Genomic DNA, 119659 nt, shown 5'->3' with positions numbered 1-119659 from the left:
TCCTTTAGAAAGTGAGAATATATTCAAGATATCAGAGAAAATTTTAAAAAACCTATTGCCGTAGATTTTACTGACTATAATTCTGAGAAATACTTATCTTCTGTATTTTTACTGTCTCTGAAAATGTAATGTGCCTCTCCAACTTTCAGGTTTTTTAAATAGCTATATCACTAGTAAGGTAAGCCAACATAAATAGAGAGAAAAATTAAATAGAGTATCCATATCAGCTGGTCAATGCCAGGTCTTTAGTATGGAAAAAAAAGAAAACTGTTTAGATGGGGAAAAATACTCCTATCAGCACTAAAAGTTACATTCCAGTGTAATTGTATCTCGTGATAAAATTGTGTCAATCTTCTATTTTTCCTCCAGCTTGTAATTTTAGTCAATATTTTCCATGATGTTTATCTGGTCTGACAAAATGAGAGCTCACACATCAAGATTTTCCCACTAGCAGGGTGCTTAGGCCTAGTCACCAGTCTTTTAGGCTTCCTGTTTTTCACAGCAGAAGTAGGTACTTGATTCTCTTAAAAACCTGAGTTATATTCAGCTTTGATAAAAATGTGTTGCCAAGCTAGTAAATGACTTTTTTAAAATGGAAGTCAAAGGCAGAGAAAGAAGCATGTGTAAACCCATTGCAGTCATGTGAAATTTATTGACTTCAGAAAATAGATTAAAATTGAGAGTGAAGTTTTAGCTTTTATGGATCCTGATGTGTTTAAAAGCTTAGCTGGATTGTGCTCATTCTTTGAAAGATATTCAGTAAGACCCTGCAGGTGCTTCAACATGTAACTTGAAGCAAAGTTTACATCCTCTTGAATTTTAGTAAGAAGATAAAAAACTGCAAAGGTAATTTGAAAATCCACACAGGAGTTACAAATTTCACCCACCTTTTTGGCTGGTGAATTTTATCTATGTGGAGATGTTTTTCCCTGAAAATGCAAAGAAAAGTACAACCATTAAAACAAATATGAGGAAAACAGAAATGTTTCACATCTTGATCCAATATTTCATATCTTTCATGTTGACTTAGTTCAGCAAAATTCTTTATATAATTTCTTTTTTAATGAGCAGACTTAAGACTGCATTTTACAGAAATGATCGTAAACTGGTCTGAAGTGTTGCAACAAAAGTTATAGTGAAGAGTTATTTTGGAGTGACAAAGCCAAAACATAGAAAGTACAGTAGTGAGTGAATTTGCCAGAAATGCCCAGGCTGTTTTTGCTGAGTGCCCAGGTTGTTTTTCCAGTGGCTTGGAGATTTACCTTTTAAGAAAGGGTTATCAGAGGTGGGTCTCCATGACAGTGGGTTGCTGACTCATAACTAGACCACAGCTGCAAGTGGTGCACTATCATCTGAATAAGTGACAACAATTCTGAGCCACTGAATGATCTAGTTTGCTCATCTCTTTAGCCTTCCTTGGAGTAAACAATAAAGAAATCACTGCTGGTTTGAGGAAAAGTGTAGGTGAGATGTGCTACTGCTCCTCTACATGTTTAATCTGCTCTTCTGACTATTTCCTTGAACCTTGCTGAAAAAGGGATTTGATTAATTATTTATTTCTGTCACAGCAGCAGATTGCAAATTACAAGATCAAGGTACTTATCAAACTCTCCAAGTTTCGGTGTGCTTGAAAGCCAAGGACAAACCTACATGATTTCCACAGACTACAAACCTCTCTATTGTGTGCCACGTTTACGCTGTCAAGCTATTACCTGAAGTGTCTTGTAGCTATTCCACATTTAAACTTGACTTTGACCTTTTATTGTTTTCATTCCCATGACCTCTTTTCCCCTCTAGTCCAATTTGAAGGACATCATATCTGTCTTGGCACCAAATTGTGCCAGTACTCAGGAGCCTGAGTAAATGTTACAAAATAAGAGCAGCTAATTAAAAATCTGTAGTGTTGACATCTGTTTAATATATGCAATACTTTCAGAATTTGATAGCAGACCACCTTACAGTAGCAAGGGTCTAAGGCAGACTGTTTAAATCAAGTAATAATCAAGTATAGTGATATGCTTGTAAACTTGGAACTGTTCCAAATGGGGTAATAAAGTCTGCTAATTGGTTCTGAGAATTGGAATGCCGTAAAAGTCAAATTTCACCACAGTGACTATTATACAGTGGAATTAGCTTGGCTACTCTAGAGGTTTAAAATATACCTAGCCATTAAGAGACAAAGTCACAAGATTATAGGGATTTGACTCAACTAACAGAGATTGACAAGTCCGTTTTCATTTCTGAAGATTAAGATAACAAAAACATCCTAATTAACTTATTTAGGTAAAGGAGGGGTATGTACAATGGTATTTGTTTCAAAAAATTAGCAGTACTGGCAGGATTGATTGCTGGAAAACTACCTAAAACTTAAGCAATGATTTGAGTCACGCGAAATGTAGGTAATTATTTGTTCTACTATTATTCAATCAAAGTTATAGAGCAACTTCAATTCATTAAATTCATTAACTTAATAAGAAGTACAGAAATTACAGCTTTCCTATTTCAGCCTATAAAAGAGAAGCAAAATAATTTTGTACCAAAGTGGTGATCTCAATGAAATGCATCACAAATGTCATAGCAATTTAATATATTTCTGTAAATTTTAAACTAAAATGAACTGCTGAGGGATTTCTACTTCAGAGTCTGCTGTTATTGAGGCATTTCATTTTCTGTGGCAAAAGCCTCTTAAACCATTCAAAACATTTTTTCTACTAAAGTTTGGGGTTTTTTTTTAATATTGCTGGGGTCAATATGATATCTTATTGTAACTTAATGAAAATGTCACCATTTATGTGATGTTTTCTGGATCTTAAAGGCAAGGATTATTGCCATCTGAAAATGAACCAACAAGTGAGTAAGTCATGGTTGTGGCAATCCAGTGTGGCAGTCCTTGCAGGTCTCATCACTGCCTGCCCCTCTTTTCTGACAGTGAGGGATACAGACTCAGATGGAAAATGCAAAATACCTTTTACTGGATAATTATACTTAAAGTTGTACACTGGGAGAGGCACAAAGGGAGCATTTGGTTCCTCCCCTGTTATACTCTGAGTCTATTCTAGTCTGAACTGATTGTCTAACATGAATGCAGTGTTAGTAGTTTAAATAAACCCAGCTGTGTTCTGCCCAGTCTGTCCTGGTGCTCAGTGGTGTGTGTTGGACTTTATAGGATCTGTAGGATCCTGGACTTGATAGGATCCTGCAGAGGCATCTACTACTAATAATCAGCTTCTGAATATGAAGAACCTGTCAGATACAGAGAAAATATGTGCTGGAGAAGGATAGGAAGGAGTAGGTGCAAGCAAGAAGATATTTTGCTTTGAATCTGTGAAATCTCCATTTCTGCAGTAACACAATTTAGAAGAATAGAATTTAAAATATGAGGCATAGAAGTTAAAAAGAGACAGACATTGTATGCAGTTGTCTTCTTCACTTGTACTGAAGCAAATGAAAAGATAACTGCAATAGAAAATTGCCATTAATAATTCAATTGGAAACAGGTGCAACAGTATTTAAACTGCACAAAGATTATGTTAGTTTAGTATCAATCAACAGCTGTGGAGTAATTGCCCTTTAAAAATGAAGTTATGAAATTGTTGGCAACAATAACAGTAACCCAAATCTATGGCAATGTTGCTAATTTGATACTTGGATCACCATCAGATGCTCAAATTATTAGGTTTTCCATTGATAACTGGATTTGTGGAGAGCTTTGTAGCAAACAAATTATTGCAGAAATGATCAGGTAATAAAATATATTGATTTAGTCTGTTAAATTTAGAAAATACTTATCTTTTTAATGTACTAAACTGTCAGCACAATATGATATGAGAGGAAATCTTGTGCTTGAGCCATTCATTTAAAAAAAATATTTATGTTTAAACTTTGCAGAACTAAATATAGGTGTTTTTAAGAAAAATTTGATTCGTATCACATCTACTATAAAGAAAAGCTCATATGATGATAATATCATTCTTAAAATGTGCCTAAGGAGGGCTCTTTTTGCTTTTTGCATTAATGAAAACTTACACTGGTCTAAAATCTGTTGGTTGTTTTCAAATTTTTAACTAAATAACCCCTCTTTTGACTTATTTTTCAGCAGCTTTATTTCAGATAATTGTCCTGCAAAATAAACTCGGTAGTTTTGAAGAAAAGGTTGGTGGGAATACATCTCTGTTGCAAAGAAATGAAGCCTTTTCTCTTCTTTCTGAACTCTTTTTATTTTCTATCCCCCACTTTTGTTTTTATTTTCCTCTCAGGCTATAGATAGGGTGCAGAATAGTGATGAGGCAAAATTCAGCATAAATCCAGACAGTCATTTGCAGATAACTGCTTTGGTCTCTAATCAGTCAAAATGTGCCTATTTTCAGGAGATTAAATTGACTCTATTCCATCCTCCACAGCTTCCATATAAGTCAGTATCTGTTCTCTCTTTTTTTTATTTTTTTTTTGTAAAGCACCTCTTGGTGTTACATCCTCTTCCATCATGAGAGTATAGCATCTCTTGTTCCTACCTCATTTCTGTTTAAGATATTTAAGTTTATGAAAGATTAAGGATTCAGGGCAGCTGCTCCATCTGCAAATATCATGCATATGCCTTGCACTTGCTTTCAACCAATAGTTCACAAAGATAAAATAGTTCAGATAATGAAGAGGTATTAAGATGGGGATCTCTGCTCTTATCTGTTATGTACCACAAGCCAATTTGGAAAAGTTGGTTGTAGCACCAAAGTGCTTCCATCAAGACAACTCCAGAAAGCATTTTTGATGTTGATGAGAATTTTTTTGTCTAAATAATCTCATCAGATCTATTATAAATGCCAGTTATTTACTGAAACAAATCTTACTTCTGTGCTGCAGAGTCTCCAATGCTGTATGACAGTGGATTAATCACTTCACCTCAGCTTTAAATCAATTTTCCATCTGAAATACTATTTTTATAGCCTTATGGAGAATTGCTGACACACTCTTGAACAGGATTTGACCAGAAGTGCGTTAAAAACCCATTAGTAGCCATGTGTGCTGAAATAAGTAAGAAAACCCACTCAGTAATTTTTACCAGCCCCTCATGAAGAATTTCATGATCTGTAAAGTCATGGTGGGTTTCTACCACTATTAGCCCTCATGTGTAATCCCTTTGGCCAGGTCAGATTCAGTTATACAAGTGCACTTTTTGTGATGCTGTTGGTTTTGCTGTACACAGACAGCAGATCAGATGAGGATGTTGTACTTACCATTAGACCTTCTAATGTAGACAGGCTTATATTTTTTAAATACCATGAACCTCTTGGTCATAAGAACTCAAATCAGAAAAAAAATGATAATAAACAAAAAGGCTTCTGAAATATAACTTCTGGTAAGAGGGAGTATAACTTCCCCTGGGACACTGTAATTGGAAACCACAAGCTTTGTCACAGCTCCTAAGATGTGCTCTGGCTGCAGAATTGGTGCCATTCATTTTCCTGCTATTAATGAATTCACTTCCTTTTTGATTACAGCATTCTAATAGTTGAAAATGCAGCCTGACTCAGTACTGACCTGACTGATCTCACAGTAAGATAAGGAATTCAACTCTGCTAATATGGGAATTAAATTCTTTAGGCTACAAAAACACCTTAGGACTGGACCAAGTAGCATCATTCCTCTTTTCAGGCTTACAGCTGCTACCATAGTAAGTAGAGATCTAGTATGTGGAAGCAGCTGGAGAGGTTAAGAGGGAATCAGAAGAAACAAATAAACTACTTTTTTCCCCTTAATTTCTCAGACCCTACTGTAGAGAAAATACCCTGCCTAGTCTACTTCTCTACCTGCCTAGAGACCTTTGCTGCCCCCTGATGTTTCCTTTACTTTTTATATATGTATAAAATGAAGGTTGAAGATAATTGTTAACTGGTATTTTCTATGCATTTCTACAGTGTCAAGGGCAGCAGAACTCCTGTTTCAGTTAAGGTCTGTGTGTGTTAATGTCACCTGTAAGTTTTAAATCAGCCTCTAAATGAATCACTACCTAGAAAAACTTCTCTGTCCTCTAACGCAGTTAAAAATAGGGATAATATGTTGATACAGTTTCAAAATGTTTTTCCAGGATATATGTTTTCATGTAAGTGCTGCAAGACGCTATAAAGTTATGCATTTCTGCCTAATTCCTGAATTTCAGTCAAAATCCCCACCAAACAGACTCTCTTTCATAAGATAGTTCAGTCTGTCACCACAAAAAAAAAAAAACAAACCAGAATTTGTAGTCTACTGCCCTTAATCTTTCTATGATAAACAGCAGGACAGACACAGTAACTGCAGTTGACAGGTGCTCAGCTGTTAAGGTAGTTTGATGAAGTAAATAAAACCAGCAGTTTTTGCAGTCAAGATTTCATTCTTCAGGCTTTGGGTGCTCTGCAGGTAATTACATCTACCTGTCAGCAAGAGTGTGATGTGACCAAATGCTTCATTTACAGAAGGGATTTTGCGAGTTCCTCCAGAAGCTTTCAAGAATGAAGATGCAGAGAGAAAAAACTGTCCTGCACAAAAACAGATGTAGACTCTTCTTTCCATTGCTCTTTGGGTATTTTGCAGACCAGTTTGTAGAGATCACTGCTGCTGTGCAGTTGGTAGCACTGAAATGGATGCACTTCTGAATGAGAGGTCACAAACAGCTGGGAGTTCATTTTCATGGGCTTTCTAGTTGTATGAAAAAAAAGTAGATCTAGTAGATGAAAAAAAAAAGAAAAAAGCACCTGAATAGGATTTACAAGAACCTTAAAATTTGAATGTGGAAAAATACTACTTAGTTGCATATCTGATTTTCAGTGACTGGTTTTTGAGCAAATACACATGATATTCCTGTGAAGCAATGTTTATTGTCTCCTATTCTGAGCAAATTCTCAAATGATAAAGCACCAAAGGATAAAATATTTTATTTTATATTAAATTATTTTATATGAAAACACATTTTTATGGGTACATCACAGTCCAATTTCAGTAATATATGTTAACTAATATACATCATCATTAAATTAATTTCCAATTTTTTTTTTTTTAAATTTTAGTTGAGTCCTATGGAATGACAGAAGTGTAATAATTGGGACAAGAAAGAAATGTTTATTTTCCTGCCCTTGTATGAAGTTCTTTTTGTCCTCTTGCTCTGTGATCTTGCTTGCTCACTCTGTGAGCACAGAATGAAAAGTGAAATTGAACTTCAAACTACTTACCTTTCTTTCTTGGCTATATTTTCTTTCCAGAACTTGTCATCTAAAGTGTTTCATCCGGTCATCTTGATACCTTCATGCAAGACAGTTGTCTCTGCCCCTTAATTCCAAAAGTATTTTCTTTTTTGGACCCCGAAAACCTATTTCCTTACCCATTTTCTCAGATTCATTTTCTACTATCTGATGCAGATGTTTCCTTACTATTTGATCAGTATTCTTAGCAAACTTCATTAACCTTGCAATTACACTGGGAGCATATAACTGTTGCTTTTTTTTTCCCTTTTTTTAATCTTTAACCTCAAATTTACTGGAATTCTGAACAGTGTGGTGTTATGATGTTGTTGTGATGTATCATTATACACTGTTTTTTTACCAAGATATTCTGTGCAGTTTTATATGTAGCTCTTAATAGGCAATGACTGTGGTAGTGTATCAGCTGACTGAAGTGATTCTTTCAGGAATTAAACATTATTGTGGTGTGCTCAGTTTGAAGTCCTCCACTCTGTTCTGCGCAGAGGGATGCAGCGTGGACAGCAAGAGGTGAGGTTCTGTTAAGCTCACGTGATCATTCTGGCTTTATGGGTACTATGGACACACTTATGGGGTCTCCTCTGATGAGCAGTAAGGATGACTTTAAAATGCAGGTAGGAATCTGTAGAGACACTGTGACAGACATTGAAAAATTCGAAGCAGTATTTAAGCATTTCTTTTGAGCCAAAAGGTCTTAAAATCTCCCAAACTCATATCCCAGACATGCTGAAGCTCTGAACAGAGAATCACAGAATAGCCCAGGTTTGAACACACCCTGAAAGATCACCTGGTGCAGCCTTTTGTGGAAAAGGAGCCCAGGTGACATTATCTAATGTCAGGCCAGTTCTATCTTGAAAACTTCCAGTGATGGGAATTCTACCATGTACCTGGGAAGGTTGTTCCAGTCACTGGTTGCTCTCACTGTAAAAAAAAAAAACTCTTTCTTAATCAAGGTGAAATGTCTTATGGTGCAACTTGTACAGATTGCTCGTTGTTCTCTCCATGTGGCTCCCTGTGAGGAGAGACCTTCCTTTCCTATTGTAGCTGCCCTTTAAGCATTGGAAAATGTGATATTGTTCCTACTTGAGCCTTCTATTCTTTGGGATGAAATTATCTAAGTCCTCAAAGTGCAGGTTTCTCAGCCCTTTGGGGAGCTGTGTGACCCTCCTTTGGACCCTCTATCCAGTCTTTTTTAACTGGAGGGGGCAGGAAGAGACGAAGGAGACCAGACAGATAAAGCCTGGCCAGTGCTGAGCAGAGGAGTCAATGGGCTCTGCTCCTGTTCTTGACTTGCTGAGGTAGATTTTGTTGTTTGAATGAGATGTGAGTGATAAACATGCTTATAATTACGTGTTATGGCAAAAAACTTTATAATTGGCTTCCAAAACCAGGGCTATTTTCAGCTATAAAATACATATTCTGCACTATAACTGGGTCATACATGCGTGTAACAAGGAAATAATGTGGTAAGAATAAAAATACATTTATAGCACCTAGATTGTGTAGTGACTACTGATCCATAAATATCTCCAACAAAAATTAACATATTCCAGGTGTAAGTGGAAGTGTACCTAAAAAGGAAGGAAGGTGACCAGAAGTTAAGTGAAGGAGTCTGTCTAATAAGAAAATATATAAGAATAAAAAAATTAAGAAACTAAAAACTGCCTGGCTTCACAGTCCCACATCCCAGCATGGTCAGAAAAATAAATAAAATTAGAGAGAAGATATTACAATGGTCAACATTAATCTGTTAAAAACTCATTTCTAGTGGCATGGAATGGTTTTGTATTCCAGCAACATTTGGGCAATCAGCAGCATTCCTGATAAATCAGATCAGGCTACAGGGTTAGTCTCCATTGTGATGAAGTCTGTTTGCACCTAACGAAGCAAATGTCCCAAATTTTATTTTTTTTACAAAGTCATACTTTGCTGCTGAATCAAGCATTGACTTTGGAGTTATTATTTGAGTGGGATTATCTGACTTCTCTTCAGATTTCCCTCAGAAGAATGTGGAACAACATAAGATGCAAGCAATGGATTTCTGATACATAAGGATGTTTTTATAAGCTTATAAAAAAACCAAAATTGCCCTTAAAGTAGTTGCCTGGGCTTTTACCAGTTATGACTTTGTTAATATTTAGCACAAATAGAGAAAAGGAATGCAGGTAAAGAGAGAAAATGAGAGTGATGAGAGAGAGAGACAAAAATATAAGGTTTTTTTAGTTGAGAAAAAGAAAAGCATTCTCAGAACTCAGCTTTGGAATAAAATGTAGGGATGTGTTGCACTATCATTTCAAGAATTGAAACTTTGCCACTGTATAGAATTTGTTAGCAAGATATATGATTAACTTTATGTTGTACTATTGCTGTGTACTTTGTGCATCAGATTTTCTTCCAACATGCATGCAAAAAGAATCTTTAAGTGATAAGTTTTAGTTTAGTGTTTTAGTTTTTAGCTAATTTTTTCAGTGCAGTGAGTAGTAATTTATAAGTCCAAGATGGAACATGCTTCTTTATGAGAGTTGATTTTCCTTTCATTGGGATTTTTTCTTTCCCTTTTTTCCCTTAAAGGGGAGAGGTTGCATTTTGGGCTGACTCATATGATGTTGATATTATTATGAATGCTGCTGCATTGTTTTGGACACCACATCAGTGGCCTATTTAATACCTCTGTGTATACGTGTGGGCTTCTTTTCTAGTAGATATTGATTTTGCATTGGATAGCTAAAAACCTTTCTGTAAAATATATTTTCCCTTTATTTTCAGACACACCTAATACACTAGGTAGCACATAGAGCTCATTTGCTGTTTTATAAATTTGCCTGATTGATATATTCAATACTATTTAGCAAGTCAGTGAGCAGCTCTCTTTTTTTTTTCTTTATTCCTTCTCAAAACAAATACTTCACTGACAGAAGCTTAGTAATTGATCTGAAATTGGATGGACAGAATCATCCATACTCAAATACTGGCTCTTTAGTTCCTGTCAGCTTCTGGTCTTTGTTTAATCAATATATTCAGCAGTAATGCAAGATGAAGTGGCCAGGTCTGCAATGGCCAGTCTACAACAATTCCGTACATGGCATTTGTAAAATTGAGAATTGATTTTGCCCCAGTGTAGAATGTTTAAAATAAATTAATTAAAAGTTTGATCTCCATTGTGGAAAATCCTGATTTAGATACTCTTGCCCAGATTCAGACCAGGTTTTCTTCCCAGATGGTAATGAAAAAGTAAAACATAACAAGGACAGCTTTGACTTTAGAGAACACTCAAGATAGTGATGGGGAGAATTATTTTTGTAATCTTTGTTTTTTTCAGTCAGTTTCATATGGCTGAAAATATCCTGCCTGGATGCAACAATGATTTTTAATTTTAGACATCAGGACTAGTAATGCATGTTGGAAAAGTGTATTGTTTTGCAATATATTGGTCCAGACATAGAAGTGAGCAGAGAGTTACAGAATGTCAGGAATCTTCTATGACTGTCCCCTTTGTGAAATCAATATTTTTTTTTTTTTTTTAACAAAGTTGCATTTGCATGTAGATAGCTCAAATAACAATTTTTGCTTATTTTTTTAACTTACAAGTTGTCTGTAATAAGCTTCTCTTTGTGGCCTACTTCTCCATTGTCTGATGCATACTTTTTCATCAAATTCTTGGTAAAATATTTAAGTGTAAATCAGAAGACTAACTTTCCCCATTAACTTTTATATAATTCTGGTTTTCACATATAAACTTTCAAATATTTGTTCAGTAAATTTGTGTCCTTCAACAAATGGAAAAAAGTTCTCCCAAAGTATCTTGCAGTACAATGCTCAGGCTGAGAACATTAAAAATATTTTTTTCAAAACGCAAGGCTCAGTTAAGCAGTACCATCTCTTAAGGCCAGGAATTAGAATATGTGATTTCAGTTAACCCATATGAAGAAGGTGTTAACATACCAAAATTGAAAAGCATTCCATAACCTAGAAGTTTGGAGTTTGAATGTTGGGTTTGTGTTTTGCTCTTGGTTTTCAGGTGGTGGTGGTGATACTTTCCTTCAGTTTGTGGTGTTGTAGTTTTTTCCTTCCCCACTCTCCCCCCTTTTTCTTTTTCCTTTTTTTCAAGTGAACAACTAAAGGTCACTGTAGCAATAAATTTTGTTTCTATGGAACAATTTAAACAGCTAACTCCTTACCTCTCTCCTTTCATTCTGTGCATTCCAGTTACTCCTACACTACTTCAGCACAGCCAGGAGTCAAACAAAAAGGTCACTGCCTGGGATGCTTGTGTTTTGGTCCACCATCCAGTCAGTCTGCCTGCTGCATTACATTGTCAAAGTTAGCCCTTCTATTGACAAGCCTATTGATTTCCTGATTAATGTACCTCTGTTTTATTGGCGTTTACTACAGGAGACATAATTTTAATGTTTGGATGATCAATAGGCCCATCAACACCAAGAATTCCTACTGTTAGCTTGCACAGCTCTAACTATGGGGAGTTGTATATTTCTTGATAAATACTACAGGGAAGCTGTAAACATTAGAAAAGCACAGAAAATTGATGTTCTCTGTGGATTCCTATTGTATTTCAGCCCTAGGAGAGAATGCAAAAACTTTCAAGTAATTCTCTGTAGGAGAGGCAACCAACAGGTACTTGATCTTTGGGCTGGAATATAAATGTATGGGAAGTAATTACTTTCAGAATTTCCTTGTGTAATCACTTTATCTCAAATGTGTAAATACCCAAAAGAGAAATTATGGCTTTTATTCAGTTTTAGATTAAGAAATTACATTTTAAATGTCTTTAGTTAACTTCATAATAGGAAGGGAATTCTGTGGCTGTTTTACATGCTTCTAAACTTGTATCTCTCCAAAAATTACACAAAGTACCTTAAGGCATCTATTTAAAATGTAGCAATATTTTTCCTTGGAATTGTAACAGACTACACAGTCTTCACTTGTTACCAGTTTCTTTTCTTCCTTTTGCCTTCCCACCTGTCCTGTTTCAGACTTTTCAAACCTTCACAGAATGTAGAGACTGATTTTTTTCCACTCAGATGAAGTATTAGACTTAAATGGTCACCTTTTTTAAGCTTTGATATCAGCTAATGAGAAAATGGCAATAAATTCTGTAATTTATCAGAAACTTTACCTAAATATTTTTGAGATTAGATCTCTTCATTTCATTAAAGTTTTTATTTCCTGATGGCTGGCAAGCTTCCTGTGTGATCTAAAGGAGATATTTCCATGGCTTTTCTCAGTGTCTGAGAAAGTACTTGGATTTGAATATTCTTTCAAATAACACAATTTTGTGTGAATGCCCTGGTTAAATCAGTGCTGGTTTAACCTTACAGAGAGGGAGGTGATAATTATTTATCAGGTAATTTATGTATTATCTTTAAGCTGGTTCTTTCAGTCAAGGATCAGGACAGAGGCTCTGTACCTTGAGAGACAGAGTACCCACCATTAATTATTAATTAAGAAAACAAGGATGAAGTGAAAGCTATTGCAAATTTCCCATCTCCCAATAAGCAGGATGTCTCCCCTTAATTTTTTGCCAATAAGAACTAAAGTAGTTGCAAAAACATCCAGCAGCTTCCAAGCGCACAATTTGAGTGTTTTGATCTTTTGGTACAAATTTCAGATGCTGGAGTGTTTACCACTTTCTTCCAGCATTGACATATCCCAGTGGATGAAATTCTAAAACAAAAAGAATCTTAGTGTGATGATTAAATCCACTAAAATTAAAGCAATGAAGATCACTGAGGAAGGTGCTAGTGACATGCAGCTAAATCCTCTGGTATATGGAACTGAAAAAAATTAGATGAACAATGAAGGTTTAGTTAGGCATTATTTTCCCATATTTGTTCATGGAACTATCGTCAAATATACCTGTATTCCTGAAATAATTCACCAACCTGATGTCGGAGAGATCTAGAAATATCTCTGTCTCTGAAAGTTCAGAGCAATAGTGAATGTTTGACTAAAACAATAAAAAAGTATTATAAATAGATGCTACCCCTGATATCTGTCTCTGTGATTGATTTTACTAGAATCTTAATGATTGCACTTGCAGCAAGGCAGCTGGTTTGAGTCATAGCTTTCAAGTGATTGTTTTAACTCTTGGAAACTCTTCAAGGCCACAGGGTTCCCCGAGGGGATGCTGATGCTGCCTTTTATGCCGTGCTGCCTTTTGGGACTTCGGGTACCAACTTGTGTTTCTATTCCTTCTTTTGTTGAGTAGAGACTTGCTGTTCTGAGGTTTTACTGATTTGTTTTGAACACTGTGGGACTCTCAATTCTTCCTAAGGGTCCGTCAGAGAAAGGTTCTTGCCTTTGCCCTGGGCTGTGGTGGGGCAAAGGGCTGGGCAGGGGAAGGATGCTGCGTAGGTGCTGTACCCACCCTGGCTCCAGTGCGGGCTGCGCTCTTCAGCTTCACTGAGGGAAAGGGTGACAATTTAGGCTTTAAACTAGAGGACTGTAAGGCTTATAGGCTTACTTTGATTAGATATTTGGTTCTAATTTTGTGTTCTTTCTATAAACTGTGTGTGAGTGTATAAATATCCATTACCTAAGGAAGTGTGTGAGTCTTCGTACATCCACATTTTTGTTAAGGACTTTAATACAATAAATCTTTACCTGAAACAGTAGAATGATTGACTTCAGGTTTCAGGAAGTAATGACCCTTTTTAGTCTTAGGCATCTTATTTAACTTCCCTGTGATTCATATAATTTTGTGTTACATAAAGATAATTTTAACTCCATTTGATCCTGAAACAAACATCTTGGGTAAGTACTAAATTAATATACAGAATTTTTTTTTTCACTACTTCACTTTACCCCTTTTGTGTGATATCACTTTAACATAGGTACCAATCAGAAAGATTTAATAGAAAAAAAAAACAAACCTTTATTTCATAAAGGAGAATATACTCCCTTACAAACAGTTCCAGCTGAATTCAGAAAAAATTATACTTAAGTTTCATTTTCAGGATTGGTAATTTATCCATCTTTTAGCCTCAGGGTTCTTCACAATTCAGCTTTCACTTTTTTCTCTTTTTTAAGCAATCACTATAGCAACCTTGTGCTATCTGATGAGCAGTGCACACAGAGGGCAGATAGCCATACAGGCAGCTTAAGATTAAGAACAAAAAAAAAAAAAAAAAAAAGAGCCAGGTAGAACAGCAAGGTGCTATATTGCTATATTAGCCAGTCACACACAAGATCTGAGCCCAAGCTGCACTTTTGAAGTTTGTTAGCAGGGACAAATTTTCTTGAGATGTCATCCCCTTAGTAGAAATTTGAGCTTGATTGCTGGTTTCTCCTACAGAGAAACCTGGCTGAAATAGCAATGTAGCTGATGGATTCTGTCATTGCATAAGAGCTGTATGAAAAATTGACCAGCTTTTAAACACTGTTTGTTTATTTTTATTTGTAAGCACTGCATTGGCACAGGTATTGTGGGGGTAAAACTCTGTATTCCTCTTGCATTCCTGATGCCCTTAAGCTGTGTTTAGCCAAGGAAAGATGTGTAGGGACAATATGAGATGAGGAAAGGTAGGCTTTAGAAAAAATTTAGGTAAGGCCTGGATTTGAATTTAATAAATTAACTTCACAGGATCTGACAGATTGTGTCAACCTTTGAAATGTACAGTATCATAATATGTGAATTCCAGTGATTCAGTTCTTCAATCTTTATTCTTGTTGATTATGTCTTAACTAATATTAATAGTGACAAAGGATTGCATTGGAATGGAGTAGCATCCAAGGGGCAAAGCAGTGCTGTACATCTCAGCCCCAGACCTGCAGAGTTAATGAACCAGCAGCAGGCTGCTCTATGGAGATAGATCACTTTAAGAAAAGGTGCACCCAAATTCACCTGCTGGGTACTCCCGTGGTTCTGTCTCTGTTCAGGAGGAATGTATTATTTCAACTGCATGCTTTTCTTCCCCTCTTCCTCCTCCTGCTGGATGATAGAGGACTTTCTATCCCTCTACATCTCAGGTTTGTTCTTAAAACTCTGTGCTGATCAGCCTACTTACTTTTCCCCATGGCTGTGCCAGTGAGAGCAGCACTAGGAGCAGGGAGAGGTCAGTGCTCTACACTTCCCTTCAATGCGTAGTTTTTCATAGTCAAGCGTTCTGGTTTCACCTCTTATATTAGTTGCAAAAGAAATACCTTCTCTAAAGAAAGAAACTTCTATATAATGTGTGAAAAGAAAGAGGAATTTTAATGTGCTTCATGTGCTGTTCTAGACCAATAAGGACCCCTGTGTCTCCGTGGTGCTAATTCTATGTGCCACTGGAAAAATGAAAAGAGCACATTTTCATTTGTTGCTGTGAAAGAGGGGATATGTTTTAAATAGTGCTTTTCAAGAAATGCCTTTGACTTGCTTTGATCATGGGTGCCAGAGCTCTGCCTGTACACATGCCTCGATTGTAAAGCGAGGTTAATTGTACCACATTCTGCACCTTCTGAATAGACATTATTTTGCATCAATTGATATACTGGTATTTTTACCAAGGGAGATCACTGTATTCTTCAGCTCAGCAGTTGTCAATTTGCTCTTTATAGCCTCACTCCAGGCTCTACATGAAGAAATGAACTCAGTGAAATTCTCTCACAATTTTCTGGAGGGGCAAGGCATACAGTGCCTATATTGGATCCCATTAGCAGGGGAATGTCCAATTTGGGTATTTTTGGTACATGAGGTGGATGTGTGAGTCTGAGGCCATCCAGAGCATCTAGAGGAGAAGCTCTGCTGTTCTGAGTGTGTGAGCTCTTCCAGGTGCTCTCCCCAGCACACTGACGTGGTGGCTCCCACTCAGGTGTCCTGCATGGGTGATTGGCACGTGGATCAGGAAGAGAAGACAGCGGGCATCTCACTATGAATCTTTTAGCTGGTAGCAGTGTGGAAGAGGAGACTGACAGGCAGTGTGACAGAGAGACAAAGAGAATTGAAAGGTCTGTTATTGACACGTTAACCACTGATTTTCTTCTTACCTTGGGCCTTAGCTCTGTGCTCTCCTGCCACGTAGCTGAGCTCTCAAACCCTGAGCTTTGTTTCTCAGTTTTGTCCTGCAGACCTGTAAGGAGAGAGGTTATGTTAATCTAGTGGAATTTCTCATCCCTGAGCTCTTGTGATAGAAGCTGTAGAGTGAGAAGCAACTGTGGAACACCACTTGCAGGGTGGGGGCGTTAGGATTGCCTTGGCTGTAGAAGGAAAAAAAGTAGTTCTTTACACAAAAAGAGACTACTTTATCCTTGTACTTCAGAGGAGGCAAATGTCATGGTGGAGAGGATAAAATTCAGGTAAGGGGTGTGACTGTATCAGCTCATGTTTTGCAGAGATACTCAACTGAGCAAAGCCATCAGTTTGCAGTAATATGAAGAAGCTTTGTTCAGAACTCTTAGCTGCCAGTGTTTATACTATGCAGAGCTTAAGAAGAAAGCCTAAACTAGGTCTGTAGCAAGTAGAAAATTAAGCAAAAAAATAGGCAATTGTATTGCAGGTAAGTTCTTTATTTTTAAAACCTTTATAACCTAAGTTAGAAAAGAATGGGTTATCAAAATATACCCAAGCATTTAGGTAGCGAGCTTACAGACCTCTACCCCTCACCCTGCAGCAAAATCTGTACACTGCAAAGCCCATCTTACCAGTAAAATGAAACTTCATTTTCAAGCCCAGGCAACTGAGTAAGAATTAATGTTTTTCTGACACTTCTTGATCTTAAGTATAGGGGGAATTTGAACTGCTGAGGGTAGCTTGATATCTATAAAAGGAGCTTTATTCTTCTCCATTTAAAAACAGCACAGTTACCTTATGCTTTTAATTGATCATAAATCAATATCAATTTAGCAGAGATCTAAGAATCTATGACTTGAGCAGTAGGTATCTGATGTGAACGGTAGGCATTTTATGAACATCCTTTTAAGGCTAGATATTCAAAGATCAGATGTTTTATAACAGAATGTAACAAGCTCTAAACGCATTTTTGAAAGGTGGAGAGAGAAAGTGGTACTGGTTCAGTGGTGGGGTCAGTTTTAGATTGCTTTTTCTGCTGAACTTTGGTCCTCAATCTTTTAACATTGCAACTGAAATTGCTGTGGAAACCTATAAGGATAAACAATATTGAAACTTTCAAGCATGATTTAGTGTTACTAAGGTAACCAGTTGTAATTAATTTTAAGCACCAGCTGGCTTGTGATGAGCATGAAACCTGACAAAGGCTCTCAGAAGGACTGCTTCTCATTTTCTTAGCCGCAGTAATAAGACTATGAGTACTTTATTTAAATAAAGCATCTGCAGTAACAAATCAAGGCACAGCTTTGATATTGGCGAATTAAAAAGACCAACCCCCACCTGGCTACACCTTCTTCCCAGGTGGTTCTGGAGAGTGATGAGGTCTACCCTAAGCCTCCTTTTCTTGGCTAAACACCCCCAGCTGCTCCTGGTCAGAGCTGTGCTCCAAACCCTTCCCCAGCTCTGCTGCCCTTCTCCAGACTCTCTGCAGCCCCTCAGGGTCTTTCCTGTAGTGAGGAGCCCAGAACTGAGCACAGCACTCGCTGTAGCCTCACCAGTGCTAATAGGCCAGGGAGGCTGGTTAACAAAATATAATCCTTTAGGATCATATTTTCAATTGTCTTTTCATCCCATAACACTAGAATAATTCCTGGACTCCATAATTTAACATTTTGGACAATCTTAATTAGAAATATGAAGTTCTCTTTGAAATGGTAAAGCAGAGAAAGAATGAGGACAGGTTTCATAGTCTTTGTGTCCAATTAAAAACACAGAAGAAAGCAGAATATCCAAATATTTAGAAACTGAGCTAAGTTACTGATGTGGCTTGTTCATTTGGCTTTCTAAATGTCAGAATGGGTCTGGAGAGCTTGAGTTATTCTATGTGATGGGGTAATATAACATCAAAGCAATCAGAAGTAGAGTGCTTTTCCCCTCATTTTTAAAAGGAAAGGTATTCAAAGCCAAAAAATTGCCCATACTTTATGTGAAAATAAATATCCTATCTCAAATTAAGTTATTAAACTCAAGGAAGTAAAATTGCTCTATTTTTCATTTGGTTTTGATGCTGATCTCCTTAATCACAACTGAAAGTTTAAGATTAGTGAAAGCTAAAACATTACTTCTGCTCAAAAGGAACGTCTTTGAAAAAGAATTTAATTTCCCAATCTTACAAATGCAAGCAGTACTCTATCGGGTGTACATATATCCAAGTCAAAATGTAGAGTTTTAAGTAACTCAGAGGGAATGAGCATGGTTACTACCATAGCCCTGTGCAAGACATGTTATACTCTGTTTAAATAACCCTGAATCTAACCTTGGTCATGCTGGAATGCAACCACAGGAAACTAATGAATGATTCTAAGACTGTGGAAGACAGTGAAATTACAGCTGAATCATTCCAGAATAACAGATAAAAATCTGCCCTGGTTATTGTTTTGCTTGACCCAATATGTCCCTAATGAGCCACATTTAATTTTGCTGGTAGGACTTTGGTTGGGAAGGTTACTTTGCACAAAATGGTGACTTTTTTAGAGTTGAGGCAATTGGAAATTCTCATTCCACAAGCTGACAGCCAGAACTATACATGGTCCTAGGCACAAGGCTAGAGGCAGAGCTGTTGTTTGTTTACCAGCTGCTGCAGAGGATGCCCTTAGGTGAGCGCTGTGCCGAGCAGTGGCTCTGCTCCAGGCCGCAATGGGCGTCCCAGGCACAGTGTGGATGGTGGCACTCTGCACAGGCTGCCTTTATCTGCTCTCTCTGGCCACTTTCCTCTCTGGCTGCATTCCAACTTCAAGGGAGACATTTTACTGAGATATTTTCTTCCTTCTTTTGTGTATTTCTTCTTACTGCTGTGAGAAGGGGATGCACCCTATTTAAAATATTTTATCCTCATTGCCTTGAAGTGAGGGGAAAACAATATTTTTATCTATATCTCAGTTATCCTTTGTTGTTGGTAGCCTTTCAGAGCAGCCGCCTGGAACTGATACAATTCTTAAGGGTTTTACTTCTCTCAGAGTTCTGAATGGCAATAATAAAACAGACCCATGTTACTAGATTCATTCTGTTCTTATATTGAAATGTAGAAGCACTATCAGAAGCACCAGTTATTAATCTGTACTATTAGAGCTCCTTCTCCAAACCTGTATTGTGAACAGTACTGAGGGGTTTAAATCCTGAAGTTGGGGAAGTTTCTGTTGGTGCAGGTCAGCAGAATGAGTCCACCCTGTGTCATGACAACCCATAAATCAGAAACAGAAAGTGCTGTAGAAAGAAAATGTGCCTGTTATTTGTTTGCTTGCTTAATTTTGCATGTAGGTTTTTGGTTAGTTGTTTGTAGTAGCTTTTTGTGTTGTTGTCCAGCTACAAACTAAGCATGCTTTCAAAGAAATGATTCTAAATCTAAGTATTTAATGTCTGTTAGCTAATTATGCTTTTAGAACACAAAAACTTTGAAAATCATATCTTTATTTTTAAAATTATTGTTTTCATCAATAGTTGATTTGTCTTATAAATAATTCCTTCTGCAACTCGTGCTATAGTTTTGCTCTGAATTTAGAGAAATAACTGCTCTATGCAAATAAAATTGTGTCTGTACAGGCAGATAGCTGTTCCCAGAATACTGATGGACTAATTTGCCCTTAATATCAAGTAGCTTTTATGTCAGAAGTATCTGACATTTTCTGACTTTTGTGAAAGTTGTGTTAATTTTCCTTACTTTTCTCTAAGTATTTAAGAAGAATGCAGAAACCTAATCAAGTGAACCCTACTATAAGCTTTTAATTGGTTTGTCCACAATTATAAACTGACATGGGATAAATCAGTGTTGAGTATCTTTTTTTGAAGTTAAGTGATTATGCCCTCATTGCGAAATTGGCCTTTGATCCCCATGAGCAAAATGCACACCTCTGATTTGACAATGAAGTATATGATATATATTGTATTTTCTGTACTGAATTATTTATAAAGGCAGAGGGATTTTTAATTATTTTCAGTGTTAGCTTGTGTGAAACTTGTGTTTGAGACTCCATGTGATAGCTAAACAAAGAATTGAGAAACTTCTAAAAACTTTGAAGGATAACATTTGAGGGCTGGGAGCATTTGTAGCCTCAGGCTATGCCATGAAACAGCCACTGCATTAGTTTGTCTCAAAATCCACAGCAGAATTTTAAAGAATTGCTATGGGAGTATGCAGGGGAGTAGGGGGAAAGCCTTAGAAGTGCTTGACTTCTGGTATTTCTGCATACATATAGGATAAAAGGCACTCAATCATTACCATATCTAAACCGGTTTCATTTTTCTTTTACAAAATCTCTTTGGATTTTTATAAAAGAAATAGGGATGAAAAGATAGAGACTGGGATGGTGGGTGAAAAGAACACTTCCATTTTAATACTAGAACATTTTAAGAGTAGGACTTAAAAACAGTTTAGAAATTATTTAGAGTTCAGGAATGTGTCCATATGTTATAAGTCTCTAATAGGTTACTCACAAGTTTCACGACACATACTTGTTAAAATCACACACATGTAAATCAGAACATTAAAGATTTTATTTCTGGCTCATCCATCCATTCCATGGAGTTGCATTTTCTCCATATTTGTGTCTGTTCAGTTTTAAACTGAATCTTGGAAACACAGGCTCTGTCACCCATGAGGCTTACTCAGAATGATTATTTCTTAATAGCCCTCACATTGAAGTTGTTTACTGCCAGCAGTTGAAATTAAAGGTAGTGCATCAGCCCAAGAGGAAGAAAATTTCCAAATTAGAGGCTCAGCACTTTTCATTTCTCAGGCAGCCTTTTTCAAATGTTCTCAGAAAGCCAATAAGCATTTTAGCAATTTAGGTCTTGGCAAATTATTTTAAGTTATTTGTTTATTAAATCAGTTTAGTTGTAAAATGCTGCTTAAAATCAGCTAGGATTGTGATGTGGATCTGGAATTAGAGCATGAATGTGAAAACATGCTGCCCCAGTGTTTTTTTTGCTATGCTTGGCTCTACCCTACAGCATCACTACAGCATCTGAAACAGGAGGTCTGTGCTTCTGTACCAAAAAGTTCCATATTTCAGAGCAAGGTGTGCACTTAATATTTCTTAGGTTGTACCCAATGTTGGATTTCTTTTCCAGCTGAAAGCTAAGCTCCAAATATGGAGAACATTGATGTTTGCAAGGTCTGTTACATAGGCTAAGACAGAGACACAGGAACAGAGATTTTCACTTTGCAGACCAGTGAATTGCCTGTTCCTGTGTTAGGGACAGCATGACTGCTTTACAAAGTGTTCCAGCAAAGCCTGGGCCTTAGTAAGGAAGTGCTAGTATGGAAACAAAGCCTCGCAGAGCCAGGCTGATTCCAGGCCTTGGGGACTGCTGTGATAAAGGAACATTTTCTTCAGCAGAGCCCTCCTGCAAGTGCTCATACTGATTTGGGGCAGAGGTGGCAGCTTCAGGGGCAGTGTTATTCCTGCCTCTATGGGCTTCCTAGGAAAGGTTCTTGCTGGCTTGGAAATCTTCGTGGTTGCCTTATTTCACTGCAGCTTGGAGTTTGGTGGTAGTGACAGAAATGGGCCTGCCTGTAATGGTTTTTTATAAATTCTGATGGAAACTTTTTTATTGTGGAAACCTCCAAGGTCTGTATTTGTCACAGAATCAAGTGAGGGCAATTTAACAGTGACATATGCATGTATACATGGACCCTGTTGAGGGGGATGAGATTCAGGGTGGGTGGGTGCAGTGTGTGTGTGGCATTTAAAACATTGTCTAATAGTACATGCATGAGTGCAGAGTGGAACGGGCTGGGAGAAGGAGAGCTATGAGCACTGAGGACAGAGAAACTGCAAATAGCAGTAGAAGAGGAGGCTAAGAGTTAAATAAAGAAACAGTGACAGGAAACACGGATGGGAGAACAGATAATTTATTTTGAGCATCTATTTTTCCCTGAAATAATCAGGCAATGTAACCATTAAAAACACATTCAGTTATACTCCTGGGATTATTGCTGAGTGCTAATATCTATGCATGATGTTGCTAATCTATCTCCAACATCTTCCTTTTTGTAGAGCAAGATCTGTAATTCATTCAGTAAATCACTCTTTTACTGTATTTACTTGACACTTTGGAATATACTACAGATCATGGATTGTGAAAAAGGAATACTCAGTATGTTAGTCTATGAAATTTTAGGTCAAGAAAAGTTTTATTTTATATTTCCCATTACTTTTTCTTACTGTAGATAGATTCTAAAAGATGCCTACAAGTAGTCTCAAAATAATGAGAAACTGATAATGCTGAAAAAATGCAGCCAATTCAAAGAGTTTGTGTCTGAACAATGTGTTTTCCTCATGTGTCATGACAAGCTTTTTCCCTGAGGTCACTGTTATGGACAGAAATATTGACCTCTCCTGCAGAAGGCAAGTTTTAAATGTAAATCAGCTACATCTGCTGCTTTCTGATTTCTAGGTGTAAAAAAAGTTTCTCATCTTTCATAAAATGATGTAAGTTGATGGAGCTAAGGTTTCTTACAAACTGGAGAGAACTTTTAATGTCAAGTTTTGTTCCTTTACACTGCAAATTCCATGTAATATAATTCCTTTCATTAATTTAGTGAGCTTTATGTTTAAAGCAATCAGGAAAATTGTGAAAGACACCATTGATCTAATGGTTTGGATTTTTCTCATTTTTAGTCTACATTTATTCACAGCAAGACATTGCTTGTTTTTTTGGGTTGGTTTTGTTCTGGTTTTTGTTTTGTTAACAGCATCAAAGTAGTTCTTCAGAGCTTTGGCCCTACTTGTTACAGTTCTATTGTTTAGTTATTTAGATTTAATACCAACCAACCCCAAACCCCCTTTACTTTCAGCTCATTGTTCAATCTGAGGATCTCATTCTGTACCAATTCTAGTTTAAATAGCTCTTCCTTGAAGGGAGTTGATGAGTGTATTGCGCATCGATCCAGAGAATGTCTTGTAGAATTCTATTCTTTTTCTTACTTGGTGTGTCCTAAAGTCATAATATAATCTCTTGGTCTGTATAACAGTTTTATGATCATCTTCCCTTTCCTTCATGTGCCTCAATTCCAAGTTAGCTAAGAAAATTACTTTCTTGTTATGCAATTGAATTTTGATGCTTTTCCTACTGCAGTCCTCAAGATTTCCATCTCATTGATAACATTATCTTTATTGATGATAATGTTACTTTCTCACTCCTATTTGTGTCCATGCCTTTGATAAGAGTACTAAATGAAATACTTAATGAGAGTAACCCTGGGGAAATTTGAAATTACCTGTTTCTGACCAGATGAGTTCCCTTTCATTGCTGTCATTTTCCTTTCCTTCCTTAATTCCTTGTATGTTTTAAATTCAGCTGCTAATCCTGGCTTCCTGACTTTAATGCAAGCTCTAATGTGACACCATCTGTAATGTGCTCCTGGAATCCTGTTAGATAAGATTTTTTTTGTACCTCACTTGTGTTGTATTGAAAATCTATTGGAGAAAAGCTGTCAGGTTAGTCTAGTGTGATCCATAGCTGGCAAAATCACATTGAGCTACATCTTGTTTTCCAGGTTTATCTAAGTCTTTAATTAGAGTGTTGCATGCTCTTGAGGACAATCTGTTGCACAGTGTATATTTGGGGGGTTTGTTGTTTATTTGGGTTTTTTTTTTGGAGGATAGTGGTCATGGTTATGTTTGAGTGTGTACTTTGAAAGGGGCAGTAGAATTAGTGAAAATTAGCTCCAGGGATAAAGGCATTGACAACTGCAAGGCTCCTAAGTAAAAAAATGTCAAAATTAATTTGTGTTGGAAATTAGATTTTTCTAATAACAATGCTAAGCCACTTAAGTATATCTAAATAAACCTGAGATTTACTTATATTAAATACTGCTGGACAAGATTTTTTTCCTCCTACTGTGTAGTACTAGTGACTCAAATGAAATTCAACAGATATAACTGAAAAGGCAGAATTTCATCTATTTAAATTTCATATGAGTCTTAGGATACTACAGGGAGAGCACTTCTGGAGAATTTAAAATTTTGCCAAAGGTCAAGGAGCTTTTTTGCATCCCTGGAACATTTCCACTCGATGTAGAGAAAGTTGTCATAGTAACACTAAGAAAACCTAAAAGTCACTTTTTTTTTTTTTAATGCTTGCAGTTGAAAATAATGTTCAAATTATTGCTGTAAATTTGCCCAATCCCATCCCATCCCAACTCAATTTTATTTACACACTGTGCCATTGCATTTGTTGTTCAATGCAACTATTTCTACCTTAAGTAAGGGAGTATTTAATTGCAGAAGATTTTGATTCTATGTAAGCATTAATTTAGTAATTCAAGGCAGATGTATATGATAGGAAGTAAAATATTGAGTAGGAATGATTGGGGGAAAGTGGATTTTAATCATATTCTTTAACTTTCTGGAAAAGTGCTTCCTATACAATGAACCAACGTGAACTCTGTGATTGTGGGATGCTCATTAAAGGTTTGCTGAGTACTCCATCATACATTATATATCTATGAGATGGAATTTAGGAAGGAAACAACTGTGACCACATCACTTGCATCTCTCAGTATTTGAACAAATAATTGTCATTTCCCAGACACTCATTTCCATAGGGAATGTGCACATACAATGAAAGAACAATGCAATCTGCTGGAGGTCAAAAAATCAACAGGCTTCATTATGGCCCACTCAGTATTCTATTTAGTATCCCTCTCATGGACTTGTGAACAACTCTACAGACTTTTGAATTCTATGAGGTTTTTAATTCATTTAAAGAGGCTTGAACTGAAACCAATTATTTTGTCATTTTTTCCCTGAATTAGAAGTAAGAAATGATGTCTGCAGTTGTAATGACAATTGTATAAGCATTTTTACAGCTTCTATATAGGTGACTTGCTTTTGGTCTGGTGTTCTAATAGGTAGATTAGCAAATAGGATTTCAATTTGTACTTGTTATGCTGTCCCTGTTTTTATTGCATTTTCCTCTGCCACCCGATATACTGCAAACTGATCCCATTGAAAATGTGGGATACCTGCAAAATTAATTGGTATCACTCTAAGATTCTGTTAACTGAAACAGCTATTTCCTGACCTAAATCCATGTGTCCAAATTTAATTAAAATGATGCAATCTGCTGTTTTTCTTATTATCTTGAACCTAATCAAAGTTCAATGGGCTTTCTGGAGGAGAAACAGGCACCGTGTTCAAACAAAACCAAAGCAAGCAAACAAACAGTGCAATGTGATGTGATAAATACAGGCTGGTTTTAATTTGAAGACATGCATTTCTGGTATGATTAATAAATTTCCATGTTTTTCACGTGAATAATAGTAACAATGTTTATATGTAAATGTTAAAAGGAGTAAGTTTCCAATTCATTGCTTATATAAAAGAATTTCAAATATCTAGTCCTCAAATTTGTTGAAATGGAAAGTTTGGGACCTGGTGTTTTGTAGTTTTGGGTTTTTTTGTGTTGTTTTTCTTTTTAATAACTTAATTCAGACACTTTAAAATAGTTTACTAAAGTATATAAAAAAATAATGACTTCTTTTAAAGAAGCATGGCAATTAGTTTTGCTTTGGTATTTAATTCCTCAATCTGTCTCTTGTTTTGAGTTTCTATATTTCTTCCTTTCACTATTCATAAAAATATACATGAGGTTTTCCAATAAACGGAAAGTTGGCATGATTTACAGTCTTAATCCTGTTGATCTCTGTTTTAATCTATGTCAGTTTGGTCCTAGTAGGTGATACTCCCAAGAGTGACACAAAAAGTTGATAATGGCCCATAGAAACTGTGGTTATAAGAATTGCTGTTACTAGAGTTGGTTGGTATTTCTGTGCTCAGAGGTAGTTTGGCTATTATTTTTTCATTGCTGGCATAATCCTGGCTTTTGAGACTGATATCCTGGAGGGCTAGTTGTTATCCAGTGAGTGACGATGAAGGTTAAATAATGCTACGTCACTGTTCTTTTTTGCTTAGGAAAGCTGATTTTAGAAAGTCATTTTCTCCTCCTTTGTGAGCCAAAATGTTGGACTTTAAGTTTTGTTATGGCTGTGACATCCAGCTTAGCTGGAAACACCAGCCTGGATTATTGGAGAACAATTCTTGCCCTAACTTTAATATACTTTGAAATATTTGCCAGGATGTACCTTTGCTTTGTCTTCTCAAAGAACTGTCAAGTATTCCTAAAAAAACCCCAAAACATAAAACCCTACCACTTTCCCTAAAATACATTGTTAAATCTCAATATTTGACACTATCTTTGTCTTTGACAATTTTCTTTTCAAGTAGTTCAGCATGTGGTAGGAAGGATATGATATTTGCAGATAAATAGTCCTTAGAGAAATACTAAAAGTGTGCCTGAAATGAAAAGGTAGAAAGTTTGAAAACTCTTTCCCTTGGGGCATTCAGGTTCTGGCTAAAAGTGGGTACTACACCTATAGGAAAAATAAGGAGAAAAAGAGAAGAGATATTAACTAGAAAATCCTGTGCTGCAATCACATTCTGGACTTGACTTCAAAGAGACTCTTCTAATGGAATTACCAGCAGTTACACTCTTCTACAGAAAAATGTCATTACTTCTTGATATGCCTTTTACATGCAAGACATCTCATTTTCTGATGTAGACTTGCATTTATATATATGTATATTAGATTCAAGGGTAGGTAGTGGTGAGTAAAAAAGTGCTATCTGGACTTGCATGAAGTTGGAAAGAGTCTCTCTGGGAAGCAGCTTGGAGCTGAGCTTTTTGTTTAGGAATTTAAGAGCAAAAATTCTCCCTGTTTTTTCCCTATACTTCTTTTAGCTATACCTTCCCAAAGCCACATGATTTGACATTCCAGTTCTAGCTAAATAACTGAAATAGAATTAGTTTCTTTTTTTCTGTAACTAAGCTCAAACGTGGCTACAGTTATGAAACTAGAAGCATGTCTAGGTTGAAAATTGTGTTTTCTCTGCCAGTTACTGAGGTACAAAAACTTTGCAGGAAAGCATCTATAAGGGCTTGGAAAAACCAATCAGTAGAAGGATGATATTAGTCTAAGAATCTGTGTTTCAGCAAGTTTCTGAAATGGGCCCAGGTGGCTGCCAAGAAAGTCTGTCCTAGAGAAGTGTTCCTCAGAGCAGGGTGGTGCTCTGGGTAACCATGTGGAGAAGTCACCTGGCCACAGTGACTTGGGGGCAAATTTTAAATGGCTTGTTGGCATAATCTTTACCCCTACTATTGTTCTAATAGTCTGGGTAATACTTTGCACCTGTGCTGGATGGGTCCCTGTTTCCTGTGGAGTTCAGAATTCAGCAGGGCCCAAGCAGTGTGCCAGTGGTTCCCAGGGAGTTGGGACTGGCACGTTTAACCTTCAGCTGCAGCATTTCCCAACTTTCTTGGATGGCTTCTGCATTCATTTTCAGGGTTTTTTGACAGGTGGTTTATTTAGTGTGGAGTGGCAATATTCAGGTAATAACTCAGTTCACTAACTCCCTAGGTGAGGGCCAAGAGGGACAGAATCTCCTCTAAAAGCACATTTTAATTTGGAGAAGAGGAAAGGGGAGATGGAAGAATAGGACACACCAGAGTTAGTAGTCCTGCTGAAATAAAGTAAGCAGAACAAGTAAGAAAAAGCTGTTTTCTTGTCTCCTCTCTGTTCTCAAAGTTATTCACCCCAGTACATTTTCATTGCAGATAAAATTATGCAAACTTATTGCTGGAAACATTACTTTGAGCATGAATGCTATTTGATTTTTCTCCTCAAACTTCTCTGAAATCAGGATTAACACATCAGGATATCAGGAGAGTGAATGGTGCCACCTGTTGCAAGGACATTTACAAGGTATCCTGTCACTAGTGGGTCAGGAAGTTTTCAGAGGTGGGAACAGCTTAATCACAGCTGGTGTTCCTTAATTGATCATTTTGTTAGACTGACCACATTGTCACTGACAGATGTACTGCCTAAAGCAGCATGAAAATTGCATCATGACAATATTAATTGAAGTCACTGTAAAAATTAAGCCCAGATGTTGAAGGGTTTCTAGTTTTTTAAATTCTTGTGTGTGTTTGTGGAAGTAATTCTGAGAAGACTAATAGGAACACAAAATTTGGTGTGAGACTTTATCATCATAGAAAGAATTATATTTTCCTGTGCATTGCCAGAGCTCCTATAAATGTTGGCTCTGTCAGATGCTCAGAGCTTTGGCTTTCTCTGTGTACATGCAGCATGTGCACATGCCCACCTGTGGTATGAGTGCACATGTAAGTATCCATGCATACTTTGCATGTGAATTCCAAGTGCCCAAGGGAATTAGATAGCATAACTGTGAAGAAATTCTTGGCTATAAGGCACTCACCCAGATCCAAGAAGCAGAAAGCAGAACTGAGTGAGCAGAGACTGGCACTACCCAAAAGTGAATTGCAATGAAACCTGCACAAAAGCTCTGCAGATCAGCTACCTGGGATTTGCATAACTTGAGCCTGAGCTCATCAGACCTTTTAGGAATAAAGCCCAAGCCTGGGCTTCAGACTGCAGGACTATGAAACCCTTATTTTTCTGTCAGTTCTGACATGTTCCTGGGTCCCTGAGCACAAGGTGCAGCCTGTGCTGCTTTGAGCTCACCTGTGCTCCTGTGTGCAGCTCCTGAGCAGCTCCTCAGGAGGTGTGGGAACACCCACCCCGGGGCTGGCAATTTGGTGATAAGGTTTGTCTGGGCAAACTTTTGCCTTTGTTTCTCTCAGGCTTTGGGAAGATCATAGTCACTGTCTTTTCTTACTGAAGAGTGGGTTTGAAGTTGCAAAGTGTAGGGATGGGCATGGGGTTTAATCATTTCCTCTCTGTGTGCACCTAATTGTTATGGCATGCAATGAGCATTTGCCATTGGATTTGATTAACTAGCTATAAAAGACAGTCCTCTCAACATCTGCTGGATTTGGTGCAAGATTTTTCAAACTGTATTTTCAAAATTAGCAACTCCCATCTGTATTTTGCTCAGTCTTTTTAGAGATTTTTGTTTAAATTGGTTTTAAGGGGATTAAATTGGGTAAAAGGGAATTTGCACTGAATTTTTATACTGTATACAGCTATAATTACACTTCAATAGTTCTCACATATTGATTTAGGATGTAGCAGACTATGGTCCTCTTTCCAATAATTTATCTCTGATGCCAAAATAACTCCTGAGGAGAATTAGGAACTGTTTTTATAGATAATTTTAGCAGAGATGTTTACAAATCTTATCGTCTTGCTGAATGGCAAGTCAAAGATGAAAGAATCTCTTCAGTCTTAAATATATTGCTCTCTAATACTTTTATTACTTACACTTGTACGTATGCTAAGTGTAGTTGACTTGTTAGTGTCAAAGAGGAGTTGTAAGCTGACACAGAGGTGTGTGACTCTTACTGGAATAGCAATATAGTGTTCTGCTCCCTGATAGATGAGGATGGTAAATCTGCAGTGTGTAATCCAGCTGCTGCCTTGACAGACTCAGTAGTGGATGTACAGCTTGCTGAGCCCTGAAAGAATAAATATCTGAAAAGGAAATTATGTTTGTATTTTCTCATTTATTTTGCCCTCTAGATGACAATTATAAGAATAAGCCTTTGTGTCAAGGCAGTTATAGCACATAGGCAGTTATATAGTTCCAACAGGCAAGGAAGCTTTAATGGGAAATTGTAGAGGTTTGAGAGGATGATCAGGTGGCACCATTCTTAGCCTGTCTGCAATGTAAGAAATCTATACAGAATCTGCTTTAAAATTAAAAGAGGAACATGAATGACCATTTCTGAACATCCTGCTGTAACAAATGATCCAGTTTATCTGTGGTATGTGGTTCATAATATTGTTACTTATAAAGAAAAGGATATATTGTTACACTTTAGAAGATTTTATTAGTTCAGACTTCTGATTTCTCTAGATTTTTTTTAAAGAGGTTATGTTGCAGGGTGGGGATGCAATACAAACACTGGAAGTGCTGAAATGTCACATTCAGTATAGTTTGCTTTTGATTATTCTGTGTTTACTGAACAACAGCTTGATCTTTCCATTTGACCCTTTCTTGTAGAATTCCTCTCTCTCTGTGCTATGTGACCTGTTTTGTCACTTAACTCCCCTACATGCTTTACTTTGGAGATACTGAGAAGTGTTTGCTGAGTATTTCCAACACACCACTCCACTCCTGGTTTACATTTTTTATGTCTTTTACACCTGGGGGCTGCACTAGTATCCTGAATTTGATGTTAAAATTTTATTTGTATTGTAGGTTTTGCACCACTGTTGATGCTGCAGAGATCCCAGTGTGTGTGAGGGTTATCCTAATCAGTGTCTACCTATTTGATTATGTGATAGTAGTTATGAGTAGTTATGAGTTTGATGTTTTAGTTGCAGTAGATGAGATGTAGGTTACTAAATCCAAAGCTGAAGAGGACATGGAAACATTGTTGAGTCTGAAGAAATCTAGGGAAAAACTGCTAGGCATAAACATTTTGTAAAACATCTCAAAACAAAACAAAATTATTCCTTTTGCTCAAATTCATATTAATGACTGATGTAGATTGGACATTACAAAAAAAATTAGTGTGTTTTGGGGTGATCTTAGTCCATATTGCAGGCTTGGCAAACAGTAAGGGTGAAATTCAGATTCGATGATAATAGTTTTGATTCTGACATGACCAGGGCTAGGACTAATCTTTGGAAATTTAATTATGTTAACTTTTCAGGTTATTCTGCTCTAAATTCTTTGTTGCCATTAGGATTTTGTCCTAGTGATTCCCTATACAATAACAATGAATTAAAAGCAAAGGCTCTGGGGGGACCTTTCCTCAGCCTTCCAATGCTTAATGGGGCCTTATAGGAATGATGGAGACAGGCTGTAGCAGGACCTGTTACAACAAGACAAAGGGTAATAGTTTTAAACTAGAAAAAGATAGATTTAGACTAGGTTACAATACCTAGTGTACAATACCTATACTTTTTTGTGATTTTTGTGTGAATCACTGGCACAGGTTACCCAGGGAGATTGTGGATGCCTCATCCCTGGAAACATTCAAGGGCAGGTTGCTCTGAGCACCCCAGTCTAGCTGAAGATGTTTTGGCTCATTTTAGAGGTGGATGTGTGTGATTAATGATATTTAGAAGTCCTTTCCAACTCAAAATAGTCTATATTCTAATGAAAAATTTCTGAAATTCCAGTTTATCAGTACTTCTTTTAGAAAAGCAAGAAACCTTTTAGGACTGATGGTTATACATGCTTGGCTCTGAGAGGAGAAATGTTATGAAAGATAATAAATACACTGCTCCACTTTAGCTAACATCTTCATCTGGAGGATTTTTTTTTTAAATTAAGCATGCAGAACCTTGATTTCTCATTTCTAGAAAACACATATGTTTCACATGTATTTAATTTTTTAGTAAAGTAATTGGTGGCACTATTGTATTGCAGTGTCAATGCCATATTGGGTTAAAACATTGATTCAAAATTTTACATATCTGGTATTTCTAAATGTTCAAGTAATTATCTTTATTGCTTCAGAAATAAATATGGAAATTATCTGAGGCAGTACAACTTTGCAATTTTCTCTTTAATGATTAGGTGTATTGGAATTATTTTCATATACTAGGCAGTTGAAAGAGTATGTTTTTCATTCATTTCAGATATCGAATAGGAAATCTAAATGGATCAATAACTGATTAACCAAAATCCTGAGAATGCAGTTAGAGGAAACAAAAGTCTTTCTGTCAGTAACTTATTATGGCATCTCACAAATTGCAATTAAGTTACTCTGAAACTCTCTAAGAACTCACTAGAGAAAAAAATAAAAACAAACAACCTTGAAAGCACTCTTTTATTTTGCTGCATGTACAAAGTCACAAGATTCAAGTGGAAAACATCACACTGGTGGAAATGCTTGGGTTTTTTTTGTCTGGGCTACAGCATGCTTGAGGAAAATCCTAGCTTGCATTTACCAAGTTTGCTTTTTTTGCTGTAAACTTTGCTCAATAGAAATTGCATGGCTTTGCTGAACTTAAAACTTCTCAGTTAGTATGGAAAGGAAGGAATTCCTGTAACTTCATGAAGTTTTAATAACGTTTGAGGTAGGACTGGCCATTCAGCTTGTTTAGTTTCTTTTCTCTGCTACATGGGTCAGATAAATTATCAGTCTAACCCAGCCTGTGTCTGCAGCAACAGGTGATGGTGCTGTGTGAGAGCACAACAGCCAGGCCCCTTTCTGCTGCCCCGTGTACTCTGCTCTGCTCTTCACCTACCTACAGCTATACTGATCGTGTCAGAGGTGTTGTGGGGCATGCAGTGAAGATCAAACAGTAGAAATAACAGATGAAGCTGTCTGAAGGTTTTTTTTTTTTTTTTTTTTTGAAACTTTTCCTGCTTTGTTGCACAAAAAAATGTTAGTTTTTTAAAACAAGGTGATGCAAAGCAATCTTTCAGTTGACCCTCACAACCTCTATTGCATCTCACTTATCCATTTTTCTTTTTAGCCAAATGTGTTGCTCTTACTTTTATGGGAGAAAAAAAAAAAAAAGAAAATTAAATAAGCCAGCCCTTTTCATCTTTTCATAAATACTTGCAGAAAACATTTCTCTAATACAGCTTGGGCAAAAGCAACGCAAGAAAAGAACAACATTTAAGTAGTTCAAATTTATGGAAAAAGAAAACCAAACCAAACCAAAAAAACAAAAACAAACAAAAAACCCCAAAAAACCCCCAAACAAACAAAAAACCAAAACAAAAAAAACCAAAAAAAAACCACAAAAAAAAAAAAAAAAAAAAAAACCAAAAAAAAAACAAAAAAAAACAAGCATGTGCCAGACTTTGAAGGTTGCCATATTTGTGCCAGGAAAGTTCTGGAAACCTAGATTTTTGCCTTTGACCATGACCCCAGTCCTCCTTGGCAGGCTGAGCAGTCAGGCTTCTGAAGTGCCCTGGGACCCTGTCCAGAGTCACTGGTAGTGAAGAGAAGGCTGAAGGCTTCCCTTGAGGCTCTGGGCACAGCCAGGGAAGCTGCCTGCCTCTGTCAGGCTGCCAGAGTGACACCAGGACAGCCTGGCCAAGGGGGGAGAGCAGGGCCCTTGGCCACATCGTTAGAGCACTGCATCTGCTTTGGCTTCAAAAGATGTTTGGAGATCATGTCCCTACTGGAAATCAGTGGCAGGTTCCCAGGACTTCACAAAGTTGTGCCCTAACTAGTGCCAACCAAAGAAAAAATAAAAAAACAGAGTAGCCCCAAATAGGAAAGCAGAGTAGAATATTCAAATTTGTTAAATTTGTTAATTTTATATAAACTGTTATATTTCTCATGCTTATGTAATATCAAATAAGCATTGAGATGTGTCTAAAGGGTGTCCCAATCCCATTACTGAAGAGTTACTGAGTTTAGGAAGAGCTTCTAGCTCCTGATCATCAAACAAGGAGAATTTCTTCAGGAAGAGTGTGTTTCCAGAGAACACATCTGCATCCTTATGCAGAAACAGGTATCAGCTAAGGCCTAAGCTGAGCATTACAGTTACTCTTGGTGAAGTGATAATGACTCTTTGCTAACAGTGTTATCCTTAGTTAACCCTCTTAAATTAATTTTTCTTTTCTGCAGCAGATTATGTACTAAGCAGAGATCCAGGATTTGTCCTCTCACTCTCTCAGTGGTAAGTAGAAATCAACTGTGTTCCTCTCTCAAGACATGTCAGGGACTGATGAAAAAGCTGGCATTAGAATGACACCTCCCCATCTGTGTTTCTATATTTTTATACAAATTGTTCTATCAAGTGTACAAAAAAAAAAAAACAAAACATATTTCAGGACTTGTTCCTTTGGCCCTAAGTATGTTTCTTTAATCTGACTAAGGTGGATGTTGACTCTCCACTGCTCATCTTGTACATGCTTAGTAATCAATCTCATGCTCACTTGATATGTGAAGCTCATGGGTGGTATTTGCTTATCTCATTTGATACAATTTTTGGCAAATTCTGCCTTCTGATAGATGCTCTGTCACAGTGTTTTAAGGGGAAAAAAAATGCAGCAGATAAATTTCAACTTCAGGGCCTCCTCTAGCATCTTCGACAGGTCTGTAAAAACAAACTGATGGATGATGTCACAGGAGCCCTGAAGGAGTTGCACAGTAATGACCACGATCATCAGGCAGAATACTTTCTCATCAATCTCGACCAGGAGAGAAAGGACTGTTATTTTAATGCAGTAGAAACATTTTTAATGGGGTGTTTAATGGGGTTCTACACATATCTTATATACTGGTAATATACTGAAACATAAGGGAATAATTTTCCTTAATAATATTTTTAAAGGTTCCAGTCTAGAGCTTGTTTGTTTAGATATGCATTTTTTCAATTATTTTGAGCTTTTATATCTTTTTTGTCTTAAACAGGTCCTGAAACCAATAGCTAATTTTCTTCTTGCACAAAGTTTACACTGAGCTAGTTCTAAATAAACAGTTTTGTGCCTTTGAAATTTGTTAGCAAACTTTCTGAGAGGTAATACATTATCTGATTTGCAAGCATGGCAACAAGGGTGTGGAAATTTCAGACAGTGATCATTATATAGGATAAAGAAACAATTTTAGAAGTCAGAGCCCTTTTCCGTTGCTATTGTCTGTGTTGCTTTTACGTAAGTTAAAAATATTTTGCTTTTTCTTTTCAAATTGCTTGAGCTAGTTCTTTATGTACTGCATGGAAATAATAGGAAACATTTTTTGTTGTGGAAATCATCTGCTTGGCTTTTCAAGCAGTGCTATTTGTCTGTGTCTCGATGCACATCCCCAGCACAGGGTTGGACACTGAAATGCTGATTTAGCTCTGTCCCCCTTACACAGGGCAGCTGGACCTGCAGTTACATGTGTGTCCACTGTGCCCTCATGGTGCCCCTGGCTGTACCTGGAATATTGTTGACTCTTTTCTGGAAGGTTGTGCAATTTCTGAAAGCTCAAGTAGTAAGAGAAGACAATTTTTCTCCTAAAATAAATGTTTATGTTTAGTCAGTGAACATTCCTGTGTATTGCCTTCCAAACCAAAGGGGAAAAGCTGTCAGCTGCTCTAAACCTGCATCTAATCTAAATTTCCAGATCCAGCACTCCCTGTGTACCAGTAACATGGACATAGAGGGAACCTTTTATTGTCCCCTTAGGCTGCACAAAGATCAGCTGTGCTGAAGCCCTGTGCTATCAGCATCAGCACTATCTCCAGAAAAAGTTACACTCCAAAAGAGGCAAAGGCAGACCACTCTTCTCTTTGTGAATGAAAACACTGGTGTGCCTCTTTCAGTGTCATTGCTTTGGAATCTGTCATCTTACATAGGCATGGCTGGGTTTTTGCTTTTTTTTTTTAATTCAATGCATTTAAAGTAGCCTACCTTGGTTTTTGCAGGACTTTACTTATAAGTAATCTTCCTTCTTGAAGAGTGCACTTGCAGGAGCGAATATACTGTATCTTGGAATTTGAAATTTCTGTGTGATGTCTGGCTGCTGCAAAGTTTAATCTTCTCTATGAGTTAATTTTTTTTAGAGGAAGTGGGGCTTTGTATCCTGGCTGAGACTGTATTCAGTGTCTGGAGGTTTGCAAAAAGTGTTTATTAATTTCTCTGTTATCTAGAATTTGCCTGTTCGTGCAATCAAACAGATAAGTAAAATAAAGATTTGGAGAATATAGATTATTAATGGATATTTTGTTCTGACCAGTGATCTAATGGCAGACTGTCACTTGTCTCCTCTGACTCTATTTACAACTGTCTGCAATTGAGACAGAAAATAATGCTCAATTAGATAAAAAATGAATTTTTAATTAATTATTCAGTGCTATCTTGCAGAGCTGGAATGTGTTCAATGGAACCTGGAAGTGCTCCCCTCATCATATGATACCATGAGTTGAATGAATTCAGCAGTTGAGTCCAAGCTGGATGTGGTATATATCCATTCTCCTCCAAAAAGTATATTGTTGACAGCCTGCTGTTCTCTGTATTCTTCCTGTGCACTGGACTGAGATTTTTTCATTTCATGCATCATCATTCACAGCTTGCTGGAGTAACTCCATGAAGTCAGTACATATCCCTCATACACACAAACAGAAGAGGGAACAATATATTTTTGCTGTTGTTTTGAAAGCTGTGCACATTTGCATAGATATAATTTTCCTTTTCACCTGCTAGTGAAGTCTATTGGGCAGGAAGGAAGGATAACCTCTAGTTATTTTAAGGTCTTTGTAAGCTTGAAGTCCATTACTAATGTGTTAGAGTTTGGTTTTCTTTATGATTTAATCACTTCAGTTAATATGAAAACAACCTTGATTTAAAAGAAGATATATTGTGTAGTCTAGCTGAAATCATCTTGATAGTGCTTTACCCCTAAGAGTTAAGACATTAAATTAAAACTTGTAAGTGTCCTCTTGGCTTTGATCTAGGTGTGCATATGGACTTAAAGTTGCATATTCTGCTATGCAGCCTCTTCTATTGATTCATGAGGATCATCAAGAAACTGGTTCATTGCTTTAAGAGTTTCCTAGTGTGGGGAGTCCTCAGCTGGTGAGGAGGGAGAATCAGGGATGTGAGGCAGGAAACTGATGTTATGTGGGCTTGACCTTAGCATGCCTTTTGCTACCTGGTATAGTTTAAAACATCAAAATTACCTAAAACGGAATGAGTTGCTATGAAGTTTTTGTATCTCTGTGATGGGAAGTGCAATGTCTTTTTCCTTTAGTCAGGGTACACAGCATGCTGCTTATGCTACTCATGCTGCAGGCTGTAGCTGGGAACCTTTGGCAGCAGTGTCAAACTGGGGATCTCCCACTGCTGGTTCTCCTCTCCGTCCCCTCCCTGATCTCTGACTGCTGGCTCGTGTCTTTGTGGTATCCTTTCAGTTGTGGAATGAAAAAAACAGCATCCCCTGGTAGGGATGGCAGATGGAAATGGGACTCCTTGACCTGCCTGTACCACTTCATGCTTCTGAGGCCTCAGCAGCCCTGGCTGGGAAGATGTGAATGCAATGACCAGAGTACCAGCAGCAGAGAAGGGGCACAGGTGTGTGGATTGCTCATAGCTGACAACTCTCATGAATCTTGTCCAGAACACAAAGTGTGAGGGTTGAACTGAGGCTGGGTTTGGAGACTGATAAAATAAACATGTGATTTAGGTGCTGATTAAAGATGTATGTGTTTGGGATGGAAAACAGCAGGGAGTTCTGAGAGGCAGAGTAATGGGGAATTAACAGTATAAGTGCCATGTTTCAAAGCAAGATGGAAAAGAAGGTGGCTGTTTTGAGGCTTATTGCTGACTCTCAGAGACACAGTATTAGGAAAAATCTTGCTGGTTTGAGTTTTTCTTTGTTTCAGGAAAATCGCCTCATATATTCTTTATTATTAAAGACAACTACATCAGATTTATGTGAGATTGGTCTTTCAGACTGGTCAAGTGAAAAAATAGTTGTGTTTGGATTTTGATTTTGGTTTCTTCATCTTTTTTGAAAGTTGGATGTTATTTTTTCAGAAGCAGTGTTTCAAAAATTTACCTTTTCAGGGTAAACTTGATTCAGCACTTAATATTTCTAATTTAGGATAGACCTGATTTCCTATGGCAACTGAGCCCTGGTTTCTAGAAGTCATATTTTTCCCATAAATTTTTTTTTAGTTGGTTGATTGGACAGTGATTTGGTTTTCAAATCGCTGGTCTGTGGCTTTGAAACTGCATCCTAAAGCATAATATATGGAATAAAGTTTGCTATGTTATTTCACATTTATATCTCCATAGATTTCAAGGGAATGATTAATAAGTGTAATACTATCTTAAGATCATCTAATGATATATAATTAACATCTTAATATGATATCTTTAATAATACCTCCTGAGCAAACATTTGATGCATGTGCATCCATGTGCTCCGAGGATGTCTAAATCCTTGGATGGTAAGGTCATTTAGAGGCGCCATGGCAGCTCACAATGCTACAAACTTCTGATAGAGCTTCTAAGCCAAGACTAAATTCTGCTTTGCACTGTGTGAAAGGAAGAGGCCCTGCTAGAAACTGCTCTTTGTGGATCAGCCTCAGTGCAGTGTGCTGTGCAGTGGCCAGGGCCATGTGTGCTCACAGCGGTACCTGTGCAGGTGTGACCTTTGCCTGATCCTTGTCTTCCACATCACAGGGAAAGTCATCATTGTAATCAAGGCACTTCTGTGTGCTTCAGGCTTTTAGAAGAAATATATATTTATCTCTATTGATATCCTGACAGCAAAGAGAATTTCTAGGTTTTTAACTGAGCAAGTTTTGTTTCAGCCTTTTTTCTCAACTCAGCTTAAAGGGAAAAGGGAGTACATATTCTTGTTGATATTTCTGACTGTGTGTTTTCCTTTATCTAAGGAAAGAAATTAAATCCTCTTCTTCCAATTTCAGAAATATTGCTTGAATAATGTGCTGGGTAGAGATTGGACTCTGCTCCCTTCAGCAGTACAGCGCTGCAAGCCATGACCTCAGGTACTGTTTGAATGCTTTGTAAGTAGCTCAGTGTTTCCTGATATACTGAATAGTTTGATAAAGTGTTAAAGAGAACCAAGAGTAGGGACGAGAAATATGCCAGGGATTGCAGGCTTAGCCCTTCCTGAGCACTAAGCTGTGTGCCCAGCTGCCCTGCAGGAGCAATCCCAGCAGTGTCAGTCCCGGGTGGCTCTGTGCGCAGGGCGCTGGCAGCGAGGTGAAGGGCCCGGCCTGGGGCAGGACAGTGTGGCCATTGGAACCGCGGAAAGGTAAGGGAGACCCTGAACATGCTGGAGCTCACAGTGTTGCAGCACCTGCTGGTTTGCATATGTGGCCACTACTGACAGAGGAGCTAAACCTTAGGTGTTAGTTCTTCCTTTCTTTTTACTCTTTTGTAAGGAAATTCAGTCTATGCTGTGCACAGTTTGAGGCTGAGTGACAATGTGGGACCTGGTTTCTTGCTCAGGAAACCAAGCTGCAGTGCTGCTCCTGGTGTCTGTGAGCAGCCTCCCAGACCATCACTTTCCAGCCTTGGGCTGCATCCTGATTTCTGAGACATGAAACCAACAAAGAACCTGCCGGAGAAGTCATAACAACTATTTTCTTAAAGGTTGCAAGTGGATAGAAGTGTTGCTTACTGTCTTTATTTTTATCTAAGCCACCATCTTTTAGGTCAGAAGTACTTGCCAGAGACTTGCAACCTTGTGAAATGAAATATGCCTTGCCTCTGCTTCCTCAGAAGATGAGCATTTTGCTTCCATAAAAATCCCAGCTCATGGTTGGAAACTGTTTAAACTTATCGTATAGCAGAAAGATTATTTTCTTAGTGATAGCTGAAAGCTTATAAAATTACACTGATGTGATTTTAAAAGCTTGATATCTTGCATTTGCAAGTTCAAACTAGCATGCCAAATTAGTGTATAACACTAAATCTTGTTTTGTTTTCTAAGTTCAATTCACTTAAAATTCATTATTTTTATTTTCAATGGGAAAAAAGAGTGAAATATTTGTGTAACATTTTTAAACATTGAAAAGATGCCATTAGTTCTACTTTCAAGGGTGCTTTGTGTTAATAGGGATAGGATTCAGCTCAAGGAAATGAAACCAAGTGCCTTACAGTGAGAAATTACTCTTCTCTAAATGTTCCTTCTCTTTGTTTTGGACAGTTATTTCCAAGTGTGAGTAAGAATAAAATATTCAATCATTGTTTAATATTTTCAGAGGAATTCAGCACAGTAAAAATCTGTACCTAAAATGCAAGCATTTTAACCAGTGCTGTATAATAGAAATAATTTAGTAACAGTTTGTTCTCACTTATAATGAGATATGCATACAAACCAAGGTAGATTAAAACTCAAAGTCCAAATTCTGATCTTAATTAATGCCAGTGTAAATCTACAGTAAATTCACTGAACACAATATTACAGCACAATCACTGAAAATATATTGAGGTGTCAATGTACCACAAAATACTGAGCCCTTCTCGCTCATTGAACACCACTCCATTTGTATAACAATGTAAAGCTAATTGTCCAGCCCTAAGTTAGCACATTATATTGGTCTGTAGCTCTTAATTAACAGACAAGGCTTTTGAGTAATTTGGAAGTACACTGTATTTTAAGTTCACAAGGAATTTAAGATGTATTAAATTAAAGATGACATCGCACATAAGTCATTAGAGCGACAATTCCATATCCTAAATACTTGATTTTGCAATAGAGTTCATTGTTGCCAACTACATAAGCAACTCTCACACATGAAGAGACAGCTACAACACTTCTTCCCCCTGGCTGCAAGGGCAGCTCTTTCAGGAAGGGCCTGGAAGCTGCCTGGGCCATTGCCAGCCAAGCCACCCTGCATTAAAATATAGAAATTTATCTCCTCTGTCCTACCTCTCCAAAGGTAGCTTGTGCTCTCAGATTAAAATCTGACAAATCATTAATGTGTCAGAAGAAAATGAAGGAATGTAGAATAATTATGTCACATTTGTAAAATTCAGTTGGCATATTTTATGGATAAGACCATCTCACAATTAACTGTCTTTGCAGAGTTATAGCAGTGCACCTTTCAAAAGCATAGTAAGACAGTTTAATTTGGATGAAAATTCCTTGTTTAAAGCTTTCCTACAGCGTTACCACAGTTTTTCAACACTCAGTGGTAATAAGGCACCTCGTTATCAAAATGACAGAAATGCCATTTTGTTCAGAGTATGTGATAAATATGATTGTCACATCTTATGAAATAGAAGACTTTTGTATCATTTTAACCTACTATTAGGATACAAGAAATTGCTGTGTCAGGTATACCTTAGCACCTGATGCAGTGATGAGAAGCCAGCAGCTCTGGTGGCACTCCTTGCACTGAAAGGTGAACTCCTGCCCCAAAGCCCAGGCAACACCAGCTCTGACCAGTCTTTTGTCAATTTGAACAGCATCTCTCTCAAGCCACTATAGAATTTTACTATAGAAACTTTTAAAATACCTGCTTAGAAGTTTGAAGTATGTTAGGAAGGGGGATTGGGGGACTGCCCATTTCAACAACAATGTTGTGGGCAATAGGGGAATGTAAGTTTTCCCCTCCAGTAACTTTTCAATGGAAACCAAGTTGATGCAAAGGCATTTTGTAGATCTTCCCCTCGCTTCTTGTAGTTTGTGCTCTTGAACAGAAAATAGAATCTGAACACAGATCTGACATTTAAACTGAAACTCACCTCTTTTCCTCCTTTTTCCCAGGAGACATGGGAAAATCAAAACAAAAATTTCTTAAGTCACTTTGACTGGTTTCCCTATTAAAAAATGTACATTTTCAAAAGCATTATTCTGTTAAAAATGCATCATGTACCTTGGGAAGGGTGAAGATGTCTTTCAGTCATGGCTATGTGTTTTTCCATATTTTTATCACTATCTGCCTTCCCAACAGATCCCAGGCTGAGCTGACAGTGTGCTGTGGGTTGTCACTCAGCACCCACAGCTGCCTCCCAGCCCAGGCACTCACAGAGCCAAAGCTACAGCCAGGGAGGCCGTGGGCACAGGGCCACCAGAGATGGGACAAGTTCCAGTCCCAAGCTCCTGGGGCTCTGCTCTCCAGGACAGTGCAAACCTCCTACTGGCAAGGGCAGAGGTCATATGAACAGGACCCCTCCAATCATGTTTATGCTGGCTATGAGAAAACTATTGGCATCAGCAAGGATGCACTGAAAATTAAACAGAAACTCTCCTGTCTGGCAGCCTAAGTGTGAGAACCTGGGTGCATCCTTCATCCACTCTTACCTCAGATCCAGTATTAAGGAACTAAATATAATGTACTTTGTTTGAATGTGTTCCTTTTGGGTCACTCAGCTTCAGAGAAGACTCAATATGTTTTTTGGCTAAAGCAGGAGACTCTCAGTAGGTATTTTTTCATGCATGCTGTAGAGGCTCTGTGGAAAAAGGCATTAATGTATTTTGTCCTTCTCCTACTTTTCTATAATCATCCAGGCAATACTACAAGAACAAACCAACCCTGCACATGAGAATGAATGCATTTCACGATATGAAAACAATTTTACATTTACTTGTCAACTGCTTTTTCAGTTCAGCAGAAAAAATCTGAATCTCCCTCACCCAAGCTATGCTACATAACAGGAAGATATTTACTACTGTATTTTCTTAGAAAAACAGAGGAAATGAGTCCTCATGCTCCTGTTTCCTGCATGGGTGTTCTAACTATTAGATTTGATACTGTCACCTGGAAAGAGACAAACAAAAGGCAGACTGAAATTCCTTTGGTTTTTTAAAAGATGGGAAGCAAGTGGGCACCTCGTGTTAGAGGAAATGTGGACATGAAGAAGTAAGAGATGTTCCTCTTCAGGGGCAGGACACTTGGCATCACTCTGTCTTTATTTGCTGCTTGTTGAGGAAAATACAGTGTTTAGGCACCTCAGTATCTGCAGGACAATCCAAAGTGAAGTTTGCCAGATTCTCACATTGCTCTCTGCTGAGAGCCTCAGCACCATATTCAAGGCTCCAGATTATGTTTACATATCTTTATTTAATTCTTTGTTTTATAGGCACTTTTATTACACTTAATGCTTAATTTCTCTGTCCCTTCCTGAAATCAGGGGACAAAAGACAGTGCATTTATACTATAGAGGATATATGCATCTAATGTGAAGCATTCAGATAGTTTGATACAAATATAGTTGTGGAGGAAGACGAATGCTTCCTAGAAATATTAATCTGAGCCTGATCTTGTGCAACAGTTAGACCTAAAAATATTGGTTTTGAAAAGGTGTGTTGGTGTTCAGAAGTCCAGTTTGGACTGAAAATTGTTCTGGCAAATGTGATTGGTACAGAAAGGCATGGTGTTTTCTGGCTGAGATAATCCTGAAGGAGCTTAATCTTGCAGCGCTGGTAGCAGTGGCATTTGGTATGCCACAGCTGCAGCAGCACGCCCAGAAAATTTAAATTCAGTGTGACAGTCCTTAAGGTGGCTTTAAATAGAAATTAGCGATTTGTAAAAGTGTTTTTCAGAGTTTTATCAAAGGAGTAGAAGATGCATAGGACAATAAGTCAAGTTTCAGGATTTGTGTTCCAATTAGACTTTTGGAAATATGATTGTTTTGATTCATGTGGGAATTGCAAATAAGAACTACTGGAGCAAGAGGCTCACTAATTCTCAAACCAAGGTATTGTTTTTCTCTCCAAGCATTCAGCACAGTAAATTTACTCTTCTGGTACAATCATATTGTAACTTCTGAAAATTACCTTCCAAGATTGTGGTCTCTTACCATTACATAAAAATAACATTTTTGCATCATGAAGGACAATAAGGATCTGCAGATACAGAGGATTTTAAAGTGCTAATTAAGTTTCTTTTTCACTTTTGGCAGATTGATGGATTTTGAAAAATCATTCTAGTCATATCCCAGAAACCTAAATTATGTAATTTTGCTCATAATATAAGTTTTATATTAAAATTTCTTTATGTTGTTTTTAAGTACAATAGAAATAGAATAGAAATTTTTAAAAAAGTCTAATGAGGTACTAATTTTTCAGTTTATTCAGTCCCTGCTTCTCTTTGCTAGTTCTAGTGTGCTAATGCTTGTGTTCCCTTTTGTGGATTATTTTTGTTAACCTTTATTGACACTTAATAATTTTTAGATTAGTTCTGTGAAGGTTAACAGCATTTGACATCTATTTGTAAAATGAAGAGGGGAAAAAGGTGGGTATTTTTGGTTTATTTTACTTTGGGTTTTTTCTTATTTTAAGAAAAATTAAAGTTCTAGAAATACTTTTTTTCCCCCTGTAATTCATTATTATATCAAATGGTGTCATCTCAAATAGATATTTACTTAGTATGCTCTAGCCTTACATAAAGAGAAGAATTAATCAAAGTACATTTTCAGCCATTGTTCCTTAGGAAACATGTTGTCAATAGCTAAATGTTTTTTAATATGCCAACCTTTCATAGCCCTTGTTCAGAGCCATATTGTGTTTCCTGGCAAGCAACGATATTAAAAGAACTGGCAAGGTATTTTGGAGGACACTGAAAGCTTTTAGTATCACCTCAATGAGAAGGTTTTACTCTCTTTTCCTTTGCTGCAGACACACAAACATGGAAATTTCTCAATTTGCTCTTCTGGATCATTTTAGACACTCATGGGCAGAATGATTGTTTAAAGAAACCCCTAATTTGTTGGGGGGTTTTTGTATAAGTCACCATAATGAGTACATATCAGAGGTCCCTCCCGCAGAGTCCCCTGCAGCAATTATTTATCCTGCTCCCTCTTGTCTCCAGCTGGTCTGTTCCCACCTGTGTAGGTGACTGCTGGGGAGTTTCTGGACCATCAGGGAACTGAGTAGGCACCCAAGCACTGCTCTCTCATCCAGTTATGCAACTATAACAAAAGGACTTAGAAATTCCATAACTTTTGTTCCAGAGGGAAAATTATTCTCATTTGTAATAGTTAAACACATAACTCATTTGTCATACTTAAATAAGCACAGGTGCAAAATCAGTTGCTTGCTTAAGTCCATGAATATACTTTTGCAGTAACAGAGGATGGGTAAATGAGAAGAGATTGTTTTCCCATTATTTCAAGGCGAGGTTTTAATTGAAGTTTTGAAGGTTCTTCAGAATGAAAGGTTCTATGGTGATTTGCTTTTATTTTAGAAAGATGCACATTGGTAGTTGATGTGCTAGTCAAGTACTGCAGTTCTTAACTTCTGCCATCTGTGATCAAGATGACCTTGGTTCTTGCCCTTTCCAAATAAAATGTTTGGCTCTTTTACTGAGATTTCTCACGGTAAAATGTGTGACCATAAAGTAGTTCAGCATTTTTGCTGAATGATAATCTGCTTGGAAACAGAAGAGAGCTGAGGGAAATTGAGTCCTCAAGTGTTATCCTTGTGTGCAAGAGGTGAGAATCCAAGGCTGAATTTCTGCTTTCAGTGTCTTGACTTTACAATTGCAGGCACCCTCAAATGAACTGCTGCTTGTTTTATAAGTGAGAGTAATTATTGCACTTAGAAGTAAATTTGTGATATGTCACTCTTTACTTAAGTGCTAACATTTTTAATTACTTTAATTTAATTAAATCAAATTACATGCAAATTGATTGTATTACAGTATTTAATGTAACTTTCTGACTTGGGGTGTTCTCAAGTAATTGCAAGGACAACTAATTCATTTTCATTAATTTTTAATGTTTTTGTAGCCATTTTCCATTTAGAATTTGAATGGAAAGGGGATATAAATTTAAATAGGGGAGAAAAAAAAACCCTTAAAATACTTCAGAGATAAGTTAGAAAAATCTCAAATGTTACTTTCTCCTGAAGATCTATGAAGTCCTATGAAGTTCTGTGATCTATGAAGTCCTATCTTGAGAAAGATATCATAAAAAAACCCCACCAAAATAAGTTAGAGATGGTAATAAAATTATCCTATTCATTGCTTTAGGCAGTTAGTGAAACTTCTTGAAAAGTCTTTAAAAGTAAATCAATAAAATAATAATAATAATTTTTCAAGTCCCTTATATCTCTTAATATTAAAGCATTTCTAAGAACAAGCACCTAAATGATAGGTACAGCCCCTAATGGCCAGATCCAGAAGAAAATAATCCTGTATCTAAATTCAGCTTATTTTATTGCAGAGCTTAAGAAAAGTTGCACTCTGCTTTATGTGCTGGCACTTGTGAAAATGAACTAATTCTGTTAAGGGCATTGTCTCCCTAATGACTGCACAATAGCTGAGTTAATGCTAAATACTGCAATAATATCTTTGTATCTTCTGATGCAACTGATTCATCCATGTTAGTAACTACACTTTCTCTACATGTCAGGGAATTAAGAGATGCATCAAGCTGTACCAAAGTGATAAAGAGTGACAATCATTTTTTTGATAAAAGCTGGGTTTGCAATATTTGCTAGAATGCTTACCTAGAATGTCCTAAATTGTTTATGCTCAAAAGCCAGAATTTTTCAAAAGAAATTTTCTCTAATGGCAAATTTTAAAGGAGAGACTCAAAGACATGCAGGTTCTTTGTGCTGAGTTTTTAGAATGCTCTCTTGGGTATTTGGGGACTGCCATGGTATTGCAAGTGGAAAGGCTCTCTTCAGATGAACTGCAATGATCTCTTCCAGAGTCCTAACACAGACCAATGGTTTAAAACATGGGAAATAAGTTAGGGAAATAAAGCTAATAAATATTTTATTCATTGTAATAAATCTGCCAATGCAGTTTAGGCATAGTCTGGTCCCAGCAGCAGCACTTTCTCTAGCTGGGTTGCCAGACCCTGCCTTGACTGCTCCTCCTTGCTGGGCTCTGTGTGTAGCTCAGGGAGAGCTCGTGCCAGAGTTCCACTGGTGCACTCAGTGCCACTGGTCCCTGTCTCTGCACTGGAACCTGCCAGCACTGCCAAGCCACATCTCTCAGCATGGCACAGGTCAGAAAGATGCTTAGGAGATGATTTCCAGTTTAATCTAAAATTGATTTAGAGTTGCATGAAGTGCACTTGACTGAAAGCTTAGCTAGTTAGTTTATGGCCCCTAGACATAGGAGCCATAGGACATATGACATCCTTTTTTCAATATTTTAGTAATTGTTTAGACATAATTTATCTTCAGCACTAACTGCAGTTTTTTGAAGAATAGTAACAAACATGCTCTGAACACAACTAAAAATCTTTGTCTTAATATAGACCTAGAATAAGCTCTTCATGATTAATTTTGAAAAGTTTGCCATATAAAAATGAATTGGTCAAAGATGTTTCTGAAAAACAGTACATTTCACTTTCTTTTTCCTGTTTCTCAATCACTGCAGCTCTGTAGCTTCATCTCCAAGTCAGGTTGCCTCCTCAGCTGCATCCTTTAAAAAGTTCTGGAGAAAATGATCAATAAAATGATGTTGATATGTTGTGGCACTGTTTCTAAGTTGATATCTTTTGGGGTCTTGGCTGTAATGTTTTGGCATTCGCACTTCGGTTGAAAATCTGGTGCCTGAATAAAAAAACAACATCATAAAACAACATCAGTTGAATCCAGGTTTTGAAATGTTGTCACACCTTCACAGAAACAACTGAGAATAATTTAAACTCTATTTAGTACATTTTAACTGAACTATTTAAAATATGCATGAATGAAACTGTGCCTGCTGTTTTCTCTGTAGTTCTCTTAGTTCTCTTCCAATGCTTGTTGCACGCTTTTTCCTTTTTTTTTTTTTTTTTTTTTATTATTCCTAGTGGGAGAAAAAGGCTACTGGTATCTGTAAAAATGTGCAAAAGCTGCTCATTGAGAAAACAGACCTTTGGCTACCCTTGGCAACAGCATGGGATTATGGATTAGGAATGGCAGTAGCTGTCAAGTGTAAAATACATGTTGGTTTGGTGAGTACAGGTGCATACAAAATGGCTAAGAAATAGCTACACAGTGCCCCTGATAGGAGCAGGACTAACTGAATATTTCTTATTATATTTCATACAAGAGGTAGAGCAATTGAATTAGTTTCCAATATCTTGTTTCAGTTCTGAAATCTACTCCATGTGAAATGTAAAGGCAAAAACTTTATCAATTACTTCAAAGGGAAGGTGTTTTAACTTATTGTGTTTTTTAAATTCCATTTTATTTAGTCAATATTCTTCAGGATCTTTATTTATAAAAAATTCAGTATTTTTTAGTCCTTTTATACCAGGTTTATAGAGAGAAGACAACCATGAGCCCATTCTGTTCCAGCCAAGTTACATTTACAGGGGAGAAGCAGCAAGGGTCCCTGCTGAGCCATGATTTACAAGGTAAATAGCAAATGCCAAAGATTAAGTGGTGGTTTTCCCTTGTTTGGTGCTTAAGGGAAGAAATAGGGTTACTTCTCTGTTTAACTTGGGCTAAGTAATGCCACTCTTACAGTGTATCATTCTGTGCTAGTGCTTCAGTTCCTCAAGATGGGCATCTTGGGAACTGAGCATTTCAGGAATTAGTGTTTTAAGCATGATGCCCTTTCTAGTTGAGGGAAATAACTTTTTCCTGTCCTTTTCTTACTCCAAACTGAAGATTTTAGAATTCCTCAAAAAAAAAGAAAAGAAAACCAAAAAAAAACCCACAAAACCCACAAAAAACCAACAAAACAAAAACAAACAAAGAAAGAAACAAAAGAAAACTGGAAAGGTGAGGGAATGTTGCCACTGAAAATCTTTTCAGCTTGGCTGTGACCGGCCTGGATGACCATATAAAATAGAACTTCTTAGATGCAATAGCTAAAATGTATTTTAACATGAAGATAATACTGAATTTTATCTGTGAGTAAATTATGCAGACACCAAAAACAGCAGAAATCCTGAAGTAAAATTCCTTAAATACAATGAGTTGTCAAGTTTGCTCTGTAATGAAAGCTGCTGACAGGGAGCTCAGAAAACCAGAATAATTCTAGGTACATTCCCTGTGCAGAAAAAAACCAATATACTGAGCCAGGCTCCTTGTTTTTGTTGCTGTCCTTTGAATAACAGCAAGCACTGCTTCACCAGCTCGGAGCAATATATGAACAGGATTATTACTTTAGGAACACTTCACTTTCATATGCTAAGGGAATTAGAATCTACTGTGAATTTTCAGCAGCAGCAAGAGACAGAAATTGAGGAGTGAGAGCTTTAATCTGGGGGGCTGGAGAGCCAGCACACAGATGAAGTGGGGCTTAAAAGGAAAGCAGAAGACATGGTTAGGGTTATGGCAATTATAAATCAGGAAAAGATTTGTAACAAAATATTTCTTCAAATTAAAGTCAGTTGGGCATTTTTCAGGTAATAGTGTCATACTGACTTGCTTCTGAACAAAGTGGAGCATGTTGCCTTACTTTTTGAGACTTATTGACTCTCGTGACTTGCATGTGTTTGTTACCACCTAGTGGGAATTCAGTCTCCAGGTACTGTACCATCTGTTTGGGAAAAAGTGCCCTGTACCTGACTTTCAATTTTGTAAATGAAAAGTAATACTTAGTATTTGGGGATCATTTAGGAAAGCAAACATGTCTGTAAATACAAATGAATATTTCTCCTATCTAGTAACGAGGTGGTTTTATTTTTTTAATTTGAAAATTGCATTGGAATGTCAAAGATTTTCTGTTCTCTTTCCCTGCTGCAGAAAAAAGAAGCCTAAATTTTTCCAGAAAATTATACTTGTGAGGGCTTTGATAAAACTAGTTATATTTCTGTCTTTCTTAACAAATACAATTTATTGTTCACACTACCTAATAGAATCATTAATTGATATTATAATAATAATTGATAGAATAATTAATTGACTAATAGAATCATTCCTAACTCTGCATATTATCTACTAGGGCAGGGCAGTGGAGTTGTTAGAAAAGTTTGTGTTTTGTTTATGCAGGGTGGTTAGAAATTGCTGGTGTAGCTTTTTATCTTGTATCTTCTATACTTCAGCATTTTTTCTCCCTGAACCTTTTAATTTTATATATATTAAAAGAGTATATAGCCTCTCAACAAAAATTAGAAGTTCCATTGTATTAAGTACCTCCCATCCATACAGTAATAGATTATCCTACTCTCATCTGGATGGACAAGACGTCAGGTCCGGTATTTTGGTAATGGTTTTATTCCCATTTAAATTACTGACAAAGTTGCTCTTTTCTGTATTTTTATCTATAGAAGTCTTTTAATGAGGCTCAAGAATTGTTACACAATTGGTGAAGAAGCAGTTTAACAGGACTGTGCCAAAATTTGGACCTGAATCCATTGGTTTAGGATTACAGTGGACAAGATCAGATCTGGACCCTAACTAGCTCAGTTTTTGGCCAGAAATTTGAATTCCAAGGTTATCTTTGCCATTGAGTCTGTGGTGCTGTTTGGCTCTGGATGGTGATAAGGTAATTACTTCTTTGCCATTTGAGTGGGATCATATACTAGGCTAACCTTGAACTTTTATACCATGTCTATTTTGCTAATAATAATTAAAAGTTTGTCCAAATTAAACCAGAAAATCTCAAGGTATATTTTATACAGAAGAAATAAACCAAGAATCAGCCCACATGATGAACACATGATTCACAATGTGTTATGTTTAGTGAAATGTGATTTTGGCCTTGGCTTTCTTGATTCATTTGCAAATTAAACTGCTTAGAACTCCAGAGGACACAGAATACAGCTGGGCAAACAAGTTTCTGAGAATTTTTAAGAGATCTTTCTAATTGTGTCAACAGTCCAATGCCAGCTTCAGATTATTAATTGTACAAAATGTGTTCTGTTCCTACAATTTTTTTTATTCATTGCCACCAAGAACAGAGAAAGTTAATTTTCTTTTTATAAACATAATGTATGGATCTTATTAAAGATGAATACAATCTAGTGAACACTGAACTGATAAATGCATTTTACAAGACTGCTAAAGGTCTATCTAAATTTTAAAAATTGATTAGTAGAATAAAGCAATGTTCTCCATCTGAACACCTAAATGTTTTTCTGGAACTGTAGTCTTTATTTCTATTTTGCTAGATTTATACTACATGAGAGCACTGGAACTATTACAGCAAGCCGTGATTAGCTTCCAGCTTTTTCCACCTAAAAGTATGATAACATGTTTTATTTTCTTTAATTATGGCACAATTATTTGCTACTCACACTCTTTGTATTATGAAGCTGCTTAGCCTTTTCTTCACTAGTCTGCCTTTTGGCTCCCAAAGTGTGCTTTCCAAAGTCTGAAATACCTAGAATTTATCCATACTATTATTTTTGCAGATCTGCAAAGAGAAATATGGCATGGAAACACCATTAGCAATACAGACATTTAGCTAAACACTTTTAACCAGTACAAGCTTGTGATAAAGTGTCAGGTGCTCTGCTTCATTAAATAGCACAAATTGAACAGATCAATTCAGTAAGCCATTAACAGCATTTTGCAGAGATATCTTTAGACACTGCAGCTATGCTTCATCAAAATGTGTGTACCATCTTCTTCCTCTTGCTGTTTGAATTCCTTCATTGAACTATGCATTGTGGTAATACCATAAACTTTCAAACCTAAAACTAGCAGAGAGGTTTTATTGTAAACACAAATGCAGCTCTAAGAATTTGGCTTAGCAGACAGGACCACTTGAAGTTTCACCTTTACAAATACTTTTGTCCTTTTTTCTAATTTATTCCCATTGCAGGCAAAAGTCTAATGGACCAATTAATAATTCATAAAATACTTGGCACAATAAAAGGATTTACTTCCGTGTCAGGTGATATTGGGAATCCTAGTACTGATTTTTGAGACAGTGCAAAAGCTACAGTATCAGATAATTTTTACATTTTCTTGGAGGGATTGTGAAAGGGTACACTGCACCGAAAAGGCTCCTAATGAGATGTGTCCCTGAAAGGGACAAGTAGATAAGCAAGCTGAGTTCATTTTTTTTGTCGCAGAATGCAGTGATATGAACACAACATTAAGAAAAAATACCCATTTTAATCAAAGGACAGGATGTTTGAACACCATTTTGGGTTAGATGGTGTATATATGCCCAAGGTTTTATTTTCTCACTAGTCTATGAATGATGCACAAAAAGAGGAAAACAAAAGGATGTGTTCTAATAGCCAAGGTGTAAGCTTCCTGTTTATTCATGGTTAGTGCTAGTTCTCCAAGAACATTAGTAACAACCTTCCAAAAGTCCTGATTACAGCGAGAGAAGCTGTGCATATTAACAACTGGTCTTTGCCCAAGAGAATCTACAACCAGACTGAAAAAGCAAAAAAAATAAAATGCAGCAAGTCAAGAGAAAAAACCAGGGCAACTGAATTTAAGTAGAATGATAAAGATGCACTTGAACTAAACCAAGCTAAGTAGATGACATCACAGTGGAAGAAGACAGTTGTTTAGTGCCTCTCACTTAACAGATTACTTGAAAAAGGGGAAAGTGGGAAGCTAGTAGGTTATGCTTTGTAGAGATCTGCACAGTAAAAGATATCTGAATTTTATCTCCTTGTTTTAGGAAACATGTACCAGATTTGTTCTCTAGTTGCTTTATTCCAGAATCTGGACATTCACCAATCTAGCTTGCTTCAATACTTTTGCAAAACTACTTTTCTTATTCAGAAATTAATGCAGAATTTTATATTGCTCTGATTCCAGTTTTTTTTTTTCCTAATTAAAAGGTAACCAGTAAAGTGCTTTTTAAAGGCTTAGAATTTTTTTACTTTTCTTAAAGAAACAACATTGCATTACAGTGCCTGATCTGCTTTGACATGAAATAAGATCTAGGCTTCCTAATAAAAACCTTTAATCATTACTCACAAGAAAAAATACTAAGTGTTGAAATTAAACTATGTTTGAAAACTGTGGCACTAAATTACAGTGCAGGAAATATTTCAATTGGGCATTTAGTTATCCATACTTTTGGTTTATAAATTGTGTCTGCTGCGAGAAGATTTTTGGCTATTAATTAGTATAAACAGAGTTATGCAAAAAAGAAATCTAAAAATATTATAGGGCAAGATTAAACATATTTTCAGTGATGTTTAAAATCCTTGGAAGAATATAATTTCATTTAATTAGGGGATTGTTATTGTTTTGTTACTGTATTAGCTCGGGTCTTTGTGACCCTCAGTCCCCAGTATTCCAGAGCTGTTAGATCCATATAGTTTTGGTAGTGTCAGCTTGTATGGCCTTCATTTCTCTGGATGCTGAAACCAATCCAGGGTAACTGACCTGATGCTCCCAGACCTGCAAGGAGACTGGCAGGAGCTGTAACCTTTCCTGTGTAAGGGAGCAGCAGTGTCCTTTGGCCAAGGCAGGGCAGGTGGCGGGAGGAGGAGGAGGACGGTGTCCTCACAGAAGGCTCTTGTGCTCCTGCCAACACTCTCATCTGAGACTCTATAAAAGGTATAACACGTGAGGATTCAATAATTGTGCTGCACACAGCTCTCACTTGGGTTTGCATATGTAAGTGGCCATCACATGCCTTCAAGGATGTTTTCAAGAACCCTTTGTCTTTTCCCTTCCTGTGACTGAATCTGAAGTTCCCATAAAGACATAAGAAAGGTAACTAGTACCTTTAAAACCAGTACCAGGGAGTGGTACCTCTAATTCTTTCAGCCAGATCTTGCATCAGTCCTATGTGTGCAAAAAGGAGAAGTGCACTCCATATTTCACAGTGTGGTGTACTTGTTATTTAGAGAAGAAATCAAAAACAGAGCAAAAAAATATCCACACACCTCTCCAGTGCCGTGGGAAGAGGATGAATAGGATGCTATGTATATTTCTCACTCTTATGCTTTTCAATTTTCAATCTTTGCTTTTAACCTCAAAGCACATTTTTTTTACATACCTTGAAGAAGACACTGACAATAGCTTTTCTTGGGGTCAAAGTCTTTCTGTTTATTTCTACACATGGAATTACAGCCAAAAGCCTTTCCTTCAGCACAGTTCTGCTTGTTACTGCTGCACATCTTGACATTGCTGGATTAAATAATTATTAACTCGGGAAAACAGGGCAGTAGTTTACATTTTTGAATTATAAGTTCCAGGTCATATTAATCATTCTGAAAACCATTCAACAGCATAATAAGACCAGGGTTTGACCATAAGTGTTTTTTTCATTTGTTTGTGTTATTTGAGACTGTTGTAACTGGCTGCTTAATGGTCTGTGTCATGTAGGTGTATTATTATCTCTCATTGGCACATTTTACTCAGTTATCATTAATGGCACAGAATGTCTTTTCCATCATTTTCTCTTGGAATCCCAGATAGGGAGCAAGATCAGTGGCAGTTTTATCAGTGAGTTACATTAAGCTGCTCTTTGCCACTTCATCTAAGACTGGTCCCTGCTCTACATAATGTCAGTGCCACTCCACTCTCTCATTTGCCAAATGAATAGCAGAGCTCTCATTAAATGAATGCTATGATTTTTTGCACTGGATTACTGGCAATATGTTCAGTTTGCTCTTTTGATTTTACTGAAAAATGACTCTCAAGTAGCAAAGAATAAATAACCACAGTTATATAAGAGCTAAAGAAAATAAAATGTTATTTGAGTTATAAAATCAGTCATGGTTCTTGACTGAAAATCAGAAGTAATTGGGGAGATTAGAGGCAGTGAAGCACATTAGTTCAGCTTGCAGACCTACTGTGTGGTCACTTGTCTTTTTATTTGTGCTAAATAATACAGCATGTAGAAGAGAATAAAGAACAGCTTCTTAGTCACTCCTGTCTGGATAAGTCTGCACCTGACAGGTTTATAGTCAGAAAATCTAACATATCCACAAGCTTTAAAGGAATGAAGTTTTCATTTTCTGACTAAAGGAATTCAAAGCACCCAAGTATTTAACCCCCAGAGAAACAACAGTCCTGCTATAATCAGGAGAAAATAATGTGTGCTCTTCTTTTATCTTAGATATGGAGGAGGGTAAGCAGGAGGAGAAGCGACCAGTTTGCAATATTCTAGTCATGGAAATTGGCTGGAAAACCAGGAAATTCAACCACATGGCCATTCCTTCAGCCTGGTAAGCCCTCTCTGGTTTGAAAGCAGTTCTGTGTCAATGTATGTTGATTGTTGGCCAAATGTGAGCACTATTGCCAAGGGAATGAGCTAAAGGCTCTTGAAAAATCAGTGTAAAATAAAGTAAGAATATTAAGCTCTTAAAGAAGAGACAGGGGAAAAGATTGAGAATGTTCATGAGGGCTTTGGCAGTCCATTTGCATTACCAATAGCACAGAAGCAGTTAGAAGATCACAGAATCACTAGGTTGGAAGAGGCCTTCAAGATCATCGAATCTCACACATGCCCCAACACCTCAATAAAACCATGGCACTGATTGCCACATCCAGTCTTTTTTTAAACACATCCAGGGATGGTGACTATCAAAATTTGGAAAGCAGTGATTAGTTTTGGACAATTCAAAAGAAATAAGAATCTTAGATATATTCTCACTTTCAAAACATGAACCACCATACATCAAATGCCTTCCTTTAATTTTAAGGGCTAATAATCTCTTTATGCCAGAGTCTTCTAAGGGCAGGAGATGAGGCCATTTTCTTTTCTACCCTTCTCTGTAGCAACCAGGAAAAATGTATATCTGCTTCCTCTTCAAGGTGCTTTACTCTGCAGGGGATGGGACACCCACTGTTCTGCCCAAGTTGGTGTCATTGCCAGCTTCCAGCTTTATGCCCTGCCCACTTTTAGGAACTTACCTCTTTAGTGTCCTTATTTTTTTTTTTAATTGAGCAGGACAATTCTAAGAGAACCCAGAGTATAAAAACTGGTTTGGCATCTGGGCATGTGGTTACTGAAGGGACATTTCAAGTTGTGTGCTGACCACATTATTGGGAGCAATATCTCACAGCAGACTTGTATGTTTTACTAGGTCACTGTCAGAGAAATTGTTTGTATTACCCTCCTAAACTTTGGTCATCAGAGAAACTTTCAATCAGAGAAAGATGGGAGGCTTTTTTAGTCTTTGCAAATAGTCAGCTGTCCATTTGCTGAGTTTTTTTCCAGTGTCTGTCAAACCAAATAAACCAAATTCCTTGCAGTGTAGTATCTGACATTTGAAGCAAGTAAAAGGCATGGTAAAGATCAGTGTAGGCCACTGATATAATAGCATGTTGAAATGAAATTAATAAATATGGGTGTTCTGATGTGTACTTAAGCTTTTCACACTTATCCATGACATCATGATAGTTTTATCACCACCTTTTTCTTTTTCTTTTCCAGTAGTGCTAGAAACTTATAAAATGCGTAGGTAGAAATAAAGGAAAATTGTTGGTAATTAAAATTTTTTAATCTCTAAAATAAGATGCCAATTAAGTCATGCTCTGGAATAGGTTGCCCAGAGAGAATGTGGAAACTCCAACCCTGCAGTTGTAAAAATCTTGCCTGAGCAAGGCCTTGAGGCCAAGACCTGATCACACTTTGGAGCTGGACTTTGCAGGCCTTCAGATGTGCCTTCCAACTCAAACTCTTCCATTAATTTGAAGCATCAAATCTGGTTTAAATAGTTTGAGCAATGCTTCCTTTCTGAGTTTCTCATTTTCTGAGGTCTTTGTAGAAGCATCTGAGAAATGGGGCTGTGTTTAAGCTGTTGTTGAACAGGTGGCAGTTAGACAGATGGCTGACAAGCACCATGATCAAAAGATGCTTATTTCTGTGTATATTGATAGGGATTTGGAAAACAATATGGAAAATCTTTATGGTAAGCCTGTATTACATGTAAGATAATACTTTATTTTAATTTTTTCCCTGCCAGGCTTATATTAGCCTCATTTACATGTATAAGGAAGGAATATAAACTTTTATTTTATTTTGATGATAAAGTATTTTTTTAGGAGACGTCTTGTAGTCCACAATTTGTTGCAGAATGCTCTGTACTGCAATTTTAAATTCAAAAATCATTATCCTTTCTAGAAAGGAATGTACAAAAGTGTGGGAACTCAAAATGTCTCTCAGACATTTTTAGAGGTTCCAGGCCTTGGTCAGAAGCATTCTAGACCCTGGCAGACAGCTGAAAAACAACTGTGATTTTGAGTTTGAGCCATGGAATGAATTACCAACTTTGGAGGTGGAACAAGCAATCACAAAAGGTTAGATAGTATAGTATAAGTAGTTACGAAGTAGAGGGGAAATTTTTTTAGTATTGTACAGGGGGGTTTTAGCACATGTACAGGGGGGTTTTCACTTTGTACATGAGGGTCAGAAGTTCTAAGATGGAGGAAAGTGGGCTGAACCCATCCTTCTTCCTTCTTCTTCCTTACCTCCATGTTCTTGGTGATGTTGGCACTCACAGATTGGTTTAGAGTAGAAAAACACTTGGCAACGTAGGTAGTAGGTATTGGGGAATAATTGTAAACATGTTATACGTAATATATCTTATAAAAGATAGCAGCAACCCTGGGCGGAGAGAGAGACGAAGAAGACAGCAGATAGAGAGGATGTCAGTGTGTGTGTGTGCCTCTACCCAGGCCACTGATCAAATAGCTGCAGTCCAAGAACATAATCTGTTAGATAACTAGCAATAAACTGCCTTGAGACCGAACAGCTAAGCCTGCGGAGTTTTTCTTTGGAAGCACGGGTTGGAGGAGGAATTTCACCACCACATGTGGCCCCAAAACAAGGCTGGGGTTCCCACACAAAAGTAATCAGTTTCTTTTACCAGGAAGATGGAATTTTATTTCTCATTTTATTCATTGCTAATTGGCTTCAAATTGTCAATAATAACATAAATCATATTAAAACAATAATCTTAAACATAGAATATCAAATGCTTGCTCTGGAATTTTCTCTGGCATGTCAAGAACACTGATAGTTGGGTCACCTCTTAAAATATCTTTTTGGAGACTTCATATCATTCATTTTGTAGTTCTGTAACTGTATTTTGTCACATCAGCCTTCTTGTTGAAAATAATATTCTCTTGCTTAATAGAACAAGAAATTACCCTTGAGATATTTATTTTGCTATAAATTTTCCTGGTCAGTAATAATATGCTGACATTTATGCTGAGAGAACTTGATGAAATCTTGTGGGTTTGACCTATCCTTGAGAATCACTCCTGGGAAAAGTGCACACTACAGCAGAAAATGTTGGAGTTCTGGTGTGATGATGTCATGTTAAATTCATTAGAAGTACACAGAAACTGAAATTTTGTTAACCTCAGAAGATGATGAAGTATGAACCTGTGTAGTAGAGGGGAAAGAAATGAGTGGAAGAGAAAGAGAAAAATGTTTTTTTCTTGCCTGTTTTCTGACCTTCTTGGCCTCATGCTGTCAGTACAAATGGAGCAGACCAGTGAGCCTTCTTTCTTTCTTTCCTTCTGTCATTCACTTTGGATTGATCTGAATCTTCTTGCACTTCAGTTTCTAGCAAGTGTTTTATTGGGGTTTAACTTTGCATATTTGCCACTTGTTTGTCTCTTGATTTTCAGTTTTAGTAATCTCAATAATTATAATGAGAGTTACAGAGTAACAGAAAAACAAAACAAAACTTCTTTTTTCAAATTGTATCTTAGGTGGCTTTCTGTACCTTAGTGCTGTTTTCCAAAAATTTCAGGTTTATTTGGGTGAGCAAGGTAGGATCCCTTAGTCTAAGCAAAGGTATCTGTGCATCAACAAGTTTGATCATCCATTTTATTCAAAATTAAAGTCTGACACCGATCAGCTGCCAGGAAATGATCAGCACAGGTGGCAGTGCTCAGAAGTCAGGTGAAGTAGATCCTTCTCCTGCCCTTTACAGCTAGGGAACTAAGAGAATGCTCATACAAATAACTCATCTGGATAAGCAAATTCTCACTCTAAGCTAAAAAGATTTTTAAATATTGACTTTGGGTGAAAACAGGATCCCAAGACACAACAAATTATTTTACATGCTCAGACACCATTTGGGAGCCCTGAGCCTGTGTAGATCTTGTTTCTATCTTAGTTGGACAGTGCTGTGATACAAACTCTGCCCCGGTGTCCCAGACAGCAAACTGGTTTTTATTTACAGAATGTTCTAGCATTATTCCCAGAAATTTCTAAGGTACTGATGGTATTTCAATTGGTTTAGATAAAGGGAAAATAACTTCTGAAGGCAGAATGAAAGATGAAGAACTCTCCTTCAGAGTCAAGGCTTCATCCAGAGCCGTTGTTGAGACTTGTCACACGAACACTCGAATCTGAGGAAGGCAAGACCTCAGCACCTTTCAGGTCTCTTGGCATTGTAAACTGTCCAGAATATGCTCTCACTTGCAACTCCTATATGAGAAACATATTTGTTGGTTCTTTTTAAAGAATTTTTATTACCAACAAAATACTTGGTAGTACTATTTCAGACACACAATGGAAAAACAGTTAAGTTTTCAACAAGATTGAAAACTGGGTTAATTGCTGACTATTAAATTACTTGCCATGGTTTGTTGGTTTTTTTTCTCATTCTTCAAGGTTTCCAGATTTTTTTTTATTCCTTTTTAATACAGTTAGTACAATTCATGAGGAAGAGTAGATACCATGTATCAGTTTGTTATTCTTTAGCAAATAGTTCACTTAAGCTTCTTGAAATGCTGCTATTGAGGAGAAATTAATTAAGTGTTGCTGACACAGAGTGATTATCTTTTCCTTTAAACTTGTGATTGGAAATAGATTTTACTTTTGCTTGAGGCAATGACACTGCATTTGATATGAAACAATAATATTGTTTTTTGAAATGCTATATTCTGTGATTCAAAAATTTTTCTTTATTAAGATTATATTTAATTAGGACTGTGTGAGAGAGAGACACATACTAATATTCAGACTGGGGCTTTTTTCTTCTTTGTGCAGTGTGAGGCTGCACGTTTTATTTGTTGGCAGCTAGGCTTTGTTTCAGTGTGAGCAGTGGCTTTGCAACCAGTGTGGTTTTGGTTAGATCCCGAGAGGTCTCATGGTTTAAAAACCCCACAGCAGCTCACTGCCTCCCCTGCCAGGGGATGGGAGGACAGTCAAAAGGGGGAAAGTGAGAAAACCCATCTGTTGCAATAAAGATAGCTTAACAGGGAAAGCAAAAGCCATGCACACCAACAAAGCAAATATATAAATAAGATTTCTCACATTAAATAATTTGCTTTTCTTGAGCCCTGTGTGTTTTCCTTCCCCCCTTCATTCTACTTTTTTTACTCCCTTGTCAATATTTAATTATATGTTCTATCAGTCTCTTTTAAATGAAAGAGAGACAAGAGGATAAGAGAACCTTTTTGTTCCCACTTGAACAAGTGGGAAAGAGAACCACAATTCAAATAGTATTTTTTTGCAGTGAAGTAAAAACTCCTTAAGAATTAAGACCAAGTCATTCCTCACAACTGTGATTATCAGTTCCTGTAAAATTCAGTGTGGTAATCTTCAGATTACATCTACCCAATGCTGCCCCATTGGAGGAGTCAGGAGTTTCATGAGTATTTAATCAAACTGAACTAAATATAAGAAAATAGAAGATTTGGCTGATCTGCGATTTCTTCTATGCAACTATTTGGGTTCAAGTAGTAAACAAAATACTTCATTATTGCATGTCAGAGGCATAGGCTCAGCTATTAGAATGCTTCCAGTAACCTTGTTAGAGAAGCTGTGAACTGAAATGAAAGAAAAGGTTAAACATATTTTTGGGGTTTGTTTGTTTGTTTGTTTTTTACTGGGCACACAGCAAAATCAGAAATTTTCAGTAAAAGTTCCTAATGCCATTAGGGAAAGACAGAATTTAATTTTTCTTCATTCTTGAATGAAAAACCTAAGACAAGGTTTGAAATTATTAATAAAAAAGTCATTGTTGAATTTTGAAGCTTGCAATAATGTGATAGCTGCCCTTTCTGAGACCTAGTCTATTTTGCCTTGGCTATCTCCAAGTAGATGTGGGCATGGTGGTGTGTGTTTTCTTTTTTCCTCTATAAAGTGTTGTATTTAATAGATTTCAAGTGTAAATGGGAATAACCAGCATCTGAATTTCATATCATGACTACTCTTTGCCCTCCATTTTTTAATTCCCTGTTTTTACTTGTATTTTAATTTATATGTTATTAAAACTTGCTTTTGACTTCAAGTACTTCAAATTTTCAGTTTTCTTCAGTTCAGGATAGTACTTCTCAGAGTCTATATTCCAATTACAAAACACTCCCAATTCTAGTCTGAGGTGCACTTAAAGATAAAAGGGGGAAAACCCAAACAGCTTTTTGATATACTGAACAAATATTTCAGTGAGTTTCCTGCTATGACAGGCAGCACAGCATTTTGGTAATGAGAGATTACCTCTGTTGTATCAAAATACTAAGGTCAGTCTTCCTTCAAACAATAAGCAGGAAACTATTGCAATAAAAAAATATGATCTTGCTACTAGACTACACCTTGCAGCATGATCCTTAATTGAAAGGGCCTGTGTTCCAGGTTAAAAAATTAATTGTTTGATTTGGCCTTATTGCAATTAGGTTTGTTTTGATTTCTTAATTTTATTGTGCTTACTTACATGCTATTTTGAAATTTCAACACTGCTTTTATCATATATTTCATTGGCATCCCACTAGCAAGAAAAGATATTCTGAAGAAACATCTTTCTGTATGTGTAAGTATTCTTAATTATTTACCATCTCCTTGTGAACTGCTGACTGCTGCTCTTTGGTAGCTGTGGCCTGATAAATTAAGCTACATAGGTCTGTTTATGTCAAAATTCAAATGTTAGTCCCATTAATATCAATCTGTATATGAAAATCTATATGCAGGTAGTATTTTTGCCCCATAAAAGACTCTTGGAAACAGCAGTTTAGTTCCATGGTTGCAGGACATATTTGTGAATATGATCTAATATGTCAGGAACTGAAAAATTCACCAAGTCAGGCAGGGATCACTGCCACCATTGATTAGAATCAGATATTCAGAAGCACTTCTGACAGTTTTCATACACAAAGCTTTTAGTAATGCAGCTCCTCTCTCTTTTAAGATGTCTAGAACATTGCCAAACAATAATTTCTTCCTTCAAGTTGTATTTTTTGGGTATGGAAAACCTTTTGACATTGGAGATAAGTAGAACTTTGCTTTGATGGTGAACTTCCTTCTTCTTGCCTGAGAACATCCACAGAGCAACTTGCCAATAAGTTTATTAGGATTAGGAAGTTCAGGAAAAGAGAGGCATGCAATTTTACCTTTAGGAACTATTTCTTCAAAGACACTTCCTTTCATCTCATCTCTGTGTTTTTCCTGTCCTTCATGGTGTGACACTTAGTGCCAGGGGGATGTGAGTCTTTTTCAGGTAGGTATTTTTGCAAACTGAATTTGACAACAGAGTTTTGTTTAGAGAAGAAGCTGTGCAGGCAGCGTTTGACATAGTTATACACATAGGTGTGCTGTTAATGAGGAAATGAAAATAGTTATTAGCTGGACAAATAATATGCTCAAAACTGGAATGACTGTTCTTATCCTGTCACAGCACAGGCATGCTATGATGATTTAAAGGTTTGCAATTCTGTACCAAGATGCTGTGATGGGATTTAAGTTTACACTGTTATGTGTATGTTATTCATCCATAACTCCTCAGGACTTCAGACCTACAGATTTCTTTGCTTTGTCTTTTTCAGAGCTATTTTTACTTTTGAGAGTTTGATAAAATTATTTTATCCTTCCTAATTATGCTGGAAAAAGCTACTTGTTTTAGATAGCAACAAAAACAATCAAGTAGAACCAACCTTGGGACTAAAGTCTTGGACTAAAAATGCTGAAGTTTTAAGCAAGGCAAAATGATTGTTAGAATTACATATGGCTAAGCAGAGGCTAAGAGCAGTGGTTCAGAAACATGTTGGGTGGATTTTAAGATGATTACAGTCTCTACTGAAATGACATTAAGGACATTAAAAAAGACATGTTTCTACATAGAGTAATAGCAGTCTTCACTTCATCTTCTTTGCCTTAGGAAGTTTTCAGAGACCAAGCTTTTTGTGTGGGTTGTTTGTTTGTTTGTTGTTTTGGTTTTTTTTGTCTGTTAGTGGCATAATGTTATATGTAAGGAGTCCAGAGTGGAAAAGAGACTGGTGCCCATTGCACTTCACAAAGTAAAGGTTTTGATTCTTTTTTTTTTGTAGCTGCTTTTTGACATGCTGACATTTCCTGTGACTACCCCAGCTGATGTAGGCAGGGCTGAGGGACAGAGGCAGTGTTACCCACCTGCTGCCTGTCACGGGGCGTGTGGGGACGGGACAGGACAGGGACACACACGGAATTCCCAGGAGAAGGCTGTGGTGGGCTGCAGTGTGCAGCAGCCTTTGTTTCTGTGTTATTTGCTGTTCCTGGCTGCAGTCAGGAGCTCAAGCTGAGTGAGCAGCACAGGAGTCCTGCCACAGGACTCCAACACTGGAGTTGCAACCTGCCTCCAGGTACCCTCCTTGCCCTGCCTAGGCAGCAGGAGGGGTGGGGTTCAGTCATTTAATTTTAACACAGGGAAGTTAGGTGTGGTCCAGGGAGATATTTAGAGGAAGTTTTGGTCAAAGAAGAGTAGTCATTGCCCAGAGCCATGATATTCTGTTTTATTGTGACAAAACCACAAATTTCCTTTTGTGAAAAAGCAATCAGTTAAATACTACCTTACTAAGGACCCCCTCCAGCACGGACTGCATCATTCCTACAGAACTGCACCCTATTCTGCTACTATCAGAATGTATTGAAATGCACTCTAGCTCTATCCTCTCTCCTATACTTCCTACTGGAGAAATAATAGCACCAAGCAAGTAGTGTTTTCTTAATGGTTGTTGTCATTATAGCTGATAACTATCACAAAGATAAGAAATTATTTGTTTTGCATATTTTAGGCTGTTAACATCCTCTACCTGTCAAATTCCATGATACTACAGATAGGGCTGTCACTCTGTATTAATTTACCCCTCAACAAAACAAAGGTACATGCTGTACTCAGTGTAAACCTGAAGGGACAGAGTCCTTTATTCAAGTAAAATAAATACATCCCTGTCACTTTGAAATCAGCAGTGTTCCCTGGCATTATTTCACAGGTGCTAGGGGAGGTTAAAGGAGGAAATGAAAGAGAGCAAACTTATTGACTTTCCTTGCATATATATGTATCCATACTGATTTTAACCTTGCCCATAAAAGGTCAAGCATAAAATTATTTCCTCAGAGCAGCTGTCTTCAGGGGGTTGAGTTAGCATAGATGGAGAGTGCCATAGGAAAAAAAGTTCATTTTACCCTAATTGGATTAAGATCAGTCTCACGCATACTGCAAGGGTGAGGTTTCACTCAAGTACAAACTGCTGGGTTGACAGAAAAGGATTAATTTATGTGCCTCTTCTCAGGTTGTTGACTAATAACATATTGATTGTATCTGTAAGATATGCAGAGTGTCTGTCAGAAAGGAAGACACTCTGGAATTGAAAATTGCCAGCATATCTGACATGATCAAAGCTAGATTAATACCATTAAGCAGCATTAAATAGGCTGCAGCATGTATCAGATGCAGTGTTTTGTCACGTTTTAGAGCAGGACACCATAACCAGGCATAATTCCCAACTTCAGCAATGAGTGACTGATTTGTGCAGTTCCTGACATTTTTTTTCTGCCTCTCTTTTATGTGTTCCTGCAGACATATTGAACTACCACAGTTTAATCCCAGAAGAGCCTGCAGGTGGTGTTGTCCTTGCATTGCAGAGTTATTAAATTCTTAAGGTCACCATAAAAAAGGTTCCATTAAATTGAGTTAATAAAAACATTGGGCAAAGGTTTGGTAAGAGTACAGGTATCAAAGCCCTGGGAATTGGCCTGTCTATTATAATATCAAGCTGAAAGAATATTTTAAACATAGCAATATGAAGATGCCAGAAATACTGCTTCTGTGAAGTTTTGGCGTGGGTGGGATGGAACACTTGTGCCTTGCTGAAGGAAATGCCCTGTTTAATATTCAGGTATTTTTCAGAAGGAATGGGCTCTAGCAATTCTCACTGAAGAAAACTTTAAACCTTCTACAAAGGAATACTCTTCTGTTGTTGGCCTCACATAGTTCTGCATAAGGAGACACAAAGATAAATAGGTGTACATAAAAATGCAGATTAGAGATATAGATCCATGGGTCACCTGTTGTTAACGCCTGTTTTGTATTTATCAAGGGCGACTGTGCCTGGTGTTTTTCCAGTAATACTAAGGTATTAAGAGCAGGATTTAAAACCATTTAAAGCAAATTTCCTCAACCAACTCTTGTATGAAGCCTCTGATGAGAAAAATACTGATAAATTTGACTTATCTTTTTAATATGTCTTTTTTATGACTGATGGTTTCTTTTCTCTGAATGTTAGTATGAGATTTCAGCTCCACTGAGGTAAATTGTCAATCCTTCATTTGCTTCAGTACAACCTAGATTTCAGCACAAGAAAAAGCAGGTAGTTTTGCTGAAATATATTACCATGGCTTTAAAATGAATAGCTAATACTATTTTGAACTCCAAAATATCAAGGGGTGATGAATTAAAAACTTTGTTTGCTGCATTTATTGGCAATGAAGTAAAAGGAAATTGCTATATTAGCAATTAATTTAGGACCAGTCTCTCTAAGGTTTTAGTGTTGGATGACAGGACTTGCAGTAAATTACATATTTAATTATACAAAACAATAAAGCTCTTTCATGTGGTGAATGAGTTGCATAGGGTTGTTTTAAATAATCAACTTCTTCCTTCATAAGGGTGCTAGAGTTCCTTTATTTGCAATGTGACTCCTTTTCTTCTTTTTTTTTTTTAGCTAGAGAATTCTAGTGTATATAAAATGTAGTGATCTTTTTTGTAAAAGTCTGTTTTGTAAGCTATATTAAATTTTTTATGTTTTCTGATTAGAGTTTGAGGTATTTTAAACATCATGTACTAAATTGATAGAAATTCTGCTCACAATTATATCAATTTCCACATATTTGTGTACAGCTTGTTACAACAAGCAAATGTCAAGCATAGCTAACACTTTATTGTTTAATGAGTGAATACTGGAGGTCTTCATGCACGGCATGTTAAAAATGAAAATGGATATAAATAAAATAGTAATAAACAAAACACAACTGAGAAATGCATTACAGGTAGAATGCAACCCAATCAGACAGACTTGATCTAAAAATCCCCTTGACTGCTAAACTCAGAAGAGTTTCCCTAATTTTTCATATGCGTTCCAAAGGATAATTTTTCATTGAATATTTGCTTTTCCATAAAAATACATTAATTTAGCCTTAGTTCATAGGTCTAACCTCATATTAAATCAGACTACATAAGAATGAACTAACAATTTAGCATTCTTTCCCCATTTCCAGTCACAAGTGCATATATCTCAAAAGATTCACAAGTTAATAAATTCCCTTTCTGTATTCAGAAAGCAAAAGTAGCAATTATTAGGAGAACATATGGCAGGTGCTTTAAAACTCCAGGGTGACAGTAAAGCATATGACTCAAACTCATTATAAGTATTCTCTATGTTGTTAATTGCTCTAGTAATTAATATTCACCAGAAACTGTGCAGAAACCAAACAAGTAATACATTCCTAATGCATGTATTGCATTTCATAAAATATATGTATTTTTAAAATTTTTAATTCAGCTACTTAGTCATCTGTGTTGTTACAGGGATTTATTTATTCTCATTCTACTGTATCAGCTTTTTACCCTTTTTTTAATTAAGAAATTATATGTTTGAACATTCAGGTAAAATGTAAATAAAACTAATTTAGCTGTGGCTGTCAGTGGAAGAGTAGCATGTGCAATAAGTGACAGATTATATCTATGGAAGCAATGTGATTAGTTATCAGTAATGAGAATTTCACCTGTGGTCAATGAACAATATTAAAATGTTCTGATAAAAGGCTTAGAAAATGATCTTAAAAGACTTTGGGAGGTCTTATTTAATCTGATATTTCATCAAAGCCCCTGATGTTAAAAAATAACTTCACAGAGAGTGAGGAATATGTGTTAGAGGCGGAGTTTGAGTAGGTTTGACTGAGACAGGAAGACTGACTTTGTAGTAAACAGGGTTATTTTTGTATATGAAATTTTATTCTTAAATGCAAACCTTTAAATGTTTAGTGGAATTAGAGGTTAGGTAATACCCTTGAGGAAACAGTTATTTTAAAAATATAATCTAAAATGCACGGCAGCAGGGCCATTGCAAATTGCCTTTCAAGAGAAGGTTTAGTTATTATGTGTTTAATCAATCCTAGCTGTAAGCAAATTAAGGGAATAGTGTAAACAGAAGAAAACTCACTCTTTCTTAAAGGCAAAAAGAGAGATTTACAAATAACTGAGCTTTTAGGAGGTTTAAAGAAAGTTCTTTTCCTGGAGTTGAGAGGGAAGTGGGAAGAAGTGATTTATGGGCAATATTTTTTTACAGACAAAAAGACCTCCAGCCCTTTAATTGAATAGAAAAATTGAAAATTACATTATGAAGCTAAGCACTCCATCTAGAATGACTTTTCCTGTAGCCCAGGTGGTGTTTGCTGGGCATCCAGAATATGAAGAGACTGTAATTATTAATTAGGAGAGGAAAAAGTTTTTAAGTGTCACCTCTGCTTTGTAAAATTCTGTAACTACATTTTTTGGTACTATTTAGGGTACTGCGGGCGTAAAACTGTAATTTCAGTTTCTCATTTACTGCATAATTTGTAAAGTTGTGAATGAACTTTCCCCTGCACCTTTTCTTTACACCATTCGGCATTATTAAGCCTCAACAGAGCAAAAAAAGGCTCCTTGGGAAGGAACCTAGTGATTAGGGTCAAACCCAGCCTTTTAGACACCTCTGCAGAGCAGTGGATGTTCTCCTGTGTGCCCCTTTCATGTCATCTGAATTTATTACTCATGAGGCATTCCTCCCATCCCTGTATATGCTGTTGTCTCTTTGCAGTCATTTAGACTTTGATTTTATGATTCTTCCTTTAAACCTGTAGTAGCAGCCCTTTAACTGATCTGCCACCACTCTCTGTAATTGAGAGAGGCTTGTAACACCTTCTGTACAAAATTATCCTCCTGTAAGAAATGCGCCGAGTCCCTGTGAAATGCCCACCCTGCCTGCTGACATGAGGGAATGGAGCTGGGGAATTGAGGGGCTGGCTTGGAAAGCCTGTGGGATCAGAGGTGAGGGAGGGCAGCAGGGCTGCCCACTGCTGTGATGCTTCCCAAAGAGGCTTTGCCCAGTTTTGTCCATTCAGGGCTCCAGTGCCACCCTGGAGCAGCTGCAGGTCTCAGGCCTGAGGATGCACAGCTCAGAGCTGAGTTGTGCAGCTGTGGGAAAAAGGGTGGTACAAAGAATATGGTAAAACCACCTTTCATAGACTGGTGAGGTGAGTTTTTTACAGGTTTTAATTTTTTTTTTTTAGAAATTGTGATTATTTAAAATTTTTTTTAACTTGATCATTCAGTCAGACTTGCAATAAAACACCTGTTTTATATTTAGTTTAGCAGCTGGACTAAATCTATCATGCATACAGCTGCTTTTGGGTAGGGAATTCCTGTTGAGCAAGTCTAGAGCTGTTTGTTCACAGCTGTTGAAAGAAAAGAAAAAAGGAAGAAAGGTTGCCCACTTGCAAGGATGTATCCACCTGCTTGCTTTGTTCATCACAAGCCAGAATCTAAGCCAAGGTGCCCATTTTCTCCATGAGCATCCTGTCTGTGCTTACACTGCATGGCCTCTGCTGTGGCTACCAATTCAAGCAGGGAACCCCTGCCTGCCTGTAGGTGGGTGTTTGAAAGATTGCTATGGATCTGAGCAGGGTGCAAGTACAAACAGAAATCTGAGGTCAGAGGTGTTTTGTACTTGATTTACATCAGTGTGGTACTGAGAAACAGAACAGAACTTATTGAATACTTTAATGCTTAATACTTTAATTTCAGTGTCATTTCTATTAGTTTTCTTTGAAGGTAATTCACCAAAAGGGAGAATACCACTTGATGAAATGTTTTTGCTTCACAGAAAATCTTATAGAATTCAACAATTGTGCTCCAGCTCAGTGAGCAAAGTGCAGGAGTTTTCCAATGACACCTAGGTTTACATATCACTTTGGGTTTGGCCACTCTTCTTCACTACCTCAAATCTAGTTCAGGACTAGAAGATTGCATTGATTTACTATCAGGAAAGAATGTATGTCTGACTTTGAGTGGTGACTGAAACTGTTGGGTTACCTAAAAAGTATGTTGTCCCTTGCAGGAGTTTGCTTAATGAGTGTATGACCTTAAAGTACCTAGGGATTTGCAAAGATATTAAAAACCAGCAATAATGGCACAGAAGTAGAGAGATATGATTTAGGGTCTTGGGGAGACTACGGCTTTATCTAAGTCTGACTGGCATCTTTGTTGCTGGTTTTGTTACAGTTTTTAACAGTTAAGTTTATATGAAAGTTTCTGTATCCTGTTAATGTTGATATTTCTCAGCCACTGTTCACAAGAAAACCCTTATCATTATTCTTATCTATATAAATGCTTAGTAATGGGGTAGCTAGTAGTTGAACCTTCAGGGAAGCTAGTTTATATATATATATATATTTTTTCCCCCAAGATTTGGTCTATTATGAGCCAAACCATTCAGGTCTAATTCCACATCGTTCTGAAGTTGCTAGTTTGCATTATTGGAACTTTTATTACAAGGGTCCTTGGACTACAGGGCTTTAACACTGCTTTTGGCAGTTTCATCCATAGGGTTTACATTCAACAGCTAACAATTTATTTGTATCTATATAAGAAATATATAAAGGTACACTGAAAATGTAAGACATTTCAATCCTTTATATTGTAATTAATTAAGTAGTCAATTAAATAGTCTTAGTAAAAATTTTTCTGGCATCAAAATTTTTATTATATGGCTAACTTTGGCCATTAATATTTGAATCATTTTCCTAATGATTGGTCATACTAAGATGAAATTTGGGGGTTCTGACTGGATGCTTCCACCTATGAGAAGTTGCTGTGTTGTTTTGGTTTTTTTTTTAATTCCAATAAATTCAACTAAACTGGCTTAGTTTCAGCGAGTATTAATGTCTATGAACTTTATTTTGCTTTGAGGTATTGTGCAGAATGCTGCAGTTTTCAATTAATATAGATTGCCATAGTAGCTTGGAGATCTTTGGAGAATACTGATTTTCTTTTCCCCTCAAAAATAATTTAAAAAATCTACCTCTGTGATTCTTGATTTACTTTTGTAGAAAGGGAAATGGTAATCTGATAGCCAATAATACTGGCTTTTTAGGGCAGGTGATTAATTAATGCAGGTTTTTATATCAGATTTAGTAATAATTTTTACTTTGTTTCTCAATAGCATTGTAAAATCCCACAAGACTTTTGCTGCAACAGGAACGTAAAAAGTTAGCAGGTGTTATTAAGAGAACATGTCTGTTGCTTTTGCAAAATGCCAGAATTGATTGCAGACCAACTAGGGGAGACCTATGAGATCCTTCCAGTGTACACAAAAGGAATGAACCTATAATTAAATTACAGTTAAACACAGATGGTTATTTTACAGCAGGTGCTCAACTTTGAAAGTGTATCTCTGGACTATTTTTGTTCCAACATGGTGTTTGTCCCTGTTGGGTTTCTGGCATCATTTTATGGTTAGATAAAAATATTCCTTTGTATACACTTTTTTTTTTTTTTCCCCAGTATACAAAGCTATCAAATGCTGCAGTGTTTTAAAGGAAAAAGAGAAGAAAAACAGAAAACAGAGATTAAACATAGCACAGGGAAAAAATATTAGAATATAAAAAAAGATGTCTTATACTATTTATGAGATCTAGAGGACTAACATGCAATTAAATTAAGAGCTCAGAATTTACAGTTATCCAAGGTGAAATAATTGCAGTACAAATATTGTAACTGAACGTATTTTAATTTTAATGCCAAAAAATAGAAGGTGAAATCCTTGTGAGGTATAGTTATTTGATTTATGTAACCTATGGCATAGGTTGATACTGAATGAAGTCTTAGTGAAATTTGTGACTGTCTTATTACTAAAACATCATATATTGAACTAGATTTTAGAAGTTTGGTTTGTCAAGATGACTCAGGTTAATAGTTCAGCTTGGGTATATTGATGAATGTCCAGAGGACATTTTACTTTCTGTAACCAATCGGGTCAGCCCCTATAAATAAACCATGAATAGAGAAGTGGGAGTTACAGAACAGTTTTAAGAGCAGCTTAGGTGAGCTTTCCAGGTCTCTTATTGTTCAACTTAGGTTTTTAATGTGCACCTCCACATTCAAGCACAGAGTTAGTTTCTGCAGCCCTGAGGCTGGAGAAATCTCATGAGATGTCCAAAGAGTGAGAGGAATTTTGATGCTTTACCAGCACTGAACAAAAGGACTCCACATTTACTTGGACAGTAAAATGGCTCCTTCTGTAGCTGATGAGCTGACTATTTCTGGATGTCTAAATATCTTTTGGTTTCTTGTAGAAAGAGGAGACTGTCTAAATATCTTATTTTGTAACCTATAGAAATTCACAGAAGGATGTCTTCTGGTAATATCCCCTTTGAATTTTTTGCTTAACTATGAAGATGCAAATAAAGAAAGAAAGCTATTTTTATACAGTGGACAGGTCATAAGTTATAAATGGCCAGCCTGCCTGCTCCTTCAAGAAAAAGCCAGGACTGGTGTGCATATGTGGTGAAAAGCAATCCTCCTCCTGGAGAGTCTGAAATGCCTGATTAACAATTCTAACAAAGCCTGTCCTCTGCTGCCCTGCTTTTCCCCTCTTATTCTCTTATATATGCATGACATGTTTAGAAACATCTTATTCTCCAAAGAGAATACATCCCAAAAGCATTTTAGTGTTTGTCATTTAATTTTTTTTCCTTTAACCAGTTTCTGGGATGATTAGTGCTGTTATCATAGTTACAACTCAGACTGTTTCTCTTATCATCCCATTACAAGATGACATTTCTAATAAAATCCAATACCTTTACAATTTAAATTGGTAACTTTCAAAGACATACTGAGCTTTAATGTGCAGAAGTGGTGTTTTAGCATTTTAAAAAATATATTAATCCAGAGGTGCATTATATGTTAAGGGATGATTTTGTTTGGGATTTTTTACTACATCAACATTTTCTACTAATTTTTTTCAGGACACATTCTTAATTTTTTTTTAGCTGATCTGTAATATTGCAACACTGAGATTGAAGATTTTGTTGTTGCATATGAAATACGACAATTTGCTTGAACATTAGTCACATTCAATGTTTATTTTTGAGATTTAAGATGAATTGCAGCATTTATTCTATAAGAGTTATGTGAAAAGACTACAGTGTTCTGAATGAGTATTATACAATGTTGACTAGCTTTGCATTGTTTCTAGTTGAGATTCACCTTTACAGATTTTAAATTTAAATGCTTAACCTTATTGAGACAAACATTATTGTTTTATCATAGGTCAATACACTAAAATGGAGAATGTAATGGTAGCATGGAAGAAAAAATATTTACAGCATAATAGATACAAAGCTCTTTTTTCTTCTTTTTAAAGATCAATTCACATTCTTTGCTAATATTTAATCAGTCATACTGACACAGTGATTTACTTGGCATTACCTCTGATGCATTCCACTGAGACTTTGATTCTTAAATTATTTGTCTTTGAACTCACCATGACCTATATTCAGTCTTCTGTGGCTGATGAAAATTACTCCCTTACCTTTCACTGCTGATGACTAAACCACCAAGACAAGAAATATGCTTTGACATTCTTAATAGCCACATTAAGTTAGTCTTAAAGTATTAATATATGAGAACTTTTTCACCTTGTGTATGTCTTTTGGCTGTAGTGAAGAGGAGCAGCCCAGGTCACACAGGTCTGCAGGACTTCTGGGTGCTGGAAGCCCTGCCACGTGCATTTCAGCACTGGCAGCAGGGAGAACAGAGATGCTGGAGTTTGCAAAAGTGATCTCATCTAACAGCAGTCTCTGTGGGAAACTGTCGGAACAAAGAGAGCAAACCAAGTGTGTCACAACAGCAGTATGATAGACACAATCCAATTACTGTAATATTATGCAAGATAAATTGAACTGTTAACACTAATTTGGATTCTTGAACTTTCTAGTCTGTTATTTCCCCTTTGTCATCTTGGGTTTCTTTTCTATTTAGCTAATGGACATTCTTTCTATTACACAGGAGGATTTTTTTCCTCTCCCTACTTGCTTTTGCTGCCAAATGCTGCATCTCATATCTGGGAAAGAACAGGTGTGTGAAAATACTGGATTTGGCAAATATTCATTTCAATCCCACATTTGTATAATTTTTAATTGATTACCATATTTCCTGGGATCTCAGGCAGATATTATCCACAGATTAAAAAAAAAAAAAAGACTAAATAAATAGAATTAAGACACTATTTATATCCTGGAGATGCTTTCCTCAGCTGCTGTTATTGCCATGATCAATGTTATAGTGGCAGTGATGGAGGTAATGTTGGATGAGCTTTTTGATGTGGTCATGTGTCTTATGCACAGAAGGTCTAAGTACCAGTAGTGAGAGATAAAAGGCATCATAATGCATTATAAAAGGAATTATGGACACTCTGTTTACCTTCTTACTATTTAAAGTGTAAAACTTTGCTCTTGTAGAAATTCTAGTTCTTGAAAGAGATCTCCTCTCTCTAAATCTGCCACTATGAGTGTCTCCAAGCCCACAGTCAGGCTGTGTGGGATTGTGTTGCTCCTACATGTGCCAGTCTCTATGCTCCCCACCCGAAGTGCTCTGTGAATCCTCTGTCCTGCTGACACAGGGTCACAGATGATGCTGGACCCACTCTGAGTCCTTGCTCACCTGACAAGGAAGAGCTAAAGAACTCTGTTCAGTGAGACAATGTGTCTTGAAAAAGACTAAATTACCTCTTCCATATGAAAGGAAAAGTAGGGAGTTCTCTTTCTGCTCCGAGACCAATAGACAGAGGGGGAGATCTGTGCAAAGAAGTGATCAGGAGAGGAATAATAGAGAATAGAGTAAAAATAAATCAGTCATTGTGATAGCATTCTCAAGACATTGAAACAAGCTGTCTGAAAGCTCTGCATGGAGTGCCCACATGGAGAGGGAGGTAGGAAAGGTAACTGCATGGCAGGAAAATGCATTGCTTGCTTACTTGTGAGAAAGCCCATGGCACAATCACCTTCTTGTTTGTTTTATTTCAAATCACTTTATTGTTGATGGCTGCATCTCAAAATTAGGCTACCCTTCCCTGTAAGGTTTTGTCTCCTTTTCCTCTCTCTCTAAATACAGTTTGAGACTGTAAAGGCACCCTGCATGCTGAATCCCTCAACATTTCAGCATGAACTCCTGGGACTGCTACTCTCATTTGTTAAATGTAAAATGGTTTCAGTGTTTTATCAATGAGATGCCCAACAATCTCTTCCTTTGTATCTGACTCTCATGAATTGTTATGCTCACTTTATTATTTTATTTTTTTCATTGTTGCCTTTAATTAAACTGTAAAGCTGTCGTCTTTGTGTACTTGGCTCCCAAAGGGAGAATTATAACTAGACAAAGTATTACTGACAGTATTGTCTGAAGAGAGATGTGGAGATATTATGTTCATGGTAATAACAGAAAAGGAATTCCCAAAGCTGGCTTCTAACGTGTATGCTATTCCCATTCAGAAAGCAGGAATCAGAGCTCGAGTCTTCTTTTGGGTAAAGAGAATGACAGTAGGTGTTAATTTCATCTGATTTCTTAGTGGCACCAAACCTGTAAATCAGCTCTGTGGAAAACACAGGTGCAACCTTCAGTCTGGCCATGGGGGCCAATATTATATGCTGAGTAGGTACATCAACACTGCTCGTTACCAGAAACAGCACATATTTTTCTAAAGGGAAGAGAGAAAAAATATATTTAAAGAAGTGAGCTTTTCCACTGAAAGCAAAACAAATATTTAGAAATCTAACTCCTTGACTGTATCCCTAGATTTAGGAAAATTAGACCTAACTTTGCTGTAGTTTAGCTTGTCTACTGGAAATAGGAGTGGTATTTTGGGAGGCATCAGGGAGCTGAATAACCACTGCCTGATTAGGATGCTTGCAGGAAGCAGTCTGTCTGGGTATAATGAGCACTCTGAGGAAGCAGTGATTTCCAAATGGATTCTGGGAACATATGGACTTATTTATATGCAGCATGGTGAAATTTAGTACATGAAAATGGGACAGGACAAATATCCTTTCCACATCTATATATTCCTATGCTGAAAAACTTGTTTTGTGCAAGAGAAATGCATCAGGTATACAAAGCCCAGAATTTATTATTAGTTTAATTAGGAGTAGGATCAAAATGCAATGGTAATTACTGGTTCAGTTACAATAGTACTCCTATTTACAGCATTGTAGTTAGACAGTTTAGCTACATTTAAAAAATAAAAGAACTCTTGAATGTTGAACCTTTCTGCTTTTTGGTATTATGCTCAACCTTCTGCTGCCCTTCCAGGTGCAGAGGTCATGTTGGGATTGCAGTGCATTGCCAGCAGCTTGCAGGGGTCCTGAAGGAATTCCACTGCTCATGGAGGTTTCTTTGTCTCCTTTGCTGGGACAATCATGATGATGTTTATGCTCCTCTCCAAAGGCTTGGTACTTTCTGTGTTTTATGAAGCTTTCTACACCTTGCTCTTCATGGGGCTGCAGCTTCACCTGTGAGCTGCTTTGGGATACATTTTGTGTGTGCTCAGTAGCTGTTCCATGTCCTTTCTCTTTCCCCTCTAACTGGTCTGAGTAATTTTAATCTGTCACCATTGATGGGCCTGTAGATGAGATTCAAGGGAATGGTCCTGCCTGGGGAAAGCTGTGACCTGAACACGTGGGATTCTCTTTCCAACCACACTGCACACAGCAGTCTGCAGAGCTGCATGGCAGCAACTGGGAAACGCCTAAATTTTTTAAAAACAAAAATAAAATAAAAATTGAATGTGAGCTGATTTTTTGTAATATACTTTGTGTCATATTAAATTATCAAATAAGAACTTTTTGAATTATTCACATTGTTTGTGAGGAGAAAGAAGTGTGAGTTAAGAGCTTATTTTCTTGAGCCAAATTTGCAGTTGTTGGTTTGAGTCTCAAGAGGGTATTAATATTTTCATTGATGTTGAAATAGTAATTCCTAGCAAAGTTGGGGATAGTGCTGTAAACATAATTAGAAATTAATTCCAGAAGAATGCTCAGGCAAAATAATAGAAAGCTCAGATTGTGTTAGCATAAGTGTCCTAGCGCTTTTAACCACAGTATATTTATGTACTTGAGTGTTTTGATGAAAAGAAAGGAAATATACTGCTCTCTTTCTTCTTTTGAAATACATCCTGAAAGACATTCACCAGCAGCTGGTGCGTTTTCAAATTAATGTCTGCATAGATAATTCAAGTTAAATTTTGGGGGTATGAAAATAGAATTACACTTAATTGAGAATTTTCATATATAAAGAAAAGTAGTTCACAGATAAGAGCTGGCATGCTGTATTTCCAAACAATTACTTCTAAATCTAAATTAAGCACCTCAATTAATATATGAATGGTTATTTAGAAGCAAGACCTGTATTTCATCATTTTATTGACTGTGTAAAAAGCAGAGGTTATGGAAGGTGTGATTTTGTATAATATAGTATATCAAATTCAATCTGCTTTAATCTAGTATAGTAAATCACTCCTTTTCTTTGTAAGTTAAGTTACAAGATTAAATTAATATTAGACACTTTTAAAATACATTTACATCAGTGGTAGTATTTTAGCAATAATATAACTTGCAGCAGCTTTTAATTACTGTGCTTGGGGATGTGTTCCTCTGTATAAAATAGGTCCCTATAATATCCATAGTAAGTTGTTTGATACTTGGACTGTTGGTTGAATCACTGATGAGGGGTATAACATGTTCTCTAAGGTAATTGGTTGATGAATCTGCAGTCTAAATTTATACAATTTGATTAGTTCCACTGGCAGATAATTGGTAATTAGATGGTACACAAAATGTCATTTTCTTCCATGCTTCATCTTTCAATCTTAGTTCCCAAATAACATTTGTTGGAATATAAAATTATAGGCTAACATGAAAACAATTTTATATCCTAGATAATGCAATGGAATAGAGAATTTGGATTGATTCATTGATATGATTTTTTATACCGATGGTAACAATTAATTTATTCTTTCTAAAGAAAATATGATTTAGGTTTATTTTTCACCCTAACATTTTAAAAACAAATGATGTAAAATGCAAACCCTTTAGCTTACAGGAATAAAGCATGAAATGACAACGTCCATGTAGTTTGTCATGCTCAATTTTTTTTTTAATTAAAATCTGTTCTCTCTCTGTGGTTTTTACAATGGATTATTTTGACATATATGAAAATCTCACTGAAAGTTTGAGATATCTATTATTGGTTAGTTATAAGACAAATAACTATAAAATTTGACTATTAGCTTAGCAGAGCAGTGGTGCATGTCCCATTATTTCAACAGGATAAGGCAGCAGTTTTATTAATTTAGATACCAACAGGAGCTAGATGAGACAAAAGTTGTCTCCAGCCTGTTTGGCTTCTGGATTCCTTACTGAGCGCTCTTCTAAGACGAGGTCAGCAGTGAAGGCTGAAAACCAAGGACAGGCACCATTTTTTGCTAAGGGAGACAAAACCCCTTAGATTCTGAGCCTGTCTGCAGAAATGTTTTAGCAAGAAATTCATTCTGGGCGGGAGTGAGGAAATAGAATTGCAAAATAAATAATCTGACAGAGAAAAGAGCAAAGTGAAATGAGCATGGGGAAAGTTGCATGATTTGGGCTGTACCCAAATTTAAAAAGCAATAAAGTCTAAACACATGGAAAGTTATATCAAGTTGTTGAATCCCCTAGTGTCTCTTTGGCAGTGTACACTTGACTGGATTTATTTAGACTCTTTGTTTCCCCTCCACTCATAATTAAATAACAACAAAGGGAAACAAAGGGTTTGAATCTGCAAGTTCTTGCACTACACACATTCACCTGTGTGCTAACACTTCATAAATCATTACCCCATGAGGATGGTAGTATTCTGAACTCATTTGGAGCAGACATAAATTATTTTCAATGTTAAAGCCAGTAGAGAACCAGGTCATATGAAGCTTTTATCGTTTTTCTGATTTAATTGATGTTTTTAAAGTTCAAACCTGGAATAGCTGAGGAAAAACTCCAGTAAGGATTGCACATCTTTATATTGATTGTGTACAAACCTGCTTATGAAGGATAGTTATTGCCGTGGAGATCACGGGGCAGCCTGAGCTTCTTCCGTGGCTGTGCTGGGACAGATCACAAGTAGGTCTGAGATACTGGGAGAAAGAGCAGCCTTTGCTGGGCCTTTCCTTGCAGGAAGGGAGAAGGGCAGAGCAAAGCCTTGCTGCCTGCTGCTGGTTAATGTCTGAACACTCAATTCAGGGAGCTGAGGGAAGTTTGGCTCCGCAGATCCCTCTGCAAACCTGAGAGTGTCCCAGGTGCCACCAGAGGCTCTTCCAGCCTGGCTCCTGCTCTGCAGCACCTCCAGCCCAGGAACTGCAGCGCTCTGCTGCTAAACTCCGGGAGCCCATTGCTGGTGTGCGAAACCTTTGTGCACACAAAGGCCCAGCTGCACCAAATCTGAAAATGCAGGAAGTGTAAATGATCCTAAATGTTTTTAATAGTGGTTGGATTGGGGTTTTGGGTTTTAGTTGTTATTTTTTGTTTTGCTTGTTTTGGTTTTCTGTTTGCAGATTTTTTTTTTTTGGGGGGGAGTTTGGCTTGGTTTTCATTTGTTTTGTGGTTTTGGTGTTGTTTGTTTGTTTTGTAAAATTGTATAAAAATGTCTTCAGTTCTAGTGGAAGCATTCACCATTCATGCATCCAATCATTCACCATGCATCCAGTCTTGCAGCCTTCTGAGTCTTCTTGGTCTAATAAAACTCAATTAATGCAGTGCTATTTTAGTTCTTAGAGTTTCAAAAAAAGAATGACTGTTGCTCACTTGTACAACAGACTATAAATCTCTGTTGTATGCTTAATTACTTTCTTGATTATGCATTGAATCTTAAGGTTGTCATTGTCTTGCCTTTGGTACTGAAAGTTTAAATATTATGTCACAACATTCACATATCTGTTTCTCCTCATATACGGAAGTGTTTAGTAATCTTTGAATGTTCAGTTGTCTACTAATTGTGCCTTAAAAGCAGTTTTATGTAGTAAACTGGATTATTTTAAATCATCAGATCTAATCATGTATTACAGCAGTAATGTGGAATTTGATTTTTAACAATTCACTTGACCTTTCTCTTTAATGGTAGCTTGCTTTATCTTTCCCTTCTCTGAAGTAATTTTAGGTTCTCATTGCTTACAATTTCCCAATACATAAATTTTCAATAGATATTTGCAGAAAAGAGAAGGTTTTTTTTTTTTCCTATTCAGGAGGCTTGCCCCCTTGGATAAGTTAAGTAGTAATTGATTCAACTGAACCTTCTTTACCTTCAGGAGGAACAGTGTTTTTAATCAAAACTTTCTAACTTGGAATTGTTTGAAAATTCCCAGTTCTCACAACTGGTGAATTTACTTGGTTTTGAATGACAGGACATGATTGTAAAAAGACATCAGGTTTCTGGTGCCATGTGGAAATATTTATACATAAAGACATTGTCTAGAAAAAAACAAGAATTCTCTATAAACTCAGAAAACAGAGGTTTCTCTTCATGCCTGTAAACAAAAAGAAGCCTAGATGGTGGTGCTTTTGAAAACTCACTGGTTTATATATGCTTACAGTTTTAGGAAGCCTGGTTTTTGTTTGTTTTTATCATGCGTCATGTTGGCAGAACTCTGCTGCACCAAGTCTGGAAAGAGGTGCTTGCAATATGTGCAGGGGTTTGGCAGCAGGTGAACATTTCTGTACTGACCAAAAGCCAGGGGGAAGAGGAAAGAGGATATGTTCTTGTAGACAAACAAGTCTGGTCCCTGTCCCTGCTTTCCACTTTTCTGTCCTGCCTCCTGTTAACAAAACTGGTACAAGTGGAACAGCTTCAGAGGTATTTTGACTCTTTATATAATGCAGTGAAGTTTTTATAGGAGAAAAGCAGAATCAGATGGAATATGGTTGTTCACTTTACAGTAGATTATGTATTTTCTCCTTTTGAGAGCTACATGGAATTTAGGTGTGTTTATGCATATTCTAACTCTGCTGTGGAGTATGTTGTTTATAGCAAGTTCATTTTAGAAAGACTCAGCTTATGTTTGCAGAACAGATATTCTTGCCTAACAGTTCTGTACTAGAAGATGATATTGCTTGAATAGGCTAAGGGTTGCACATTCTTATACTTAGCTAATCACAAGCTTCTAATTTGTTTCTCTCAGCTTTTGACATTCTTACTGTAAGTTTTTTTGAGGAGGGATCTGATTTAAGTCTCAACAGTTAAGAGGGGGTTTTTGCTTCAGAAGGCAGGTTTTCTATACATGCAGGAATCATGATAATGTGTTTGTAAATATATTTATCCAGTTCTTTTATCAACAAGCAATTTTCTGTGCCACAGCCAAGCCCCTGGACAGTAATTTTAAAAATAGCTATATTGTTCATTTTATTCCCTGCAATTAACATCTCTCATTCCAAAGATTACACAAGGCAGGAGTTAGGAAACTTAAAAGTTAAAACTTAACTATCTAAACAAATGTTGCAGAGCATGTGGTTTTAGGAAAAGTTTACAGAAGCTTCTTAAATGCCTTGTGTGGTATAGTATCTGCAAGAAACTGGGGCAGAAGTGATTCAGGAGATCTCAGTTTTATGTTCAAATGTGCATCAGATTTTCATTTTTAGGATAGGGATGTGTGCCTCTAATACAAAAAGTAGATTATTTCCCTTCCTTCCTCTCAGTCAGCCACCTGGTTTCTTTCAATTTTTCTTGCTTTTGGTCCTACTAAGGGAGGACTAGCAAGGCTTGCCTTTTTTTTTGCTCATGGATTAAACCAGTCCTGCAAATTGGCCAAGTTCTTACATTTATGGTGCTGACAGTTTTCAAGTGTAAATGATTCATAGATAAAAGTGTCTTTGTAAACACAAAACCATCAGAAACATACTTGTATTGCTCTTTGTGGATTCGTGGCTTAATGCATGTGCTTTGCAACAGAAACAGTGGGCAGTCCTTTTTTAGAATGTCATCCCAGTCCTCATCTGCTTCATTGTGATTGTAAAGTGTGGAAAACATCTTCTCTTCTGAATTTGTGTGAGGAACAGTGTGTGTCCTGTTTGCCAGTTAGGTTTATTGTCAAGCTCTTCTCCCTTGAGCATCATAATATCATCCTTATCTTCAGAAATTTGTTTGTTTCCTGAGCAATAGATTTTCTTGTAATCTGTATAAAAATGTTTCTTTTCACTGCAATTTTTGCTACTTAGTAAATGCATGTCTCTGAGTTACCTTTTTCCTTTCTTGGTTTAACTCACTCCGGGGGACAAAATCCCAAATGACATGATGCATTATGAATGCACTCTGGGAATAAGCTGTAGTTTGAAAAGCAACCCTTTCTAGGTGCTTTAATGTGCTTTAAAATGAACCAAAACTAAGCAGGTTACTTAACAAACCACTATCTTCACAAGCCCAGATTCTGTTTTTGTTGGTTATTTTTTTTTTTGCTGCAATGGAGCCACTGAAGCATAAAGTGTTTGATTATGCAAAATAGATAATGTCATATTGTCAGTGCCGTAAATAGAAAAGAGAGGAGAAGCAGCAATGTCTGTGACTTTTGCTATTCTTCATACAGAAAACTGGGGGTCGGTTCAGCAGACAGATTCATCCTTTCAGAGACAGCACAGAACCAGTGGCCTTACCCAATTTTGTGTTTCACATGGGAAAGGTGTTGTGGCATGGACCACATGGAGCAACTGCAGATCACAGTTAATTGTGTTTTCTTGGGGTGCAAGGGAGGGTGAATGGGAGGGATGGAAGGAGGCAGTTCAGAATCCCATTTGACATTGCAAAACCAGGCAAACTTCTCCAGACTGAGGCCTGTTGATGCTCTGTGACTTCCTCTGGGAATCATGACTGGCTTGATTTCATTACTCATCGGGGCCTTACAGAAAGTTACTCTTGGGTAATGTCCTAAACCCTGGTGATGGCCTGTGAAGAAGAGGAGGCTGAAGAAGGGCGCACATTTTTTTGTTGTCTACCAGTTGGTAGATTCTATCCTAGGTAGAGGGAGTTTTATAAAAAAGTGAGCTTGGAGTACCTCTGAAAGACAGAATAAGAGTAGCAGCCAGTAGATCATTACAAAGGTTGCAATCAACGTATTGATGTCCTGAATCAGATTCATGTTGAGGAAACTGTTAGCCAGAATACTGAAGGAAAATGTCTTTGAAAAAGCCACTTTTATCATTACTGCAGTTTTGTAATAGATAATTAGAGACTATATCTTTTTTTTTTAATAGGTTTTGCCTCTCATCCTTTTGTTCTTTTACATATTTGTACATGCAAAAGTTTGCATGCCCTTGAGTCAAACTGTAATGACTTTTGTTGGAGGTGAATCCTTGATCCTGTAGATTTTAGACAAATTGTAAACTCTAAATTCTTTTTGCTTAGCCTATCTTGTTAGGGGTCATGCCAGAAACATGAGTTGCTATTTGAGTCCACACCACATGTTCACAGTGTTCTTCTGTTCCAAAACTATGAATTTGTTTCTATTAAGCCAAAGGAAATTAGTTCTCAGTAGAATTTCTCTTTCCAACAGTTTGAAAAGTTTAATTTCAGAAAGCCTCTCAGAAATTATCTATCCTGATCTAGAAAGTAAGTTTTTAAGTAATTTTGTAATAAATCTAAGGTAGAGATTTTCTTTCCCTATGTTTTCTTTCTCTCTCCTCAGAGCAATAAAATAAGGAGTGTGGCTACAGCCCTGAATGAATATCCAGGTTGTAACAGGGAAATCTGAGTCCCACAGTGAACCTGTCCTTTGTTATGGATCTTTCCTCACTTCCCTCTTGAGCTCACGCCTACATCCCATTCTTCTCCTGAGTGTACACCAGGTGTAGTTCACTTTGAGTCATACACTTTTTGCACGAGTCTCTTCCTTCTTTTTGAAGGGAAATTGAAGACTTTGGAACAAAGCTGCATTCATGCATTGCAAGCCCTAACTTGTAGCTGAAGGTACGATTTGTGCCATCCTCTTTTGAAATTAGTTTTCAGTTTAAAGTGAAAGCATCTTGTTTGATGTCAAGTGCAGAAAGTTCAGGTGAGCAAGTTCCTTTCAAACTGTGTAGGGGTGAGCTGATGCAGGGTAGATACCATTTATGTAGAGGTGTTACAGAACTGTCTCCTTGTGAAAGCATTATTTTAGGCAGTAGCTTTAAAATTTTAGCAGTGGGTGTTGACTGCATTTCTTGCATTTTTAAAAAAGACTGCCAGCCAGCAAATGACATGACAGAGAGAAGGCAGCTGCTCAAGGCCTCATGCTGTTTCAGCAGTCCAGGCTACTGGGGCTGATTTTCTAGGACAATTTTCAGATGGACACCCCAGGAAATTGTAACAATTTCTCTTATTAATTTAGTGCTTCAGAAAGTGAGAAAATCATAGGGTTTCTTCCCCCACTCCACAGTAAATGTCATGAACAAATCTTCCCAGCTGAGGGGAGTCCTGGGTACAGCACAGTCACTGGCATTTCTGACAGTGACTCTTGTCTTTAAGCAGACTGTGGTAGAGCCGTGGCATAGTGGCCATCAGTACAGAAACATGAAACTGGAATTCTGCTAAGCAAGAAAGCCTTGATTCTGTTAGATTAGGGAACATTCTGTCACTGTGGGAGTTTCAGTTCTGTCATCAGATAGGTAGATATAGATATAGATGATATAGATAGAAAAAGCATTGTTACCCCACAAAAATTTTAAGTGCTTTTTATAGATGCCTTTTAAGTCACAGAGGATCACTTGCTAAATTTCCAGATGGTACCAAGCTGGGAGGGGATTAATGCACTTTGTAGAACAGAATTGCAATTCAAAACATTTGGAAGAATTGAAAAACTTGGTTTAATGTGAAAAGCTAAAGTTGATTAAGGCGAGTTCAAAGTACTACTCTTAAGGAAGGAAATGTATGTATAAAAGTTAGAGACTGGCCCATTAAATAGCAGTGTCTTGGTCACAGGTCTAGTGATTTAGAAGTGCCCCTTTGCAAATCATAAACTGAACATGAATCAGTGTTGTTTTTCCATTGTGGAAACAGGCAGGAAGCCCTCATTCTGGGATGGGAAAGTGTGAGTGTATTCAAAAATAAGTAATAATCATTCTGCTCCACTCAGTGTGAATAAAGCCTCTGTTTGAGTCTTTTTTCTATTTTTTGACATAAACTTCAAGAAATGTGAGGACAAATTGGGGAGGATAGAGTGACTCAGAGAAGGAAGGATGCAAAGTGTAGAAAATGTAACTTCTAAAAAAGAAATAGGTTATTGTTGGTATTAAGAATGGAGAGGACAGGACTTAAGGCATGGCAGGCCTTCAAATGATTTAAAGAAAACTGAAGAAAAATGCAAGAAGCTCCCCCAGCCTCCAAGGAAGTTGAGCTTCTGTTGCAGAAAGTGAGATTTATAATTTATATATAGCCTTAATAAAACCTTCTCAAAGTAAGGACAGTGGGAGATATTCTCTCACATAAGTTTCATAGAATAAAATGAAATCTCCATCACCAAGGGATTTTATGAACAGGATGTACAACCATCTGCCAAATATAGGTTAGATATTTTTAATCCTTTGTTGTGGTAGGAGTCTGAGAATAGAGGACTGCTTGACATCTCTTCCAACTATTTTTTTATATTATTTTCCACATGTATTAGCCATATATTCAAAAACAATCAGGACTAAGCATTTTTTTCTCTGAAAAGTTATAGATTTCTTTTTTTATAAACTGTTTTACAATAATAAAAATACATGGGTTCTAATTTTAATTTAACATACCTTTTGATAAAGTACATGTACCTTGCTGAAGTACAATTCAATTTAGTCTTCCACCATAAACATGCATTTTTAAATTTTCCCTTTAGTGATATATATATATTAAAAAGTATGCAAAGTAAATAAGTTTAAACATTATTCATAGAACATTTTCCCAAGGGAAAGCACACTATTATGTGTTCCCAAGCTATGAGTACTATCCTTGAGCTGAGAAGAGGAACAATAAATAGGTTGAAATGTTTTAAAATGCAGAGTGGAAGAAATACCTTAGTGTCTGAACTGATTTAAATACTTCTGAAAGTAGCAATTGTGATGCTTTAAAAATATGCTCTTCTATAAATCTGCAGCTCCTGTTAGGAGAGCAAATTCTTGAGCATCTGTGTTAGTTGCAGGACTTATATCTTCCCATTTAAGCTGGGAGAAGGGCTAAAAACAATGCCCAGAGGCTGAAATTCAGTGCAAGTGTAGACTTCAACAATGCTGTAACGTGCACTAACAAGGACTGGGGGTGGCATTAAAGCCTGGGTTACAGCTGTTAACATTCATGGCATAGCAGATCACTCTGCCTGACATTCCTCCAAATTACATGCACTGGGCACCAATACAAGATGCTACAATCCTGCTTTTCCACTGCAAACCATCTAAAAGTTTGATGAAAGCAGAAGAAAGGCCAAATGGACAGTATTACCAAATATTCTATCCATCCCCTCCAGCTGTTCACTGTGGTCCAAATGAAGTTCTCCAGCTGGAAAATATGCCCTCCAAATTACCCAATATGAGATTTTCTGTTCAATCATTGTTTTAATGTTTATCACAAAGTCCGTGGAAAAACATGATCTCTCTTTTTGATGGCCCGCTGTTATTTCTGTGGGTTTCTGACATAAAATTTGGAATATATTTTCAGACAGGCCTGCATATATATGTGTCAATATGCATATACAGAGGGATAAGAGTCTGTTGGGCACAATGATTGCTACAGTGCATTTACCTGAATCTTCAACAGTTACAGCATTTTGTTCATTGAGCTGTTTCCAGTTGGCAGAAGTTATACTTGAGGGAAAAATCTGAGCACCAACAAAATGTTTCTGGTTAGATAATAAAACCTTGGTGGAGTTGATCAGCTGGCAGTCCTCCAAACCAGAACCTGACATGCACCTGCTTAATTTATTTGTTTTATGCAGCTTCTTATTTAACAAACTGTAAATGAGAAAGGGAAAGCAATTAGGTTCTATGAGCAAACTGGTAATGTTTTCTTTATTTAGTTCAAGAAACTGCACACTGTAATGTCAGGCTGCTCAGGGATTCTCTCCAGAGGATTGGAAAATAATTAGAAATATACTAGTTATTTACAACAAAATTTCTCTAAACCAGAAGTCTACAGGCACTGATGCTTTTGGTAACTAAAACTGCTCTAGGGATAAATGTCTTAAAATACAGCAGATTTGACATATTAAAGACAAACAGCCCTACCACAACTTCAGTTTGATCTTTCATGTTATTCATATGGATAGATATTAAAAGCCCAAGCACTAAAATATGCAGAGAATATAGGTTTAAATATGTTGTGTAGACCAGCTTGAGACATAGCCTCCTTATCTGACATTTCTCCTAAAATCTTTTATCAGATAATCACTTTATGCCTACAGATAATCCAGAAGTCATTCAAGTAATTCTGTGTTTGAACCCATTAGTGTGTGTGTTGCTGTTTGGAATTACTTGAATCAACAGAATGTTACTCAATAAAAGAAACACATACTCAGAGAAACAATCTAAGATATATCTTTAAAGAAAATAATCAAGAAACCAAATTTTGTAGGATGGATAATGAACTTATTTATACTCTTTGATTCTACTCAGGCTTCTCAAATTAACCTGTTAGTAAAGGGAGTAGAAATCATGGTTCAATTTCAGTTCACTTACTAATGGGGGCTTTAGCTAGCAACTTTTATGTATGTAGACAGGTAGGTGTAATCTACATAGAAGTACTTACCTGTCTATCATGTCCCTAATTATAATGACGATCTGGGTATACTGCTGAAGATATAATTTCCTTATATTTGTAGTTTTACAATTTGATTTCATTATCTCTGAAAAAATTTTATGTCCTGTTTCAAATCCTGGTTGATTGTCCTTTCTAATTAACCTTTGCTCCTTCCTTCATACACATACTTTTTAATTGTTTAATTACTTGTAAAGCAGGCACACTTTTGACTTAGCATTCAACCACTTCCCAAAGTACATTGCTGAGCTTGGTGCTTGGGGTAGGGGAAATTCAGAAGTGCTTTTGTGTGCAGCACTGTTTGAACTGCAGCTGCTGCCTGCTGACAGGTAGGGAAGTCACTGTCAACAAGATTTAAAGTTGCTGTCATGTTTACACAGCCGCATAGAAAAGGTTGAGAGAGTATCGTGATTTTATTGAAATTAAGTACCAGCAGTTACTGGGCCATAGCAGTGTGCATTGGTTATGATTAATGTTTGACATCTGCATCTTTTTGAGATATTTTAGCCACTTTTCTTGTCAGATGAGAAGTGCACTGTGATATGTTTTCAGTCATGAGGGGAAGGTTCAGTATGCTGATGTTTCCAGGGCTTAGACTGAACTATTAAAGTCATGTAAGTTCTTAGTTCTGAACCCTTGTAAGGATTTTCAATAAATCTGAGCAGTTGGGAATTCTGTACTTCAGCGTTAAAAATCCCACTAGACTAAACAAATTTTTAAGCTATTAAACACTCTCCCTTGGTGCTTTCTGTGTTTTCTGCTTGGATCTCCTGGTAACTGGTGATGAGCAGTACCAATGTGCTAAAGGAATTGTATCCCTTTGCATATGAACATTTCTACCAAAACTGAGAAATGGTTTAGAAACACAAAGGTTTTGTCATGGATATTTTCAATTCAGACTGATATTGAGGTATTAGGAACAAAGAGTCAACAGTTAAATACAATTTTTGACAGAGTTAGCATATATTTTGTTAAAATCTCAGGGTAGCCCAGCAATGCTGTTCTGCTCTCCAAAGCCCTGTGTAGACACAGATATTGAAGAAACCAGCTTACATCAGGCTTCTTGATTTCTGTCTCAAATGAGCAAACATTGCAGTAGTATTTTTGAGTGGTTCTGATGGCTACTGTGGGGGCTGGCCATGTGGTAATTTGTTGGAGAAAAAATGAGGTCCATAGAATTGGATCATAGAATGGTTTGGAACCTTAAAATGGTGTGGTTGCAATCCCCATGCCAGGGACAGGGACACCTTCCATGAGGCTGATCAGAGCCTCATCCATCCTGGCCTTGAACACTGCCAGGGATGGGACATCCACAACCTCTCCAGGCCATCTAAGAGTGTTTTCAGCATTCATTGAGCTGACTCTAAATCAAAATTCATATATCTCAATCCCTCTTATATTTGAAGTAGTTGAATATGTATTTTTTCAAAGGCTATATTTTGCTATGTACTTGATATATAGAATTTGGATCTAATATGAACTTGCCACTCTTGCAGGACAATCCTTTTACTTCCATGTGGGTTTTCTCCTATGGGAAAAACTCAGGACAAAATTGTTACTAAGCCAGAACATGCTCTGTATACATTCCATTGCTCTCATTTTAATAAAGCATCTTAATATGAGCAGTTTTCTGCTGGATTTCTGATGAGCTCTCATAAATATTCTATTTTAGTCACCTAGAAATTTGAAACCTTCCTCTGTGCCTTACAAGGTGTCATAATCAGTTACCAGACTAATCATCTGTAGTGACATCACTGCCAATGAGTAATACTTCCAGGTTTTATATCTGGAGTTGATGACCTTGCAGCCAAGGCATACTCAGGAGATGCATTCTGGAAAGGTGAAAATTTGTCTCCTTTACTGTTTTTGTGATTTGGTGCTGCTGTGTCTACTTTGCACTAATACCGATTTATATTTCACTCCTCTGTATGTGATATGATGCAGATGCTGGCTTTCACTCTAGGTCATAAAGCAATCTCTTTTAAATTATTAGAAAAGTATAAATTATTTATAATGATTATTTTTACAGTAAAGTAATTATAATCCATCCCTCATTTATGTGTCAATGAAAACAATACACATTAGTTACAACAGTATTAACACTGCATTGTTTACATGTTTGTTTTTTTTCCTGCACTGTGATTTCTGTATGTGTGATACTGAGGGAGATGTTATCTGTAGCTGTGTGTTTTGCATATTAATTTTATGCAAAGCATGAAAAATTAAATTTAAAATATGTTTCAGCATTATTTTTCGTAAGACTGTAACAAAGACAAAAAAGTCTTAGCAGGCAAAAGAATTAGAAGGGGCCAGAGGATGCTCAAACAGGTAAAATGTGACAACTGATAAAATAGTTGGGAAGCAGCCATGTGTCTTGTGATACAGACATCAGGGAGAAATGTTAAGCACTTCGTCATTCCTGCCCTCCAGTGTCTGATGCTTCTGATTTCTTCTTTATTGATTTCAACTAAAGAAAATATAGAGGAGTATAGAGGTGACCCATTTTGTTGACAGATACACGTGTTAGTCTTGTACTCCCAGGAAATAGTTTAGACATCAGGAATAATGGCTTATAGGTAAGAGATAAACACAATTTCCCATGCTTTCTAAACCGAGTGAATCAGCAGACACATCCTGCTTTCAGAGTCTCACTGGTTTATCTTTTATTCAACAGATTGAAGATTTAATAGGACACTGGAAATTCTTTAAAAAAAAACAATAAACCCCCTAAAAAGACCCTGACTAATTACCTAAAACCTCATTAACAAGAATTACTGCAATTATTGACCTTTCATTACTTCTGGAACAGAAGTTATCCACTGTTAACAAAACCAGTGGCAGACTACCCCTCTTCAACCTTATGTGATTTCATAAGCCTGATCATTTCATAGGTTGCAAGTAACTGATGTCCTGCAGTATATGTGATAATGTTATAAAAATGAAAATTTGGCATAAATTTTTACTATTGAGATATGAATTCCAGCCAAGGGTACTAGTAAGGGATTTTCCAGTCATATTCCATATAGAGTCAGTATCACACCTTCCCACACTATAAAGTGACTATGAAATGTCAGTGGCAGTTGTTTGGAGTCTCTGTGCAGTATTGACCATCAGGGAAACAATTCTTGCATTTGTCTCACATAGTAAAAGAGTATGCCAAAGCAATGAAGCAAAAATACAGCATCTGAAACAGTGACAAACTGTTGCACAGTGATACTATTATCATTCATTTTGATGCATAAACTAGTCATGTCCTACTTTCACATGGCTTCCTTTGCTTATTTAGAAAAATGCTCTTTTCAGTTTAAGTTATAGCTTTAGAAACACATGAAACCTCTTTATTTTATTCTCAGCTAGTCAGTTTTGCAAGCTATTTACTAAGGATATATGAATTGTGGAGCAAAAAGGAATATTCATGTTTTTTCAGGAAAAAAAATCCTGTACTCTTCTCCCCAGGAGAAAATGTGTCGTAGACGTTCAACATATTTCAGTGTGACATCATTCCAGGGCACCAAAGATGTCTTATTGTATTTCATTGCACATTAGAAGAGATTGTGTATGAGAGATCCAGGTGTTTACAGAAGGGATTTATGCAGCAGCGTTGGAATTAGAATGTCTTTGAAAGGGAGATTGTGCCTGGTTCATAATGAACCCAGCACCTCCTGCACACCCTCCACAGCCTGAGCAGCTCCCATTCTGATCCTTGGGATCAGATGCTGTTGGTACAGGAACAAGTGCAGGAGTTGAAGAAAGTGGAGCTCTTGGCATTAAAAAAAAAACCTGTCAATATGGTGCAGTTCCTAAATGATTGAATGAACTGGTTTTTCATGTCCCTACTTTCAGTGTATGTCCCACCCTTGGGTTTCAGGTGCTTTTACTTGCTCTCTATAATGTCTACCAGAGGATATCTTGTGCAGCTATGAAACTTATGCGTCCTGCCTTCCACAACACTTTCTAAATTCTCTTAGCAGAATACTTAACAAAAACATTTGTTGTAATTTTTCCCTGATGCAGATTGCTTGTAACACAGAAAACCATTTTTACTGATGTACCATTGTTAATTGTTTTCATGGAAATGTCTTTTGCCCTTTGGTTTGCCTATGTCAAAGTAAACAAAAAAATGGAAATTGATTCATTATCTGTAAGAGTCTGTATATTCTAATCCTTATGAATTTCTATTACTCATTGTTATTGAGACTGGAATGAAAAATTATTACATTCAAAGATCTAAATCTAGAACTATAATTATCAATGTAGTAATTAAAGGAGAAAAGACCAGTAGAAAATGTTGTCATCTTTTCTATGGTTGCAAGCACAGCATTAGACTGGATATTCTAATTCAATGTTATGAAATTAAAACAAAAAAGAGAAAGGAAAAATTCAGAAATAGTGGAAAAGTGAGTCAACAAAATCAGCTTAATGGGGAACATATTCCCCTATGATTCTTTGACTGACATTTTTCTTGTGAGATAAAGATTTTTAGATATACAGATATGTGGACTTGATTTTTTTTTTTTTTTAACTAAGACCAAACATTTTTTCATGTTATTATTTTCAAAATGAAAATAAGAAAAGGTCAGATTTGTTACATCTAAATAAGTCTGGCAGTAATCTTTATTTTACGTGGATGCATTATTTAATTGCAACACATTCTAAAAAACAGGCTGTAAGCCCACATTAAAATAGTGAATAAAGATGTAGGTTAAAATTATGTCTATTTCTATAGGTCTTTAAATAACACTGCAGGAAGCCAAACACCTTCTGTTGCTCTTGAGCTGAAATATGTGGGTGCAGGGTAATGACAGAATATTTTTAAATAAGACATTAGTCTTTAGTTAGCCTTAGTGAACCAGTTAATGAGTGAACACATGTTAACAAACCAATTAAAATCCCAGGAAAATCTACATTGAGCTAAAGAAAAAAAAAAAACCCCAAACTTACAGGACCTGTAAAAAAGGTTTCTTTAAGCTTTCTAAGCAGGGGTAAAAGGTTCCCTGCTCAGTCCCACATACCTCAGGAATAGATTACATTTTGCCCTTCATTTCTCAATTTCTGGTGACAAATTCTCACCTATAAACCTAATCAGGGTGTAGTTCATAAGGTAAATAGGAAAATAGTTTGAAGAAATACTACTTATTTGTGGACTGTGGATAATCTAAAAACCATGAGAATTAACAAGAATGGTGTTCCAAAACCTTTATTTGACAATCCTACTATCAAACTTGGGTGGGATTTTTTTCCCAGTGTATGACTGTTTCTCCTGAACCAAAACACTTTTCATGAGAGATATCAATTGCTTTAGAAATTGTCTTTAGAAAGAAGCCAGAGATGCATTAGTTTAGACATCTACCCTCAATGTGGTCATGAGACTGTGCACAGCAAAGCTGAATTAAATGATTAACAATTATACCAGCCTTAAATATCCATAATGGTATTTATCATTATAATTACAATTATAATTATAATTATTAATATTACTTATGTTATTTAGTTCAATTAGATCTGAGAGCAGAAACATAAATACGTGACCCATTTGACTCATTAAAGTGTGATAGAATATCCACAGTATCTGTACTTGCAATGGAACCACATTGAGAAGTGATTTGCAGTTCAATCTCCATGTGAGAACCCAGTTAGGAACCAGCTCTTGCTTAAAACCAGTAGCTCCCCAGGAAAGGGATATAATTAAGAGAGGAGCAAAAGTGAGCTTTTTTGTTTAACTGGGCTTTCAAATAACCTTAGAAATCATAAAGTGCATGACTAAATTACTTCAGTAAAGCTGAGAATTAGCTTTTTGTTCTTAATCTCTTGTGCATCCCTTGCCTGAGTTATTTTTATTTTTTCCATGTTTGGTTTTATTTTCTCACATGCATTAATTGACTCTATACACTGATTTTGTATTTTATCTTTTCTTACAGGTATCTTTTCACTCTCATCCTTTTTCTCATATATAGAGTAGATGCTCTGAAAATATTTCTTTAGACTTCCAAGATAAGCCCACAAGGTCTGTACATAAGGTTTGGCATTTACATTAATTATAAGAGACTAAAAACTGTAGGAATGACGAGTATTAAATAACATATATCACAGAATAGTTTGTAATTAATGGACTATTCACCAGTTTCTTATAGAGTGAAATATAGAGGGTTTTAAAGAGTTAAGGACAGAACTCTACTGAAAACTTCTGCTTTAGAGAATAAAGTGGATTACTTTCTTGTAATCATTTTCATTAAAGAGTTTGTTTCTATATGTCTCTGATGAAGGTGTTTCTCATAATTGCTGCATGCAAAGCATAACACACCACTTACCCAGAAGGCTCACAGGAGTAACATCCTTGCCACAGCTGGTACAAGTTCTGCACAGTGAATATAATATTCTGATTCTTTTAATGCCTCTTTTCTCTTTGCTTTTTTTTCTTTAATGATTATTTCTGGAATGAATATGATTGCTATTCTTTGAGTGCTGTCAGCATTCTGCTGGAAAATAGACACATGTTCCCTCAGTAAGTGGTAGTTAGTAATACATCTCTGTGTTCAGACACTGTTTATTCTGTATTTTCTATACATTGCTAATTTTATCTTTGAAGTCTGATGAATGTTTCTCATTGCAGTTTGGGTGCCACTGGATATCAAAGTATCTCCTATATGAACAGGCTTTTAATTTGGCAGTGAAAGACTTTTGACAATGAACGGAAGAATGACTTTTTTTTTTTTTCCAGACGGTTATAAGTAGGTAGAGAAGTTATCGCAGAACTTTGGGAGAACTAAAAGTAACAGTCTGGCCTGTAATTTTTACTTTTTCTCTTTTTTTTTTTCTTTTTAACACAGATACTTTGTTGTCCCATCTCCCATCTTCTGACAGCGTTGTGAGATAAGTATAAAGAACTCAGAAATCACTTTGGCCATTGCTTTAATTATCTTATAAACCTGAGAAAATCCCAATAGCCTGGCAACAAGCTGCCTTGTAGACAGCTTTCTATACCATACTTCAAATTTCACTTCAGGTGACTTTTTAGTAAATAACATCAAAAAAAACCAACATTTGCTAATATTGCTAAAGTCTGCATTATTTCTTAGTGAATTTAGTGTTACAGCTACATTTTTATGAACATTAAAACAACCCATTAGAAGGAAGCAATAAGAAGGAAGACATAAAGCGTTTTCACTCAAGAACTTAAGAGAAAAAGAAACTAATAAGTCAGCACTGTATTTTATATGGCTGAAGGGAATTATTTAAAATAGGCAAATTTATACTCTGCCTCCAGTTTCTTTATTGATTATTGGTTTTATTTAGTATTTAAATAACATCCTGCTCTTTAAAAAGTTTATCTGGACATTAATGCTTATCTCTTTGACATCTGCAAGACACTTTAAAGGAAAATATCATTGATGCAACTGTTTCCTCAAGGTGTGAAATCTAGGTGAGAGAGAAAATGATTAGTCACAGTGACAGAGTGAACATTTGGGAATCACTTTTTTCTGTGCACATAATTAAAACAATCAATAAGATGAATATGTGGAAGTCAATAGTATTTACTATAGAAGAACAAGGGAAAACAGAGCAGCCATACTTTGCATTACTAAGGTTTTGGTCTGTTATCAGGTCCTCCTGTGGATGAAACTTTGAGGGCTATGATAAAGGTCACCTTTGCTGTGCAGTGTTTGTTATCTTCATAGCACTTCAAGGAGAATGACAGTCAGGTGGTTTAGTTCTAAAATCCCAAATTTACCTTCTCAAATTGTATTCAGCATATTAATCCCATGACTTATTTTCTAGCCTGGCTTTTGCATCTCCAAATTGTGTTTATTGTATTTTGGATTATTTTGAGAATATAATTTTCCTGTTCAGCATTGCGTGTGACTTATTGATAAATATGAAAAAATAACTCTAAAATCTATTAAGTCTTCATCCTGTACTGTTTATGGAAGATTTTAATTCGGTATTTCTCCCCAAAGGAGAGGCTATTAGGTAATGTGATATACCTGTGACTAGTGATGTGCTTAAGTAAAACAAGCATATTGCAAAGCTGAGGAATTTAAACATACCACTAATATCTCTGTGTTTCTGTGACCAGTGCTTCCAGTTCACCCAGCTAGCCTCATGCTCAGGGAAACAGCAGGGCCTACATGTAAAATGTGCCTGTGTGGGCACCTGCACAGCATCTTCAGCCTGCACACACGTGCACACACAGTCTGAGCTGAGGTCTTGTTCTAGTAGCCCTGGATGTAAGAACCCTAATACTAACACTGGCTAGTCCTATCAAACAACTCTGCTAACATTTTAGGCTAATGTGTTATTGATAATGCTTTTTTTGAGGTAAGTCCTTCATTTGGCACCAGAATACAGACACTGATATTTGCACTGTCACAGGTAATGACAGTGCTTTGAATGGTTGTGTGAGGAAACAGCTGATGCATGTGGTAAGAGTAGAACACAGTCAAAGAGAATCAGCAAAGCTGGGGTTTAAATCTGGCTTAAATGGTGAAGATTGTTTCTGTCCAAGAGTAATCAAAGGTTTTCACAACACGGATCTGTAAAATTTCTCAGGATTTTGATGCTGTCTGACAAGATCTTTTACCCTGTGGTAAAGTGGGATACATGCAATGATACAACATGCTGAGATCTATTGATATTCTCATTAGTACAGTATGACTTCAAAGCCATACCCATAACTACTACAGATGCTGTAGGAATAGGCTCAAGTTAATTAATAAGTCTTATTTTTCTGTCAGATTTAATATGTACATTAACTGCTTATTCTGTAAATCCCATTTTCATCTCTCTTCAGAATGTTAATGTAATGAGTTTGCGTTGTTGGTTTTCCCCCCCATCCTGCAGTATTTGCTACAGCAATATGGGAAGAAAGATCTTTCAAGCTCCCTTCTGTCCCAAGTGAGGAGATGAACAACAAATGGATTCTAAAGGCATGAAGTGTTCAGCACTGCTGTGAGTACTGATCTATCTGATAACTTCTGCTTCTGTGTAGATTAGAGGCTGAAATATGATATTTAAAAAAGGCAGGCTGGGAACAGGATGAGCTTAGTGTTGAGTACTGGAGCTCAGCTCAATATTAAATTTAGCTGTAGCAACTTCTTCATGTCTGCAGCAGAGATTGAAGAACTCTTTTGGCAGGTCTGGGCACTGGCAGTGCCCCTGGCACTGCTCCTGGGTTTTAATATTTGAAATGGCAGCTTCTAGCTCTGTGAGAGATCATGCAGCATTTTTCAGTGTCCTGCAAAACAAGGTCTCTGACAGGATGCTCTCCTGTCCTACAGAATCAGTGCCATCAAGATTATGGATTAATTTCCAGCCCTCTCACAACCTCAGAGCACTGACAAGGTAAAAGGAAGGTGCCTATGGAGATTTGCAGCTCCCAGCAATGAATGCCCTCCTGAAATAGGTGTGTTTCAGGCATGGAGCTGTGGGTGCTGGCTTCCTTTTTCCTCAAAACTTGCTAACTTTCCTTTGTGGTTCTGGATCAACAACAGAACAGCAGTGATGTACAGCTGAGAAACAATTTATGGTCCAAGTACCTGGAAATAAATACCTACATGTTCTTTAGGAAGTAAATTATATTTGTGAAGCCATCGCAAATATAACCTTATATTTAATTATATGTTTTAATTTTATATTTATAAACAGAAAACAATAAAGCATGACTGCTTTACAAACTTACACAGCCAGCAAACCTCCTTGAAATCACAAAAAAGCCTTGTAAAAGTGTCACAGGTTCAGACCAAAATCCAATACCATCATAAATGAAGTGTAAAACTTTAAAAGTCTAGATTTCTTTTTTTCTCTAATGAGAGTTCTTCTCATTAAAAATTAACACCTTTCTATTATACCTAATTTACTTATAAATCTTATTGCAAACCATTATCAACTCTCACAGACATCTCAATCAACCTTATGATTAAATCTGTTTTATTCAAGCTATTCTTTTTCCACTGATTTTAATTCTATCTTAATGACTTTCTTTTTTTTCTTTGAAAATTCATTCAACTTTGGAGACATTCTCATTGTTTCATGTGTCACTATTTTCATACCTTGGAACTTGACTATTTTTGTAGCTTCCAGGTACAAAAGACATTATTACAGGTATGATTGGTTTGTTGAAGGAAAAAAAAAATCTCCTAGCTGTATAAACACTTCAACATCCATGAATGTGTTTTTGTAAAATTCTTTTTATTTACCTCTTCAAGAATTTAACACTGAAAATTAAAATTGTGTTTCACACTTCACGTCCATGTTTTTGCTAAGTGTATGGGGGATTTAGTTGTGACTGAGTAACCACTGACTGCCTGCCCTGTCCTGTGACAAGAGTTAAATGTGATACTCCTGACCAGGTGAAATGGCCAGAGGCAAGCAAGAGAATCAATCTATTTCCTTGTGCTTTGGTGTATCAGACAATTATTATCAGTGCATGCTAGAATGTCTCCTGTAGAACCTGAAAATGAAGCTATTTTTCCTGATTATCTCCTCCTCTCTGACACAACATATCCACTATGAACTTAGAATAAACTATAGAAAAAATAAGAAGACAGAGGTTTTTAATAAATGTTAAGACATTTTGGAAGTAGAATTCATTCTTAGTCTACAAGGGTCCATATGGCACACTATGTGTCTGGAATTCCTAGGATGAGTTCCTTCTCATTGTCAGGGACATGAATTGGTGGGTGCTTCCTCTGTCCTGTTTACATATTCCTACTATGTCATCTCCTTCAAAGTCATCCTAATTACACTGAGTTAGGCATTCTTTGTTCCAAAAGAAATTATTGTGCTGATTATTCCTCTTTATTGCAGTGATCTAAAACAGGACATCTCAATATATTTGAGTATTTGAGTGCATTTCTTCCTGTTGAATCTGCAGTTCTTCCAGTTCAATGTGGAATTAGTCCCACTGAGTGTATTGACACGAATGTGGAGCACTCTTACAGCTAGCAAGACAAAATCTCAGTAAAGGTAAATATCTTGAGAGTTTTTGTGGATGAGTGCTCTAAAAACTGAATGTCTGTTGGTCCACTAAGAGCTACAGCAAAAATAAGCATAGTGAGGATGATATTTTTGAAAGGGTTAAGGAAATAAGAGCAAAATATGTTGCTCTTAATTCACTTTAACAAGTGTGTGCTCAAGATTTTTTGTCTAAATTTGCCATAGGTTGATTTATTCTTAGAATCACTTTAGTAAGTATTTTAAGAACAAGCAGGCATTTAACATATTTGTTGAAGCATTCTCCAGAACACCTGAAACTTGAAACACACCCTTAACTGTTGTCACTCATGACAAATGGTAGTTACTTGTTTGCCTAATTTCATCCTGTTTTTGTTTGTACAGCAGAGAACAGACTATGGAGATCTATTTTAAGAGGAAATGCTGTAATATTCTGTCATTCACTCATTGCTCACATGGCATGATATTGTTGTTTGTGCTCTGTTGTTGTTAGTCTGCCAGCTTGGGTGTGATAATAATCATAACACAAGATTTCAGCAAAAAGCCTACAAACCATGAAGTCCCCATTGTATGTTATTTGGAGAAGCAGTTTTGATATTTGTGTCTCAGCTTGCATGAGCAATATCACATTACTCGAAATTGTGTTTTCCTACAATGACTCCCACAGGTAAGGACTTTCTGCAGTGTCAAGATTATTTTGTACAACTTGGCACAGGTAGGTTTTGCTGCAGGAGCTTGTTAAACACAAAATAACGCAAAGTTTCTGGTCTTGAATCCAAATTTTTCCTCAATTCTATCTCTCCAGATCCTGATATACTGCTTCTGACCTTTTCAGGCAGATGATGGCTGAGACCTGAGCATATGGATCCCCTGTTTGAATAAAAGTAAGATATCTTTGCTACTTATGTGACATGAAAGGATACGTATCTATTACCATTTTTACTTAGAAATGAATTAAAATTCAAATCTTTGAATTTAAGAAACATCCCTGCTTAAAATACTTATCATTTCTTGACCTGTGGGTCATTACTGTCTAGACTGCTTCAGGTTACTGCTGCTATTTGATTTATGGAGCTTTTGAAAAGTTTCCTCTCTCCCTTTTACAAAGAAAGGAATTTTGTAATTAATTGATAGGAAGTGGAGATGTTAGTTTTACCCCTCTGCTTTTAGACAAATTATTTCTACTTAATCATTCCATTTCTTTTTGACTGAGTCCTTCATTCAAATATGGCTCTAGGAAAACATCCTGATAGATTTATTGAGAAGTATTTTCCACTAATGAAAATAAAATAAAAAAATTTTTAAAAGTAAGTAGAACTTCAACTATTTTGTTTTCTAGTGGATTAGTCTCTTTTATAGAGCATTTTAGGGTTAAGAAAGAGAAAAGTTCTGCAGAAAAACTCCAAAAACCTGCTCATTCAGGAGCATTATGGTTACACCTGTGGTATCTCCCTGTAGTCAGGAGTATCAGTGGTCTCTGCCAACAAAACAAAAGAAACCCTTCAGCCTCTGTGCTGGGATGCAATGAGGGAGTGGAGACAACACAAGTTCAAAAGTTACACAGGCTCAGTTACAAGAAACTGAAGCATTTTAGAAATGGTTTCTGGTTTTCTAACAAAACATACAATGCTACATTTGCACACCATATTCTACTGAGATTGCACATTAAAATATGTATAAAATACTGCTCAAATAGAGGTTTTTGAAGCAAAGTGAATAGTTATAATTTAAGCATCTTATCCTTAGGCAATTGTGTGATTTTTAATTTCCTAATGCCATATTGGATATACAGTATGTCTAACAGTTGCAAAAAAGAAAAATGAAAACTTACCTTTGTTCAGAATAAAGTGATGACAGTGCTAAGTAAGTTCTAATCATATAATTGTCATTTATTCAGAAACATAATTCTCTTGAGATGGCTTGATTGCATTCATTATCACTAGTTAGAGATGACTTAATGTTTTTATCAGCCTGACTCAGAAATTAGAGTACAGATGTCAGAATTTGCTCCTAAATCAGCCTGCAGGGTTCTTTTGGGTAGTTTTTTGTTGTTGTTGTTGTTGTTGTTGTTGCTCTTGTTTTTGTGTATGTGTGTGTGTGTGCTTTAAACATTTCTGAAGTTAATTTCTGTCTTGAAACTTGTTTTGAAAACCAGTGTGTCTGCAAAACTATACAAGCTTATTTATTGAATTAAAATAAACCAATCTGAAACTGCTTTTTTTTTTTTAAATCACTGTAATTTTCAAATAATTTCATTTCGGTTTGACTATGAATTGCTTTACTGCTGTGCATGTCCTGGGATAGTGCCTATCTCTGGATTTTGCACTTCAGGAATTGGCTAATGATTTCTCAGGCATTTGTAACAATCTCACTGGAGGAACTGTAAATTAAAGGTTACTAGGAAACAAAAATTGGCAGTAAATACCACTCAGTGGTCATGCAAGGGACAGTGAAAATTAATCCTTTACTATAGAGTGAGGAAAACTGCCTGATACATTTGCTGGTATTCTTCCAGCCAGAATTTCTGTAATGACAGTTAAATTTCTGTTTACCCTTTGAACTTTGAAAAAAATAATCATTTACCCTTTGAGACATCCTTGACAAACACCAGCTACTTTATAACACTGCAGAATGACATTTATCAATCAGTTATAGATTAGCTGTGCTTCTTTTGACTGGAAAAGGAATACTTCTGACTGGAAAAGAAATAATGGTGCAGTTCCTCTCTGGTTATGCTAAGGTTTTGAAAGCTTCCAGAATTGGTTTAGAGAAAGTAATAATACATTCATAAAAAACATAATGGGTGACTTCAGATAAACCATGAGTTGATCTTGGTGAACCCAGGCTTAATCCAACCAGTAGGAAGTTATGGGAATCCTTTATTCCTTACTGAATATGAGTTGCTAGTATAGCTAAACAATATAAAAATACATACAAGATACTTTTAAGTTTCAGTTCTTCACCAGAAGATATCCCCAGCATTGTTATCTCATTTCTCTGCTGACTATTTCTTTCCCTGCTTATAATAGAAAAATCTGGAAGTGATTAAATTTATTCTGATGCATATTTTTGGTGAACTGAGGTAGAATTAGGCAGAAAAGCATCCTCTCCAAAAATCTTTTGAAGAGGATGCTTTTGCTGTCTCCCATTGCATGTTTGCATGAGTTTCTCTGTGGCAGTGATTACTCTCTGTAACTGACTTGTATTAGTGGCTTTCTGTGACTCTGGGCTGGTAATATTGCATACTGGCAAGATTCTCACTGAGGTTCTGTGGAAATGGAAAACAGATGACAAATGATATAATTTAAGAACTCTCAGTAAGTGCACTGTTAGTGCCATTAGATCTCCTGCTTGTTGAGGACTGTGTGAGATCTGAGCTCCAAATCTGAGGCATTTGTTTTCCTCAGTATCACTGATTGCATTAGGGTGGTGGAGAGACAGAACAGGACTTGGAATAGGGAGGGGAAGAAAGGAAGACTGGGAGTTTGCACTTAATGGGAAACTGGGACTGCACATGTCTAATTTCTGATAGTTTAACACTGTAACCTAAATAATAATCTTTTAATTACAGATCAATGTGATGTGGGCCAATATGTATATGGAGGTAATTTCTGGAAGTAACACTGCAAAACAAATGAACTGATAAACAACATTGTTCTCTCAAAAGATAATTTATGTATCTAGTGATTCTCTTATAGAATCTCTGTCTGGAGCTAAATCCCAAGGGTTTAACATATTAATTAATTTTAAGTATTTGACTCCATATTTAATTAGAGAGTAACCTGGTATATGTTTCCTGTTCATGTCTGAGCTTGGGTATTATTCTTGATTAAGGTCTGTCATTTAGAAATCATTCCTGTGTGTAAAGTTGCTAGGTTAGAGCAGGGGGTATTTTGAGACCTGGTATATTCAGAGCTATCCAGGTATGTCTAAACATAAACCACCTAATTGTACCTTCTTTTCAGGAATGCTTCTGAGAAAATCAGCAGAGTTTTGAGTGCTGACATCCAAGGAGCTGCAGTTATCAGTGTAAGGTCATTTTCCAGACTTGCTTGTGGAGATATTGTGATGAAGTCACTGGGTGAAATCATGGCTGTATTGGGGGTTAATAAGAATTTTAGCAGGAATTGGATTTCACTTTGTAGGTAAACTTTGTTGGTAAACCTGGCCCTGAGCCAGGACCTGTGAGCTTTTCTGCAGAGGACACAAATAAGCAAGTGGGTTTTGCCTTTTGAGGAGCTGGGAAAAAGACAAACATAAAGAGGCTGAGCCCAGGCATCTGTTACCATCTGCCATAAGCCTGCACACTGCTGTGTTTGGAAATACATTTAGAACGCATGGATTTTAATATCCCATTACACACTTTTGAGTACAGAGATTTTGGAGCTGCATCCTTGTATGATAAACTTGTCTTTGCTAGAACTTCCCATATGAAACTTGATAATATTTTTGCTACAGATTTATTTCTGTACAACAGATGTAAAATAATGGTAATCTGTCAAAGGTGTTACAGCCTTAAGCTAACTGAGATAAAATGCAGTGCATAAAAGAAGCCAGGAGATAACACACACAAGATATTTTCAGACTCCTCTCTAGTAAAGAACTTAATTGTGGACTTAAATGCAACTAACTTGCATTAGTGCATACAAATGTTAGGGAGGTTTTTAAATTTCATTGCTATTTCATTTGCCTTAAAATGTATACATTGGGAAATTAAAGGAAGATTATTTTATATTAAATACCGAAATAAAAAACCAGTAACCTGGTAGACATGAGTACCCAATGTACGTAATTTTTATTTGGCCACTGACACAGGTTGAGAAAGTCTCTATGAAAGTATCTGAAAAGAAATAGAATATATCAGATATAAACTTTCTATAATTCTGTCCAGAATATATGCCACCATCTCAATAAAGCATGGGAAAGGAATTCCCAATCTGTGTAGGTTAAAAACAAAAATTTTGCTGAATTTATAAAATTTATAAAAAATTTGCTGAATCTATATGTGGAATTAATTTGGAGCATTACCAGTGTGGTGAAGCCATGGCCACACTGTACCACCTGCACGGGAGGTACTTCAGACTCCACCCACTGCTGTCTGCTAAGAGAGAATTGTTCCCTGGACCACATCTGGCTAAGCTGCAAGTGGAAGGAGCATCTATTTCATTTCTGTTTCCTCCACACTCACTCTGTGACGCAAAAGAAACTTTATGATGTGAGGATAACTAAGCAGTCCTTTCCTAAAATTGTTTAGAAGCATCTTTAAATCTTAAATATTTAATTTGATTCCTCATCCCTCTTTTTTTAGGAGACAAGGTCTTAGATATTTGTCTCAGACAAATGACTGGTCACTGAACTGCAGCTTCTGATATAATGCAAAATGTGAGAAGCAAAAACTTTTTTATTCTTTCTTTCCATTCTCTTGTTTCAAATTCTCATGATTATAGATTTTCAAGACTTTGAACATTATTCACATCTGATTGCTGGAGTGTATTTTATAAAAATCACAGACAAAAGCCTACAATGGTTTTCAGTGAAATTCTAAGGCTTATTTCAAAGCCTGACTTTACAAGCAGTAGCTGCAATGTGGGGGTAGTAGTTTGGATTTTATGTTATTTAGGAACTTAAATCTCCAGATTTAAGAAAGAAACAAATTATATGCTTTGCTAGTAAAATCTGGTGTAAGAGAACATTCAGTTAAAAGGAATACAAATATCCAAAATAAGCATATGAATTCACTCTTTTATTTTTGAAATTGTGATTATGTCCTCACCGGGGGCTTATTCATCAGAATAGTAATAGCCATTATTTACTCTCTTTCCACACTGAGCACAAAGTGACCATGCAAAAACAGAACCACCAATGTGATAATCCAGCTGTTTCTTGCTGCTTTTACCTTGAGCTCTATGAAATTCATAGCTGCATTAAGCAGTAGGAAAATATTTATAAAGATAGCGCTGCAGCTGGGGAATAGAAGGAAGCATGGGTAAAACCATATATGAATTACTTTGTAGGGGCAGGGGAAATGAGAGAGTCCTATTAAATAAGAGTGCCTTTTGAGGTCTTAGCATAGTTAAAAATGCAAAAAACACCATGATCTTTTTTTGCCAGTGCTGGTGCATATTTCTGTCCTGGCACAGCCCTGGCCAGGGCCCTTGGGCTGTTTGGCTTGTGCTGGCCTGGGGCTCTGGGCTCGTTTCCCGGGGTCCAGCAGCCTCCTGTCCGTGGCCCCCCCAGCTGGGAAAGGAGTGGCAGCACCAGGGGTCAGAGCATCTCATGTGAATGAAAACCAGCTCAGAGAGAATTAAAGCAAGGCAGATTTAGAGCTAGAATGGAAGGGACTGAGGAGTTAGGGCAGAGGATTGATAGTAGAAAGGATAATGGATTAAATGGGAGACAAGCAACATTACTACATGAAGTGACACTCAGATTTTCCCCCGAAACAGCTAACTTGTGACTTAAACTCAGTTCAGAAATTTGAGGAACTATTGCCTATACAGAAAATTGAAGTCTTTCCTCAGATAGGGAGGAGGTGAGGTAGCAGTGTGTAACCTGAAGTTCCAGATAGAGGGACTGAACTGCCTGTTATGGAACATTCTGGTGCCCAAGCTGGGGCATGGCTGTAGCTGAGAGTTTGCTGTATGGGGGTACAGCTAAGAGGAAAATGGGGCAGATCACTGGCCCTACAGAAAACTTCCTAGTTCTAAGAAGTTTTCATTTTCACAGACAAGAAATGTAGCCTATTAATATGAAAATTAAATACTGCAGAGGAAAGAACCATCCACAGGATCTGTATTGTGGAAAATTAGTTTCTTTAAGTTTATATTATTTGCATTGCTTCAATCTATCCCCCAGGATGCCTGTAGGAGCACCTCTGATTCTTGAGTTAACATTTCTGCTCATAAGCAGCAGTGGCTGGGCGATGTGCAGAGTACCCTGTGATTTCTGGGCTTTTTCAAAACCAGCTCACTGGTTAATCTTTATATACTGCGTGCAAAAAAGTTGATCTTTTTAAATTTAAGCTGTTATTTTTCTAACTATGTGACAACCCACATAAATTCAAAACCGCTTTTATGGTGCTTTTCCATTATTTTTTGTTGCTTGCTAATTACTTTTCTTGCCCGATTTCATTTGCAGTTTGAATAAATAAACTGTTTGGTTCTGCCTTCAGGTTATTGTAGGAATAGTCAATATGCAGCTATAATAAAATCATAAATTTCTTTGAACAGGCAATTTCTAACATATACTTTCACAGAGTTTTAAAGTTCTATTATTGTAGAAGCAACTTGCTTAGGAGCTGCAAAGTTGCAGTGTTAATTTCTGAAGTTGGGAAGACATTTTAAATCATGCATAGCTCTATACATTGTACAGGTAGTTTAAATATTTGGGTGGCAACTGTGGTAAAAATTATTCTGTTGTGTACTGGAATGCAGAACCCTGAATAATTTTATTCCCTTTTTATCTAAATGTAGGGAAGTTCTGGGCCTTGATCTAGGCCTTGCTGGGGGGAATCATACTACTGCATATTGGATCATTTTTACCCCAGGTAAAACTGTGCAAGTTAACTACTTCCTTTTCCATGATATTACTTTTTTAAATTGCTATTCTAGTTGATCATATGAAACATCATTATTCCTATTTCCCTCAATCTCCTTCAAACCACCTGAGATTATCTTTATTACTCTGATGGAATTGTCTCCAGGCATGCTTAAAAATCTGTGCAGAACAAGAGAATCACTAACTTGGAGTAAAAAATCTCAGAAAGTGCCTGTTACCATCAAGGACAGGTGGTTTCATTAGAAATAAAACTCATCATCTCCCTTCTGTCAGTGTGGCAGCAAAGTTAGGTCCTGCTGGGCCTGGGTGCAGCCAAGGGAGCACAGTCTTGGCACACAAACGTTGCTTTCTTACTTATTCTGTTAACAATGTATAAAATAGCTGTTTCCTACACAGGTTCAGTCACATGGCAGTTACACTGCTCTCCTGGGATGCTTTTTTTCATTTGTGCTTAGATATTTATTATCGTTCAACACATTCTGCTGACTGTTAACCTGTGTTCAGCTTGGTGGGCTTTGCTCCTGCAGCCCATTGAGCTCGTGACTACCTTGGAGCATGTATATATCCCATTTCCTCAAATACTTGGTTTCCTCTCTGTATCCCTCTAGGCTTTGTAATTAGATCATAGAAAAGAAAATGACAGCTCCAAGTAGCTTTGCATGTATAAGCTTGAAAATAATAAGGCATTAATTTAATTTTGTCGAGTATTTATATCAATGCAAACACATTTGCATTTGTAACACAAAGCAGTGAGCATAGATTAGCCATGATTTGGGATATCAAAGCACCAAGAGGGATCATTACCAACACTATAAATGCTAAAAATTACTTAGGTATATCTAAATAGTCACAGAGATAATTGCTTTTTAGCTGCCACACAGCTATTTAATATTCTTTAGAGGTCAGTTTCCCAAGCCTTATGTATTAGTGCATTGTGCAAGGGCAGTTTGTAGCAGTTGTAAATGAAAGAAATACATGAAAGATTTTATAATATATAATAGCTAATAGGCCACTAGTGGCTCCTGCCTCAAGAATAAGAATTAGTATGTCTCATGGAGACTAATACACATCTGGCTGATGTTCTGTGGGTGTAACATGACCTTGATCTCTGGACTAGAAAAAAGATCATGGTGGCAAAGAAATTAATTCTGCTTGGTAAGCTCATATTAGTGGCAATGGATGAGGCAATTTGTCAGGCCGCAGGTGAGTTCACTGACTAAGATTTCCTTTCTTCCTCCTCTTCTCTCAAAATAACAGAGGGCTAGTAAGCTGTTGCATCTAGAGGAGATTTATAATCATAGCTGTGTGCTGTGTATTTTACATATAAATGTTGGGACTAGTCTAGGTCTTTCATACCTGCCCTAAGTAAAATATTTTGGCAAACACTAAATTAATGGGTGTTTAATCAGCCTGGGAGGGGTTTTCGAGGTCAAGGTCACAGGTTCACTTTGTATTCAGTTAGAAAATTCGTTTTTTATCTCTTTGATTTAAGGCAAACACTTAAATGTGTGTTTCTGGTACTCAAGCATAAATGTCAAAAAAACCAGCCTTGTGCAACACAATGAGCCTAATCTCTTTAAAGGTTGGAAACGAACTTGTGAACCCAGGGAATTGTGCTGGGGGCTGCAGTGTCATATAAGTCCTAGACCTGAGAATACTGAGGTTTTCTATGCTCTTACCTCATGTGTGATGAAAGGATGCAAAATGTATATCATGGGGTTAGAGAGGGAAGCAGGGAGATGAACAGCCTACATATAGCATGCTTGTTAATTTTATACATATATGACTTCTCTATTACTATTACAGCCCACATCTGAGGCTAGAAATCCTTGTGGTAGTCCATGTGAGCACAAAACACAGCATTTATCCAAGCTGGCTTGTGTCAGTGTGTACCATGGCTGGTTTTCCACAGAGGGAATGCCTGGGCATTGGAGGATGCAGGGAGATTTCTGCCTTCATTTTCTCTGTTACATTGTGCAGTTGGGATTGACTGCAAAAGCTGCAGTACTATGCTTGAGGATCACGACCTAGAGCATATTTCAGGTCCCTAGCATTTTTCTTCCTCTCTCTCCAGATAGTGATTTTAAAAGAAAATAACACGAGCAAACTGAAATAACAGGCAAAGTAGCCATGCTTTGTTCCCTGCTAAGGTGCATCATGCAGCTGGTCCACTCGTGTTAAAAAGGGTCCAAAGTTCAGACAAAGGATGCAAAATGGAAAGAATGCGACAGAAGGATACAATTTCCAGAATGACACTTAAAACAGGGAGGTCACTCTGGTGCCCAAAAGCTCTAAGCAAACAAGCTCTTGTAGATCTGGCTGGGCAGATAAAGTTACAGCATTTACCAGCTCTTTTTACCCCTTAGATCCTATACATACCTAAATATAGTGGTAAAATTGAAAAAAAGACTAAAGCCATTGGCTGGATGCAGAATTGTTTTTTATAGGTCATGACGTGGGGGACAATCTTCATTCAGTGAAATGTTCAAACACAGAGAGAGATATAACTTTTACTAGGTCACCAAGTTCTTGCTGAGATGTAAGCAGGCTCATAGATTTTATGGTTATGTAACATATGTTTATATTTATTTTTATATATATTGTGCTTGCAGTACTTCTAGACCCAAGTCTTCAGGGGTATATACAGTAAATATAAACAGATCTAACCCCCTGCACATGCTAAACAGCAGAATACAGCTCATTTGATCATCTATAAGCTTGGGATGGTAGGAGCTGACACTGGGAAAGGCAGGAAACAGCAATCTTGCCTTGGGCCTCCCAGCAGGGAGGCAGATAAAGAGTGGAGCTCCAGAGGCTGTCTGACTTTCACAGTTTGCATCCACATCTCAAATGCAGCTTGTGTGACTCCTCCTTACTGACACTGCCTCTTGGCACAGCCACAGCAAACTGCCATGAACTTACTGAGATTCATCTTGCTCACTAGCACCAGTTAGAATTCTAAAATAGTAGTGTCAGTATTTGGTCAAATTTTCATTTAGTAGCATCAGTTATGATAATTCTTGGTATTACATTGCTATGTGGAGTATGATGCTCCACTATATATTTGAAATACTATTTTCCATTAAGAAAGACTTCTTAATAGACATGAAATATCTAACCTTTTAAATGCAATAATGTTTATTATTTGTAGTGTAAGCAGTACAAACACTGTAGCTAATCTAAACCATTATAATGTAATTATACAATAATGAAGTCAGACAGTAATTTACATTCCAAAATTGACTGCAGATTCTGTAGTGAAACTACCTATTATAAATACAAAATTACTTGGTTCTGTGATTAGAGTTACATCTCTGGTTCAGGTTGTGAAGAAATGAAGAACAGTAGATTTTTGGATGAAAATAGGTTAAAAAGTTGCCATAAACTCTAGGAAAAAGTTCACTCCAGTGACATTACACTGCATTTTCCCTCAGGATCTCTCTTCATAGGTTCATACATCCTTGAGAGACCCTGAGTGGCTCTTTTAAAATATTAAATTATTTTAAACCCCCCAGTATGAGGCATAATAACATGCTTTATTTAAAATAAATCCTCATTTCACTCCATATGAAGAAACTTATTCAGTTTATTAATTATTTGTTAATTAACATCAGTCTACTTTGCAAAAAATTGTTGCTTGCTTCTAATTGTTTCTCAAAAGCATTTATTCATACTCTTATCTTTGCCTGTATGATCAATCCCATCATTATGACTGAAAACCAAACACTGGAACTAAGCATTTATTTTATCAATAGACCCAGATTTAGTTTTTTCTGAACATTCTGAAGGTTTTCTTCATGTCATGGTTTCCTTAATGCATGAGTTGATTCACCTTTCCAGAGAAACATTTTCATTTCTGATAGACTTTGACATTTAAAGTTTAAATCCTCAAGCAACAGCATAGGACAAAAACTCTAGGAGTCAGGATTTAAAAAAAAAATATTAAAAGGAGATGTCACTGAAAGTATAAAATGGTAAAATTGCTCCTGCTTGTGAACTGTGACTAACCCAAGTGGAGGCAGTTTTTCCAGTAGTTGGACTTGAAAATTATTTTGTAATTTAACACTCTAAGGTGTCACTGTTAGATAAAGAATCCTATTCAGCATGCTATAGCATGTCCCTGGCCAGTGTGAAAACCTGAGCCTGATGTAATTCTGATAGGTTAAAGTTCCAGCACAGAAGTACGATTCTAATTTTTTTTTTCCTTTTGGCTACAAGGCTTAGTAATTATTTTAGATTTGACGTCTTCTACCTTAGAGGCATATACATTTAAAAATACAGAAGTCAGGTATGAAGTCATTCATAAATAAAAGTTAAAACACACTTGGTTGTGAGAGAAGTTATTTTCTCCAAAGCAATGTAGCTGTCAATACAAAAATTTGCGATATGTTTTAGAGATTTCTGAAATTAACATCTACTTTCAAAGTGAGGGTAAGAAGCCTAATTATATCCTTTTGCTTCCTGGAGAAGCCCATTATATCTAGGCTGACTGGCAGAAGACCTTGGAAACTTTTGGCAGATATCAGCTGCCTTCACACTACCCTGGCAGGAGCTGGCATGTGTCCTGGGAGGGCAGGACTTGAGCATGATGGAGAATCGGTGCATTTGCACCCTCCTGTTTAGCTGAGGTATCACCAGAAGCCCCTGCTCACTCACACTGAAAGAGGGGGTGTGACATTGACATTCTCTGGACGGAGAGACATAATTCTGTCTCTCAGGAAAAGCACAGCGAGAAGAGAAAACAATCTTTATTTGTTTTCTCCTTTGTTTCCCCATGTGGAACGTGGTGTGGGGATTGTTTACCTGCAGTGGTTGCTGGGTTGGATTCTGGTGAAGGTTGTTTGGGTTCAGTGACCAGTGGGATCCAGCTGAGGCTCGGGCTCTCCGCAGAGTCACGAGTTGTAGTTAGGTCAGTAAGAACCCGCTGATCTGGAGCCAGGCATCGCTTCTGCCCTCATCCGGTCCCACTCGCTGCATTGTTACTAGGGGGGGTACAAGGTAGAAGAACTGAGGAAACTGCAGAAATCCAAGGCAGCACAGCAGTGTCCCCAGTGCCACCAGCCTGTCCCAGGCTGTCCCTCCCGGTGATGCTGGTACAGAGAGGAGCTGTGCCCCCAGAGCTCAGCAGCAGCGTTTTCCGGGGGGCGAGTGTGCCACAGCTGCATCTGCTCAAGGGCCAGAACACCAGGATCGTGTCTTACTGGAAGTGGCTAAATCCACCATGACAATGAGAGATGGCAAAATTTGGACTAGAGCTAACCCTCCATAAAACAAAAGAACTATAATGGCTTACTGTGTCTATAACGTTTTTTCTTTTCATCTGCTTTCCTTTCTAGTCCTTTTTTATGCCTTTTAGTCAATCTTTTATACTAGACATGTTTTCTTTCAGACTGTTCTTTCTGTGATTTGCAATCTTCCTTGTTTCCAATTATTCCTCTCTAAAACAGTCTAAAACTTTCAAAGAATTTTCAAATTCCTAATCCAGATTTTCTGTACCAATTAACCAATTTAGTAGGCATGTCCTTTACTTGGACATTCAAGTGCCATTCTTCAGGACTGAGCATAAAATCCTCTCCTGACAAGAAAGGTTTTAAAATTATTTATTATAACTATTATTTAGGCAAATATATAAGAAGAGGCTAGTGCTGCAGTCACAATGATTATTTCAGGAAACATAAATTAGTCTTGAATTTTGAATTAACTTCCTAAGATTTTACTTAACCTTTTGTATTTAACAAGTAGGTAAACTTCTGTGTTTCTGTAGGATTCCATAGAAATAAAATCATTCCCTCTGCATCAGGGACTTCTCAGAACAGCAGATCAAAAGGTAATTCTATCCTTTATTTCCATCTTCAGTGTGTATTTTTTCATTCCTTTCTGTCTGCTTTTGTTTTACCTGTCCTCTTTTCATTTTATTGACATGCACTCTGGAATTTTACTCTTCACCTTGCTGATAATTCACTGGGTAGGAAAATTAAAATAAAAAACAATTCTAGTTTTTTTATTTACCATCACACTTAAAATAGGCCTAGTCATCTATGTCTTTCTAGATGGAAAAAAATGCTAGGAAACTAAAGTAAATGGTAAAAAAAATAAAGTTTTCTGTGATTGTTTATGTTGATTATCATTGCTAACTAAATAAGACAGAAAATGTAAAAAATACTTTTTCACATGCAATGCTCTCATCTGCTTAGGCTATGGAAAAGTAAACCAAAACTCTGCAAAAAATACAGGTAATTTAAATTGCTACTGGAAGCCAAACACTGCACATACCACCTATAAAAATATATTGTAAATCATAGACCCTGGATTGCAAATCATGGATTTGCAAGCTAAAAGGGGGTGAGACAGATGACAGGATTAGAAAGACAAATCAGTGCTGGAAAAGGAATGTATTCAGTCTTTGGCCATGCAGCACCACCAGTCATACTTCCCTTCTTGGTGAATCAGATTCTTGTTTGCAGTATGGAAGAGATGAGAACAGGAGAGAGGATAAAGTGGATTTTGTAAATCTAAAACCATGAGGTAGGAAAGTGTTTTGAAGGAATTCCTCAGAGCAGTAGAAAATCCCAGATCATGCATGTTTAGCATCACTGCATTGTGAGTTGCTCTGGAATCAATGCAAGATCAGCTTTGAGGGGCCTTGTGACAGGGACCAGAAATCCTTTTCTCATGTAGGGAACACAAAGACTGGGGGTATATAAACTGTGTCATCTGGTACAAGAAGCAAGGAAGATGGTGATCTTTAGTGTCTGCAGCAGACTTTAAGGATGAGGTTTCAGATGTGATGACCATAGACAAGGAGATAGCAATGATTCCAGTTTAAGAAGAGGTGAATATATTAGTTAATAGTCTGGGGAGGGCAGAAAGGTTAATTCCAGAGGGATTTACAGGAAGAAGCCTCATGACTTCTCTTCAGTCTGTGCAGATGAGCAAAAAGCAACAAAAGGTTAAAGTTGAAAATAAAATTAGAACTGAAAGCAGCAGGAAGACCTGATGGTAATGTTGACTATAATAATTCACCAGGGGAGCTGAAAGGATATAGAGAAATATTTGACAGAAAAAAAAAAAAATCAAAACAAAACAAAAAAAAAACCAGTGAACATAAGGCAAGAGTATTCTAAATGCTAAGCAACAGCTATGTTTATGTATATAACTGTAATTGAACCATACTCTGATGACAGAGTAGCATTCAAATAAAATTAGCCAGCAGTTGTAGTGATAGACTAGAACTTGTAATGTTGATATGTTCCTTGCCATAATATTTATTCAGAAAACATAGAGGTAATGCAGATATAGTGATATAAATATTTCATCTAGATCAAAATTTTAAGTACAATTTTATATTTATGCTTCTAAAAATCTCTTTCTGCTGTGGTCAAATTTAATTTCTTTCATTTCTCCCTTTTCTATAACATATGGAAGTAGTATTAAGGGATCTGTGCATGATAAAGTTTTCAGTATGGAATGCTAATGGCTCTCTGTGCATAAGCTCAGATTTTCCTCATTTTGCCTTCTATTTCTCTTTGCTGCTTGTCAGCTTTTTCTAGATTAATTTAAATGTGAACAGATAGAAGTTCTAAACTAATATCAAACCACTGCTCCAGGGGAATTGCTACAAAACTGAGTCCCAGTCCCAGCTCCTGGCAGTGTAAATTCGTACCTTTGCTCATCTTCACAGGCCTCCCATCACTCACAGGGCCTTTCATCAAACCTTCCATGAAAGTATCAAATCATAAAGTTTTATAAAATACACTTTAAAACAGTGTGAACATAGTTGAGTGTGCTGCACATTATTTTTTATCATAAGCCCCAAACAGATTTATTCTGCTTGAAGAAGCAGCACAGTGCCACATCACAGCAGGAGTGTGTTCCCTGGGTGCAGCAGCTCCTGTGCAGTGAAGGCCTAGAGCATGGTGCAGTTCATCACTAAACACAGAGAGATCTGGGATCAAAATGTCAGAACACCATTGGAGAAAAGGATTTAAAGAGCTGACAAAAGCCAAGAGACTCCAGCCTGTCCCCTTGCCCCAGCCAAGTGGGACTTCTGTGTTTCCAAGGGCAGCTGGTTTGGGTGTCACTTACCTGCTCCTCTTTGGAGAGTGTTCACAGCAATGGAATTATTTCTCCTCCAGTGTCACTTTGTCCAGGAATACAGATAAAATTTGTAAATCTGTAAGTTTATGCAAAAAGGACTTGCCAGCTGTGTAAACCTCCATATGTAGTACCTCCATGTAGTACTTGCATGAGTTGTTGGACAGAAGCATGAATGAGTGGAAAATTAAATGGAAAATTCTTTCTTGAAAGTCTATCACATGAATGCGAAAAGGAATGATGAGGAGCCTATGCACAATGAAATTTGCTACTTATTTTCATTTAAAATTCCACAAAATCACCACTTTTAAAAAGTCCCTGGAGTTTTGTGGTAAGCAGCCATTTAGCAAGGAAGAGATTAGTCTTGCTTGCAGTTTACTCCTTTACTGTTGCTTTATGTTCCTGTCCCTCCTCTTTCTCCTTCCATCACTTTTATGGACTCTGGTGTTTTCTACCCTGACATAGCTGAGCTTTACTGCTGTGTGTGAATCTCACAATACTCAGAAAAGTAAATAGTTCTGGTTTGTAACAAACATCTGTAGCCAATGACATTTCTGATAAGACAAGTTCTTCACTAATTTTGCTTCAATTTTCTGTTCCTGATATAGTGATAGAGATACATCAAGAAACAAGTGGGAGATGAGAAAATAGAAGGAAAGGGAAAATTGGTCGAGGGCAGTAGCAGAAGTTTTACACACTTGTGCAGTTGTAGAAGAGAAAAAGAAATATTACCAAGCAGCAAGAATGACACAGATGAGTTTTCCATGGGGATGTTGCATTGCAGAACGCATAATAATTTACCTCATCAAGGCTTATCTCTTAGTTTAGTGAGAACTTGCAGAAGTTTCTTGAGGAGAAGAAGAAAACTCGTGGCCCCCAGGCATGAACTCTAATCCACCATTTATATATAGGTTAAAGGAAGCAGTGTACATTTTTTTAATTAGCAATCTGGGAGCAAGGCCTCATAACGAGGCTGACTATCAACAGCCTTCTGAATCCTATACTCTACTCCAGGTATATGGCCAGCAGAGTGGACCCACTCACTGGGAAAGCAAATTTCTTTTAGTCCAAAGGTTTTCACTGTTTTCATGAATGGATATATCCTGCTCAGGTTGTCTTCTGTCAAAACACATGTGGGAAATGTTCTCTGACCCCTTTATCACCATTTCCAGACCCTTTGGAATTCTCAGCAGTTCATGTAAGTGAATGAGTAAAAATCCAACATGTCACATCATCTACAGTGGTGTTAGGGCTATTTGAGTGGGTTTTGATTTTGCTGGGCAGGAAGGATACAAAGTGTATGATTGTTTTCTGAAGAGATTTTCCACCTAGAGGTGAGTAAGAAGTCATGGACAAGTGTTAGGAAAGTTTATCCTGAAATTTGCTGGTTTATATGAACATTCTTCTTCTTTCTTCTGCTGTAGGCACCTTTGTTTTTCAGGATTACAGAAAACTGGGCTGGCTGGACTAAAGCAGTGTTCCAAAATGTCACCTGGCCAGGAGTTGCACTGTCCCCTGACTTTCCATGTTACTCTGTACCTTTGCAAATAAGGACTATGTCCTTTCTGCTGCCTTCTAACTTCTCAGGTATGGTCTTCCTCTGTATGTGCAAACTGCAGCTATCTGTGAAATACAGGAGCAACTTTCACCCACTCAAGCCCCTGTCTCAGTCTCTCATGTGCCATTTCTGTATCAGCAGCATGAAGGCTCAGAGGCAGGGCCTTCCAGAAGAAGGAAGTGTAGTTCATCAAAGCTTGAAAAGCTGCAGCTCTCTGACCCTGTGTGTCAGATACTGGACACTGACATGGTCTGGGCCTCATAATCTAGGGGAATTAGAGATGAGTGTTCACATAGTTCCTTCTTTGAAACTGATGTTCCAAAAAGTGGCCTGGAAGTACAACTCTATCCCTTAGCACCTCGTGACTAGAGATGCATCTTTAGATGCTGCTTGTTGTTTGGATCTGGGTCTGCAGGGCTGGTCTGGGTGTGGTTCTAGTGTGTTAAGATATCAGCCTGTTGAAGAAGAGGAATGGAAGTAATTTCAGTGATTTATTTAGGGCTGGTGTCAGGCACTGGCACTGTTTCTAGTGATACCTACAGCAATTGCCTTGTCAGACTTAGGCTTCTTCAGCTGTGATAATTTAAAAATCTGTAGAACTGATGTAATCTCTGCTATTAAACAGTAGTTCCTCTTAATGCAATGGAAGGTATGCTCATACTTTGGAAAGCAAATGTTTATCTTGCTGAGAACTTGTCAATAAGGCAGTGTGTGGAAAGAGCACAACATGCAACCTGCTTCTTTAAAAGCTGAAGCAAAGACTGCGAGGACAGATCCTGAGTTCAGTCAAACTGTCTCTAATAGACTTATTTCTCCAGCAATCTCTGGCTAATGGAGTTGCTAAGATAGACTCTGGTGCTTAGTAGCATTTGGTGATTTTTTTTCTTCCAATAGTGCTATTCAAAAAACCCCCACCAAACCAAACAAATACCTTCTTTGTTACTCAAGAATATGGTGCAGCAGTGAAAAATTTGTTTATGTGTTCTGTGTGATAAGTACCTGGAGTAGTTTTATATTTGTTTCTTAACTATATCATTTTATGTTCCCTGTTATTTTGTTGTAAAATAGTTATCTATCATTATTCTGCTCTAATAATTTTTTAATAGTTTTTTAATCATATTTTACTTGGGGCATCTCTTTTCCAAATTAAAATATCATGTTTTATTTAATCTCTTCCTTCACAAAAGGTGATCTATTAGATCTAATTATAATTGTCAATCTTCATTAATTCTTCTTAATTCTCCTGTATCTTTTTTAGGGTGAAGAAAACAATCATGCATGCAATATTCAAGGTACAGGTAAACCAAGGGATGATACAGTGACACCAGTGGTAATTTCTGACAAGCTCTTTGATTCTGTTTTAACAATTCATAATTATGGTCATGATCATCCCTTTTTTAAAGATAAACTTTTTATTGTCTGCCCATGAAAACATTAAGATTTCTTTTCTGAGTAATGGCTAATTTAGATGCCATTGGTGTATCCATGTGATTAAAATTGGTTTTCTTCTAGATAACATCACCTTGAATTTTTTAATGCTGAATTTTATCCATCACTCTTATCTTTCAGTCACTCTGTATCATAAGATCCTTTTGAGCCTTTTGTAGATATTGTCTTTAGTACCTTGAATAATTTGATCATATTGAGTAAATTTCATCCTGTCACTGCAGAGGCTCTTTTTGCATCATTAATAAATAACTTGAGGCACTCCAGTTCTCTTGCAGATACATGTAGATCTCTACAGCTAACCCACTCCGACCAGTCTGAAAAGTGATTTTCATTTTCAGTTAGATACTATTTTGAGTATTTTTCCTTTTACCATAGGAGAATTCATGGTTCTCCTATGGTAAAATGATATTTTGAGATATTGATCTCTCAAAAAAAAAATTACTAAAATTCCTGCCTGGCATCACACTTGGGTATCAATGGTGTTGGTTCTGCTGAGAGCACAGAAGATCCATAAATGCATATTTAGGACCCTGCAGACAGTTTGTTCTAGATGCATGTTTGTGTTCATGTGTTCAACACTTGGAACTTATTATGTGATAAATATAAATATTGGACCACAGGCTGGAGACACATATTTTAGGTGAAACCTGACAATGGCTACTTTGTGAAATCTATCTGCCCTTATTGAGAGCAGTATATTGGAGGTTACAGATTATTTTAGAGATTATAAAGATGAAACAAAAAGTACAAAGGTCACAAAATGAATATCACTGTTCGTTTTACAGCCTTTTTTTTTCGATACTTGATGAAAATGTCCTCTCTGAATGTGGCGTATCCACTCCAGCCCTGTTGACCCAACACACCTGAGGAAATAACAAACACAAACTACCCATGACTTTTCTCAGTTCACTTGAAGCACAACAGTGTAATCCTAAAAGGCAGCAGTAACCAAGAAACACAGGACAGCTCTGAGCTCAGGAAACATACTAAATCATTCTTCTTCCAAAAACTACATCTAGTACTGTCTAAGTCTCCTTGCAATTATTTCATTTAAAATTGCATCATATCTTTTAGTAGCTGTTACTTTTAGGTGAATCTCATTCTGTAGTTGTAAAAGGATGCAGTTGATAGGGATGCATAAAAATTGTTGAAATCAGGTGTATTTATTCAGAATATATACTCATGCACACTCAGATATTCTGCTGGCATATGTTTATGCTAGCAGAAATAAAATGAACTACAAATGTTTCCAAAGCACAGAAAGTTTAAGTGATAAAATGCAATGTGACTGTAATTTGGTAATAAATAACTCTAATATCACTATAAAATATAAGAAGTAAAACTATCAAATAGCCTGTAGACTTTATCTATAAAACAGAAAGCTGAGTATATTGTCTTATTTATTCTCATCTTCTAACCTGTCAGGAGAGCATGATGGCCTTTCAAAGATGTAGTTCTTGAATAAGAGTCAATATAAACCAAACTGTGTGGGATTATATATTTTTAGCTAAATGGATGCAATATGATACAGATCATTAACTCTAACCACCTCATCCATTCATCTTTACAACATACATATTGAGGTTGCTGGATGAGAAATGCTATTGAAAGCACAGACCATTTTTAACATTGATAGAAGAGTCAAATAAGTAAAAAATATTAAGTCCCTGTGAATTTGCATGATTTTTTTAGTTTAAATAACATTTGCTACATATACCCCTTCCCACAAATGTTTACTATATATCACCCTGAAATATAAAATGGGGATTCATTTACTTTGAAGTGATGAAAAAACCAGAGTGGAGTGTTGTTTTATTTTACTGGTGTGTTATATATTACATTGTTCTTTTTTATCCTCCCACAAAGATGACTCCTGTAATACAAGGAAACAGTTTTCTAGATGTAACTATCTTCACCTAATCATGGTAAGTTACAGTGTGACATTGCTGTTACCTACAATTCATATTTAGATAAATCTCACAACCTTCCAAGGCAAGAAAAGCCCATATTTATAGGCTTCTGAGGCCATATTTCTATTTCACAGATAAAAATTTATTTGGTAGCAGAAAACATCCCAGCACTTTAAAATATAGATTTGCAACGTGGTATATTGTTAAAATTTAGTGCAGCTTTTACATATAAGTACTTCATGGCTGTATTTTATAATGAAAAGCAGAATCTACATTTACACATTACCCTGTGGACTTTATACTCACTGTACCAATTTATTCAGATTTCTTGTCTAGACTGTAAAAGCATTTTCTCCTCTCTGACTAAGGTTAAATAAACGAAAGGTTAGATTTTACTATTAAGGTCAAGGAAATAATACAAAATTTGACTAAATGAAAACCATGAGAAAAGCTGTAAGTTATGTTCTTTTTACTAATAAACCACTAGGATGCAGTTGCACAAAGAGATCACAGTCAAAATATGATTCATGGAGAAAAAATAGCAGCTGTTATGTTGGGAGTTTATTGGAAAACTAACAGCTGGATTTGAAATCAATGTTATTATTATATCTTTTGATTGAGGTTACATTATAAGGATCATTTCCAGCAATGAAACTGACAGTTCCCTAGCACTACTGCAGAGAACAACAATTGATCCAAAATACGTACAATTATTGGCTTTCCAATTGTTCCCAATAAAATACTCCTTATAACCAGGTGGAGATTTCCTTTGAAACCCTTTGAATACTAGCAGTTATTGCCTACAGTTATTTTTGGATGCATGCTTTGTAGTGCAAGCATTGGTATAACTGCTTCAAATATCAATGGTGTCTATGAATGCTAGCTGAATGTTAATGATTCATAATAAATTAAATTTGTTACTGTAATATATTTGTGCTAATATTTTCTTCTGTCAAGGCAAAGATTGAAAACCCAACTCCTCTTGGTATGGAATTTAGGTGTAGAATCTGTCTCTATTTACCCAATACCATTGACACTTGACAAATCTTGACCTATTAGTATCAGATTTAGCTGCTTGGCCTTTGTTCCTCTTCTCTTCCCTCAGCATGACACCAGCATTTTATGTATTTGGTGAGAAGCTTTTCAGCTCTATTTTTCTATGATTTGTGCTAAAAGCTTGTGGGAACATATTTCCTGTATTTCTTTCCTTTATGCTTCCTCACAGGTAACATTGAACTACCTGAATGATAGGAGAGGGATTGGTTGATAAACCTAACAGACCTGGCCCATCTTCTGTCTGTAGGTAATGTCAACAATGTGTTAAAGGGTGGGAAGAATGTCAGGAGTAAGAGATGGAAGATGATATGAGGAATAGAATAGGAGAGCGAGAAGATCTTTGTTTTTAATCCATAAAATTTCAGGGTCTCACAGCCAGATCAGTTTATCCAAAAGGACAGTAGGGACTGAGAGATTAGTAGGAGCAAGTTTTCCTATATGTAATACTTTAGGTTAAATGTCACCCAATGCACCTTGAACATCATGCCATACAGAACAAGAATCCATGAAATTCAGACATGTGTGAAGAAGGCATGATGCATGGAAACTGAAGTTAGAACCTTCATAAAATTATGGATACCTGTATA

At 36.8% G+C, this 119659-nt stretch overlaps 3 long non-coding RNA genes across 3 annotated transcripts; all 3 read left to right on the top strand.

Moving 5' to 3' along the window:
- The first annotated feature begins 38675 nt into the window (after positions 1 to 38675).
- Positions 38676 to 92441, top strand: LOC116183878 (uncharacterized). The gene is made up of 3 exons (XR_013340412.1): positions 38676 to 38692; positions 54542 to 54650; positions 92417 to 92441. It is a non-coding gene; the product is annotated as an uncharacterized LOC116183878 (long non-coding RNA).
- A 2890-nt stretch (positions 92442 to 95331) lies between these two features.
- On the top strand, positions 95332 to 101470 carry LOC110479950 (uncharacterized). Its single transcript, XR_002467033.2, has 4 exons — positions 95332 to 95444; positions 97302 to 97460; positions 98254 to 98332; positions 101414 to 101470. It is a non-coding gene; the product is annotated as an uncharacterized LOC110479950 (long non-coding RNA).
- Positions 101471 to 104838: 3368 nt separating this feature from the next.
- On the top strand, positions 104839 to 114566 carry LOC144246743 (uncharacterized). Its single transcript, XR_013340411.1, has 3 exons — positions 104839 to 104994; positions 110770 to 110832; positions 114524 to 114566. It is a non-coding gene; the product is annotated as an uncharacterized LOC144246743 (long non-coding RNA).
- Positions 114567 to 119659: the final 5093 nt, after the last annotated feature.

The sequence above is a fragment of the Lonchura striata genome, chromosome 9 (genome assembly GCF_046129695.1).
Source record: "Lonchura striata isolate bLonStr1 chromosome 9, bLonStr1.mat, whole genome shotgun sequence".
Lineage (NCBI taxonomy): Eukaryota > Metazoa > Chordata > Aves > Passeriformes > Estrildidae > Lonchura > Lonchura striata.
This window is presented reverse-complemented; position numbering and strand designations above follow the sequence as displayed.